The following is a 144,179-nucleotide window of genomic DNA, read 5'->3' as shown; positions in this document are numbered from 1 at the left end:
ATCTATCACCACTAATACATAGGATGGTCCACTTCTGCTGGGTTCCAATTTCAAGTGATCCAGCGCTACCAGTTCTAATGGTGCATTACTTTCCAGAGAGGTTAATAGTGCATTGGCTGCTGTCCTTCACACTGCAGATTTGACAATTTGACAGTTTGACCACTGAACAATGTCATCTTTCAACCCTACCCCTAATGTTCAGCTCAGTTTGTCAGCATCCAAAATGCCCAGAAGAATTATGGTATGTTTCCAATATGATTTTTGAATTTGCTTGTGATGCTGTATGGAATTTGGGTGACCATTTATTATTGATACCAATATTACAAAATTGCAATGAATCTTACAAGATATGCCATGTAAGGTATCAGTGGAAAAGTTATGATTTGCAAAGCATGATAATCTTGTTTATATGTATCATCTTTGTGAGTGAGTTATAAATATGTATGGCATATTGATATCTCAAACTTGTGCTGTGTTTCTGGGTGACACTCCAGACAGATTGGCATCAGCATTATCTAGCCTGTAGGATGGTCCATTAAGGGCAATCAGCTGACAACAAACCCATTAAAAGAAGTCAGGGGCTACACCTCTGAGTCAGCAGCACATGTAGGGACATGCTGGTGGACAGGGGACTCCAAATGCTTTTCCATGCCCATGTGCTGTGAGCTTGGGTTTGGGACAAAGAATGTAGAAGCCACATGGCAAGGATATAAAAAGGCAGCTGCGTCTTCTCCATTTTGTCTTCAATCATGTTTCTCACCTCTGGAGTAACTTCTCTACAAACTGAAACTCTGAATAAAAGGACTGACAGACCGATCCAAGCTGTGGATGTGTCCAGAGGGACTTCACAAAGCCAGCAAACTCACCAGTGCTGCTAAGACCCTGATATATGGACTCCAAAGTCATATGTATGAATCTGATTGCTGTGACCATTTAACAACTCTCTTCTCTTTCTTTTCTTTTATAATAAAACCTTTAGTTTTAGATACTAAAGGATTGGCTGGCAGCATGTATTTTAGGTAAGATCCAAACTAGTATTGATCTGGTAACGTGGCTGGCCCTTTGGGGATCAGAAGAACATTTTGTATAGTGAACAGTTTTAAATAACTCCTCAACTTACTGGACCTATTTGCTGATTGGGAGCCAGAGAACTGGAATGCAATAAAGGGGGCTGTCTGATTTCTTTTTTCAGCTTCTTGATAACCAGTTTCAGAGTAGCAGCCGTGTTAGTCTGTATCCATAAAAAGAAAAAGAGGACTTGTGGCACCTTAGAGACTAACAAATTTATTAGAGCATAAGCTTTTGTGAGCTACAGCTCACTTCATTGGATACATACAGTGGAAAATAGAATGGGGAGATTTTATATACACAGAGAACATGAAACAATGGGTGTTACCATACAGACTGTGACCAGGAAAGGTGAGCTATTTACCAGCAGGAGAGCGGGGCGGGGCAGGGGTGGGGGGGGAAACCTTTTGTAGTGATAATCAAGGTGGGCCATTTCCAGTACTTTACAAGAACAGTAGGAGGGGAAATAAACAAGGGGAAATAGTTTTACTTTGTGTAATGACCCATCCACTCCCAGTCTTTATCCAAGCCTAAGTTAATTGTATCCAGTTTGCAAATTAATTCCAATTCAGCAGTCTCTCCTTGGAGTCTGTTTTTGAAGTTTTTTTGTTGAAGAATTGCCACTTTTAGGTCTGTAATCAAGTAGCTCACCTTTCCTGGTCACTCTTGTTACAGTCTGTAACACCCATTGTTTCATGTTCTCTGTGTATATAAAATCTCCCCACTATATTTTCCACTGTATGCATCTGATGAAGTGAGCTGTAGCTCACGAAAGCTTATGCTCTAATAAATTTATTAGTCTCTAAGGTACCACAAGTACTCCTTTTCTTGATAACCAGTGTGGGGGATCAGGAGCACAGTTTGTGACTGGTTGGTAAATCTAACTACAGTGTTAACCACTAGTTTTGGGAGAATCTGCTCTCCTTTTTGCAGCCTGCCCTGCCCATGACATTTTCAGTGTGGGCTACCCTAAGCACCTCGGGTCACACCACTCTTGTCAGCACTATCTGGGTTAGCTCCTCGTTAGCCTGTGGATCTCAAGTTTCCCTGTCCATTCTTCCCAGTTCTTCACAGAGATACTCTCTGTTTCAACAGCTTTAATATCACATCAGATGCCTGTTGTCGGTATTCAGGAGTAACCCTGCACCTTTCAATCAGCATCATAGAATCATAGAATAACAGACTTGGAAGGGACCTCTGGAGGCCATCTAGTCCAACCCCCTGCCCAGAGCAGGACCCATCCCAACTAAATCATCCCAGCCAGGGCTTTGTCAAGGCTGACCTTAAAAACTTCTAAGGAAGGGGATTCCACCACCTCCCTAGGTAACGCATTCCAGTGTTTCACCACCCTCCTAGTGAAAAAGTTTTTCCTAATATCCAACCTAAATCTCCCCCACTGCAACTTGAGACCATTACTCCTTGTCCCATCATCTGCTATCACTGAGAATAGTCTAGATCCATCCTCTTTGGATCCACCTTTCAGGTAGTTAAAAGCAGCTATCAGATCCCCCCTCAATCTTCTCTTCCGTAGACTAAACAATCCCAGTTCCCCCAGCCTCTCCTCATAGTTCCCTCAGCCTCTCCTCATAGAAGGCATCCTTTTAACCTTTTGCAACACAGGACTTTCAGATTGTAATCATGCCCATACATCTTGAGACCCCTCAATTCCAGTTGCCTCTTTTCTCATCTCATGGTTTAGAACACCACAATGCTGACAGCAAGCTGGTACAACTTCTTAAAGGTACATTAAGGAAAGGTGGCACTTCCAAATCCTCCTGCACCTCATCATGATGTTCTGTTTCTGGCATGGTAGGCAGCCTGAATGGTGCATCAGCATTGGCATTATTTTTCCTAGGGCAACATTTCACAACAAAATTGAAGTTGGCTAATCTGGAGGCCCATCTTTGTTCCAGTGCCTGTAGCTTTGCTGTATTAAATGTTTCAGAGCAGCAGCCGTGTCAGTCTGTATCCGCAAAAAGAAAAGGAGGACTTGTGGCACCTTAGAGACTAACCAATTTATTGGAGCATAAGCCTTCGTGAGCTACAGCTCACTTCATCGGATGCATCGTGATGCTGTAGCTCACGAAAGCTTATGCTCCAATAAATTGGTTAGTCTCTAAGGTGCCACAAGTCCTCCTTTTCTTTTTGTATTAAATGTGCTAATGGGTGGTTGTCAGTATGCACTTCAAAGGTGGTTGCCGTCAGATCATTCTTAAACTTTTCAGTGATAACCCAGACTAGTACCAAGAACTCCAACTTGAAAGAGCTGTATCTCTCATCTTTCTGTTCTGACCCATGTAAACCTCTACTAGCATACGCAGTCACTTCTCTATACTGTCTTGCTCTAAGGCGAATACAGTCCCCCTCCTTTATTGCTAGCATCTACGTAGACTCTGAAGGGCAAACTGTCGTCAGGGTAGGCCAATATAGGAACTTCCATCAGCAGAGTTTTCAGCTTTTCAAAAGCAAGCAAGCTGAGAATTTGTCATCCCAGTCATGCGACTACTTCCCGTTCCTTTCCTCTCTTCACTTCTCCTCAGTCATTGATGCAAAGGTACAGTGTCAAGAGTCCATGAAGGGCTCCAAAAGAGATCAGTACTAGAAAAGCCGAGGACACAGGGTGGCAATGGTTCTCCCTTTTGTCTGCTTTAATTCACAAAATTAGGCCATAACAGAAATTTTAGAATATGTATGTGTAAAACTTGAGAAATAATCAGAGGCAGAGAGGTCTTTATAAAATAAAATAAAGAATATTAATACCTGACTCAGAAATCAGGTCATGCACCAGCTACCATGGGCAGTGGGTGAAGCTTCCTCTTGGGGAGGGTAGCCCCCACCCCTGCTCGCTGCTCTCAGCCCCACATGGCCCCGGGCAGGGGGGAGGAAGGTACTGAGAGCTCGGCCCCTCCCACCATGGCTCCGGCTGGGCAGGCTGAGAGCTCAGTCGGGGCCATGGAGTGGGGAGGCTGAGAGCTTGGCCGGAGCATGCCGGAGCTCTCTCGGCCCTGGCTAGAGCCCAGAGTCCCTCGCCAGTTCCAGCTCTTTCCCCGCAGCCCTGCCCTGTTCAGCCCCCACTCCACCTCTTCCCCCCTGAGGCCCTGCCCCCCGCTTGCTCCTTCCACCCTCCCACCCCCTCTGCAGCCTGCGACTGGAAAAGCTCTGTGCCCCCACTGCAGCTCCGGGGAGATTTTTCCAGGGGCCGCAAATCCACCATTTCCCCTCTTCCCCTCCCCCAGGTGGTGTGAGGTTTGGGGAGGCTTAGCCTCCCCTGGCGTCCATTACATGCTGCCTATGCCAGCTACCCTCTGTAAAAGCATAATCTTAGCAATACTTGTGGCACCTTAGAGACTAACAAATTTATTTGAGCATAAGCTTTCGTGAGCTACAGCTCACTCCAATGAAGTGAGCTGTAGCTCACGAAAGCTGATGCTCAAATAAATTTGTTAGTCTCTAAGGTGCCACAAGTACTCCTTTTCTTTTTGCGAATACAGACTAACATGGCTGCTGCTCTGAAACCTGTTCATGCTCTGGTTTCTCTTCAGATCGTATAAATCTTAGCAGTGTTACTCTCATCTTTCCCCCAGCATTTCCTGCCTATTGCATGTCAAACCTACTTGTAGCAGCTTGTCTCAACTCTAGCTTATAACATCTGCAGTGCAGGGACTGTCTTTTATTCTCTGTTTGTACTGCACCTAGCCACAATTGGATCCTATCCCGACTGGGGCCTTCGGGTAATACAGACAGTAATAAGGGAAGCTATGTTAGCTCTAGGAAGTCAACTGGAGCAAGTAAGGGATTGAAAAACAAGGATAGCAATTTTGAAATGGATCCTGAAATAAACTAGGAGTCTGTAGCTCACGAAAGCTTATGCTCAAATAAATTTGTTAGTCTCTAAGGTGCCACAAGGTACTCCTTTTCTTTTTGCAAATGCAGACTAACACGGCTGCTACTCTGAAACTTGTAGAGTTACTGGAGAACTGGAGTGATTAGGGTTTCTAGGGGACTTGGAAGTGTTGGAACAAATCCCTGGGGCACATATTTAGGCCATACATATAGAATGGGGACCGAACCCTGGAATGCATTAATTCTGAAAAGGATTTAGGGGTCATAGTGGACAAGCAACTGATCATGATTTCCCAGTGTGACAAAAAGTGCTAATGCAATCCTTGGATGTATAAAGTGGGGAGTAGGGAGGTGATTTTATCTCTGTGTACAGCAGTGGTGAGACCAATATTGGAATGCTGTGTCCAGGTCTAGTCTCTACATTTTAAAAAAAGATGTTGAAAAATTGGAAAGGGTGCAAAAGAGAGCCACAAAAATTATTTGAGGGCTGGAAAAAAATGCCTTACAGTGGGAGATGTAAGGAGCTCAATGTGGGTAGTTTATCAAAAAGAAAATTGAGAGGTGACTTGATTATAATATATAAGTATCTTCAGGAGTGAAAATACCAGATGTAAAAAGGCTCTTTAATATACTGCAGAAAACCATAAGAACCACTGGCTGAAAACTGAAACCAGACAAATTAAAATTAGAAATAAGGGACAAATTTCTAACAGCAAGGGTCATTAACCATTTCAAATTGAGTAAGGTCATAGGCAGTCTAGGCTAGTTTCTACATATCAGATAATGCATAAATATTTCTCAGTGAACAAATATACCTGGGCACTGGTATCATGTATAAGGGTGAAATAAAAAGCTCTGATTTAAAAAAAAAACCCTAAGAATTACTTAGGAACTCATGGACCCCCTAGCAGCTGGGAGGGGCAATTGCAGGGAAAGTCCTGCTCAGATCCTGCAACCCTAAACTGGAGCATGTTCAGTGCAGACATAATCTTTGGAGAATTTAGCTGCTGAACTCTAACAAGTCTCTATTGAGCATATGCGAACTGAGACTTTTGACCAAATTTGAGCATTTTTTTCAAAGGAAGAGCAAAAGACACATTCCTGACATCAGGCTGACACGCACACACCCTGCCAAATTTCAAGTCCCTTTTTCAACACATGGAGATGCTAGAGCTTCTCAAAGAAAAGCTTGTGAGAATTTTTTTTTCCGGACTGGGAAATTGTATTTTTTCCTAATCTCAATCTCGGAAACAGCTGACCCTGTTTTGGTTGACATTTTCCCAAAGAATTCAGCCTGAGGCAGACACCTGGCATGGAAAATGTCAGTCCAAATAATTTAAATTTAGCAAAGTTTTATAAGCAATTGAATAGAGTGTCTTAAGTAGGAAGTATGAGGCCATCTTAACTATAGGTGCAACTCCCTGTGCTGCCTACAACAATTTAGATGCAGAGAATTACATGAATTGCTGAAGGTCATACAGTGACTCATTAGCAGAGTTGGAAATAAAACCCAGGTCTCCTGGCTGAAAGTCCCAAGTCTTACCCACAGGCCTTCCTTCCTCTGAACAAACTGTTGTATATCCCAGGCTCTCTGCGGTGAGAAATGTAGATTAGATAAACTACTATAAGATAGATACACCAATTGCTATAAAAAAACAATGTATAGAATTAAACTATCTGTATACATGTAAGACGCCAAACTCTGGAAGACAAAATGATGCAAATTTTTTCTCTATACAACACAATCATGTACACAGAAAAATTACTTTACACAGGAGTCTACAACCAAGCAAACTTTACACATAAGCCACCTGCATATTGGTAATGGACTAGAAAGCAGGAGAGAGGTACCTCCTCTGATCTTTTCTGCTCACTTGCACAAACAAAATAGAAAGAATGGAAAGTTAACAAAACATAACCTGCCAAAGCTAGCCATGGAATGCTCCCAAAAGTTCATGTAGGCAGGCAAACATAACAAGAGATAAAAAGGAAAGGTGGAGGATTAAACTGCACAGTTTGGGAAATATTGGTACAGCATATGGTGTTACAAGTGGCAACACAGACCTACTACTCATAGGTTGATCCAGGTTCCTGCATGTTAAACTCTTCTCCAATTAGCACAACTGACAGGAGCAGAATTTAAAGCATGGAAAGCCAGATGCATGGGGTGATATGTGACATTTTGCTGAAGAAGGACTGTAGGATCAGGCTCTAATATTTCATAACATGGCACCTAATGGGGGGGAAATGGTTACTAGTAAACAACATTTGAGATCAAAACAATTCTTCTCTATCTAACTGACTAATAGGATGAGAGAAAGTTTTAAAAACTTAGAGAGATGCTAGAGATGACAGCATCAGAACACAGTTCCAGATCATGGTTTTGAACCCAATTCTGTGCTCCTTTTTCAGATAGAAAGCCCACTGCAGGCAATGAGAGTTTTGCCTGAATAAGGAACATGGAATCAGGCCCATCTCCCCAGGCTTGTGCATATTAGGGCTGAGTGCCATTTTTTTCTCCCTTTGGGCCTTCAAATTCCATTGTCATAGGGCACAAAGGTGAAAAATGCAAAACGATGTGAGTAATCATCATTTTTTTAATGGAACAGTCAGGTGAAATTTGATGCCAAATACATTTGGTAAACAACATTTTACAAAGGCTACAACTAACAGAATTGTTTTAACTCCACTGGAAACACTTAAAAAAAAACAAACCAAAAACCACTCTCCTTCTGTATTTGCAACTCAAATATGGCAGCATTATGCTAGTGCATGAGAACCCAAAATGGCCTGTATACAAGAGAAAACTAGGTGTGTGTAGTGACATAAATGGACTCACAATTTTTGAAGACTGGGTGAAGTTCCAATGGTTATTAAGTTCACCACTCAGTGATGAGACATGGTGCGTTTCCCCCTTCTCTGACAAACTGAGCCATACCACCTAACGGCTGGTCTATTATATCAGTCTGAAGCCAGTATAGCTAAAGGGGTACAAACCTAGTGTGGACGCAGCTATACCAGTTTAAAGGTGCTTATATAGTCCATATTCCAGAATGGGAATAAGCTATACCAATATATGCACCTTTAAACATGTACAACTGTGTCCGAGCTAGGAGGACTGTACCACTTTGTATTGATTTCTAAACCACTATAGCAATACAAACTCTGATTACAGTCCCTAAGGCTTGAATGGTAAGTATGTAACAAGGGAGGAGGATGACTCCTAAACATTTTTCTGAACTCCAAGTCATTTTGCTCTAATTCAAGCCACCCACCTTATTAGTACAAACTGCCACTGGGGTGCTTGCACTTGGCTGGCATCATGGCCTTTATCACGCTGGCATAGTAATAACACTGTGAATCAGGTGGTTGGAGGAGCCAGATTTCCCCAGTCATGTATAACCAGCATGCTCAGCCTGCACGCATAGACTTTAAGGTCAGAAGGGATCATCATGATCAGCTAGTCTAACCTCCTCCACATTGGAAGCCACAGAACCTGACCCAACCACTCCTGTAATAGACCCCTAACCTCTGGCTGAGTTACTGGCGTCCTCAAGTCATGGTTTAAAGATTTCAAGTTACAGAGAATTCACCATTTACACTAGTTTAAACCTGCAAGTGACCCATGCTGCAGAGGAAGGTGAAACCTCCACAGGGTCTCTGCCAATCTGATCCAGGGGAAAATTCCTTCCCGACCCCAACTACGGCTATCAGTTAGACTCTGAGTGTGGGGCAAGACCCTCTAGCCAGACAGCTGGAAAATAATTCTCTTTAGGAACTCAGAGCCCTCCCCATCTAGTGTCCCATCGCTGCCTGCTGGGCATATTTGCTGCTAGCAGTTGCACTGGTTGACAGGAATAGGAATGGTGAAGCTACGACTGAACCCATGGAGTATAATCATCACAGGTAGGAAATCTAGGTGAAGGAAATCTCATGAGATTCTCCTTACAGTATTTTACCCATACTGATGTCACTGGTGTAGGATTTGCCTCCTCTATCCAGAGCATGCATAGATTCTGGCCCTATATCCCAGTTGGCAAACTGATTGGCATCTAGAACAGTGCAGGCCCATTAGAACTGTGTGACTGTACTATGTCCCTGGTGGATTTTATAACTGTTTTTATTTTTGAGACGTTTGTAGGCAGATCTGCCCTTTCCCAGCTCCCCAGTTAACCATTACTGTATACAGTCAACAGGGGGAAGGGCCCATTTTCCATTGTGGCGTAAGGAAATGGAAATTTTTTCTACCTAACAAAATTAGATTAGCTAGTTCTGAATTTATAGTGTGGCAAAGTAGGCTGAAAATCTTTGTTCCCAAGCAATTCAGTTGCTTGAAGTAAAATCTGAAAATTATTATTCTCTCTCAATCTCCTTCTCCCCACCCTGTCTTCTTTTGGATGTCCATCATTAGATTGTTTTAAACGGTCCACTGCACGGTGGGTTGCTTTGTTGCAGTGCACGCTAATTTCCCATACTACAGAGAATTAAGGCCCAGCACACAATACAAGTCTTAATGCTGTCAATCTATTTCTCCTCATTAGCAATTCCAGTCCCTGATAAAACAATCCAGTTCTCTACCACACTAACCAGTTTTCCACAGCAGCAGCATAATGGACATCTTTAATCAGAAGAGTTAGATTTAATTACAGCTGGATTTTTTTTAAAACTAAAGTTAAGTTGGATCTAGTTATTTTCTATAATCCCGGTCAGGCATTTAGTAAAATGTCATACAAACTTATAGATGAGTAAGTATAATAAATGATTTCCAATTTAATAAATGATTTCCAAGAGCACTGGAGGATTTCTGAATCTGTGCCTCTTTCAAATGTTTAGTTTAGAGCCATTTTTGAGAAATAAATAATGAGGACGCGTAAGGTAGTTAGAGATGCATGTCTAAGAATCTGGACAGATTACATCTGGACTAAAATTTTAATTCTATTAAATTTCATTTAGGAATAGCCACTGGCAGCAAAGCACATAGTATCTTAGTAATTGCCAGACCTGTCAGATGAGTTGGTGATCTTCACAATACATTCATTCTCAGTCTGTATGCCTTCCCCTCATCCGCCCACATATGATTGTAAGATATTCCTCTCTGTTGAGATCAAATTTAACAGTGTGCACGTGCACACACAAACATCTTTATAGCTATGAGGAAAAATGCCAAAAATATCAAAATATGGCTCTCCATCAAAAAGGTGGAATAAATTTACAAGACCATGACGTGTACAGAGACAAATTCTTTGCTTTTCAAAGAAGGAAAGAAGAATTTTTAAAAACATGCTTTTTTCAGTATTATCAGAAAAAAAAGTTCTCTGGTGTATTAAGCATGAGAAACTTGTGGCTGTATCTTAACTAAGTGAAAATACAGGCCCTTAACTCCTCTAATTTTATTAGGAAGTTGGTTATGGGATAAACATGAACTTAGAATAAACAGCAAGAACATAATGAATAGACCACAGTGGAAGCCAGCAACTCCCTCAGAAGCCTACAACAGCTGGTCCTTGCAAAATCAGACCTTTAAAATTCTGTGCCTCAGTCTCCCCATTTGTAGAACAGGGATGATATTCATCCACCTTTGTAAAACCTTTTGGATGAAGGGCGCTATCTCAAATAACATGACCAGACTTTGGATTTCTATAATGCTGGGCATAATACTTTATAAACATCAATACAAGAGGCCAACAAATACTATCAGTATTTCTTTTCTCAGCTGCTTTGAGCTATGCTGTGCAGAGAGGATGCCAAATAAACAAAAATTGTATTGTGTTCATCAGTCATTAAAAAAATTACATGCACCACAATTATTCAACAGCCCTTACTACTACAGTAGGCCACTAACCACATTAAACCACAGAACCCTAATGTGTATTGTTTAGGATGGCACCAGAAGACTCCTGAGAATGCTACTACCTTATTATTCAAGAACCATACCCTTTGAAAATGATCACCAGAAGTGCTGACATTTTAACTGCATTCTAGAAACGTCCTGCATGGGGAGTTGTTGGGGGCGGAGGGCGGGAGGGAAAGGAGAGAGCGGGAAATTAGGAAAGGGAATATTTCATCTTCTTTGATAATCACACTGGAATTTAGACAAGAGTGAGGTTATAGAGAATTGAGAAGCATCTGAGGCTCCAGTGTTCATTAGTCTTTTCAGCATGTACAGTACATAGAACTGAAAGAAAGCTGCAAGCACAGATCTCCTGCGGCTACATTGCTTAATGACTTCCTGAGCATTTAATTTTGCATGTCAGTTTGTATTTTTACATCCCTCCCATCTTCTCTAAACTAGCCTGAATTAAACTCCCTTTGCAAATGTAATGGCATGCCATCCTAAAGGAGATGGTTTCTCTGTATTTTAAAATAGTTAATGAATTGATTTATGGACACAGGGTTTGCAATCAGCATTGAACAGAGACGGAAGGTGTGCAAGCGACATTTCAGGGCAACCGAATCCATTTCTATGCTATAAACTCAGCAGCAATTCCAGTGAACAGGACCAGATTGACAGTCCCAGGCAGCCTGCATGATATCATCTATGCAGCCCTCATAATTTTGCCATAAGACGACATCTGAACGTGGCCAGGTTAAATTTTGCTCTTATTTAAACCCCTGACCAATTAGTCTTGCTCAATGGGGATTGCATGGCCTGCTTTGTGCGTATATATCTAACGACCACCCTTCTGTCATCCTCCCCCACCAATTAATTCCTTTCGCTCCAAAACCAAATCACTTCCCCCCACTCCCTCAGCCTTAGAACACTGTGGTTGAGATGTTCAAGCAGTCTAAGGGATTTAGACATTTTCCAATCAAATTAATTGTGGAGGTGTCCAAATCTTCTAGATTGGTTTGCAAATCTCAGTCTTGATCTCTTACATACCAGGGTGTGGGAAATTAAGAGCAAGCCTGCCATCTACCCAATAGATGAAGCCTGCTACCAGGTCGACTTGGTCATAGGCATTGGGTTTGTTATTGGAGAGACACTGGTGAGGAACAATGAAGCAGGATGGAGCCCTCACCTAGTGAGCTTTGGCATTACACAATGGCAGGTCAAAAGGCTCCAGTCCCTCCACGCGAATGAAGTCTGTGAAGATTAGCCAGCTGCAAACAGTCACTTACGCTAACCACTGTGGAACTCTAACAGAGCTGTAGGAGGCTGGAGCTACTGGAGTCTGGGCCTGAAGAGGGGTGCCCCAGAAGTTTAAAGAGGAGTCGCTCTACTGACCACCAGAGTTTAGATGCTGCTAAGCACCATAAAAGAACAAGAAAAGTAGGGCTGGAAGGGACCTCAAGAAGTCATCAAGTCCAGCCCCTTGCGCTGAGGCAGGATGAAATAAACTTAGACCATTCCTGACAAGTGTCCAAAGATGGGGATACCACAACCTGCCTTAGAAGCCTGTTCTAGACCTTAGCTACCCTTATAGCTAGAAAGTTTTTCCTAATATTTAACCTAAATCTCCCTTGCTGCAGCTTACACCCATGACTTTTGGTCCTGCCTTCAGTGGAGACGGAGAACACTGTCCTTTTCAGAACAGCCTTTCACCTAGTGGAAGACTGCTATCAAGTCCCCCTCAGCCCTTTTTTTCTCAAGACTAAACATGCTCAATTTTTTAACCTTTTCTCATAGGTTTTAATCTTTCCTAAACCTTTCATCATTGTTGTTGCTCTCCTCTGGACTCGCTCCAGTTTGTCCATATCTTTCCTAAAGTGTGGTGCCCAGAACTGGACACAGTACTCCAGCTGGGGCCTCGCCGATACAGAGTAGAGTGGGACAATTATCTCCCATGGCTTACATACTACACTCCAATGAATACACCCCAGAATGATATTAGCCTTTTTCACAACTGCATCACATCCGCTGAAGTGAGCTGTAGCTCACCAAAGCTTATGCTCAGATAAATTGGTTAGTCTCTAAGGTGCCACAAGTCCTCCTTTTCTTTTTACATTGTTGATTCACGTTCAATTTTTGACCCACTGTAACCCCCAGATTCTTTTGAGCAATACTACCACTAACCAGTTATTGCCAGTTTTCAAGTCATGCATTTGATTTTTCCTTCCTAAATGATGTACTTTATACTTCTCTTTATTGAATTTCATCTTGTTGATTTCAGACCAACACTCCCATTTGCCAAGGTTGTTTTGAATTCTAATCCTGTCCACCAAAGTGCTTGCAACCCCGGCCATCTTGTTGTCATCTGCAAGTTTTATAAGCCTACTCTCCACTCCATTATCCAAGTTATTAATGAAAATATTAAATAGTACCAGACCCAGGACTGACCCCGTGGGACCCCATTAGATACGCCCTCCCAGTTTGACAACTAATTCCTCTTTGAGTACAGTCTTTCAAGCAGTTGTGCACCCATCTTTGGGCAATTTCATCTAGACCACTTTTTCCTCATTTGCTTATGAGACTGTCATGTGGAGCTGTGTCAAAAGCCATACAAAATCAAGATACATCATGGCTACAGCTTCCCCTCTATCCGCTAGGCCAGTAATCCTATCAAACAGGGAATTTAGGTTTGGTTTGGTGTGATTTGTGCTTGACAAATCAATGCTAGCTATTCCTTATAATCCTGTTATCCGCTAGGTGTTTAAACTGGTTGTTTAATAACTTGTTCCAGTATCTTTCCAGGTATCGAAGTTATGCTGACTGGTTTATAATGCCCCTCCTTGTTCCCCTTTTCAAAGATAGGTACTATGTTTGCCCTTCTCCAGTCCTCTGGGACCTCACACATCCTATATGAGTTCTCAAAGATAATTGCTAATGGTTCCCAGATTGCTTCAGCTAGTTCCTCAAGTACCTAAAGATGCATTTCAGCTGGCCCTGTCGACTTGAATACATCTAACATCTAAATATTCTTTACCTTGTTCTTTCCCTATTTGGGTTGCATTTCTTTCCCCTTTTTGTTAATATTAATTGGGTTGAGTACCTGGTCACCATTAATCTTTTTAGTAAAGACTAAAGCACAATCGGCATTATATGTCTCAGCCTTTTTGACTTATTATAAGCCATCAGTTATTAGCTCTCCTTTCCCTCTAAGTAGAGAGCCTACACTTTTCTTCATCTTTCTCTTGCCCCAATGTATTTAAAAAAACCCTCTTTTATTGCCTTTTATGTCCCTTCCCCCAGGTGTAACTGATTTTGTGCTTTAGCCTTTCTAGTTTTGTCCTTAAATGCTTGTGCTGCTCTTTTGTACTCCTCCTTAGCAATTTGTCCATGTTTCTATTTTTGTAGGATTCCTTCCTGATTTTCAGGTCATTAAAGAACTCCTGATCAAGACATAGTGGCCCCTTCCTATTCTTTCTGTCTTTCCTTTGCATAGAGATCGTTAGCGGTTGTGCCTTTAATACGCTCTCCTTTAGAAACTGCCAGCTCCCCTGAATTTCTTTATTCCTTAGATTTTCTTCCCATGGGATCTTACCTACCACTTCTCTGAGTTTGTTAAAGTCTGCTTTGTCAAAGTCCATTGTCCTTATTCTGCTGCTGTCATTAGTTCCTTTCCTTAGAGTCATGAAATCTCTCATTTCATGTCTCTTTCACCCAAATTGCCTTCCAGCTTCAGATTCGCTACCAATTCCTCCCTGATAGTAAGAATCAAGTCTAAAATGGCTGTTCCCCTGGTTACTTCCTCCACTTTCTGAAACAAAAAGTTGTCTCCAATACATTCCAAGAATATATTGGAAATTTTGTGTTTTATCATCTTACTTTTCCAACAGCTGTCTGGGTAGTTCAAGTCCCCCATTATGACCAGGTCTTGTGTGCTGGATATTTCAGTTATTTGTTCTACAAATGCCTTATCCACCTCCCCTTCCTGATTTGGTGGTCTGTAGTAGACCCCTATCATGACATTAGCCCTATTTTTTACCCCTTTTATCTATATCTAGATACTTTCAACTGACCTGCCTCCTACCTTCTTCTTACAAGTGTATGTATTCTTGATGTGTAAGGCAATACCTCCTCCCTTTTCATCCTGCTTGTCCTTCCCAAACAAGCTGTACCCCTCTACACCAACATTCCAGTCATGAGATTTATCCCACCAAGTCTTTGTGATGGCAGCTAGTATATAAACTAAATTATGACTTAATTCTTCCTGCTTATACCTTGCATTTGTGTATAGATATCTGAGCTGTTGAGCAGATTTCTCCACTGATTTCCCTCTTGTTGCTCCTATGACCATACAGTAATTTTCCATGTCCCCACCAACATCTAGCCCTTTGTTAAGGTCGCCTTTTTTTATACTTACCTGTGGCTTTTTGTCACCTTCCCCCTTTGAACCTAGTTTAAAACCCTCCTCACTAGATTGGTGAGTCAGTGCACAAAGATGCTCTTCCCCTTCTTGGTCAGGTGGATTCCATCTCTTCCCAGAACAGCATCCCATGGGTGAAGAAGCTGAAACCCTCCCATCAACACCATCCGCACTGCCATGCATTCATCTCCAGGATGTGCGTGTCCCTGCCTGGGGCCTTACCCTGAACTTGGAAGATGGACAAGAACAAAACCTGTGCCCCTGCTCCTTCACCCACAGCCCTGAAGTCACTGCTGATCTGCTCAGGTAGATACGTAGATCAGGGTCCTAGACAAAAGCACACCCTGAAGCCACAAGGAGTAGGGAAAGAAAAAAGTGGGTCCTGTAAGAGTACTGGCTTCTGGAGCTATAAAGGAAAGAAGCCTAGAGACCTGAATCCGAGTTGATGGTACATAATGTCCATGGAGCACCAGTTTCTCTCTGCACCCATGAAGGGAGCAATTCCTGTTGTGCCATAGTTATATACAGAAGTACTCTGAGGCAAACTGAAAAAGCAATCGGTCAGGCAAGGGATAGATCAGACTGGCTCCAAGATGAGAGAAAAGAATCAGCCCTCTCTTTTATAAAGAAATGGAGAAAGATTGGGAAGCATACATTCATCTAAACAAGCCAGAAGATTAGGGATGGGGGCAAATCTCAGGGGGAGGGATGAAAGACATTTCTGTAGGATACTCAGCAGAAAGCATGGGCAATAATACCTCATTATTCTCCTCCAAACTCCAGATTTAACACAAGGAATCTGTTTTCACACATCAGGGAATAATGCAGTTATTGTTCTCCATAGAGGAGGGAATCCCTTCTCATACTTGAGAGCCTTAACTGCCAGCTTACACTTATTCCCAATGAAGGCTCTACAATAACATATGATGCCATTTATGCCTAGATAAGTGGGCTGTAGATACTGCCATGGACTGGTACATCTACTACTGAATGTTGCAGGTGCAGCTGCCCCTCTTACTGGAGATTGCACTTGTATAGGGGAGTGCTGAATTCAAATTTGTGAAATCTCCTCTTTGGCTTTCACCTGATGGCTCTTTGAAAAATTAAGTGGCTCTAAACCCTAGTGCATGGACTACAAAGTACTGTCTTTTCCCTTCCCTCAATAGGCCTACTGAAAGGTTGATCCCATGCCTCGGAAAGGAATGCTCGCCAGATTTTTCTTTCCTCAATTTTGACTCATACCAGAGCTGAAAGCATATTATGTCATGCTATTAGTGACAGAATGAGTGCTGTGCTTGGCTGCCAGTCAGTGCCAGTTTGAGAAGGAGGAAGGACAGACAATCAAGTTGGCCACGCACTCAGTGCATCCATACTCTTTAGTTGCAAAAGATATGTTAACTAAAGCTGTGAGACAACATTGTGCCAACAGCAAAATGAGCCAAACGGATGTTTCACAGTCCAGGTTGCGCCTGGGGACCCCATCACACATTTTAATATAAGATTTGAGTGGGCGTATTGTGAGTCTCTGTGACTGTCTGAATCACCATACAGGAGAGAGGCACAAAGCATCAAGAGCTGCTTTTCTACAGAAATTGTTATACCCCTCCCAAAAGACCATCAATGCCAGAGAGGCGATGGGTGGATCTTACAACTGAAAACTCCCTGCATCTAAATTGAGAAACCATCAACAAAAGAACTAAAACCCTTGTTGTTCTGCTGTCCTCCCCGGGAAGATAAATCATGCAAGTGGATTCCCATTCATCAGCTGAGTTTGCAGAGCATGTGGCAGGAGGGGAATAAAACCCGCAAACAGAAGGACCTAGGTATCTCTATGCTGCTTGGACTCAGGGGGCAGGAGGGAGTAAGGGGTTCCTAGGCAATAAGTAAGACATCCCTGGCTGCTTAGCCTGGTTTAGCCCTAAAAGTCAAATAGAGCTTGCTGATTATAGAAGCTCATGTTACCTTTTGAAATTTAAGACTAACTCATTCACATGTCTATATTTTATTTACAAGGTTAAAGCAATCACTCTCTAGTTTCCTTTTCCTATTTAAGGAATCTTCGTATAGTTTATTATAGGATTGGTGGCAAGTGTTTTCTTTGGTGTGAGACCTAAAGCACAGTTTAGCTGGAGTAAGTGGTCCATTGGGATCTGGAGTAACATGAATATTGCTGAGATTTTGGGTGCAAAGGGCCATCTATAGAGAGATGCTTACCTAGGTGGCAAGACAGAGGCCTGAATATCCAAGGTGACTCTGTGTTAAGGTTATTAAAATGTCTGAGTTTTCACTGGGTGCAGTCAGATGGTGAAATCTAAGTTTAGAATTCACAGCCAGTTGGGGATTTGTGTCCTGGTTTTTAAAGAGTCTGCCCTGGAGTGGGTACTCATGCGTTTGTGTCACTGTGGGAGCTTCAAAGCCCCTTTTATGACAGATGTAAATCTTAAAAAAAATTGAGGATCTCATGCCTTCTTAAGCAGGGTTTAAAGGAGTCAGAAAGAAACCCTGGATCTGTTGTCTCACAATGGTGTTTCAGGTTTCAGTGGTAGCCGTGTTAGTCTGTGTCACAGGGGTGGGCAAACTTTTTGGCCCGAGGGCCACATCAGGGTTGCAAAATGGTAGGGAGGGCCAGGTAGGGAAGGCTGTGCCCCCTCCCACTTCCCGTCCCGTGACTGCCCCCCTCAGTACCCCTGACCCATCCAATCCCCCCACTCCTTGTCCCCTGACCGCCCCCTCCCAGGACCCCTGTACCTAACCACCCCCTGGGACCCCATACCCTATCCAACCCCTCCTGCTCCCTGTTCCCTGACTGCCCCGCCCCTATCCACACCCCCGCCCCGACAGGCTCCCCGGGACTCCCAAGCCTATCCAACACCCCCTGCTCCCTGTCCCCTGACTGCCCCCGGGACCCCACCCCCTATCCAACCCCCCCTGCTCCATGTCCCCCCCGACCCCTCAGGACCCCACCCCCTATCCAACCCCCCCGTCTCCTGACTGCCCCCCCGAACCTCTGCCCCATCCAACCGCCCCGTCCCCTGACTGCCCCCCAGGGCTTCCTACCCACTATCCAATCCCCCCTTACCCTTACCATACCACTCAGAGTGGCAGGAGAGGCTTATTTGAAAGCCTGGGAGGTGGGCGGGCACAAGCCACCCTGCCCATGCAGTGGCGTTGCTGTGGGGGAAGGGGGCAGCGGGGCAGGGGCCGGGGGCTAGCCTCCCCGGCCGGGAGCCTAGGGGTCGGGCAGGACAGTCCCACGGGCTGGATGTGGCCTGCGGGCCATATTTTTTTGCCCACCCCTACCTTAGAGACTAACAAAATTATTTGGGGATAAGCTTTTGTGGGCTAGAACCCACTTCATCAGATGTATGAAGTAAAAGATACAGGAGCAGGTATAAATACATGAAAGGATGTGGGTTGCTTTACCAAGTGTTAGGTCAGTCTAACAAGATAAATCAATTAACAGCAGGATACCAAGGGAGGAGAAATAACTTTTGAAGTGGTAAGAGAGTGGCCCATTATGGTGTTTCATTCACTCATAGAATCATAGAATCATAGAATATCAGGGTTGGAAGGGATCTCGGGAGGTCATCTAGTCCAACCCCCTGCTCAAAGCAGGACCAATCCCCAATTAAATCATCCCAGCCAGGGCTTTGTCAAGCCTGACCTTAAAAACTTCTAAGGAAGGAGATTCTACCACCTCCCTAGGTAACGCATTCCAGTGTTTCACCACCCTCCTAGTGAAAAAGTTTTTCCTAATATCCAACCTAAATCTCCCCCACTGCAACTTGAGACCATTACTCCTTGTCCTGTCCTCTTCTACCACTGAGAATAGTCTAGAACCATCCTCTCTGGAACCACCTCTCAGGTAGTTGAAAGCAGCTACCAAATCCCGCCTCATTCTTCTCTTCTGCAGACTAAACAATTCCAGTTCCCTCAGCCTCTCCTCATAAGTCATGTGTTCCAGACCCCTAATCATTTTTGTTGCCCTTCGCTGGACTCTCTTCAATTTTTCCACATCCTTCTTGTAGTGTGGGGCCCAAAACTGGACACAGTACTCCAGATGAGGCCTCACCAATGTCAAATAGAGGGGAACGATCACGTCCCTCGATCTGCTCGCTATGCGCCTACTTATACATCCCAAAATGCCATTGGCCTTCTTGGCAACAAGGGCACACTGCTGACTCATATCCAGCTTCTCGTCCAGTGTCACCCCTAGGTCCTTTTCCGCAGAACCGCTGCCTAGCCATTCGGTCCCTAGTCTGTAGCTGTGCATTGGGTTCTTCCGTACTAAGTGCAGGACCCTGCACTTATCCTTATTGAACCTCATCAGATTTCTTTTGGCCCAATCCTCCAATTTGTCTAGGTCCCTCTGTATCCTATCCCTGCCCTCCAGCGTATCTACCACTCCTCCTAGTTTAGTATCATCCGCAAATTTGCTGAGAGTGCAATCCACACCATCCTCCATATCATTTATGAAGATATTGAACAAAACCGGCCCCAGGACCGACCCCTGGGGCACTCCACTTGACACCGGCTGCCAACTAGACATGGAGCCATTGATCACTACCCGTTGAGCCCGACAATCTAGCCAACTTTCTACCCACCTTATAGTGCATTCATCCAGCCCATACTTCTTTAACTTGCTGACAAGAATACTATGGGAGACCGTGTCAAAAGCTTTGCTAAAGTCAAGAAACAATACATCCACTGCTTTCCCTTCATCCACAGAACCAGTAATCTCATCATAGAAGGCGATTAGATTAGTCAGGCATGACCTTCCCTTGGTGAATCCATGCTGACTGTTCCTGATCACTTTCCTCTCATGTAAGTGCTTCAGGATTGATTCTTTGAGGACCTGCTCCATGATTTTTCCGGGGTGAGGCTGACTGGCCTGTAGTTCCCAGGATCCTCCTTCTTCCCTTTTTTAAAGATGGGCACTACCTTAGCCTTTTTCCAGTCATCTGGGACTTCCCCCGTACGCCATGAGTTTTCAAAGATAATGGCCAATGGCTCTGCAATCACAGCCGCCAATTCCTTTAGCACTCTCGGATGCAACTCGTCCGGCCCCATGGACTTGTGCACGTCCAGCTGTTCTAAATAGTCCCTAACCACCTCTTTCTCCACAGAGGGCTGGCCATCTACTCCCCATGCTGTGATGCCCAGTGCAGCAGTCTGGGAGCTGACCTTGTTAGTGAAGACAGAGGCAAAAAAAGCATTGAGTACATTAGCTTTTTCCACATCCTCTGTCACTAGGTTGCCTCCCTCATTCAGTAAAGGGCCCACACTTTCCTTGGCTTTCTTCTTGTTGCCAACATACCTGAAGAAACCCTTCTTGTTACTCTTGACATCTCTCGCTAGCTGCAGCTCCAGGTGCGATTTGGCCCTCCTGATTTCATTCCTACATGCCCGAGCAATATTTTTATACTCTTCCCTGGTCATATGTCCAACCTTCCACTTCTTGTAAGCTTCTTTTTTATGTTTAAGATCCACTAGGATTTCACCGTTAAGCCAAGCTGGTCGCCTGCCATATTTACTATTCTTTCGACTCATCGGGATGGTTTGTCCCTGTAACCTCTACAGGGATTCCTTGAAATACAGCCAGCTCTCCTGGACTCCTTTCCCCTTCATGTTAGTCCCCCAGGGGATCCTACCCATCCGTTCCCTGAGGTAGTCGAAGTCTGCTTTCCTGAAGTCCAGGGTCCGTATCCTGCTGCTTACCTTTCTTCCCTGTGTCAGGATCCTGAACTCAACCAACTCATGGTCACTGCCTCCCAGATTCCCATCCACTTTTGCTTCCCCCACTAATTCTTCCCGGTTTGTGAGCAGCAGGTCAAGAAAAGCTCCCCCCCTAGTTGGCTCCTCTAGCACTTGCACCAGGAAATTGTCCCCTACGCTTTCCAAAAACTTCCTGGATTGTCTATGCACCGCAGTATTGCTCTCCCAGCAGATATCAGGAAAATTAAAGTCACCCATGAGAACCAGGGCATGCGATCTAGTAGCTTCTGTGAGTTGCCGGAAGAAAGCCTTATCCACCTCATCCCCCTGGTCTGGTGGTCTATAGCAGACTCCCACCACTACATCTCTCTTGTTGCTCACACTTCTAAACTTAATCCAGAGACACTCAGGTTTTTCTGCAGTTTCGTACCGGAGCTCTGAGCAGTCATACTGCTCCCTTACATACAGTGCTACTCCCCCACCTTTTCTGCCCTGCCTGTCCTTCCTGAACAGTTTATATCCATCCATGACAGTACTCCATTCATGTGAGTTATCCCACCAAGTCTTTGTTATTCCAATCACGTCATAATTCCTTGATATCACCAGGACCTCCAGTTCTCCCTGCTTGTTTCCAAGGCTTTGTGCATTCGTATATAAGCACTTGAGATAACCTGCTGATCGCCCCTCATTCTCATTATGAGACAGGAGCCCTCCCCTCACAGACGTTCCTGCCTGTGCTTCCTCCCGGTATCCCGCTTTCCCACTTACCTCAGGGCTTTGGTCTCCTTCCCCCGGTGAACCTAGTTTAAAGCCCTCCTCACTAGGTTAGCCAGCCTGCTCGCAAAGATGCTCTTCCCTCTCTTCGTTAGGTGGAGCCCATCTCTGCCCAGCACTCCTCCTTCATGGAACACCATCCCATGGTCAAAGAATCCAAAGCCTTCTCTCCGACACCACCTGCGTAGCCATTCGTTGACTTCCACGATTCGACGGTCCCTACCCCGGCCTTTTCCTTCCACGGGGAGGATGGACGAGAACACCACTTGCGCCTCAAACTCCTTTATCCTTCTTCCCAGAGCCACATAGTCTGCAGTGATCCACTCAAGGTCATTCTTGGCAGTATCATTGGTGCCCACGTGGAGAAGCAGGAAGGGGTAGCGATCCGAGGGCTTCATGAGTCTCGGCAGTCTCTCTGTCACATCGCGAATCTTAGCCCCTGGCAAGCAGCAGACTTCTCGGTTTTCCCGGTCAGGGCGGCAGATAGATGACTCAGTCCCCCGGAGGAGAGAGTCCCCGACCACCACCACCCGCCTCCTTCTCTTGGGAGTGGTGGTCATGGAACCCCCAACCTCAGGACAGTGCATCTCATGCCTTCCAACCAGCGGAGTCTCCTTCTGCTTTCTCCCCCCAGACGTATCATCTGGTCCACTCTCCGCAATGGTACCTGTGGAGAGAACATGAAAGTGGTTAGTTACCTGTGTCTGCGTTGCTGGAACCCGGACATTCCCCCTTCTTCTTCTGGAGGTCACATGTTGCCAAGCTTCTTCACTGGCCTCTTGGCTCCGCTGTGCAACCTGCTCTAAATCTTTAGAGCTTTGTGCCCGTAGAAGCATATCCTGTAGTTTTAGGGCTCGGTTTAGTTCCATACATGTATAAAGTTCCTTTGAGATCAACAGGATTGTAATTAGACACCACTAACCAAGTGGATACTCAGAGCAAAATAGTCTGGATACATCGGTCAACAAATGTTGTATGACTGTCAGCCTACTGCCACGATAGCCACGGATAGGCCCAGAGTAGCCAAACGTGTCTGAAATGACTCTTCCGGATTGGGAAATGGTGGGATTTTCAAACCCAAGAATTCCAAAATTAAAAGCAAGAGTAAAATAAACCCACAAGATTTATTTTCAGTCTGATAAGTATGGAAATTTCATCCCCTTATCATGTATTTGTGTATTAGGATCCATTGTTGGTAGAATCATGTTAAGAGGGGGAAAGAAATGACAGAGAAAACCTTGGAGTGTGGACAGTTGATACAGTGCACTACAATTGCCAGGGAGAAAGCATTCTATGAGATTCACCACTGACTGACACATATATGGCCAGATCTCTGACTCAGAGACCCAAGCCTACTTTTAACCCTTGCTCCAAGTGGTCTTTTGTAAGGTGGTCTCTGACTACTATGCTCTCCTGCTGCCCCAGTGCTGAATGAATCAGTGGGTCTGCTGGAATACCAAAGACCAGGGGGCAATTAAGGAGGATAAACACCCTCCAGCAAAGTTAAATGTTTTCTGTGCATCTTTCTGGACCCCAGATGATGTTGAAGAGATGCCTTCCCCTTCTCTTTCCAGGTAAGAAGAGGCACTATCAGAGATCATGCAGGAACAAACTGATAAAGAGCAACCAGGACCAGATATTGTATACATTTAAGAGTTCTGAATGCAGTTAAGAATTAAGTGGCCAAAGCTACTAAAAATTCAGCACTCTCCCCTTAAAATCAGCTACTGTGCCAGAGGACTGGAGGGCAGCAAATGATGTGCATGTCTTTACAAGAGGGCCTGGAGAAGTCCTGAGAATTACAAGCCAGCGAGAGTCTTATTTTGGTACCCGGTGGATTGTTGAAAAAAATAATCCAAGATAATGATAACACACATAGATGACCATCATCAGTGAAATCCTGGTCTCATTGAACTTAAAGCGATGTTTGCCATTGGCTTCAATGGGACCAGGATGTCACCCAGTATATATGATATAGGGAAAGCATGCCACTGCAGTCTGCCAGGATCGTGAGAGTCTGTATGTCCAGAGGGCTACAAAGCTGGAGGATCAGGTAGCAAGACATCAGATAATGTTTACTGCTGACAAATGCAAGTACTGCTCTGGAAGAAAGAATTTGAACTGCCCATCCATATTGCTGGGGTCTGAATTAACCGCAGCAGGACTGGAAAGAGACGGACACACCGGGGCACCATTCCAATGAATATGCCTGCTCAATAGTAGTCAAAAAGCAAAATGGTGTTACGATGTAGACAGAATGAGGCAGTAAGAAATAATGGAAACATTTATAACCCCATTATAGATCTCATTGGTGAGCCTTCGCATGGAATAGTGGGGACAATTCTGATCACCCTGCCTCAGACACAGAGCAGAAATAGAATGGAACTTGAGCTGGACAACAAAACAAATGGAATCACAGAGAGACTCTATGAAGAGAGATTTAAGTCCCTAGGCCTGTTTAAGAGAGCATATAAAACAGAAGAGGACATGATAGAGGTACACTAAATCAGTGGTTCTCAACCGTTTTTTACCCAAGGACCCTGAAAATTAAATAGACAAACCTGCAGACCCCAACCAGAGGCACTATGTGGGAGGGGAGCATGTGGGGTCATGTGTCCCCCACACTTCTGCCTTCCGTTTGGCTCTGCTCCCTGAAGTGCTGATGTAGCAGGGCAGAGCAGTGGTGTCTCTCCTTGGCTAACTGCTGCCTGCTTGTGGAGTCAGTGGCTGTAAGGCAATCTGATGGCAGGGAGAGATCTCTCTTCCGCAGTGATGCTGCAAATTTTGGTTGCGCCCCCCCCCACCCAACCCAGACAGGCTGGGTGGCCCGCTGAGGTGAGTGAGGGGGTGGAGGTGGTGCTCGCTCCCTGATCTCTGCTGCCCGGTCCTTGGCAGACCTCCTGAAACCTGCTTGCAGTCCGACATGGACCCCCAGTTGAGAACCAGTGCACTAAATAATGAATGGCACACAGAAAGTTAATGGTGGGCTCCTGTTTACCCACTCTCATTTCAAGAGAACAAGGGCACAGCCAGTGAAATTGAAAAGCAACATATTTAAATTCAAAAGGAAACACCCAACCCACATAACGCTTAATCATAGGAACCCAGTGCCAGAAATCACCATTTAGTCCAAAAGTTTCATAAGGCTCTTAGACATTTGCTTGGGTAATTAGAATACTCACAGCGTCAAAGGTATAAACCCCCATGCTTCAGGGCAAAAACCAAGCACCGATGGATGAAGATTAGGAAGACACTTCCTCGAGCAGCTGCTTATTCCATAATTGTCCATTATGAAAGTTTTACACTTTGCTCTGCTCCATTTTTCACTGGCCTCTGTCAGGGATGGGATACCAGACTGCATAGACCACTGTCTGACCCAGTACAGCAATGCCTTTGTTCCTATGAATACTGGCTTGGTTTCTGTAACAAGAGCCAGATAAATTGGTTTTGAATTTAATAGGCATATGGACTGAGTCTAAGGTTTGTGAAAGATGTGCTACTGCTGCCACCACACAAACCCACAAAGTCAGAACAGGGAGTAAGCTGGGCAATTTGATAGGAGACAATGAGTGGCAGGAAACTGAATGATGGATGAAGCATCCCTGACACACATTTTACAAATATGAACCATTTTTCTCCCATTGATCAAATAATTGTGCAAAAAAAAAAAAAAAAACCTAGGGGTGTCAAGCAGTTAAAAATATTAATTGTGATTAATCGCACTGTTAAATAATAATAAAATACTATTTATTTAAATATTTTTGGATGTTTTCTACATTTTCAAATATATTGATTTCAGTTACAACACAGAATACAAAGTGTGCCGTGCTCACTTTATATTTATTTTTGATTACAAGTATTTGCACTGTAAAAAACCAAAAGAAATAGTATTTTTCAATTCACCTCATACAAGTACTGTAGTGCAATCTCTTTATCATGGAAGTTGAACTTACAAATGTAGAATTGTGTACAAAAAAACCTGAATCCAAAAATAAAACAATGTAAAATTTTAGAGCCTGCAAGTCCACTCAGTCCTATTTCTTGTTCAGCCAATCGCTCAGACAAACAAGTTTGTTTACATTTTCAGGAGATAATGATGCCCTCCTCTTGTTTACAATGTTATCTGAAAGTGAGAACAGGTGTTCTAATGGCACTGTTGTAGCCAGCATCGCAAGATATTTAGGTGCCAGATGCACTAAAGATTCATATGTCACTTCATGCTTCAACCACCATTCCAGAGGAAATGCATCCATGCTCATGAGGGGTTCTGCTCAATAACCATCCAAAGCGAAGTGGACCAATGCATGCTCATTTTCATCATCTGAGTCAGATGCCACCAGCAGAAGGTTGATTTTCTTTTTTGGTGGTTCGGATTCTATAGTTTCTGCATCGGAGTGTTCCTCTTTTAAGACTTCTAAAAGCATACACTACACCTCATCCCTCTCAGATTTTGGAAGGCACTTCTGATTCTTAAACGTTGGGTCGAGTGCTGTAGCTATCTTTAGACATCTCACTTTGGTACTTTCTTTGTGTTTTGTCAAATCTTCAGTGAAAGCATTCTTAAAATGAACATCATCACCTGAGACTGCTATAACATGAAATATATGGCAGAATGCGGGTAAAACAGAGCAGGAGACATACAATTCTCCCCCAAGGAGTTCAGTCACAAATTTAATTAACACATTATTTTTTTAATGAGTGTCATCAGCATGGAAGCATGTCCTCTGGAATGGTGGCTGAAGCATGAAGGGGCATATGAATGTTTAGCATATCTGGCATGTAAATACCTTGCAATGCCAGCTACAAAAGTGCCATGCAAATGCCTGTTCTCACTTTCTGGTGACATTGTAAAAAAAGAAGTGGGCAGCATTATCTCCTGTAAATGCTAACGAACTTGTTTGTCTGAGCGATTGGCTGAACAAGAAGTAGGACTGAGTGGAGTTGTAGGCTCTGAAGTTTTACATTGTTTTGTTTTTGTTATGTAACAAAAAAAATCTACATCTGTAAATTGCACTTTCACAACAAAGATGTCACTACAGTACTTGTATGAGGCGAAAATACAATTGAAAAATACAATTTCTTTTGTTTCTCATTTTTACAGTGCAAATATTTGTAATAAAAATCATATACAATTTGATTTCAATTACAACACAATATATGTGAAAATGTAGAAAAACATCCAAAATATTTAATAAATTTCAATTGGTATTCTACTGTTTAACAGTGCAATTAAAACTGCGATTAATTTTTTTCAGTTAATTGTGTGAGTTAACCGCGATTAACTGACAGTCCTAAAAAAACCCCATTTGCTTAGAGTTTTCCCCAGAATATCACTAGCCACACACTATGTGAGTTCCCTTAAGGTCTATCAAAAGATGATGTTATTTTGCCTCTAAAACTGGAGGGTGCACATAGCTCTCCTTTTCACATGCAATCCATCAGACCATGAATTTGTCCTAGGAAAGAGACAGTGCTACCATTGCTCAGCTAAAGCTGGAAACTGATGCAATGAAGAATGACATCAGGAACAAATATAGCACAGGAGTTGGAAAAAGAAGCTAGAACTGTTCAGCTGAATATTTATTATTTCAAACTTTTATGCTAGCCATCCAGATGTTATCCAAACAACTAAATGCAATCACTGACCTTGTTAAACAAGCAAACACTGGAGCTGAGAAAGTCTGATTACTAAGGAACACAGGAATGGTCACATGGCCAGGTCAGCTTTTTATCATTTATGAATGGCCAGGAGATTGCCTCCTTTTGAAAGTGGACCTTGTGACTGTTATGAGTTCCTTTGTCATCTCAAGATTAGATACTGCACTGCACTTGGGGCTACACCTTAACATTATCCTGAAACTGAAGTGGTTTCTGAAACTGCAAACACATTCAGCCAGGGTTCCAGGATCTGCACCGGCGGGCTGTGAGGTTCCCCGTGAAGAGGATTGTTGTGCTTACGAGTCCTAATCATGGACTAGGTGTGACTCAGAAGCCCATTGGTAGTTCATTACTCTGTCAGCAGCTTTTGTCAGGCCTGACATACTCATTACACCCAACACACTGTTGTCAAAATCTCTTGGAAGTCTCCAACTATTTGGCAAGTACGGGGGGTTACCCTTTGATTAGAATTTTCCTCCCAAACTTCCCTGGTGACCCTGTCAGGATGGAGCAACGGGGGGTGGAGGCACCAGCAAATAAATTCATATGGGAAGAAAAAGTTACACCCTGCTGGGTGGGTGGTGGGATCCAGAAGTATCCAGGCCTGTCCATCAAAACCCGTAAGCAGATTGGTGCTAAAGGACGTAACCAGGTGGATGGGGGTGCTACATAAGACTTTGACTTGTGATGTTAAGTCTTAGCCACTGGAAAGCATATTTTACTTTTATTTGCTTGTAACCTTTGTCTTTATCCCTTATATTTGGATTCATTTTAAATCTCTCTTTGATAAAATCAACTTCTTTTATTTTTATTCTAAACCCGCCCAATGCTGTGTTTGACCTGACGTGATTATGAACTCCAGTTAAAGCAACAAGCTGCTGTGCTTTTCTCTCCTTAAAAGAGCAGTGGACCTGATTCCCTCTCGCTGTTCCAAGAGAGGGCAGGACGTTTCAGGGCCGATGGTTTTGGGGAAATTCAGACTTGTAATAACCAAGGCTGGTGAAGACCAGAGCGTGACTGTGGCATAACAAGCAGGCTGCTGAACCAGGGCTGCTCCACACACTGGTACTCAGTGCATGCTTGTAGGCTCATTAGGATCATCCAGACAGAGCTAAAACAGCAAAGCATTTTAAGGCATTCGCGTTACAGGACAAGCGGTGACACAACCTCTCACCAGTCTGCACTGAACATCAGCCAAGGATGCCATTGTGCCGGGCACTGTGCCATCACCAATCAAAAAGGCAGTTCCTGCCTCAACGAGCTGACAAAGTATAAGACAAGAGACAACACATGGATACAGACAGACGGATGGGGCATTACAGGCAAATGAAGAGACAGCATTGGCCAGTATGACAGGCAGTGGGCTCAGCACCAGCAACCTAACCGTTGTCAAGTGTTTTTGTAGGCATTGGATTGTGGCAAAGGAGAGTTTGAGGAAGGTTAGAAGATGGATGAGAATGAGGTAGCTTTGGGGATGTTTACTGGGAGCACCTCCCAAGCATAAGGTGCAACAAGGGAGAAAGCGCAATGATGTTTGCTTGAAAATGTAAGAAGTGGGTGACAGAGACAGACACGATGGGCCCACCAGAGGTGGGAGTCAACCCTTTTGATACTAATAAGAGATAAGCAGGGCGAGGCTAGATCGTGAAGGGCCTTGAAAGTGAAGACAGGCAGCTTATGTTGGATGCGAGGGAGACCGTGGAGGGATTCCAAGAGTGGTCCAAGTGATGGGCTAGAAAACGACCTTTGCAGCAGCATGACAGGATCTGAGACGGGCAAGACTGCATTTGTTAAGGGGAGAGAGGATGTGGCAGTAGCGGAGATGTGAGATGATGAGAGCCTGGAGGAGAGTTTAGCTGTGCGGATGGTAGGAAATGCCATATCTTAGAGATGTGATGCAGAAAGCATCTGCAAGATTTAGACATAGCCTGGATGAGAGGATCTAGAGAGAGTTCGGAGTCAAAGAGGACTCCTGGGTTCCAGGGCTGAGTGATGGGCAGGAAGTGGTGGTGCTCACAGTGATCGAGAAAAGAGACAGGTCTGGCCTAGAGAGGTAGATTTGTGAGTCACCAGCATAGAAACAGTAGTTGAATTTGTCGTGAATTCTTCCCACTTTTGCCCAGCCTCCCCAACTCCTCATCAATTCTGCCCCTTTAGCTTTACCTCTGCCCCTCCTGCAGCTGCAGGGACTCTTAACCCTCATCTCCCCCTCAGGCCTGGTGGAGGCAGCTCCTTACACCCTTCTGGCCCTTCCAAGGCCGCGTACTGGGAGGGAGTGGGAAGGAGCAACCCCCATTGCTCACAAGAGGGGAGTAGGGAGAATTGGGTGGAACTGCCCTGAGCTGCTGGGCTCGATCTCCTCCCTCTTTCCTGCTCCCCTCCCATTAGAATGGATTGGGCTCCTGAGGGGAGAGTTTTGCCTGCTTCCTGCAGTAACTCCGATTGGCTACTCTTCCACGGTGTCGGGGCAGTGCGAAAAGCAGCCAATCCGAGGCAGTTTTCTCCAGGCGGGGCTGATTTTTGCACAAGGGCTGGAGCATTTCATGTCATCACTAGATGGGCTCCTGCCCTGGCTGAAATCACAAGTGTTGGCAACATCGCAACTGAACTTTTTCATGCAGCAATTAGTTCTAAAGCCAGATTCTGCCTTTTACAGCATTGAGCAAACCCAGCTAGTTTAATCACCACGGTAGGGGAGATCAGCAGCTGACAGAGGAACAGGTTGGCTGGCCCTGTGCCAATCTCTCCTTCCTGGCTTGGACACTGGGAGCAGAGCTAGGGAAAGGAGAGCATGGCCAGGGAGCCACTGTATCCCAGTGGCGGCAATAACCCCTTAGGGCCACAGACTGTAAGAGTAGTCCTGAGATTATTCTATCACGTGCCAGGAAGTTTAGGCCAACATGCACCGGCCCAGGATAGGGAAGCCACAAAGGCAGCTGAATGCACAGCTCAGCCAGACTTCTCGGTTTGGACCCTCACTTTTAAATTAGTGTTTTGCAGACGCAAGTATTTTTGACAACTAGAAATACATATCCCTTTATGGAGTTCAGTCATGAAACTTTCTTAATAAAAAACACTGAGCTCTTATCTAGCACTTTTCAGCTGTAGATCTCAATGTGCTTTACAGAGGAGGGCAGGCTTGTTATCCCCATTTTACAGGGGAAAACTCTGACCCGGGGAGGGAAAGTGACTTTCCCTAAATCACCCAGCAGACTGGCCTATGGCTGAGAATTGTACAGAGGTCTCTGACTCCCATTCTAGTGTCCTATTTATTAGGCAACAATCTTTAGTGGCTTAGGGAAAATAATAACCAGCCCAAACTATTGCCTGAAACTCAAACAGAATGCGTTTGGGGTTCAAAAAATTTACATAGAGATAATAAATTAACTTCCCTGCACTTCTGGATTCTGACTGGGACCAGTGCTGAAAGAAGGGCTGTTCTCACAATATCTCCAGCCTGACTAGAAGTGGGAAGGATTGGAAATCTGACAAGAGGCTGCAGTTTACAATGCAGAATAATTTTAACTCCACTTTCGCACCATCAGGAGACTTAGATGGTTTGAAGAAGCATCCAGCTTTACCTGAACTGGACTGTATCTTCCCCAACTTTTATCTATCAATCAGTTAGAGCTGTACATTTCTCAACTTTCTAAGAGCACCAGACATGACCCTTAGAGGTAGGATGCACTGAGTCATCTGGGAGTCCAGAACAACGAGGGACTAGTAACAAAGTGATGATTATTTACACCTTAACATACTGATGATCGCAATTCCATTTGAGTTCCAGGCTCTGTAAATTGGTCTGTGATTGACTGTTGGTAGTAGGGATAAAAGGGGTAACTAAGTAGGTGATTAGCTACTGGACAGGGACTGAACATATGCCCAAATTAGTGGGTGGGAGGGAAGACTTGGAATTAGGTCGTGAATGAACGAACAAGGCTTGGAGAGGAAACATGGGATGGTATCAGCAGGAAGAGTGGAAACAAAAACGTGTGTGTCTTGGCAATTTAACAATATTATGGTAACCTTTGTCATCCTTCTACGTAGTGCTCTCTCCCTCCCCAAACACATGCGTGTTGTTACTCATGCGTGTTGTTTTGTCTCGTTGTCTCTTCTGAGTTTGTGGAAATTTTCAGAACAACAGCATGCCTCTCTCATTTGTTTGTGAAGCCCCTAGCACGCTTCTGGGGGGCCAGAAATATGTTTTGGGTGACTTCAGGAATATGCTGAAGTATATTGAAAACATATATTGTTTATATTGTTTATGGTCTGGGGAAGCTGCCATTTGTGAGCCCAGATCTCATTTTCAGGACACAGGTGGGGCTATGGTTTTACTTTGGGCAGTTAAGGGATTACATTATTAAATCAAATATTAACAAGAAAAACGTGCTTTTTTTTTTTTAAATTCTGCAGAAACTGCCCTTTCATATGTAAAGTGGCATAATGCCATCAGCAGCAAGTCTGGATAAACCATATGCTAGGACAAATGTTCCTTCACTGGGGGTCAACAGAATGAATGCACGCAGGGGAGGGGTGTTTTTTACTTAATAAAAATAAGATGTTTACAAGCCGACTGCATAGCCCTGTTCAGTAACAGAATCAACATCCTGCCTAGATTAAATGAGAAGCTGTAAAATGGCTACAGGGGCTGCACAGGATTTTCTCCTTGCATTCATTTTCCAAACCGGTTCTAATCAGAGAGCTGATGGGGGTATAGTCTTTAACCTCGTTGTCAAGAACAGTAAGGATATGCAGAGTGTAACCAAGGGACACCGTGATACCAATACCCTAGCAACTAAAATCTACAAACAGCAGCTGGAGAGCACATTCTTTCATCATTTCATTGAATTATTGATTTGTTTTTAACACAGAGAATACTGCACACATTTACAGGGATTTTTTTTCCCAGTGTAAACAAGTCTCATTAGAAAGCTCATAAAACAAACATTTCAGATATAGATGGGTAATTCGGGCTTGGAGTGTTGCCCTGTGCAGATGGCAGAGAACACAGGGCCTTATCTCCTTTGGATAAGGAATGATGTCAACAGTAGCTGTGTTAACAAAGAGGTCAATAATGACCAGCAAACATAACCCAAACAATTGAATAACTGAGTGGAGCATTTGGGGGGAGGGGAGGCTGATGTTATCAGAACGGCTTTAAAACAAAAAACGTCATTGCTTTTGTTGTGAAAAACACAAGACCAGGAAAGGCTAAAAGGATCAAGTGAGCTACAGATTTTATCATGGCAGAAAGAAAAAAGAAAAGGAGTACTTGTGGCACTTGATACTTGATAGCTATGCATCAATAGTACTTGATAGTACTTGATAGCTATGCATCCGATGAAGTGAGCTGTAGCTCACGAAAGCTCATGCTCAAATAAACTGGTTAGTCTCTAAGGTGCCACAAGTACTCCTTTTCTTTTTTCTTTTTACGAATACAGACTAACACGGCTGTTACTCTGAAACCTATCATGGCAGAGAGATTTATAAATCTCATGTATACACCATATCACATCTATTCCCAAATACCATTGAGGCTGAAAGCCTTACAAATAGACTCTCACCATATAAAGTAAGAGGTGCTGTGCCTGGGGTCAGGACCAAGATGTGCTGATAGGACTGTGTATGTGAAATCTCCCACAGAGTGCCTGCTAGAAAGACAAGTCACTTAGGAAAACACTAAGATCTAATTAGATCACAACCCAGATTCTAACAATAGTTGCCATTCATGTAGAAAAGCAATTCGGTCCTCACCCTCCCACCCCCTTTGTCATCAGCCAGTTCTTCAGACATTTCTAGGATTCCTCACCTTTTATTCCCCAGCTCATTTTTTCCTTTTCAGACTTTTCATAATCCATTCCTCTTTCTCCTAGGTTACATCTTCATGGCCAAGATCACAATATCCCAGGAGGCAGGTGAGCAAGTGGTTTCTTTTACAAACCGTGCTAGTAAGAATCTGGAAATCAGTACAAAGGTGCTCGGAGGAATCATCACTATTGTGCAATGCTGTTTAGTGCCACAATCCTGATGTGACAGGGTCAAGGCCACTTGAGCCACGTACCAATGTGCTGCCACCAAGCCACGTGGCCGGCACCTCTTGTCATCAAGTCAGAGCGAAAGATTATGCCCTTATTCTTGGAATTTTCTTGTTAGTTGGCTGAAACCTTAAAGAAAACTAATCAATCAAACTGGTCACTTACAGTAGTCATTAAATCTCCATTATTTGCCAGCAGTTACCACATACTGGAATCTGAAATCCTGCAGTCTTTCCCTATGGTAGGAGATAGTGTTAAGTTGGCAAAGGTTGAATTTTTAATGGTTTCCATTGTAGAAAACCCTTTTACAATCTATCTTCAAATTTCTGAAGAAACATTCAAGTACACCTTTAGCTGTTGAACATAACCTGCAGTTTTCTTCTCCCTCCCTTTTTCCTGTCCCTCCCAAAGTGATCTACCCTACAGTCCAGTACCTCTGCAGGTTTAATACATCGGCAGCTCTGCTTTTACTTTGCACATGTACTGTACCACTGAAGAATATGTATAGTGAGATGTTTGTCTCTTTGTTAAGAGTTTTGAGAAGTAGCTAAAATGGGTAACCAATCTTTGATAGACATGGCACTGCAAAACAGAGTGGAAAAGGGCCATAGAATTATTTTGAGTGCTTTCAAAGGTGTGTACACTTCAAACCCAAATACTTCAAACAGATGATTGCATGATGTATTTACTTGAGAATTTGCCAAAAATTTCTTCAAGTGGCTAGCCCAGTTTCTCTTTTATTGTTTTATCTAACTGCCTTCTAAAAGGTCTGAGTCGGGGCATACATCAGGGAAGAAGTCTAGAGGTTAGGCAGCAACTCAAAAGGCTAAACCCTCAAACAGGATTATGGATTTATTTCCTCAGTTTCTAACTGTTGAAAGAACTAGCCTTTTAAAAATAAAAATAATTAAGGCCTCTCTTGCAAACCCACTCCTTAGTCATTTTATGCATGACAATAGTCCCATTAAACTCAGTAGGATTTCTCAGCTGTGTGCAGATACTCCTGTGTTTAACTGTCTGCAGGACTGAACCTAAGCAAATTGATGCTTAATTCAAGGAGTATCCCAATTCAGGAAAGCACTGAAACTCACCTTTAAGTCCCTGTGACAGAATACATCCCTGTATTCACACCCTACACACTACTGTAATCATCTTTGTACAAGGTTTGCCTTGTAAGGTATTTGAAAACTCAATTTGCTGGTCAGTATTGTCCTGATAAAATGTGTGGTAAACATTGTATGTGAAGTTATAAGAGTTCCCTGTGTGATGTTTTTAACGCATGTTCCAAACCCCACACCCGTCTAGGCAGAAGACAGGTTTGTCTTGAACAAAGGAGTGTATGTTTACTGCTTAAATGCAAATTAAGGCAAACAGCATAGGCACCGACTCCATGGGTGCTCCAGGGCTGGAGCACCCATGGGGAAAAATTAGTGGGTGCTCTGGTGCATCGGCAGCCAAGTTCCCCTCACCCCACCTCACCTCCTCCCCCTCACAAGTGCGCCGCGTCCCCACTCCTCTGCCTACCTCCCAGTGCTTAGGACTTTGCAGGAGGGAGGAGGGAGGAACGGAGACATGACACGCTCAGGGGAGGAGGCGGAGAAGAGGTGGGGCAGGAGTGGGGACTTGGGGGAAGGGGTGGAATGGGGGTGGCGCAGGGCCGATGCGGGGGCAGGGCCAGGGGTGGGGGTGGGGTCAAGCACTCACTGGGAACAGTGGAAGTCAGCGCCTATGGTAAACAGAGTCATCAAGCAAAAAGGGAAAAACCAAGGAAGTTCAAACAGGTGGAAAAAACCATCAGGGAACAGCCTTCCACACAGACTCTTTGTCGCCTGGTTCCCAGCTGGAAATGTTTTCAAGATGGGGGTTGAAACTACAAAAAGAAGGGGCAAACACCCCAAGACACCTTCCCATCTCTCACTTTTTGTCTCCGGCATTGCACCTAAAATGACAAAGGAAAATAGCCATTGGGCTCCGTGGTGGGGGGCGGGTCCTGACCTGAAGAATATTGTCAGTAACCTTGCTGGCAGCATGTGGTGAGAAACTCTGCTAGACTTTAATGTAGTTTAAGTTGGGCACTAGTAAGTGTTTTATTTTTTATTTTTATTGTAACCATTTCTGACTTATGCCTCATTACCTGTACTCAAAATCTCTCTTTTTTAGTTAATTAACTTGTTTTATAGTTTCATCTAATCCAGTGTGTTTAAGTTGAAGTGTCTGGGTAACTGTATTTAAGATAAGATGGTATAATATTCCATGAAAGGAATAATGGACTTACAAATATTTGTACTATCCAGGAGAGGGCTGGGCAGTATAGGACATACATTTCTGGGAGAAGAGCCAGGACTGGGGGTGTGTTGGGGTCACACTGCGGTATAACTGAGGCTGGTGAGAGGGTATAATTGGTAAGCTGCCGTTAAACACAGACACTCCGGCTTGGTCTACCCTACCAGCTTATGTCGGTATAACTACGTCGCTCAAAGGTGTGGCAAATCGGGAGAAGCTGTTCCATTGGCATCAGTAGTCTTAATGAAGTGTGTCTTAATGAAGCACTCTAGTGGTGCAATTGCACCATGCAGCTGCACCATTGCAGCAGTACACGTGTAGACAAGCCCTCTACCTGTGGCTTTCATGCAAGTCTGTCTGAGAGGCCCACATGGGAGCTACTTCAGCAATGCTTTGTAAGGCACCCAAGGTTACAGAGCAGAGTGACGCAGCCCCCCACTAGTCTGAATTGTATCCTGATATGTCACAGTCTCTCTGCTGCAGGTGTATAAGGTGCTTTAATGGTCAAATGCATAACTGAGACCTGTTGGCTGCACTTGTCTGCTGTATCCATCTGCCACACAGGTTATAGCATGTGCAGGAATGCCTTAAGTGAACTCTGTCCCTCCCCTGTGTTTCATTCTGGATCAGGCAGGACCGCAGGTAGGGCTGTGGTGGGCATTTAGCCTCCACCTCACTGAAAATGTCAGTAAGCATTAGCTAGGCAAGTACTGCAAATCTTTACAGCAAATATTCACTCACATAGTTAAACAAGATAACTGAATTTGTCTGGCCCTTGTATGTGTACAGTTTCTATGACTATTCCAACCAATTAGCTTCCTGGCAGGAATGCTTGTCAGAATAGAGGGTTTTAAGCCTTTAATACAGAATAGTCACCGAAAGTACATTTCAAACTTGCAACCTGATTTTAAAGGTTAAACGTACCCACTCAGGGAAAAGCAACTTGAATTTTGAATGCTCAAAGCTAATTGCTCACAAACAACATACAAATCAAGAATCATTCAGACAGTATTGAGGGTGAAATTCATCCAGGATCTGCAAGAGGCCTATGTACCACTTATGCCGTCAGAATAGGACTTAAATCCAATTTAATTGGTGCATAGACCTTTGCACTAGGTGAATTTCACTCAGGAAGAGCAGCCACTACAGGAATTTTGACTTACAGTGAATCATTTCAAATTTGCCAATCTGCAACCAGAGTAAGGTTAGGGTGACCAGATGTCCCGATTTTATAGGGACAGTCCTGATATCAGAGCACTTATTACCCCTCACACTCTGTCCTGATTTTTCACACTTGCTATCTGGTCATTCTAAGTAAGGTAAACAGTGAATACACTATTCATGTAGATTATTCACCAAGAGGACATTTTGAAATTCATAATTTTGTAGATGCTAAAAATCCTGGTCTTAGGCTGTAGTGTAGAGAGAGAGAGAGCCTATGTTGCTCATGGGTGTGAATAAACCACCCCCGAGCGACATAAGTTACACTAGCATAAGTGCTTGTGTGCCCAGTGCTATGACTCCCGCCGACATAGCTTCTGCTGCGTGCAGAGGTGGTTTTATTATGCCAACAGGAGAGCGCTCTCCCATCAGCATACAGCATCTTCACCATGCCCGGTGCAGCGGCCCCAGTACAGCTGCAGCACTGTACACTTAGCTGTACAGACACTGGAATTATGGCTTATTACGGCAATCTGTAACCCACTAACCCCCCTTTTTGTCCTCTGACCACAGAGGAGTTAATGAGCCACTTCAGCTTGAATGGTCCCTTATGCTGAACTATCCCAGACCAGAGGAAGAGCTCTGTGTAGCTCGAAAGCTCATCTCTCTGACCAACAGAAGTTGGTCCAATAAAAGGTATTCCCTCACCCACCTTGTCTCTGTAATAAGAGGCCAGTGACTTCTGATCACCAATGACCTGGGCTTCATTTAAATGGCAGTACCACTGTGCAAACACAGCTCTTCATTTTGTGAGAGGCTGGCTGCAAACCAAACCCTTAATATTAACTTGGAGGATTAACATCTAGATGAACATTCCCATAGCACGGCAACTTGTGTGACTGGGAGAGATACATTTTGAAGTACAGCCCTATCTACTGATGCTTCCAGGATTAGGAGTTAAGTTTCATATATAGTAAACTCTTTGAGGCAGAAACTTTGTTCTATGGTTGTTGTGATACATGAAGGCAGGGTGGGGGGGAGTAGCTCCTTTTGATGGACACCCAGCCAGCCAGTTAGCTCCACAATCCCTCTTGGTCTCTGTTCTCTGCTTGCTTTACCTGTAAAGGGTTAACAAGCCCACAGGTAAAAGAAAATGAGTGGGCACCTGGCCAAAAGAGCCAATGGGAAGGTAGAACTTTTAAAATTGGGAAAGAAACTTTCCTTTTGTTGTTCTCTGGGCTGCAGGGATGGAGCAGCAATGCTGTGTACGGCTTGAACTAGGTATGAAAATTCATCTTCCATACCTAGAAGAAATTATTTGAATAAGGAATGTTTAGTTAGACACAATCAGGTTTATATTTTATTTTGGCTTGTGGATCTCCTCTGTGCTAACCCCTGATGCTTTTGTTTGCTTGTAACCTTTAAGCTGAACCTCCAAGGAAGCTGTTTTGGGTGCTTAATTTTTGAAATTGTTTCTTTTAAGATCCAGCAAAAAGCCTAAGTTCCAGATGTATTTTTTTCCTTTTTGTTTTTAATAAAATTTACCTTTTTTAAGAACAGGATTGGATTTTTGGTGTCTTAAGAGGTTTGTGAATATGCTGTTTGATTAGCTGGTAGCCACAGCTAATTCCTTTGTTTTCGTTCTCAGCTCTTCCCTGGAGGGGGGTGAAAGGGCCTGAGGGCACCCCCCCCCCAAGGGAGGAATTCCCAATTGCTCTTTCCTGGGTTTAAAGGGGTTTTTTTGCACTTGGATGGCGGCAGTGTTTACCAGGCCAAGGTCAGAGAAATGCTATAACCTTGGGAGTTTAATACAACCCTGGAGTGGCAAGTATTAATTTTTAGAATCCTTGTGGACCCCCACTTTCTGCACTCGGAGTGACAGAGTGGGGATTCAGCCTTGACAGTTGTACAGCACCACCTAGCAGAATGGTCCATGAACAGGGCTCCTAAGCCCTATGGTAATACAGACAACAAATAGTTTCAGTATTGATTGATTACGTGCTTGAAGTAAAATGCTTTAAAACTTACAGTTTCACATTTTAGAGAGTAATTTCCATCAGTAATGCATTACAAGAAGTCTTTGTACATTGTTTTTAGAGCAGAGTTTTAGAAAATATGCCATTCCCCTTTAATTTAATGGGTAGCAACTTTCCCATATCAACTCCTACTAAGCCAACAAAAGAGCGATGCTGTCACTAGCTGTAGCATATCAAACTATGAGAAACTCAGGAAATGACTGGTATGATCATTCCAGTAGCTAAAAGAAATTTTTTAATAAATAAGTGTTGAGAAATCTAATACGTATCCCAATAGAGGTGGAAATATTGTCTCTGGTTTCACTATTGAAGAAGCAGCAGCTAATCTTAATATCAGACTCTTCATTATGATAAAAGTTGTGTAAGTATGAGCACAAAAAATGCAGTCTAGCTTATTTTGAAAACATCTACATTCATAGGAAGGCACCAACTTCTTGGTGAGGAGGGAGCACGTGGGCTGGGGGAGAGCATCTCTCCCTGCTGCAGCAGCGCTGGGGCTGGGGATGAGGCGCCTCACCCTGCCACAGCCCTGGAGCTGAGAGGGAGAGGTGTCTCGCCCCGTCGCAGCCCCGGAGCTGGTGGGGAGAAGTGTGCGTCCTCGCCGCACTGCAGCTGGGTTAAGTGCATGGCCCCCTGTGCCGCTGCACAGGAATGCACCTCAGAGAGAATTTAGACAGAGACGTGATAACAAGAAAAAAGCACAAAGAAGAATAAAATCAGAAGTACATAAAAATACATCCCAGCCAAAAAATTAAGTGTCAGATATGAATGTGTAAGTGGGATGAGACAATTTACTACAACTAGGGTAGCAAAGCATTAGGGATATCAGTTTGACAATTTTCCCCATTCATTTTGCCCAGGAGACCCATTTCACCCAGCCTGGAGGCCAGAGAATAGGTATAACTTAGATACAGGTGCTGAGTCTTGGTCTTCTGGGATGGGGGCACAGAAACAAACCACTGTGACAACACTCAAAAGGTTAAAAAGTGTATGGAGGGGAGGGGGGAGAAAGATTTACAAAGCAGAGATCATCATTTTTAGTATTTTCCAAACTCTTGATTCTTCAACGTAAAGAAACATTATCCTGAAACCGTTTGGGCCTGGAGAGAGGCAAGTTTACTTGCTACACACACTCTTTTTGTAGGAGAAAAAAAAAATGGAGAATTTAGATAATTTCTTTACCATGTTCCATAGGCCAGGTACAGAGGATGGAATCAAATCCAGCTTCTGTTCCATCTGTAACAAGGCCACAAGTCATTCAAAATAATTTTTTTGATTGACCCAAAGGGAGGATGGGGTTGCTCAGCATTGAGAAAAGCACTCAATTTCTATTCAACAACTGTTTAGAAGTTGTAGAAGACTTTCCCCAGCACCTAATGCAGCCGATCCTTAAAAGGACCCTGAAGACTCAATCTTCACCATAGGTCTATATAGAGAATCCCTCTGGAATGGGTAATCCTCTTGGCAGTGACTTATTCCCAATTTAGAAGTTGCCCATTCCTGTTTGCACTGAACTATACTGGATGAGTGGAACAAGTTCTCTCTTTTGATACAGCACACGTAGACATTTCAAAACCACTTTCTTTCAGGAAAGACTGAACAACACTCATGAAATATGCCTTCAACAATGGATTACCAGCAGCAAACAAGCAAATTAAAGAACAAACAAACAAAAGTTCATCACTCTTAAAGCTCTGTCTTCAGGGTACGATACAATGAAATGACTCCAAGGATTTAAAAGAATTTGATTTCTTGTTAGAATCACATAGCTAGATCATGTCATTTATTACTTTTTTAAATGAACACAATTTATTCTGAATATATGGTTTTGGAAAATCCCCAAGAGTAGTTATTGCAATGACCTCTCCACCCACCCTCTCATTTTATCTCACTGCTGTCTAAATCACTTTTATTTATTTAAAAAAAAAAAGTCTTATATGGTCTAGTAAAAGTCAAGTTGAATATTTATTCGTGTACCAGAGTAATTTTATTGTTACCGAGACTAGTGCAGTATAAAAATCCCTTTGTGAATGCATATGTTTATGGAGACATGAACATATTAGTATATGTGCACAATTTCAAATGGTTTTGATCACAGTTGTGTATTGCGTATTACATTTTGTGCTTTTGGTTTTAACGCATTTCATTCAACTGTAGACCTACCTGTTTATCATGTAACGCTATCCTTCTAAAAATGAATCTGCTTTACATTTAAAGGAATACTAGTAGATCTAGGTTCAATCTGCTGCTAACTTTAATTTCCCTCCATCTGATAGAGCTGACATATGGGAATTCTCTGTGACCACATGGTTCCAGTCCCATAAAGGCCCTGATTCAAGAAAGCACACACTTAACTTTCAGCACTTGATAAATTCCCTTAGCCTTCAAGGTGACTTAACTTTAAGCATTGATTAAGTGCAATCCTGAGTGGGGATGTTTTCCAGAATCAGGGCCATAGTGATCAAAATGATTGGGAAAGCCCCCACAGCTGCAGCTCTTATAGAAAGCAGGGAGAACATCTCCCAGGTATCCACAATCCCATACCATCTCTCAAGAAAAGGAGGAACCCTGAGTCACTGATTTATATCTGTTTGTGATGGGAGAAAACATTACCCAAGATTCTATCACTGCATTTGTTCTCATTAAGAAAAGTGGCCCATTAACAAAAGTGGAATTGGCCCATGTGCTTGCATTTCCAACTTGATGGACAGAAAGATTTTGCTGACATAGATCAATTTGCTGCCTGCTAAGAATCACAGATTTGTAAGTTGAAAGGAATTGTTGGAAGGAGAGAGAGATTCAAATATTTTTGCTGCAGTGGCAGCCTTACACAAAATTAGGGTTTATTAGGCTGCCGCAAAACAGAAGATTTTTCTATTCATTTAATAAAAATGAAAAATTGAATGGATCCAGAGAGCCTGGATTGCTGAGCAGGTGTACAGCGCTTTTGCTTTATTGTGTGTCAGGGGCTGTTTCCATTGCAGGAAGTTACTGCAGTTTTTCCAGTTTTTGCGGAATCATGATAGCAAGAGAAAAACCTAACAGCAAGTTAAGATTTCTACTTGTATTACAAATAGGCACTGCTTTTTTCACTGTGGCACAATGACAAAGCTGCCACGAGCTCACCAGGTGTTTCCAACTAGGTGATCTTCTCAAACTGATACTGCATGAATGATTGGAGCAGGGGATCACTCCAATAGCTTCCCTGTTGTTAGCTTTAGATTAATAGATTTTTAAGGCCATTACATCATCCACTCTGACCCCCTGTATATCAGAGGCCATTATATTTCATCTAGTTACCTCTGGATTGAGCGCATTTGTCTACGTATCAAAACTGTTTTCCATGCAGCGGATGTGAAAGAAAAGCTATTATATTATTAACTTGACGTGTATTTTCCCCCCAAAGTGTGGAAAATACTTTTCTGTTCATAATATATACCGGATCATACTGCCAGGCACAACTACAACATATACTCACAAATCGTGGATAGACTAACAAAAAAACCTGAAGACACCATCCCAGAAACAACTCACCTGAATCCACCTCCTCAGGCCAAAGACTGAGCGAACAGGCATTGCAGTGGGCCTACGTGCTACAAAGGGTGACGTTTCATCACGAAGTTTAACCCTGACACACACCATGCAGGATGCTACAGGTATGGCTTCACTGCAGAGTTAACTTGGGTGCTTGACACCTGGGTCTGAGCATCTGGATCAGCCTAGCCTGAGTGTGAGCAGCTACAGTGCAAAGCCATATCTGAGTTACTGATTCCTCACCGGGGCTGCATTCAGCAGTGTGTATTGCTAGGACTTCTGGGGCCATATCCCATGGTTCTTTGTGCTGCAGTAAATTGAGCCACTCTCATTCTCTCTCAGTGAATTGTGGAAGAACTCTTGTGTCCTTCTGGGCACACAGGCAGACTTATAGGTAGGCATTGAAGGATTATCAGCACTAAATGAGTTAGCCCACATCCTCAATGCAAAGTGGGCAGGTTACTAGTGAAAGCTGAATCCAGGCTCTAAACCACATCCCCAGATGGGCCAGCGTGAGTTTAAGACATCACCATACTCTGGGGAGACTGTTTGTGTATGGATGGAAGGGAGATAGTGGCAATACCAGCGTTAAGAGCCCAAGTTAACTCTGCAGTGAAGACATACCCTGTGGAGTGCCAAACTTCCTATTGGCTCTTACAGACTGACTATCTTACACATAGACAGAGACCAGTTGCAAAGACTAAGAGAGACAATATGGCTAGATAGATTATAGCAGTACTATTGCATTTATAAGTTATTTCTTGTTGTTCATTAAATGAGTTATTTTGAAACCATGAGCTCCTGGAGACATGCGAGTATGTGAGAATCTCAGCTTGCATTTTAGAAGTTTGTTTCTAGCCCTCTGATTGCAGAGAAAAGCTTGAAAATGTGAAACCTAAAAGCTCAAGAACCTGAAGGCAAATAAATAGAATGCAAAATGTAATATTTTTAAAATATCATGATTTTTTGGCATCTGGTTCACGGTTTTTGAATGGTTGGAATTCACAATACTACAAATTGGGGGGAGGGGGTGGTCTTCTTTTACAAACATGCCCTCACCAGCCCTAGACGTACAAACCTTGTATCACAATGTGGCCCTGATCCTGATTATGTTCCTGTAGTAGAAAAAATAATAATAATACTGTCAATCAGCTGATCTTAACTATCAGGATGGAGCACAGGGACACAGATAATCAAACTCAAACCATACAGGATTAAACTAAGCCAACCCACTGAGCTGCATCTGGAAATGAATTGAAAGCCAGTGCAACTTCAGACCATCTAGTTCGGTATCTCAGGAGAACAAAATACTTGCCAGAAAATGTCCCTCTTTATTCCAGTGTCTGTGCAGGGATTTGAGTTGACAGGAGCATTTTTTTAAACTAGATCTGAAAAGGAGTGCAGGAAGTCGTTAGAGGGCATAGATGCCTGACTGGTGGTCATTTCCTGCTTTTATGCATTCTTCTGAAATCAGGAAGCAAATATCCCCCAAAGTACATAATAAAATATTAAATGAGAAAACATAGAACAACATTAGAATGAAATTAACCCATCTGTGACTCTACAACTCCATTAGTTGTTCGCTCTGTGTTTGTCTTAAAAAAAGAAAAGAAAAAACTGTCCTCAAAGTATACCTAATAATAATGCCTAGCTCTTATAAGGGCACTTTTCATCAGTAGATCTCAAAGCACTTTATTACAGAGGTCAGCATCATTATCCCCATTTGACAGAGGGGAAAACTGAGGCACAGAGGAAGGAAGTGACTTGTCCAAGGTCACCAAGTAGGCCACTGGCATAACCGGAAACAGAGCCCAGGTCTCCTGAATCCCAGGCCTTTGCTCTTTTTACTAAGTCAAATGGACATAGAACAGTCAGGAAACAGTTTGGTTATAGCTGGGTTGCAACGAGTGTGCTTGTGGCAGATGTGTCTAGTATTTTAGATATTACCAACAACATTTAAAAACGTTATTGCCCCTTATGTGTGCAACAAGAACATTGTTTAATAAAATAAAGTTTGAACTTTTAAAACATTTTTACAATTCCTATGAAAAAACCTGAATTTATTGGATGACCATATTCCTTTAGAACAATTCACTTCAACTCACACAAATAATAAAAATTAAATAATCAGCAAAACTCCGCTGTATAAATAAAATATATTTTGTCCATATATAGTGAATTTCAAATATGCCCCTTTCCCTGTGAAAAATATAGGTAGATGTACATTTTCAAAATGAAGATTAATCTTAAAAAGGAAAACTGTAATTTAGAGACCACCACACTAATTGAGAGTTCATTAAAATGTTTCAATATCAAAAACAAATTAGGAAAAAAATCACTTTTTTGTAGAAATAAAACAAGCCATTTGAGAAAACGAGAAATAGTTCAAAATACAAGTACAGAGAACTTCATCCATTTTCTTCCAAAAACTGGGTTTGGGAAAAGCGGCTACCTAAGGCAAACGTTTCTAACTGGAATTTTGGCAATTTGTAGCTGTAGTTTTGAGAAACAAGTTATTTTCTTTAAAGCAGTGTGAAATGTGCATATTGAAAACAGACTTGTGATATCTTGGAGACCTGTCATGTTATGCAAAGGATGATTATTCATCCTGGCTGCCTTGCCCATCTGATCCCTCCAAACCCATCCCTCTCTTTGGTCTAGTGCCCTCTCTCACGTCCTCTTCAAAATGGTCCTTGCCCCTTCAACTAGCCTCTCCTCAGCACAGAGGTGGGCAAACTACGGCCTGCGGGCCACATCTGGCCCGCGGGACCCTCCTGCCCAGCCTCTGAGCTCCTGGCCCAGGAGGCTCACCCCCAGCCCCTCCCCTGCAGCCTCAGCGTGCCATGCTGCAGGTGTAGTGTATTAAACTGCTCCGCGTAGGAATGTGCTACTGGTAGCAGTTACGGAGAGCAATTTACTACACTACACCGGCGCCACGCTCTGGGCGGCCGGGCAACGCTCTGGGCGGCGCGGTTGTAGCGTCGCCAGCCACTGGTGCTCTGTACTGTGTGGTAAGGGGGCAGGGAGCAGGGCGGGTTGGATAGAGGGCAGCGGAGTTCGGGGTGGTGGTCAGGGGGTGGGGCGGTCAGAGGGCAGGGAATGGGGGGGTTGAATGAGGGCAGGGATCCCGGGGGGGGGGGCAGTCAGGAAGGAGGGCGGGTTGGATGGAGTCGTGGGGGGCAGTCAGGGGACAGGGAGCGGGGTGTGTGTGGACGGGGCAGGGGCCCTGGGGGGCTGTCAGGGAACAGGGGGGATTGGATAGGGCAGGAGTCCCGGGGCGGGGCCATCAGGGAGCGAGAAGCAAGGGGGGGGGCAGATAGGGGGTGAGGGCATAGCCTCCCCTAACTGGCCCTCCATACAATTTCCAAAACCTGATGTGGCCCTCAGGCCAAAAAGTTTGCCCGCCCCTGCCTCAGCAGGTGAATAAGCTCATTCTCACTGTCCAGCTGCTATTGCCTACTGGCTACTTCTTCAGCAAGAGCTGCTATGATCTCCATGCCAAAGTCCTCTCTCAGTCTCTACAGCCACCCATCTGCTGTCGTGACAGGGCGGATGATGGGGTAGGGCCAGGCAGTAGGAGATGATTACTCATGTGAAGAGTGCAGGCAGGAAGACAGGGTGGCTCTGAACAAGGGGAGGCAGAGCTGGATAAAAATCATCATAGGTAGTTATTCCACCTTGGCCCTCAAAGTGGCTACGCCCCCTTCTGCCTCTTCTTTCAATACCCCTCAAACAGCTAGCATAAAATCGGGAATTCAGCCATTCCCCAGAAGATATTCTGTATCAAAATTGTTCATCTCTCACAAGCCAATTGTAACCAGGATATCTGCTTTCCTGAAGGCCATCTCGTCTGCCTTTCTAGATCTGTACTTCTGGCTCCTTCCCAATACGAAAAAGGTTCCAGTTGCTCCAGTCTTTATATTAGTATCGTGAATTGGTCTCTGAGAAGTCTGCCTTTCAGTATTTCACAGTACTGCTGTTTCTCAGAATGGAAGACGTGATGCATCAGACTGCAAGGGAACTGTGTGTTGAAATTGGCTCTGAGGAGTCATTTTGTTTTGGTGAAGAAAAAGTGGCAGTTCCACTTTGTGCCATTTCAATGCCTTCTTTTGCCAGTGCTGTCCTTTTGCAATGATTGGCAGATTCCTCTATAGAAGCATCTGGCCTTCCACTTTCAGGGGGACTCGGTACCTGATCGGAGATGGCCAAAGTGTTTGCATTCACAGAACACACTAGAAGAGTGCTGTTCCTTGTGGATTCCTCATGGAGATTTCGCGGAGATGGGATCTGCTTCATGGAGCCAAGACTTCCCCAGTGAGATTCCTCTAACGACTGGTTGCAGTTAGACTGTAAGTCTGCTCGGAAGCAAAGTGAAAATGAATCTTGAAAGTGCTCTGTGGGCTAGCTTTCAAAAGTGAGATTCAGGCCTTGAACATCATATAGCAGTGATTTACTTTTTACTGACTTTAAAAGCAGAAGAAAATACAGAGTCACAAGTGAATATTTTCGTTCTGTTTTAGTTGAAGCGTTTAAAGAAAAATATAATAGCATTTCAATTTAAGGTAGCCCAATCCAGTGATACTCAGACTGCGGCTCGTGAACCGCAAGGGGTGCATTAATGTGTCTCCTGCAGCTCTTTGCAGCACATGATAGTAAAACACTGTGTGACTTAATTATTAACCAAAGTTATTAACCAATCAGGATGCTTTTACTATGTTATTAACCAATTAAGTTATCAATTTGCACTCAGTTAACAACATATTTGCTGTAAGAATATATATATGTACACCCTAAGTATTTCCCCTGTCATACTGTTTAAGTATGAATAGTACTCTAGTAAATGAAACAATGAATTCATACTACTGTGGCTCTTTTGGGTAATGCTGATTGCTAATTTGGCTTCTGAACCACTTTGGGCTGAGTATCACCGGTCTAATCATATGCAAGGAGCCAACAAACAGCTGGAAACAGGGGAGTTTGAATGGGAATTTGTAGGAGTTGGGGAAGGGGGGAAGAGGGGAGCGTGTGTGTGTGTGTTTTTCTCTCTCTGTCTCTCGCCAGGAGCTTAGGCGGGAAGGCTATGACAGGCTACAGAGGCAGGAGTGGTAGCGACCCAAGGAATGGAAGAGACAATGTGGATAACTAGATGTGGAAGCTGAGGGATGTACATTATCCTGGAGTGGGTACCTGAAAGGTGCTTTGTTTGGTGTGCAGTGCCGCCTGATAGATCTGATGGAAGAGAAGACTGCAGGCTCGGATCCAGGCAGAAACTATGGTTGAGTTTTGAAGGGGACTTGAGCAGATGATGGAGAGAAGGCAAGTGGAAGCTGAACAGAAACTTCAGAACTCGCAGATGCAAGCTGGATAGGGGAACTTTGAGGGTGGATTGCTGGATGAGGAAAGTGGCCAGTGGAAGCATGTGATAAAAGTATCAGGCAGAGGAAAAAAGACAGGATAGTGAAGGAGAAACAGAGCTCAGGGATAGGTTTACTGAGTTGGAATATTAAGAAGGGGCGCAGCAGGCGGTAACAGAAGGTGGAAGGGCAAGAAAGAAGAGAAAAGTGGCTAGTCCTAAAAGAAGAGGGGAAGAGTCAATGGAGACAGCCAGAGTTCAGAGGCCCAGAAGGACAGAGGACGAGTTGCAGAAGATGGCATGTGAGAACAAAAGACAAGGGGTCTTGCAGCCGGAAAGAACAGAAAGAGGAAGGCCAGAGAGCTGCACCAGGAAGAGTCAGATCTACATGACTGGGGACTCCCTACCAAGAAGAACAGACAGGACCGTCACCAGAGCTGATCTGAAGAACAGAAGGGTGTGCTGTCTACTGGGAGTTAAGATATGGGATGTGTACATGAGGCTGAAGAGGAGCCTAATTGGAGCAGGAAAGAATCCATTGATTATCCTTTACAAGGGGACAAATGACACAGCCAGATTCTCACTGGAACACATCAATGGAGACTATGCCAAGCTGGGGAAGACACTTAAAGAAATGGAGGCTCAGGTGATCTTCAGTGGGATTCTACCTGTCCATAGAGGACGAGAATGAAGGAGAGACAAGATGATGATGATTAACAGTTGGCTCAAGGAAGTGGTGCCATAAGGAGGGCTTTGGGATGTTCAACCACTGGGAGGCATTCACCAACAGAGGACAGTTCTCATGGGATGGACTCCACCAGAGCAGGGTGGGAAATAGTCTGCTGGGATGGAGATTGGCACAACTGATTAAAAGAGCTTTAAATTAGGATCTCGGGGGAGACTGCTAGGAGATGCTCACGTAATCTCCACGCCTGATTCTAACGTGGAGTGGGAGGAAAATTAAAGAGAGGATCCAGCAATGGAGGAAGGAACGACAGAGGGTAGAAGAATGGACATCAAGAGGAAAAGATTGTTACTGTCAGTGGTATTGGCACTGTCAGGTAGGCGATACTGGCAGGAGAATGACTGTACTTAATTGGGTGAGGAATCTGGGTGAAGCCTAGTACAAACAGCGAAGATGTCTGTACACCAATACAGGGAGCCTGGGTAACAAAATGGAGGAACTAGACCTACTGGTGCTTTAAACCAGATATTATAGGAATAACAGAAACACGGTGGAATAGTAGTCATGACTGGAGTACAGTTATGGATAGGAATGTGCCGTGCAGAAAAGGCAGAAATAAAAGGTAATGGTGGAGCAGCAGCATTGTACATTAATGACCAGGTAGACTGTAAAGAAATTGACAGTGATGGAACGGATAAAGTGGTATCTGCTTGTGTCAAAATCACTTTGGGAAAGAAAGCTAACATAGGCTCCACTGGGACAGTGTTTGGAGTATGCTACAGACCCCCAGGATCCAATCTGGGATATGAATAGTGACCTTTAATGAAATAAATACTACGGTGAATTGGTGTGATTATGGATGACTTTAACTTCCCAGATATAGACTGAAGGACAAGTTCTACTAATAATGGTAGGGCCTAGATATTCCTGGAGTTGATAGCGTACAGATTTCTTCATCAAATCAACATTTTAGATTTAATATAAGTAAATTGCAAGGTCCTCATAGAAGAACTGGATGTACAGAACAATCTTGGTTCAAGTGATCATGAGTAACTCAGTTTAAACTAAATAGAAAGAAACAAAAATAGGTCAGCAATTAAGGTCCTTGATTTCAAAAGGGCAAACTTAAAAAAATTAAGCAAAGTAATAAGGGAAGTGGAAAGGATCTGAATGTGGAGGAGGCTTGGAAGTCAAAGTTGCAGAAGCTATCTGAAGTCTGCATCCCAAGCAAAGGGGAAAAAAATTCATAGGAAAGGTTGCAGACCAAAGAGGATGAACAAGCATCTCAAACAGGTGATTAAGAGGAAGCAGAAAGCCTGCAAGGAATGGAAGATGGGATGGCTCAATAAGGAAAGCTCCCTCTTGAAGGTCATAAAAGCGTAGGGTTAAAGTGAGAACTGCCAAAAGCCAAGCAGAGTTGGACCTTGGAACTGAAATTAAAACCAGTAGGTAATGAAGAGCTATGGGGTAGTGGCAGGGTGGCTAATGGAAATGAGGATGTGGAAGTAGAAGTTACTACCACATCCAAGGTTGAAGTCATTCTCAATCAGCTTAATGGGAGCAATCGGGGGCAGGGGGGCAGGAAAGGGGCAGATAATCTCCATCCAAGAATATTAAAGAAACTGGCTCATGAAGTTGCAAACCCAATAGCAAGGATTTTTAACGAATTTGTAAATTCAGGGGTTGTACCCAATGACTGGAGAATTGCTAATACAGTACTTATTTTTAAGAAAGGGGGGAAAATGTGATCCAGGAAACTATAGGCCTGTTAGTTTGACCTCAATTGTATGCAAGGTCTTAGAACAAATTTTGAAAGAGAAAGTAGTTAAGGACAAAGAGGTAAATGGTAATTGGGATAAAATACAAAAAGGTTTTACAAAAGGTGGATTGTGTCAGACCAACCTGATCTCTTTGACTATTAGCGCTAAATATGCCCAACGGCCTGTGATGGGATGCTAGAGAGGGTGGGATCTGAATTACTACAGAGAATTCTTTCCTGGGTGTCTGGCTGGTGAGTCTTGCCCACATGCTCAGGGTTTATCTGATCGCCATATCTGGGGTCGGGAAAGAATTTTCCTCCAGGGCAGATTGGCAGAGGCCCTGGGGGTTTCGCCTTCCTCTGCGGCGTGGGGCATGGGTCACTTGCTGGAGGATACTCTGCACCTTGAAGTCTTTAAACCACGAGTTGAGGACTTCAATAGCTCAGACATAGGTCAAGGGTTTGTTACAGGAGTGTGTGGGTGAGATTCTGTGGCCTGCGTTGTGCAGGTGGTCAGACTAGATGATCATAATGGTCCCTTCTGACCTTAAAGTTTATGAGTCTTTCTTTGAAAAGATAACTGATTTTTTAGACAAAGGAAATGCAGTAGATCTAATCTACCTGGATTTCAGGAAGGCATTTGATACAGTTCCACATGGGAAATTATTAGTTAAATTGGAGAAGATGGGGATGAATATGAGAACTGAAAGGTGGATAAGGAACTTGTTAAATGGGACACTACAACAGATCATATTGAAAGGTGAAGTGTCAGGCTGGAGGTTACTATTGGAGTCCCTCAGGGATCCATATTGGAACCAACCTTATTTAAAACAGTTTTATTACTGACCTTGGCACAAAAAGTGAGAGTATGCTAATAAAATTTGCAGATAACACAAAGTTGGGAGGTATTACCAACAAGGAGGAGGACCGGAAAATGTAAAAAGACCTGGACAACCTTGAAAACTGGAGTAATAGAAATGGGATGAAATTAAATAGTGCAAAGTGCAAGGTCATGCATTTAGGGACTAACAACAAGAATTTGAAGTTGGGGACTTATCAGTTGGAAGTGTATTGGGCAATCACAGGATGACTATGAGCCGCCAGTGTGATACGGCCATGAAAAAGGATAAAGCAATCATAGCGTGCATCAGGTGAGGTATTTCTAGTAGAGACAGAGAAGTGTTAGTACCACCGGTGAGACCTCATCTGGAATACTGTGTGCAATTCTGGTCTCCCATGTTTAAGAAGGATGAATTCAAACTGGAACAGGTGCAGAGAAGGGCTACTAGGATGATCCGAGGAATGGAAAACCTGTCTTATGAAAGAAGACTCAAGGAGCTTGGCTTGTTTACCTTACCTAAATGAAGGATGAGAGGAGAGATGATTGCTCTCTATAAATACATCAGAGGGATCAACAGCAGGGAGTTATTTAAGTTAAGGGTCCACGTTGGCACAAAAGAAAATGCAGATAAACTGGCCATCAACAAGTTTAGACTTGAAATTAGATGATGGTTTCCAACCATCAGAGAAGTGAAGTTCAGGAACAGCCTTCCAAGGGGAGAAGTGGGGGCAAAAAAACTCCTAATTGGTTTCAAGACTGAGCTTAATAAGTTTATGGAGGGGATAGTATGAGGAGGTTGCATATAATGGTATGTGGCCCATCTGCAACTGCTAGCAGCAAATATCTTCATTGGCTGGAGATGGGGCCCTCAATGGAGAGAGCTCTGAGTTAATACTGTTCAGTGAATGCTTTCCCAAGCGTCTGGCTGGTGGATCTTGCTGACATGCTCAGGGTCTAACTGATTGCCATATTTGGGGTCGAGAAGAAATTTTTCCTCAAGTCAGATTGGCAGAGACCATGGGAGGTTTTCACCTTTCTCTGCAGAATGGGGCCTGGGTCTCTTGCAGGTTTGAACTAGAGTAAATGGTGGATCCTCTGTAACTTGAAGTCTTTAAATCATGATTTGAGGACTTCAGTAACTCAGCCAGAGGTTATGGGTCGATTACAGGAGTGGATAGGTGAGGTTCTGTGGCCTGCAATGTGAAAGAGGTCAGACTAGATAATCATGATGTTCCCTTCTGGCCTTAAAGTCTATGTGTCTAATGTAACGTTTATTTCTCGACTGTCTATGTTATGGTTTTGAAAAAAGTTGTTCTGTTTTAAGTACAGTAAATCAGAGTAATGCAATAATGGTGAAACTGACTTGTGATAGTTGATAGATTTTCAAGAATTATGGTAAAATATAAAGTTTTAATTTTCAGAACCAAAAAAGGTCATTTGTGACAAAGTATACCATTGTGGAATTATTTTTATACAGACTGTTAAAATGCAGATTTTTGGATACTAGCTTTGTTACACACTCATAAATCTCACTGTTACAGTTGCAACAGAGCAAGTAGAATCATAGAATATCAGGGTTGGAAGGGACCTCAGGAGGTCATCTAGTCCAACCCCCTGCTCAAAGCAGGAGCAATCCCCAATTTTTTTTGCCCCAGATCCCTAAATGGCCCCCTCAAGGATTGAACTCACAACCCTGGGTTTAGCAGGCCAATGCTCAAACCACTGAGCTATCCCTCCCCTGTGTAGTGATGATTTAAATACCTATTAGCAATGAAAATCTATTTGTCAACTCTAACCTCTCTGTGTTATATGATACACCTAAAAATATTTCTTATATTTACAATAGAAATAGCTTCAGTAACTTATCTGTTGGAAAACATTGACTTTAGCCAACAATAGCAAATTTGTACTAAAAATTGATTTACGAAAAAAATGAACAAATCATACATGCATAGGAATTACTTTTAAAAAAGTTATCTTAGTAAGGATGTTCAAAATAAATTCAGCCCTCGTGGAAATCTATGCAACCCCAATGAAGTCAACAGAGTTGAACCCAGTTACACCAGGGCTGACTATGGGCCTCAAAATGTCTCCTAAAAATACCGAAAGTGATTACCCCACATTAGCCAACCCCATTTAAAGTTAGAAGAATGAAAAATGCATTAAAAACAATCCACTTTACTTTGACATTCTTACAAAAATGGATTTTCTACAAAGAAAAAATACTTCTTGGCTAAGCCTTATAAGAAAGGTGGTACCCCATAGCAAATATCATGGCTGTTATAAACTTGGTTTTCTATAAAAAACCCACACAAACCCTGAAAGATAATTAACTATAGTGTTGCTAGCAAGTCCCTCAGCAATGACTATAATGCTTAGCTGTCAAGCAGCACTGGAATACAGTATTTGCTGTGGTGATCAGGAGATAGTACAAGGATACATTATGTATATACATACATCAGTTATGTTGTCAGTATGTGCCCCGGTTAAGATTAGGTTAAATGAATATTTAGACCTTAGAGGGAAAAACTGCACAGTAATTTTTCCACTGAATGCATCCGATGAAGTGAGCTGTAGCTCACGAAAGCTTATGCTCAAATAAATTTGTTAGTCTCTAAGGTGCCACAAGTCCTCCTTTTCTTTTTTAGTAATTCTTCTGTAATTAAAATCAAGTGTTATAAAAAGGTCTTACCTCCAAAGTCTGCCATTTCAGTATCACTTATTTCCTTGTTCTGATGAATATTCTCACACAGAGTTTCTTTAGTCCTTTTTGGCACTGTCTACAAAAAACAAATCAGATTTGTACATTAATCCCAGCTATAGATTGCCAGGTCACTTGGGCGGAGCCTAATGCCAATATAGCATGCCACTGCGGCTTTTCAGAATGATGAAGGCCTCTCCTCTAACAGCCTCTCAGAAGTTTTTCCAAGAGACTCACTGAGTATGGAAACCAGGAATCACCTTGACTTAAATTTTACATTGAGCTTTTGCCCAGTATGCCCACTATCGCTACTTTTTAGCACGATGGTGATCTCCGCAAGTTATAGCACAGTAGGTAAATAGGAGCATAGGCCCACTGGTCGGGTCTAGTATGGGAATTCCTGTCTGATGGTGGCAAGTACTTAGTGTTGCACAGGAAGGCCCAATGAGCACTGCTCTAGACAATTATAAAATAATTTGCTCATCAGGAAAGTTTCATTTGAACCAACGGCAGTTAGGGACCAATTTTATTCCCAGTTAAATCAGAGCAAAAACACCCATTGGCTTCTATAGTGCCCAATCAGGCCCTTTAGGATACAGCATGCAGCAGTGTGAGTCTCAGAGCCCAGGTCGACAGATCGGGACTGCAGGGCTCAGGCCACCACTCTAAAAATAGCTGGATAGACACTGCGGCTCAGGCTTTATCTCCCATTCTAAAAGCCTAGCTAATGTAATGTCACAGGTTCTCATTACTAATATAAACGTCTTATCCTTTTTGAATCCTGCCCCCATCCCCTCTGGGCTGCTGTGAGAGGCAATGTGGAAAGCTCTCCACTGCTCCTCTGCCCTCCATTGTTTGTATCTTCATCTCCTAAGAATATCACCAGCATGGGCGGTGGGTGAATCGCAGGTTTGGAGAGGCTTGCCCCTGGCCATCTCCCTTCCCCCGCCGGAGCCCAGAGCCCCCTATCCCCGACAGCCCCAGGCTGCCCGAGTGACCCCCCCCAACCCCGGAGCACTTGGTGGGTGGACAGACAGCGCGGCCCCCAGCCCGAGTCCCATAGCAGCGGGTGGGCAGGCAGCTGTGTGCGGCTCCCAGTGTGGTGGGCAGGCAGGCAGCATGGCCCCCAGCCCCGGAACGCCTGGCTCCCGCTGTTCAGAGTCCCGGGCTGCAGACTGGCTCCCAGTAGCCCCAAACTGGGGCAAGGGCGCTGGAGCCCTCCCAAAAGTCGGGGGGGCAGGGGCCCCCACCCGAGGTGGAGGCAAAAGCAGCCCCCTGCCCATGTCCCAGGCCACCTGCCCAGGGCAGGTGAAGGGACCCCAGCTCCCTACATGGTTCTCCCAGTGGCTGGGCTGTGGCTCTGAGGGCCCCCACGGCCCGAGCCGGGTCAGGGAGAGCCGCACGGGCAGCTGGTGTGGTATCGCAGACCCTCCTCCTGCTCCAGGTAGCTGGGGAGCCTGGCAGATGGGGATACAGGCTGGGGGCTGCCCCACACAGCCCGAGAAGATGGAGGGTCCCTCTGCAGCTCCCCACAGCTGCCCGGGTTCCCCAGCCAGGTTCCATGCTGGCCTGGCAGGGGTGGAACCTTGGTGGGGAAGAGGCCCCCAGTTCTGGTGCCACTGGCCCAGGGCCCCAGCCATGTCAGAAGGAAGAGCCACAGCGGAGCATGGCGGGAAGCAGGAGGGAGTCTGGGGGTGGAGTCTGGGCAGGGCTACGCAGGCCGGTTGGGTAGGCTTAGCCTTCCCCTGCCTTCGATACCTACTGCCCATGATCACCAGTGTCCGCCTTTGCAACTTATCAGGGCTGTTCCCAGAAGCAATGGGAGGTCAACATGATTCATGACAGTTCTGACACTTTTGCCCACAAGAATCTAAATAGCAGAAGTGAAACTGACCAATGTCTTCTCATCTTTACACAGCTGCTGCTTACAAAGCTATGAGCATCAGTAGATGCACTGGGGCTGCTTGTGGACAGCATTGCATCTGTTGTATTCAGATGACATTTGGAAACTTATTTTCATTTTCTAAAAGGTCCTTATGGTTATGCAAATCAAGTTCTGGAAAAGGCATGGCAAGGGAATGAGTGGATTTTTCAAGCCTTATCAAGATATGGGGAATTTATCTATGCAAAGTTTTTAAAAAAATCAGAACTGGCACACACAGAATTAAGTGATAGTATTACTTGCATGATTACCACTTTTACTGTAATACTTGGCACTTTTTTTTAGTCTTCACATATTTCCAGTAAAGAGCTGTCCACAGACTTCTACCTTTCCTTATCTCAACAGTCATCAGAAAAACATGTGGCTGCAAAAATAAATAGCTGTGAATAAATTAGTGAACAATGAATGGCCCTTTCATGCTAAGGTCTGGAACACTTTATGGTTTGCTTAACTGTTGGGAAAGGGACTATCTACAATAAGTTTGCTATGACAACGAACAGACTGTTTACTTATCCTTTCTTCCCTTTCCATTACTCTTCAATAATATTAACATCTGATAAGGATGAAAAATTAGAAACTATGTATAAACTAACACACCAGATTGTAAACTTTTCAGGGCAGCGATTGTGTGTCTTCTTCTCGGGTCTGGAAAGTGTCTAGCACCCTTTGGACACATCCACAATGTAAAATAATGTTAGGTGAAGATCAGCAAATCTCAAATGTAAGAACAGTTTGCAGACCCCAAGGAAACACTGTTCCCAGGCACTTAAATTCATAAATTTACCCTCTGTAGGAGGGAGCCATACAATTTCCCATTATTTAATGAAGACCAAGGAAAAGCAAGGCAAGAGAGCAGAGGAGAGTTCTGTGTTTTTTCCACCTTACTATCCACTTTGATACTGGTTGGAGTGTTTTCTTGTGGCCAGGACACTGACAGCCATTTGCTACTGAAACTTCTGGGTTCTCATCAGATCATGTTTACTTTTATGTCATGAATTTTTCTTTGTGCAACAAGTACCCCAGTGAAGGTGTCCAGTCAGTAATTTTTCCATAGTTTAGATGTTTCACCATTTCCTAGTCCTGTCAAGCATTTTCTGTTGGGTGAGGATTAGAGGCACAGAGCAAACCCTGAAGAATAGCCTCTATGTGCAGTGTGCCTTATTTCTGAATTTTCTAAAGGCTGTACCAAACAGCATGCAATAGGTCTGCATGCATGCAATTCTATAAGCTAACCACCTCAAAGACAGCAGTTCTTTTCTGTGCCAAGAAGGGCATCCTCAACCACAGTTCCATCTCCTTTCCTGTCCTGCTCAACTCATATCTCCCATTTACCTTTGTTGTCTATAACTCTGGAATCATCCTTGACTCCGAATTCCCTTCTCCTGAAAATCTGTCTTATCACTTGTGGTGACTGACTGTCCAGTTACTCACCCCTTTTACAGATTGTTCCAGATCTTAAAAGTCGTTAGCTGCAGTTGGAGTTGGAGAATGAACGTAGGAATGGAGTGGACTTGCTGCAGTTTAGAATAAGGGCCCTAACGCTGTGCTAACTTAGTTCACTTTGTTACAACTGTTGTTTCTTACTCCAGTTGAAGTAATTTGCATTTACTTGAAGGCATGACTGACTTCTCTCGATCAGGAGACAAATCACTACCTCCACCACAATGCCTATGTATGCCTCTGTCTCTACTCCACCTCTGCTGAAACCCTCATCCATGCCATTGCCATAACTACTGCAACTCCATTATCCATGGCCTACCCAAGTCCCAGATCTCCCGATTCCAGCAGAGAGACGGCTGATGCTTTCCTAGTCTTCATGTACAAAGCAGCACCACTTCATCTCCTCACTTTCCTCAAGTAGTTCCACTGTCTCCCCACTCATTTCAGGCTCCAGTTCAAAATACCCATCCTTGCTTATTAAAACCCTAACATGGACGTGTTCCAATCTCTCTCTTTGCGTCTGCTTCAACACTTCAACACCTGCCTCCTTTTTGTCCCCTCACACAGCTGGGTCCAGGAGTCTCCTCTCCTGCAGCTCCTCCCATCTAGAGTAGGATTTCACACCACTCTTCATACCTCTTCTGCATTTCTCAATATTTTGAAGAAGTATAGGTTCTGCTGACCATCCCTGCCAGATCATGGTCCCTGTCCTCCTTCCTGAGATACAAAAGCCAGTGACATGACACCCTGGTTACTTATCTGTTACCTACCAATGGAGAGACAGCCACCTAGGCTCCAAAGAGATGCCGCAGAGAATTTATGGTACAGAAAGAGCACAGGCAACATCTTACACATCTGTATTTTCAAAATAAACTACACATAATGCTCCTGCCTGTTGTACACCTTTAAGGCATACCTTAGAACAGATGCATAAGGATGGTCATTATTTGTTTTCTGATGCACTTCCTGGGCAGATGGAGACACTCTGCCATAGTGCACCCTAGGTATTCACCAGCAGTCAAGTAATGTATGCTCTCTTGTATGTAATGCCTGAACTAAAATACTCATAGCCCTGCCCCCTGGGCTTCAGATAAGTCTTTATCTTCTTTAAATAATCCACAGGAAAATATAAATCAGTTTAAGACTCTAGAAGAATATTCTCCTAATCCTTGCTATTACACTAATACTGCAACATAAAGACAGCTCATTATGCACGTTTGCGTACACACGCAAACATACACCAACCTTCCCAGGTAAATCAGTGAGATCAGCGGTTCTCAACTGGGAGTCTGTGGCACCCTGGGGGTCCGCAAGACCTTTCAGGGGAGCCGCAGGGCCCCCTGGCTGAAACCTGGTGCCCCAAGCCCTGGCAGTGGCGTGGGGCAAAAGCTGGGAGCCCTGGCACCTCCCCCCAGGGCTGAAGCTGGGAGCAGCAGGGGAGCCCTAGCGTGTCCTCCCCCCAGGGCTGAAGCTGGCAGTGGTGTGGAGCAGAAGCCAGGAACCCTGGTGCCCCCCTGGTCTGAAGCCGGGAGTCCCCGTGCTCCCCCCACTCCCGCTGAAGCTAGGAGCAGTAAGGGTGCCCTGGCATCCTCCCCTCAGGCTGCACCCCCCAGGCTGAAACTGTGAGCAGTTCAGGGCTGAAACCCTGAGCCCCAGTGTTGCCCCCCAAAACTGCAGTGCCTTACCCAGAGTGGGGCAGTCCCAGGGGCATCTCCCCCCATCTCCTCTTCCCCAGGCCCTCTCAGGCCCCACGCTCTGGCCAGGTCATAGGTCAGAAGTCAGAGCCAGGCAGTGCAGGGCAGCTGCTCCTCTGGCCGATGGTGCCGGTAGTTGTGGCATTCCCCCGTCCGCTGCTGGTGCCCGGGGTTGTGGCTGCTCCTCAGCTCCTAGGCCCCTGTGACTGCTCACGGACCTGGCTCCAGGGCAGCGGAGCCTTCAGGATGTAGCCACCGCAGGGGTCGCCCTCCCAGCACACAGCCCCTACCTACCCCATCCCTGTACCCTGAGCTACCCCTCTGCCCATGCCCTGCCCCAGCTACCCCCCTCCTTGCACCCTGAGTGGTTTTCAGACTTTTTGAACTGAGTGTCCCCTTTGAGTTGTATTTTTTGGTTGTGTCCCCCTTGGGTGGCCTGCTGAGGTGTGTCAGGGAGCGGAGGTAGCATTGTGCGGAGCTGGCCCAAGCCCTGCCGGCCCTTCCCCCGCCGCCAAATAGAAGTCAAACTATGCCTATGCCCAAGGCTCCCCCTGCCGTCCCAGAGCCCGGAGTCCCCCTCCACCACCCCTGATGGGCCCTGGAGTTTGTATAGCATGTTGAGGGGGGCCTCAGAGAGAAAAAGGTTGAGAACCCAAGTTAGATAAAAGGCAAATGTCAATCCAAATAATGGAGGGATCAATTAAATGACAACTTTTCAATTAGAATCCCTCGATCTAAAACATTTAACTATAAATAAAAATACTACTGAAAGAAAATCTGCAGTTTAATTAGAAGGTTTACAGAAAGGAGAATGCTAGGAGGACAGTAATAGGTAACCTGAACAATACTATTTGCATGTAATCAGAGAATCTCATTACCCACCTTGCTCTGGTTAGGTAAGATTGTTTACTGGCTAATCAAGCTATTTATGGCTAATTTAGTTCATCTCTGCTTATTAGGATATTTTTTGCTGAATTACTACAATGACTGCCACTTTCTCCAAAAGCCTTCTGATGAAATTATGAGAGAGGATAATGACATTAAGGATTTCATAAGGAGACTCCAGTAATTTTATTAACTGGTTTTCATCTCTCTAATTAAAAGTCTTGTGTTCAGCTCTAAAGATTTTGAAAATGGAGGTCGGGGCAGTGGATTATGTGCTACATTTATACTTCTGGCTATGTTAAAACTTAGTACAGTGCGCTCCTGCTCTTTTATCTCTGCAAGGCTTGCATCTGCTTCATCTTTTTAAGATGGTCTGAATTCTGATGGTGAGATTCACTGCTGATAAATTAAGATAGAACATTTTTGCTTGTAAGTAATAAATGTATCATCATTACCTCTGGACCAGGAGACAAATTGGTAAAGGAAGCAATATCAGATGCTTCAGTACATATGACACTTGGGTATTTAATGGAGAGCTGTCCAGTTTCCTGATACCGTAGAGCACTAGAAAAAAAAGCAAGAGGAAATAAAAAGAAATGTCAGCTAAAGCAAAGTCAGTTAGGAATTGAATTTCACCCTGATTTTACAGTCTTTATACTCAAGCAATACTTCTATTGACTTTCTGCGCAGGACAAGACTGAACCCTTATTTGTGAAAGGTGGCTTATGTGCAAGCATCTGGATATTTATTACTTTTTAGCTAAAAGGTTCTCAGTGCCTACAGTAAAATTTCATTGGTATCCCAGAGTTGCATAACATTCAACAAGTCTGTAAGAACAAATGCCTTTTAAAACATGATTTAAAAGAAACCTTCCTTTACCTCTAACTCATCATTTGACATATAAAACTAAGTTGAAAGAAAGTCAATTTCATCTTTTAAACCCAAAATTACAAAATATTTTTACTAGACTTTAATTTCTGAAATGGCTCATTTGAAAGGTCTTTGTCATGGCAAAATAAGTCACTTGATTTTCCCCATTTTCATTCTCTGAGAATATGATTCAATGGTCCAAAAAAGTTTTATGTGGAAACTGACCATTTGCTATAAATGTGAAAGAACAAGATAGGCTAATAGCAGAGCAGCACCACAAGAGGCCACTAATTAAAATGATCGTTTCTAGGGCCACTGCATGCTGGATATACAAAAGAGAAGAGACGAAATTCTAATATTATGCAGAATACTGGCCAATATTTCTAGACCTGGGTGCCTAAAGTTAGGCACTTAAATCCATATTTATGGTCCCAGGTAAGCTGTTTGATTTTCAGAGGTGCTAAATACGAATATTTCTGCCTAAAGTCAGCAAGACTTGTGAATGTTTAACTCTGAAAATCAGGACACTTATGTATCTGGATAATTCAGGCAATTCAGTTTGAAAAATCTGGCTGCTTTGCGTTTAGATAGCATCTTTTGTCAAGTGATCTTGAAGTGCTTTGCCTACAGTCATTAAATTTCCTAACACCCTATGGAGGCATTCCATCTACTTTACAAATTGATCAACAGGCACAAAGAGTACCATAACATATATAGACAGTATCCTCTGCTGGCCTCACCACAGAGATATCCTGTCAGCAATTTAGAAGAAAGCTACAATTCCTATTTTACTTGAAGTAGCGATGCAGAACAGAATCTGGCAGAACAGTGGATTGTGAGAAGATCTCTGCAGTACCACATCTTAATATTACCAGTAAATATTTCTGCAGTTCTCCCACTTCCCTGATCAGAGATAAATTTCATATAATGTAATTTTATAAATACAGTTAAAAGTATGGTATCTTTACTTCCTTGATTGTGGTATACAGTACAGGAAGTAACATTTCTTTAAACAAGTGGTTTTGTTCGGGGCTCTGTTACACATATGCCTCTCTCCTAGAAGAGAATACTTCATACCATTAAGATGCTTAAAACTGTAGCAGGGCAAATTTTCATAAACACTCAATTTTTGCAGTTTTTTTAATGTGTCTTCCCAGTCATAAATACGTTTCCCTGATGAGCATGATTAGCTATCCACCTCTGCAAGAATTTAATATTTCTTCCTAATATGCCCTCTGTTTATTAATTGTTTAATTCATGGGGTTTTTTTTGTTCTCTTATGTTTCCTTAGCATCAGGTCTGCCTCTTTGACATTTTCTGTAATTTTGTAACAAACAAAGGTGCTGTTAATACACTTTTATATTTGCCTTCCCAAGCAAAACAAAACAAAGAAATGCAGGCTCCCATTTTAAAAATAGACCTTATTTACTAAATTTAGTACTGATTTATTACTGATACAATAAGAAAAGCACAGAAAGCAGGAACAGAAAGCAAAAGCATCACTCTTGTTAACACAGTTATTCAACTGTCAATTTACGAGCCATGCCAAGGAGATACTATTTAATAAAAGTAAGAGTAGAACCAATTCAAGCAACCACGACGAGAAATTAAACTTAAAAGAAAAACTCCATGTAACAGAAGAGGAGGAAATAAATTTTGGCAAGACTAAAACTGAACAAAACATGTTGCAATTAATCTAATTACTTTAAAAAGTCATTTTAAAATTTACAATTAATAAGTGCGAACAAAAATAAGATTTTCCTCACATAGAGGGCCAGATCCTGGTGAAAACTTGCACCGGTCCATTGAAGTCTATGGAGTAATGCTAATTTACACCAGCTGAGGATCTGGCTTGTAGAAAAAAGCATTTGCCACTAACCTCCACTGTATTTCATTGTTCATCAGGCTGAAAATTTGTGTTATTTTATCACTGATGCTCTGTTCATTCAATTTAAAGTTACACAACACTTTCCTGAATTAACAAGGCTACCCTTGTAATGTTTTCAGAGTTATGAGAAAGCAGTCCTATAAAACCCGGGAACCAATTTAGTTTAGTGGAGTAGTTCAAGGTTAGTTTAAATCCCCGTGAGATAGAATGTGCTATGAGAATACCTGGTTTCACAGCATTCTGCTCTTACATGTACTTTTGCTGCGGGAGAACATTACATCAGAGTTAACATTATAAAACCGCAGTCCTCCTTCAGTGTTATTCTCTGTTGCTTAGCTATAGCTTCAGTCAATTAACAGTTCAAAGGCAGCCAATACAAAATATTTGGATTTTCATTAATACTTTCCAAGCCTTAAGACAAAGAAAACGCCTTAAAAACAAAGCTTTAAAATAGCAGTTAAGTTTGATATTAACATCAGTGACGCAGAGATTACACATGCCTAATTACAGAGCATGTTTGCGCACACACCTCTGAACACCAGGCTGTTAGATAATTCACATTGTTAATGGCCTATTAGTTTTAATTTTTACAAGCAGCTGAAACAATAATTCTTCAAAATACTCATGTTATTTCATCCCCTAAGTATGCTGCTTCAGGTTTTGTTGCATCTTATCGTCGGAGAATTAAATCAAGCCTACAGGAGTTATATTGTTGGAGATTGTGGGTATATTTAGCATAGCACTGCAATAGTCAGGGCCAGTGGAAATTCAAGTGAATAAATGAAATCAAAACTTTGATTCTAGAATTTTTCCATATTTTTTCTGTTTTTAAATTAAATACAAGTTCCAATTCTTCTCTAAGCACAGAGAGCTATCAAAGGGAAAATACCATAATTTGTAGAACTTTAAATCAGATGTTTACTCTATAAAAGCACTGAACAATTACAAAAACAAAACAAAATCCTGTTATTTCTTTCTGGTGGGGCTTCCCTCTCTATCTATTATTGCACCACTAAAATCAACAACCAGCCATTCAGTTTGTGTCATCCATAGATGTGAAAACATCCACAAAGCACAGGTAAGCATTATTATCCCATTATTATTATCTCCATTTTACAGATGAGGAAACTTAAGAGCAGCGTGGTTAAGTGGCTTGCCCAAAGTCACACAGCAAGTTCATGACAGAGCTTGGAGTAAAACCTACGTCTCCTAGCACACCGTCCAGTGCTATATCAACGGGTCCATGCTACATTTAGAATATAAGCTATTCAGGGCAAGGACTCCTTATCCATTTAACAGCACCTTACAACTGTACAGAGATATAGGAATTTAAGAGACTGCAAACGCAGTTAATAAGATCTACCATTCTACTTCAAGCAGAAGATCCAATGATTTCAGCTCTGCATTTGAAAGCATGATAAAGGCAGAAGAGTCTGGAAACATATTTTTACATTCAGAGTGTTAAATTAATTCCTTTTACAACAACATTAAAAAAGATAGAACAAGAGAACAGACATAGATGTTAAGTATTGTTGTATATGTTTTAATAGAAAAGATATTAATATAAATGTTAGGGCTCAGAATTTATAATTTATGGGTGAGTGCAGACTTGGCATTCATGGGTGAGTTTATTAATATAATGACTTAATGTTAGGTGGACGGACAATCAAACAAAAAGGAAAAGGGTATTCTGATCACTGAAAAAAGATGTTTCTAGTACAATCTATTTACAGGAAACATGAAGAAAAATTATAAATACCTGAATACTTCTTGGACACAGTTACTATAGGTCTCTGCGGGCAATCTAATAGAAGACGGGTGGCAATACTTTTTGCTAAACACTTCCCTTTTATTGTTTCAGCACAGCGCATAGATACAGAGAACAGATGTATTTTAATTAAGGGGTCCTTGAATGGTAAAACTTCTCAATTTAGCCAATGTATATGCTTTCTATCAAGGGCAAGCTTCTTTCTTTTTAAATCAATTTTTGGGAAAGGGCTATTATTCTAGAGGGAGTTTTAACAAGGTGTTTAATCCCACTTTGGATCAATTGAATATACACACAGGGCATTCAGGAGGAAAAACAAAAAGGCCTGCTGATTGAATAGAACTTTGTTCTATGACCCCAGTTTAGAATTAAAAAGCTAGAATATTTCCAGAAATATATAGAAGAAAATGACAATGATGGTGATCAATTAAATGTTCTCTGGGATGCTGAAAGGTAATAATAAGGGGGATCCTTATAAATAAAGCATCAGACCTCTGAGAGCTCTTGAAGGAGAGAGTTTAGTTAAAGAACTTTCTGTTTTGGAAGGTAAACATAAGTCTACAGGATCTAAAAGAGTGTATAAAAATAATTTCAATAAGAGGGAAGATTAACCTGTTACAAACAGGCAAGGATGAGCAAACACTTAAAAACATTAAACAAAATCATGATGAAAAGGACAATAAAGCTCATAGACTTTTAGCCAGAAAGTTAAAAAAGAAACAGGATAAATCAGCCATCCCTCTGATTAGAAATAAAAAGAGATTTAGTAACTGGCACAAAACAGATTTATGAAACATTTTCCACACTTTGTATGTTTCAGAACATCCAAATCCTGAACTTATAAAAACATATTTGAGAAGTGTGAAACTACTTCAGCTCTTGGGGATGATGTGGCAGCTCTTGGTACGCAGATTGCTGCAGAGGAAGTTGAAGTTGTAATTAAGAATTTAAAATCCAATAAAACTCCAGGTTTCAATCGGTTTTCAGGGGAGTATTATACAGCTCTAAGTGTTGTTTAATGGCATATTGCAGGGGAATGAGATATCAGATTCATGGAAAGGGGCAAAGTCTGTCATTCCTAAAGAAGGAAATGATCTTACCAATTGTGCATCATACTCACCTATTTCTTTAATTCATGTGGATGCTAAAATTTATGCCAACGTACTAGCAAACAGATGGAGTCTCATCAGATATGTTCACTCTAACCAATTTGGGTCTGTTAGTGGCAGGCATCTATCTGATAATATCAGAAGAACTCTGAATTTGATCTATAATGTTAATTCTACCAGTTCTAATGTGCACGAATCTCTTTGGGTGCTGAGAAAGCCTTTGACTAGCTAGAGTGGGAGTAGTTCAGGCAGATTTTGGTAAGGTTTGGTTTTGGAAATCAGTTTTATAGGGGCACATTGGCCCTATATAATCATCCTCAAACGTCTGTTTTGGTTAATGGTCATCAATCCCCTCCTTTTAATTTGAAGAAGGTACAAGATGGGGGGATAACCGGCAACCCTGATTGCTTTGGCAGTGGAGCCATTTGCAATGAATGTGAGAAACAGATCCCCGGTAAAGGGTATCAAAACGCCTTCTGGCTTAGAACACAAAATAGCTTTGCATGCTGATGATGTCTTGCTATAGTTGCAGGATCCAAAAACCTCATTAAAAATGACAAAACAACTGACTTTGGAATCTGGGCCGGTTGAGGATTCAGAATAAACTACAAGAAATCTGAAATGTCAATAATTCATATTTCTGAAAAGGTATAAAAACCCTATGTTCAGTGACATAACTTTAAATGGATAAAGAAATCTTTAAAATATTTAGGAATAAATACTATGGAGAAACATACAAATATTTTTAAGGCAAATTACCCTCCAATATGGAATAAAATACTTGGAGGAATAGAACACATCTGAAATTTGAAATGTCCTTTCAAAGTTATTTTTTTTTCACTCTATCCCTGTCTGTATCCCTGACATGACATCAAAAACATGGCAGGATGTGCTATTAAAATCCATATGGAAAAAAAAGAAAGAAAAAAGGGTAGTTCTGCATAAAGGTGTGTATAAGCTTACAAAATGGGGTGAAGTAGCTTTCCCTAATTTGGCTTATTATTATGCATCACAATTAAAAGATGTGATCAACTGGATTAATAACAGACCTTCCAAATACTGGGTGAAACTTGAAGACTGGAGCCCAAATATAGCTATTCATAGTAATTCGTGAGTTAAAAAGAAACTTAGGTCACTAAAATAATAATTAAAAATCACCCATTCATGCAGCTGACCGTAGCAGCTTTGGACATTTTTTTTTTAATTTCTTGTTGCCAAGGGATTCTTCCTTAGCTACTTTAATTAATATTTCCTTGGAATAAATTCCTTATTATCAGAGTGATTATTCATTGTGAGTAAGAGCTAAGATTACTCAAAATCAAACAGCTGTTCCTGGGTCTTCAGCCAGGTTGTTTGAATATGAATCTGATCCTGAATATGTACAATGTTAATATTTTATTGTACGGTTGCCTTAATAAAAAGTGGGATGGTTTCTAGTTTCAGGCAAGCAAGATAAATCAGGAGTCATGGAAGAAACCAGTCTCAACTTGCCTTCTCTATTGCAAGAAGTCATTTACTCTAACCTGTGCACCCAGTGTGATCTGCCTCCCTCACTACTTGTACCAAATTCCTCCTTTAAACTGGGAACCACTAATGGGGAAGCTAGATTATATCAGGGAGGTCAGGCAGGAGAGAGGAGACTTGGGTTGAAATCCTGGCCCCAGTGAAGTCAATTGGAATTTTGACATGGATTTCAATAGAACCAAGATTTCACTATATGGTGTACGGAACGGGGAGATAAGGCCAACAGCAGATTGCAGAGAGCATGAAGAAGTCAATCACGTTGGGTGGGGAGAGTGCTAGGATAACAAATTGGTTTCTCATTTGGGAGAGAAAGGGAAAGGAAGATAGATTTTAAGCCCTCCAGCAAAGAGCTTTAGAGAGGAGTGTACTCTACTGGGCTTATCATCCTGGACAGCTACCCTTCTTCTATCTCTTTTGCCCCAGAAGTCCCTCTCTCATTGCCTGCCTTCTGACCAGCCTATCCTAGCAGGCTGTCTGTGCTGAGCACAGTTGTAGACAGGAAAGCAGGGTGACAGCATTCCAAGAATGGAGACCACCATTTCCACTAAGTTCCCATTGTGGAGAAGTAAATTATGAGAAAAAGGGAATAATCTGATTTTTTTTTTAAATGCAGCCATGCTTGAGATGTTATCAAAGCTGCGTGTGAAGTCTGGAGTTGCCATGGACTCTAGGCTGTTAGATCTGAAGAGACAAAAAAGTGTTAGGCTCCCAGGACCACACATTAAGAGGGGCCACTTTCCAATGCTTCCTTTTCAAATCTTGCAAGATGATTGTCTGAAAACGTCACAGAAAATTCAATTGTCCTCTAAGAAATTAATATGCTAAATTTTGGTGAAGCAATCTAATCTTTAAGGTATTTAAAAGAGGGATTTTACTCCCGAATTTCCTACAAATCACAGTGCTACCTTTTCTATGAAGCTGCTACCACCACCTCCACGATTTGGCTTTATATGATACAAAGTCATTATTGCTAAATACTAATGATGAGTGTGGTATTACACCACACATGATCCCTGCCCCAGACATCACACACTGATTTGAATTGAACACCAATTTTTAAATTTTCAGATAAAAGCTGTTAACTGTAGTTAGGCACAGCTAAGGTAGGCTTTAAACATGGATACATTCTATTTAATTTTGTATTTAACTTACCCAGATCGAGATGAAACTGAAACCTCACACTCCTTTTGTTGACTTGATAAAGACAAATCCTAAAAAAAAATAAAAAAACAAACAAACAAACCCCCCACCACCTGTTAGAATTTTGTGCCTCTAGACAGTCTCTAGACAATATTTTTGAAAGGTTTATATTGCTTTGAGCAAATGAGGTAAAACAAATATTTATATAATGCTATTAAAATACATTTTTAAAATAGTACACTAATTTATTAAACAAATAAACGAACTCTTTACTTGTTGAATAAGTCTCATTCTATGGGTGGGCAAAAATATCCCGTTTTAATATCATTGATCTTATTTATCCAGCACTCAACAATATGTTAGGTATCTCTCTCTCTCTCTCTCTCTGTCTCACACACACACACACACACACACACACACAGTCTGTGCCCCCAAAAGCTTACAATCTAAAGGTCAGAAACCACATTACACAGAAGAAAACAAGAAATGGGAAGATTAGAGGAAAGCAGGAGGAATGGGTGGCAACATTTTTACAGTAGGTTATGCATTCTTCTTCTTCTTAAGATTGTAGATGTTGAGGTTTCATTTTAAATGTTCATTGGATCAAATGTTCAAAGCAATACTTGTACCTGAAAGTCAGAACACACAACGTATAGTGGCTCTTTGAATATAAAGATGACTATTAAAGAAAGAAGTTATTATGATGGACAACAGCATTTGCCATTTTTAAGACCAACAGAAGAGGCATTCTTTCCCACATGCTTCACTGATCTAGATAACCAATCTGGGGCACCAGGTTAGTCTCTCATTTGCACAGATGTTCTTTATTAGGAGGTCAATATGCTGGTGTTCTTCAACATGAATACATTATTAGACAATTCAGAGTCAGCTGCAAGATTTTGCTTTCTGTTGTTGTTGATGTTACAGTGTTGCCACTTATGATTTTAATCAGAAGTCTTATGATATTGGAGCTTTTCTTAAATCTCCAGCTCTTGGACTCAAGTGATTGCACAAGTCAGCTTTCATTTAAGGGGAAAAAAAAAGCTGGAAATGTATAGCCCTCAGGATTGGGAAGGAAAGCTTGAAAACATGAACCTGAAGAGCTCAAAAACTGGAAGGCAAATAAAAAGAACTCCACTTTAAAAACCAAACAAAACAGAATGCTCAGAATTTTAAAGCCAATTTCATATATTTTGGGGGCATGAGTCAAGACTTCTGAATGCTAGGAGGTGGCAATATTGATGAGACAGAGTTTTAGGTTAAACTGCAGACATTCCTCATGTCTTTTATAATGTTTGCCTTGTTTGCTTTCCTAGCTTCAGCTCAGAATACTGGCATTCTGTAGCCCTTCAGGTGCTAACTATTAACAATTTTTAAATGTGGACACAAAGCTGAAGTCTAATCATATGACCTCAGTGTTCATGGTCTTTCTTTGCTTCAGCACCTCAACATTGGTGATTTTGCACTGCCACTTAGCATATGCACTCTGGTGCTGGTGAAACTTGTCAGGTGGACATACTGAAAGAGAACACGCCCAGAATGCATATCCATATAAACGGGTGGTGAAGGCAACAGTCCAGTACACCATCAGCTTGTTTTTTTTAATTTAAACCCATGCTGGATCCAAATTGTTTTTTGCAGGTGTTTTTAGGTCCATGGTTTAAGGTCCATCTTTCAATATGAGATAGCACTTATTGTCTTAGTCCAGCATTTACCAAGCTACCTACAATAAAACAAATTTGCTGGAAAAAAAATTCCCTTATCAGCATTGTGACTGACTTGGTGAAAACTTTTCCTGAGCTCATAGAATATCAGAGTTGGAAAGAACCTCAGGAGGTCAGCTAGTCCAAGCCCCTGCTCAAAGCAGGACCAATCCCCAACTAAATCTTCCCAGCCAGGGCTTTGTCAAGCCTGACCTTAAAAACCTTTAAGGAAGGAGATTCTACCACCTCCCTAGGTAACCCATTCCAGTGCTTCATCACCCTCCTAGTGAAAACGTTTTTCCTAATATCCAACCTAAACCTCCCCCCACTGCAACTTGAGACCATTACTCCACGTTCTGTCATCTGCCACCACTGAGAACAGCCTAGATCCATCCTCTTTCGAACCCCCTTTCAGGTAGTTGAAAACAGCTATCAAATCCCCCCTCATTCTTCTCTTCTGCAGACTAAATAATCCCAGTTCCCTCAGCCTCTCCTCATAAGTCATGTGTTCCAGCTCCCTAATAATTTCTGTTGCCCTCTGCTGGACTTTTTCCAATTTTTCCACATCCTTCTTGTAGTGTGGGGCCCAAAACTAGACACAGTACTCCAGATGAGGCCTCACCAATGTCGAATAGAGGGAAACAATCACGTCCCTCGATCTGCTGGCAATGCTCCTACTTATACAGCCCAAAATACTGTTAGCTTTCTTGGCAACAAGGGCACACTGTTGATTTATATCCACCTTCTCGTCCACTGTAACCCTAGGTCCTTTTCTGCAGAACTGCTCCCTAGCCGCTCGGTCCCTAGTCTGTAGCAATGCATGGGATTCTTCTGTCCTAAGTGCAGGACTCTGCACTTGTCCTTGTTGAACCTCATCAGATTTCTTTTGGCCCAATCCTCCAATTTGTCTAGGTCCCTCTGTATCCTATCCCTATCCTCCAGCATATCTACCACTTCTCCCAGTTTAGTGTCATCTGCAAACTTGCTGAGGGTGCAGTCCACACCATCCTCCAGATCATTAATGAAGATATTGAACAAAACCGGCCCCAGGACCAACCCTTGGGGCACTCCACTTGATACCGGCTGCCAACTAGACATGGAGCCATTGATCACTATCCGTTGAGTCCGATGATCTAGCCAGCTTTCTATCTACCTTACAGTCCATTTATCCAGCCCAAACTTCTTTAACTTGCTGGCAACAATACTGTGGGAGACCGTATCAAAAGCTTTGCTAAAGTCAAGGAATAACAGATCCACTGCTTTCCCCGCATCCATAGAGCCAGTTATCTCATCACAGAAGGCAATTAGATTAGTCAGGCATGACTTGCCCTTGGTGAATCCATCTGTTAGCTATCAAAGAATCCTTCCTTCTCAGGTGATAGAATCCCTAGATTTCTGGCCCACCATATCAATTTCCAACACTAACTTTGCAGAACTCACAGGCACCAGAAAGATGATGAATTTCTGGAGGCAAGGTCCTACCTGTAGGGGATCCATTCTGACAGATGTATTTTCTGTCACTTCCACATCACTTTCCGGGTCCCTGGTATTCTGTGTGCGTCGCTGCTCTGTGATATAGTCAAAAGTACTCAGCTTCTTACCCACTGTTTACAACAAAGAACACAAACTACAATTTAATTTAAACTTATCCCATGTAGCTATGCAATTTACAGCACAAAAAACTAGCACCACATTTTAAATATATGGGATTATCCAACCTCTCTACACCACCTGAATCAAGGACCCACAATGTGTATTTCTTTTTTTCTGCATTTATATTTAGCACACTCAAAAGGCTGTGAAGTGGTCATTTTGTTTTATCTCTATCATCAATAGCATCTAATCATTGTAGCACTTGGTAGAATTGTATTTCCTTATGGATATTCTATTGTGATAAACTTCAGCTTCATCAATCATCATCATGTGGGATTTGGCATTAGAAACTGTAAATCAACACACTTATAATGATATAACAGTGGAGAAGTGTCCCTGACATGTTCCATAGTGTGATTTGGCTGCAACCAGTTGTTACTGGCAGAATGACAGACAAGTTTTCAAGAGGCTGCACTAATACAATGTTCAGAGCACAGGAAGTCCTGAAAAGATTAAAAGAAATTTTAGGTGCTCACAAAGAGAGAAACACAGAGTTAAAAAGCTTCCATCTAAGCTTTGAATAGCAAGTAGAGCTGTTCAAACTGAGCTATTTCATTCCGGCCATGTCTATGTGTGAAAGTTCTCTTCAATTTCAATCCATGCTGATGGAAACTTAAGTTTCACTTTGGAATTTCCAGTTAGAAAGAAGCCAGTATCACTAAGTACTTCTCCACACAAAGCATGGTCAACCTGTGGAACTCATTGCCAGGGGATGTTGTGAAGATCAGAAGTATAACTGCGTTAAAAGAAGAATTAGATAAGTTCATGGAGGAAAGATCCATCAGTAGCTATCAGCCAAGATAGAGATGAAAACCCATGCTTTGAGTGTCCCTAAGCCTCTGACTGCCAGTTCCTGGGATGACAGGGAATGGATCACTCAATAATTGCCCATAACTGTTCATTCCCTCTGAAGCATCTGGCATTGGCCCCTATTGGAAGATAGGATGCTGGGCTAGATGTACCCTTGCTCTGACCCAGTAAGGCCATTCTTGTGTTCTTAAATAAAATGCACTCAGAATGGCCAAGTTTCAACCCTGAAAGCATGCCAAAAGTCTGTGCAATTTTGATACAAGCTTAACATTTATCCCAATTGATTGTTAATTTTAGCAACTCTGCCTACATATATGATTGGTATTCAAGATGATGATGGAACATGAAACCAGATGAGATTCATGTGGTTTTACATTTCAATAAAACTTTCTTTTGCCAATTTCTACCATCAAGTCTCACACAGTAACCGAATACTGGTACATTTCCACAAGAACAAGGAAAACGTAATGGATCAGGAGTCTGATTTCTTTTTCTCATCCCTTGTCTCTGATCAATACATTTTGAAATGAATACAGTTAAGGAAAAACAAGTGATTTAACTTTTTACATCTGCTTGCTGTACCAGTAGTTCTAGAAGATTTGGAAGGAAACCAAGCCACAAATTTCTTGCTCCCCCATTCCTCCAGCAGCCTGAAGACAAGAGGAAAAAAATCCCTGATACCTTTTTAAGAAAGTTCTTTCACCATTTCCTGTAGCAGATTCTGTGCAGGCTGAAGCATTGCTCTAGAGAAATAGGCTGTGTACACAGGCACCCCTGAAAATTTTTCCCCGTGTACACACATCAAACCCTGTGGGGCCATGCCCACTGCAGCTGATGGCCCCAGCACCTTGCTTGCCCGATCCGTACCATCATCAGCCCTTGCCTTCTAGCCCGGCCCACCCAACTGCAGTGTTACTGCCCATCTTGAGAGAGGATGCAGGCTGTTGGAAGTGGGGCAAGGACGGGCAGGCCCCTGCGGTCGGGGGGAAGCCCTGGTGAGGAGGAGTAACACTGGCTGCTCCACTGCCCCCGGATCCTCCATCACGACAGATGGGCTGTGAGGCCAGAATTGAGCGGCATTGCGACCCACACCCCTATGCATGGAGATCACAACACCATTCACTCAGTTTTGGTTCCACTACCCCCTTGTCACAACAGAGACCTGGTGGGGCCAAACCTGAATGGGTAGTGGGTCAGCCAGTGCTGCTCCTCCTTGCCACTACCAGAGGTATGCACGATTGCAGGCCCCACTGCATGGGCACCTGGAGCATGGGACCAGACATCATGAAACCCCTTTTTTTCCCCCTGTACCAAAGTTCTGTTTGTGTCAGGTCTGGGTGACCTCATTATCCTTAAAATGGACATTTCTACACAAGGATTTTCAGCAAGTACCTTTGCATTCCTTCTGGAAAGCAAGTACAACTGACTTGGTTAGTCTGTTTGGTAGTTCCCACCCCTGGACAATCCCTGTGCTTGACTTGTGGATGAACTGGAAGTGGTTGTAAAGATCTGCAGGAGCTTGATAGGAGATTACTGGGTAATTCTGCCAGGTGTTTGTTTGTTTTTTAAACCAGAGTATTTTCCTTTTTCCTGCACTTGCGGAATTCCTGAGGCCATTTTCACCGTTCCCTGTTGTCACTCTGTTGTTTTCTTTGAGCACCTCACAGCCAACACAGCTGCCCTCAAGTCCAAGCCATGAGCCCAGTGCAGCTCTCCCTGGCTCCATGTGGGGGTCCCGGGAGGAGAGACATATGTGGGGGAACAGCTGAAGAAGCAGCCCCACATTTGTCCCCTAACTTTGGGAGCAGAAAAAGAGGAGCTGTGGCAGAGTTTAAACTTGTGTCCACTTCTAGGATGTTTGAAGGCACAGAAGAGGCTGCCCTGCAGCAAGGAAAAGAGCCTCTCTGGGGGGCATGAGGTTCAGGTGACTCAGGAGGGGGCTTCCGGGCTTGGAAACATGCTGCCCACAAAAGCAGGAGTTAGAGCCATAAACCTGTCAATACCCTGCCCAGCTACAGGAGTCCTCTCCCATGAGCGACTCCAGGCCCATTTTTCTTTATTTCAGGGCACTGTGTAGCTTTTGATCCCTGCTTGAGAGAGAAATAGACCTGTGGTGAACAAGCAAGCCCCACATATAGAGGGATGACACCACCAAAAGCGTTCATTGTATTGCCTCCACCAGCTGGCTGGGAGGTACTATTCCCAAACATCTGCATTGATTGACCAAGAATCAGCAAACTTCTCTCTAATCATAGCCTGGCTAAGAAAAGTAGATATAAATGCAAGTATACAACAGTGTAATCTTAAGTTGCACTAAAATATAAATGTTTTTTTTCTTTGTCAATGTCTTTTACATATACTAGTTTATTCTTTTTGGGTGCATTGCAACAATTAAGTGCACATATCTCAGTGCTTCAAAACGTTAGAGTGGAATTATGTAGTCTCAGTAGCAATTCCATAGTTAAGGTGTTAAGACTTTTTCATAAAGCTAAATTTTATACCATCTGTCTTCTAACATCCATCAGAAAGTGTCTTTCCACTTGAATTTTTGTATGTTTGATGTCCTGACAGAGAAGAATCATGTACTCTAAAGCTAGAGATGGACTATGGCCATTTAAGATCTGAAACCTCCAAAAATCACTAGTATTTCGTTTTGCATAAAGTTTAACTTATTTGCCATCTCACATAAACAAATAAAAACAACAACATTAACCTACGAATTCTAAATGTGTTGCATTTACTAATCCTTAAGGAGAGTTAGCAAACAAGGTTCTATTAAAAACTTTGCTGGGAAGTTAACTGAATACTGTGTGCACTGTAGGGAAAAACATTCCAAGTGCTTCAGAAATTCTTCACAAAAATTATAGCTTTCATCAAGAACCATGCATAGTTTTGAGCATCATAAGAACTTTTATGCATGGATAGACATTTACGACTAGATCATAAGCTACAGTGACAAATCCTGTACTGCAGAGAGTTCTATTTGATGACACAATAAGTCACTTCCATCTCTTCTACAAAGGAGAACTGACATGAAAAAATGAATCATAGCATTAGGTTTGCATTTATAGCAAGTGATTTCAAAGGGTGATTGTGGGAACGTACTATACATTTCCCAATTTTCAAATGTTTGTTTGGAATTCAGATGTTCTAAAAAATGTATGTTAAAATAAATAAATCTTTATTTACCAGCTTTACTAAATTAAAGGTTTTCTGGAATAGAAGTTTTGTGGCTATTAAATTCAAAGAATATTTGCAATGGTGTGAATATCATGGATATTTAATTATATCCTCCAACCTACCTACACAGTCCAAACAGTTAATTTTCAAGAGGTATGTGAATATCTGTTTCAACAGGTATGGATAATGTTTAAATGTATCATGCTTTGCCAAAGCAATCAAAGGATGATTAAAAAAATATTATAAAGGTCAAAGTCTGATTTGTTGAGTAGTCGCATGACTATGGCAAAACATTGTCAAGAAGCACATTTGAAAAGGTCAAACGCCTTGGTAATAATTATTTTAGTACTACCCATACTCTGGACTTTAAAAAGAAAAACACGAAGAAAGCTAGGCTACCAGTGAAGTACTCTGGAACCTTTAATCTGATCAAATACAGTAAGAGGGGAAGAGAGTCACTGTAAAAAGCATAGAATGCTGTGGATTTCAATAAAGAGGCACCCATGTCACTGGTAATTAATCAACTGGTTTCCTTCGTGAAAAATAAGAAACACTCAAAAGCTCCCAATTTTTTTTTACTTAGGTAAAAATATCTACACAGAGGAAAAACATTACAATTAAAGTATGGAATGCAGTTTTGCAAAGCACGCTGTACAAGAGAACCTTTTAACATTTAGTGTACTTCTTGACATGCCAATATCTAGAATGCTTTTCCAGCTCAGATATTTCATGGTGGTAAAAATGTCTTTGCTCTGGAAAAGGAAAGATTTGAAGCTGGTTGTGTTTACACCAGGGGTGAGATTCTGTGCTATGCCTCAAAAAGAGGTGCGGCACAAAACTTGCAGTCCAGGGTGAAGGTAGGCTGTGGTGGCATTAAAAGCCACCTTTGCGCCCTTCCAATCTGGGCAGATGCAGGGTCTGGAGAAGCCCCTGGGGTAGTTAGATGGGCCCCCTTGGCTCTCTGAAGTTTAACAGCAGCGTCCCTGGTCTGCCTTCTGGGCCACAGTGGTGCTTGGAATTTCTGCAATTCTGTGTGCCGTGGCCCCACCCCCAGCACATTCCCCATGCCAGGGCTTGCAAAAGGGTCCTTGGAAGATGGATTCCTGGCTCTCTTTTGTAGTGTCTCCACTGGGAGAATTCTCCCCCAGCTGGAACCAGGGCTTTTAGGGCTCCTTTGTGCCACTCCAGTCCTTTTACCTGGCATAAGCAGGCTGGTTCTTCTCACTCCACATACTTGCAAAAACAGAAAGCACAACTGGCAAGATCAATTGGCCATATGATCAAGATCAAAACGCTATTACATCTTACATATCACTTCAACTGAAGTGCATTTGTGGAAGTGAGGCAGGAAGAGGTGATGATCAGGAGAGGGGTGGAAAGAGGGAGAAATAACCATAAAGTAAAACAAAAGAAGCAGAGGCGCCAACTAGGCAGGCTCAATTCATAAGTTTTGAAATTACATGTACTTCATATTATTTTGAAAACTAGTTAGGAAAACATATTTGAAAACAAAAAGTATAAATATTTTAAATGGTACTTAAAATGTATTTATTTTGTAATTGCAAGACGATGCGTTAAGTGATGCACTGGCACTGAATATACTCTAGATGTTCTCCTCTACCCCAGTAGCATATAGAAACTTTCAACTTCACCGTACCTAAAAACATACGTTGGATGCATTTGCATTTTATTGTTAATGAACTGCCGTGCATATCCACCAAAGCAGTGGACAATTAAAAATGAAACAAACAAATATTAAAGAAAATATTCTTCCAACACTTCTGAATGTCTGCATGTCAAACAACATGCAAATAAGAATCAAGTTCTTCTCTTTGGAAAACTGAAAAGTTGAAGGGACACAAGATTACAAATATTGGTCCGTATTGACCAAAGGAAGATACTGAAAGATAGTTAGCTACATGAAAAGTATATATTTGTAGATTAATAGATTTTTAAGGCCAGCAGGGATTATGATTATCTAGTCACAAACTATCGAATTTCACCCCATAATTCATGCATCAAGCCCAGAACTTCTCATTGAACTATCATATCTTTAGGAAAGACACATAAACTTGATTTTAAAATGCCAAATAAAGAGAAGCTTTGATCCCTCTTTAGACCCTCTAAAAGTAAACCCTTTAAAAGGAAGCAGAATTATTTCTCTCCATTTATAGGAAGAGTATACATTTCATTTTGTATGCAGGATTTTCCACAGGGGTGATGTTCACTCTTTGATAATTAAGCTAATTCAAATAATCAGTCTTCGTCTTTTTCTGTTATTGGTAAATTTTCTGGCCTAACTGCATTTGTGCATGCAAAATGTAACGTATTATTGGGGACATAGTTGCCTAACACTTTCTGTTATAACTCTCTGTTATCAGTTGCTTATAACTAATGAGCTTTGGCCACTGAGGCTGAAGTTTTCCATACTTGGGTTTATAGATATTTAAAACAAATTAAAAAGATGGAACCTTTATAGTTGTTGATCGCAACAGACTGAGAAGGATGTTCCTGAAACAATCATTGCCCACCTGCTTATAGAGAAATATTACATACAGAGGTAAAGATGAAATATCAACAAGTGTCCCAGTAGCAGGAGCGATGCAATTCCCAGGAGCACAGTGATCACTGCTATAGTCAGGATTCCAGCTGCTGCAGTCTCCGCAGGAGCAACAGGAAGAAAGGCCAACCATGTGTTGTTTCCAATGACTCCTACCAGGGCAAAGTAAAGGGGGAAAATAAAACACTTCATCCTTCTGGTAATGGAAATAGGAAAAACCAAGTTACCCACAGTCTCTCCTACAGCTCAAGTAACTGTCCCTTAACAACTGGGCTTTTTGACTGTTCTTTGCACAAGGCTATTCACCTCTTATTTGTTTTGATTTAAAAAACTTTCTAAAACAGAACCAGAAGGATAAATAGACTTCCAAGCTCTGTTTACTTGGACTACTCATGGGTCCTCAAAAACTGAAGATTGGGGAGTGCGGGAGTGTAACAGACTGGGGGTAAAATTTTCCAAAGCAAGTAAGTGAATTAGGAGCCTAAGTCTACTTGACAGTCAATGGGACGTATGAGGCTAAGTACTTCATCACTTTTGAAAAATGGTACTTAGAGGTGCTTTTGAAAATTTTACCCTAAAGCACTGACCCAGCATTTCTGGAGATCTGGATTCACATCTTGATTCAGGTCACAAATCCAGTGGTTTGAGCCTGAGCCAGACCCAGCTCACAAAGTGCTGGCTAACCATGGCACAATTACTTTCTGCTCAAATTGAATCTCAGAAATGGAATGGTAGGAAGGTATTACAGATCGGGATCAAGGTATAGCTAGAAGAGTTACACGGGGAAGCTTTGCATCACACACATCTGGTTCCAGCAAACCCTCACTTGAATGAGTGTCAGATAGACTTATACTTCTCCCCCATCCACCCAACTAATTTCTGGAAGTCTAGAAGTCATACATCTCTCTAAATCTACTAAACATGTGGTAAATCATTTAAAATCGCCTTGTGTTTAAATCTCCATTTCCAGTGTTATGGAAGACAGAAAAATTGATATAAATATCTTTTTTAGATATTATGTATTTAAGAGTATTTCTCATAGAGCTAGAAACAAAATTTAGATTAGGCCAGTAGAATATCTGAGTAATTTAAGGGTATTTAAAAGCACTTTTACATTCTCTTTCTACATATCTACATGTCTACTCCTAAGACATATGTGTGCAGTAAAATTCCCCTAGTTGAACATGAAGACAGTTTAAATGCATACGCTTTACACAGTAAGTTAGTTGACTACATAGGCAAAACACAGCAGCCACTGTGGGACCCAGAAGTCCATCATATACAGGGACTTGTTTTATTAAAGAACCAGGTCAGGAATATGGTGGTCTGTACATAGGGGTTATATTTCCTAATCTTGGGGAAAGGTATGAAATCTTTAACTTTCACCAAGAAAACCATAATAGAGAGGCAGAAAAGAACTCACTTTAATTTCTCATCTAAAGAATGACCATCTTTAACATCCCAGCACCCTCCTAGCACTGCACTAGTGTCAACCAACAACGTTCTGACCAAGAAGTCCTATTGACATCTTCTTTCAATGAAGTTTATACATAACTGGATCTCTGGGAGCGTACCATTAGATAAACTACGTCAAAAGTACACAATATATTTTAAGTCAGTGGAAAAATACTTTCAAACTGAGGTGCTGTGCGTAGTTGTGCTGGATTCACAAAGTACTGGATGAAGACATAAAGGATCACCAGTATCAGGAGGAAGACACCAAGTACAGCAGAGGCAACAGCATTGAAGAAAAACCTATGTACATAAGAGAAACAAAACACTATACTCAGAGGATGACCAGGCATGCAGCTTCACAGAAATGAAGCTTTTGTGAACTTCCACTAATTTAAAAGAACAGTATTTGTTTATTTATAAAATACCTTTCAAGTAAAAAATACAAGAATGAAATTATATCAATCTCAGTTAAAATACTTCATTCACATCCCCAAACACACCCACCCACACACACACAAATGAACACTTAACTCCCTCCACTCCTCACAGGCCACCCTCTCAAGCAAAAGCCTGTGTAACCTTATGCCTTTAGGCATCCACTGAAGGTAAAATAAATAATTGTGCTCTGTTGGTCCAGTGGTATGAGTTTCAGTATCTTTGGCTGCTCACCAAATATAGCCTGCCTCCAGCACCCAGATGTTTAAACCTGATAGCTTGTGTTTCTCAAATGACTTAAGCCAATGGAATAGAAGAGGCAAATTTGTAAATTAGCCAAGAGGGAACCAAACAACATAGGACTTCCATAGATGAAAACAGACAATCTGGGTTGTACCGTGATAAGGGAACCAAGGTTCACCAGTGCTGTCAATTGTAACTTCAGTGGCTGTGATGGAAGAGAAGAAAACTTTTTTGTCTCCATTACAGCCATTGCATAAAACTTCAAAAGTGATTTATGATATGATCAATCAGATTTAGAGCTTGGTTTCTGTCACCAGCATTTAGCCTTCTGCTCTTCTCTTTCCATTACCTTTATCACAGGCTGCCTGAAGAAAAGGTTGACCTGTGAGGAAGGTGCAAAGCTGGGGGTATTAGAACTCTACTGACAGTAGAGGACAAATAAATCAGTGTCTAACCGGACCACTGAAAGAATAGCACACATGCATTGACATTGAATATTCTCCCTTAAAGAGCTTTGAAACCCTACTGGGCCACCTGTCTTTGTGGTTAAGCAAATAAAATGGTTCCACTGTACCAGAGAGAGCAAAGGATAAGCCCTGATGCCAAACCAAAATGAGAACATTGACCACCCCCAACCCCTCCAAATCAGAGATAAAATCCAAAGCAAGCTAGCTTTAAATTTAGTGCCAAAACCCATACGGGAGTGCCCCATGGATGTCATGGTATAATATGACATCTAAGGTCACTCCTGAAGTATCATCCACATTTGCAGTGGAATCACCCAGAAGAATAAGCCTCTGACTCCAACACACGGTTGTGGTACTTGGTCACAGCTACACTCTAAATCCCTTATCCATCCACTACTGTCCAATAAACCGTAATCTGTCTCAATGGGGTATATTCCCCCAGAGTATTTTATAATGGCAACAAGATTTTTTTCCACCCAATGACTCCCAGGCCATCTACAACACACCTGTTACATCATGGGATTGGAAGCTTATACCCCAGAGCCATTTGCTACTAGCCAGGGTAATGGGACAAGGTCAAAAGATTGTTCCACTCACCGACCAAATTAAAATAAATCCCTCTAAACATAGCCCCCATTCATCTCTCTAACATACACTAAAGAACCTCACCTACTTGTCATTTTCTAGAGTCTGTTTTGAACTGTGGCAAAACAAAGAACCACTCGAGTTACTGTGGCTTTACTACAAAATATAGACTCCAGTCATTTCCCACTCACACTCCTTTTGCTACTCTTCTGTTCAAACAATTCAGCTTTTTCTTTTCCATTCAGCTTGTGGCATTTTAAATGTGAAGAAGAATTTACACAATTTTCACCATAAATCATATTCGGGGCTGAAGCAGCTCACATTTTGTTCTACTCTTTTTGTAAGTGCTCACATATATATCTTTATATATCCATAGAGTAGGTAGCAGGCTCTCACTCTAGACCTTCTTTCCACATGACCAATGGTGGGCTACTTTAAAATGGTGGGCTACTTTACAAACTGAAGACTGGCATGTAGAATTCAAAAACAAGGGGGATTTGGTAAAATAAATATCACATGGGTTTGCTTCAGTCTATTTTACCTTCCTTACAAGATATTAACTAGAATATTTCATGCCTAAGTATATTGTATGCATTTCTTTTCTTCACTCTGTTCTATATAGTATAAAATCCAATAAAAGAAAAAAGGAAATTAATTTCTTTACTGTATTGTTTTTGGACTGATGCTGCAAATTTGAATAAAAATGAAATGCCTATAGTACAACAAAAGATATTTTTAAAAGCACAAGTTTTATTAATTGCAGGATAACAACAATACACTTAGTACAGATCAAACAATACCAGCTAAGGACACTTATTTAATTCAAAGATCAAGGCCTGCAAGATAAGAATTAACTCTCAGATTGATAGGGGAACATATATCTGCCATAGCTATTGTGACTAGAGATAGTGGTCAAGCAACTTCATGGCTAACACATAGATTGGTACAGTGGACTTATTAGAAACAACTGCAAACACAGTAAAAACTAGATGTTTCTGGGCCATATGGAGGAGGAATGGGATATATTTAAAACTGATTTCCCAGGGGCTGCTGAGATAGGAATGCTCCCTCCAAATCAGCCAATCTCTACCAAGCAGTTAAATGTCCTCAAAGGGGGGTGAGGGGTGGAAAAAGCATCTGGTTCATTACACTTAGCTTCCATTGATTTCTTCATGGACAAATCAATATTATCAAAGCTAGCCCGTATTGGCTTACCAGTAATTTCTGCCTCCCACACAGTTATTGAGCCACTTACAGTGGTGATCAAAGTCCGCAATGCACTTATTACAGGCACTACAGTGTTTGGCTTTTGGCCCTCTAAAAACAAAAAGATATAAATAAAATGGAATAAGAATTAGTCAGCAAAACAGGCCACACTTATGGAAACATGGGTAGTCTCCAACAGACAGATGTCTTGTAACAGGTTTATATATTACCCCCAAAAAACAAAGAAATCACAAGCAGTCCAAGACACATAGCCCTTCCCATCTCCCACAATTCCTCACCCCCTCGGCATTCTAATCAGGATTCCTCTGGCTGTCCTTCTATATGGCCTGTGCACCAGCAAGGAGAGAGAGTCTCCCTGCTCTCAGTTTGTGTCTGATACCCCAGGATTCCTTGGCGGGTGGGAGGAGCAACTGCAGATAAAGTCCCACTAAGGCTATGTCTACACTATGTCTTATGTTGGCATAAATGATGTCGCTCATAGGGGGGTGAAGAAATCATCTTCTCTCCCCTCCTGTCCACCCCCCCAGCAACGTAAATTACACCGATTTAAGCGTTGGTGTGGACAACATTATGTTGGCCAGAGAGTTTCACAGGGATGGCAAAAAGCACACCCCAGGGCAACCCTCCTGCCAAATTTCAAGTCCCTGCTTTGAAAGGACAGGCCTTCAGCAAAAAAGTTTTTGAGAAATTTTTTTTTCTAAAAAACATGGACAGCACAATTCTCAGAAACAGCCGAATCATGTTAGCTGAAACATTAAAATCACCCTGGAGCAAACCTCTGGTATGGAAAATTTCAGCCTGAAAGGTGAAGTCTGTGAAAGTTAAAAGCAATTGAAAATAGGATCTTATAAGGGAATTGTCAGCCAACTTCAACTATAGATGGTGCAAATTCAAAGCCACAAATTTCTTACTAACAGGTCAGTTTCTCTCCAATCTGGCCAGCAGGAAAATGACTTCACAACAGCAAAGAAAAATATAAAACACCTCTGGATTTAAAGAAAAACAATCCAGATCTTTTTGATATGTTTTTACTGCATAAACTTACACGTCAACTTCACAGAGATAACAGTGCTGGTTCTGAATGACGTGCTTGTGCTTGCCTCTGTCAAAGACTGGCATGGGGCTGCTGTAGTTTTTCTTAGCCAGCACATTATGATCTGCTGGGTCAATGGTGATAGCAACAAGGTGAGCAACTAAGTGATGCGCAAAAAGGACACCGATCACCTGCGTTATTGTTAGTTAAGGAGAAATTAAGTGTTTAGGATAAAGAAAACACGCAAAGATGAAGATCTAGGACGTATCCCTTTCAAAAGCTTTTGCCCAACACGTGTTCCTGTGCCATTTTAAAGACTCCCCCGCCCCCCTTATTCAGTGGTTGTATTTTTGAAGACAAAGGAAGGATAAACTGCACTATGACTTGTAAAATGGAAGAAATGTAGGTCTAACTTCCATGGCCTATGTTCCTTCTCTCCCTCGCCTCCCCGTTGCCGGTACGCATTTTCAATATTACAAATGAGTAAAATGCATTTCAGTTTTACTTTATCTTAACAGAAGGGACAACTACCTTCCCCTCCCCTCCCCACCGCCACAGTTTTAACTAATAAGTGGCATGCCACAGTATCAGAAGAGTTAGAAACAGAAACCACCAGGTTTATCTACTAAGGGAGTTCAAATCCCCCTGACAATACAGGATTGTTCTTGGCAGCGCATTTTTTTGGTGTTCCGTCCAGGCTATTTTTGTAAGTCCCACGGCACTGGGGCCACCATTACGTCCTTTGAGAAACTATTCTACAGCCGCATAAAGCGCATCTTCAGATTCTTTCCCCTAATTCAGTGTAATTTTGCCTCTGACCATTTCTATTCCTTGCCTATGAGTTGTGACAGATGCCTGTAATTACTGCCTAATATTTGCAAATAGGCACTCCTTCAGACTTCAACATGAAGAAGTCCTCTGGACTTAACAGGGAACTAACTAACAAGGTTCTATTCAAATTACTCTTGAAACCTTTTTAGACTCAATTCACCCCCTCCCAAGATAAAAGCCACAGAGGAAATCTTGGGAGAAAACACCAAGAGGATTTCAATACATTGCCCTGATAGGAATCATATTTTACCCACACTCCAAGGTTACCAACTTTCAATTTGATCACTAGTCTTGTGATATTTGTTTTTTTCCTTAAAGCCTCAGCTCCTGGAGCCAGTTGATTAAGTGGGACTTTAGGAGAATGGGTTGGAAGCCACAAACCACAGACTATGGGACATGAACTGGCAGTCAGTAACTTACTGTTATCCCTTTCCTGAGAGGTAGTCATACCGGGCTTTGGAGTTACTTGTTAGAAATGAAGTTAGTGACAAAGATTCAGGGTATTTCTTATTCCCATTTATTTATTTACAAATGTTCACACAAGTCATGTTTACCTGGCATAGAGCAAACAATTCCAAGAAGTTCAATTGCGAAAAAACCAAGTCAAACCATCGCCTGCAAAGCAGCTCCCTTTCTAACTCTTGATTGATCTGTGTCCCACTTTCCGCATACTGTCTTTTCCACATCTCCCTACACTCTCACCTGGTGAACTTGTCATCCCCAAATCACATGGCATGACCACTAAAATTCCAAATGCAGAGCATGAACACTCAGTCTCACCTGAACTAGCTAACCACTTTGTCTAGCTGCTTTGCAACATAAGAAAGTAGTTCAACTATAACCAGCTCCCCAAGTATTCCAACCTCTTGCTACAGAAGTTAATTGTGCAATCACTAGGTACTCACACAATAGCAAGAGGCAAATGGATTATCTTTTCGCACTGGCTGATTCTAGTGATGATTACCTCCCCACCCACACAATCCAAAAAAAAAAAAGTCAAGACACCCCACCCTTGGGCACCACACAGTTAATAGATTATTTTGTGCTAGGCTTAAGTCATAGAGAGAGTCATCAAACTGCTGTAGTTTAGTAAACGAGCAGAATTCATTTATGAAACATTGAGAACAGCTGCCACACCATGTTTTTGTTTTGTTACCATGGTAGCAATTACCAATACTTTTGAAGAGAATGAACACTGTGACATGACAGAGAAGGACAATGGGAAGGTGTGTTTTCTTGACCAGAGCAGGAAGTCTCATTGTGTGCCCCAAAGCAATAATTTCCTACATTGTTTAAAGTAGAATTCTTCTCTATTAGAAACAGAACAAGCACTGTATCACAGTGCTAGATCTGATTCAAGAGTAAACAAAGCCCAGAGAGCTAGAAAAGAAGTTACAAGACTTTGCCTCTTCACAAGTCTGCACTACAGTTTCAACTTTGAGAACAGAAGATAAGGAAACTCAGTGTAATACAGAAAATTTTTTGGTATGATACAGAACAAAAAATTTTCCTGGATACAATATTTCTAACAGAGCACTAAATTAAATCTTCTTTCAATGTTTTAAATCTTAGTCTCTGAGGCTGTCTCACAGGCAACATCAGGATATATTACATGATTTTTTTAAAGTTATTTTGAAAATGATATAGTCACAGACAAACAACCAGCAGAATTCTAAGGTGTCCCTGGCCTGTAAGTCTTCCTGCCTCAAGAAGGAGATAAATGAAAAGCCTTTGTGTATGCATAACTTGATCAATTTTTCACCCAGCAGTTCTTTAAATAGTAATTTTTATCAATGATGTGTTTCCCAGGTTCAGGAGGAATGCATCATCTAAGCATTCTTCAAAAAGCAGAGAGATTGATCTCCGAGTGCATGGGCCAAGAAATATACATACAATATACTCTTTTTTTAACCCCACATGCAGAGCATGCCACACGCCTCTCACCCCCTCAATACACACACCCTTTGTAAGGCACAGTTTGAACTCTGGATCCACTCCCAAATGCAGTTTCTTATTCACCAGAAGGGAGCAACTGGGAAGCTTGCAGGAACAATTGCTGAGAATGACCTGTAACCTGCCTTAACACAAGTTGTTATTGCCACACAAAGCTTGCCAAAATACGTGTGTGTACCTGAGATTCATGAAGTATGCTTTGTATAGTCACACTTTTTACATCTTAGATATGCAGAAAATGTCACATTATTAAGTGCTCAATCTTAAGATTTCTTCTATTGAAGACTAAAATATTAGTTTTCCTAACCCATGTTTTTATGGAATTGCAGCACTTTATTATATAAATGTGTATTTTTAATATAAAAAGTGATGTATTCATATATATAAAGCATACATATATACTTCACACTCACACAGCTACATTATATACGTACACACAGATTTCCTTGCATGTTACATAACATAGGTTTTCCAGCTATCCCACTCATTGCATGCAAAATTCTTCTCAGAATGGTACATACAGTATCCAAAAATTTTCATTTAGATAACCATAAGCTACATTAGACTATGCAGTATAGCCTGACACATCAGAAAGATAAACCCCCATGAAAAAACTGACCTACCAGGGCAGTCATAGCAACAAAACTTCCAATGATACATAAAGGCTCAGATCCTCAGCTGAGGTAAGTCATTGCAGGTAAATCAAACACATAAATCAAAAGAGATATGCTTATTTACACTAGCTGTAGATCTATCCCAAAATTCTTAGACCCTATAAGATTCTTTTTTATTCGAACATAAAGGGGGGCAAAAAGTTTGTTTTAATAAATTTGAACTCCTCATCTGACCTACCACTTTCTTCCACAAATGCAAATAAACCAATTCAGTTTGAAGCTAAAACATTTCTTACTTCGCTGTCAAAAACTAAAAATATAAATTTTATCTTCCATTGTTTCCCAAAATTTGGCACCAATATTTGGCAGTTCTTCCATTAGAAGTCTGAAATCTTTTGTCCTAGTTTGCATTTCCTGGACCTCATCAGGAAACATAACAACATGATGACACTTAAAATCAGCCTTCTTTTAGTTTTGAACTTGTTTCTAAAACACACAAGTTTGATTCTTATTAGTTATTAGATTGAAAAAAAATTAAAGTTCTAGAAGCCACTCTGTCTATGCACCCCTCTAAAATTTCTATATATTTGGAAACAAGAAGCTTTTTCTATGGTTAAGAAAGGTTCAACTTTCATATTTAAAGCTGTTAATGATATTGACAGGGCCAAAAGAGGATTATCTTGATCAACTCCTTAAAGTCTAAAAGGCAAAGGTTGGCAGTGCTGGATTTATTATGCAGAGGCTCCAAACTGATGCATAGCAACATTAGCTTGAACTATTGTACTGGAGAGGGTCCTATAAAAATCTGCATATTGGTTTTCATTTGATTGTGGTCTTTAAAGAGATCTGTATGATCTCTCTGTTTGTTCCACAGATATGCTGTAAATTTTTTAGTTATTATCTGAAATAAAATGCATAATTTGATCAAAACAACACATTGAAAATGTGATGTCCATGTGCTTAGTGTAATCCCTTTCTCACAAGATCTAGATGAACTAAAGCCAGTAGATCATCTGCACAAGAGAAAGGACTCTTCTTTAGAGGAGGAAAAACCACTTCCAGACAGTCTCTCTCACCACTGCCCAGGTCACTGGGATTTAGCAAGCAACTGCTTCCTTAGTCCTATATTACCATGAAAAGGCCTTACCTTGGGAAGTCTTTCAGAGAGGGAATGACCCCCAACTTTAGTCAAATCAGGATTAAAAAAAGCTGTCAATTTATCGAAGTAACAGGAAGGCAGAGGAGAAGGGAAGGCAGAAATACACTTCTCTCACACTTATTAAAAGGGGAGGGGAACCTTCTCTAAATGAGAAAAAAAATTCCAAGGATTCTCAGGCTCCCCGAACAGCCATTTATTTTTCAGATCTTTCAGGAAACACCCACCTGAACCTCAGGGCAGTAGCCCTTCCTTTTCCCCAAACAAGCCCTAAAATCTACTCTCTAATATGCAAGAATATCAATTTCCTTAACAACCAACCAACCAACCACCACCAAAAAAAAGCCCTCCATTGCTTTGTTCCAAGGACCCTCCCCCCGGCTATGACAGCACCAGCAGGACCCAGTAAAGACCACGGCAGAGTGGACTTCAGCAAGGCTCTTATTCTTTTCAAACATGTGAACATGGTATGCAAACTGAATTTATCAGCCTTTTTTTTTTTTTTTTTTTAAAGGAATTGTTATTTCCTATGAAGTCGGAAAAAACAAAAAAAATCTTTGTTGTAAGATTATATTGTGTTTCCCACGTAAATCTCATTTTGACTAGTAGACGAGATACACGGCACCACTAATGCACTGTTTTCCATTATAAACACATTTGACTACACACGTATTTTATCCCTTACTGTAAGAGTTATCATGCTGTTATAAGAATACTGTATTGACATCATATCACTTCCTAGCAACAATCTGTGTTTAGTATATAAATAGTACATAAATTACTGGTGTATTGATGCTTTCCCTTTCACAACATTGTTAACTTCCACCCCCATCTCCACCCTTGCCATCTCAGTCACAGGAATTTCAAACCAGTTTCAAATGTCCCTGTTTGGAGATACTATAGAACTCAAGACCCCGATTCGCGATTTAATGAAGAGCAAGCACTGTGTAAAGTAATCTGATTAGAAGCTGCTACATGTTACTGAAAAGCTCACTATAAAAATGCTAGCATTTTGTAAGTTTGCTATCCATTCTGAGCAGTTACTCCTGAGTTGCGTTTTGATTCTGCAATGTGCAGGGTGCCCTTCAGTCAAGGAGCACTGCAAGTGAAAAGTACACCACAGAGTTGTGCCCCAAGTCTCTTTTGCATTAGACCAGTGGGGGTGGCCAATCTTTCCAGCCTGAGGATCAAACAGAAGATTTCACAAAGGTCAAGGGGGCTACAGTTGGTACTTGGGAGCAGATTTTCTTTTCTGTTCCACTCTCTTTGGAGCACGCAGGCCATGGCTACACTTCAGAGCTCAGAGCGCTGCGGCTGCTTCAGCGCAGCTATGCCGCTGCTAGTGCGGACGCTCCAAGCCGGCGGGAGAGAGCTCCCCCATCCAGTCCCCGTGAGCGACAGGAGCTATGTCGGTGGAAGAAGCTCCCCTGCCGACATACTGCTGTCCACACCAACACTTAGGACGGTGTAATTTACATCACTGAGGGGGTGGCTTACCCACACCCCTCAGCAACATAACTTATACTGACTTAAGCTGTAGCGTGCACATAGCCTTAAGTCCCCAGCTGGGGATTTCTCAGCAGGTGTGGAAACAGCGTAGTGTGCTCCTACACCTCTCTCTCCCTACAGCCCCTGGCACAGAGGGCATTCCAGGGTCATGAGGGAAGGGAGAAGGGATGGAGCACACGGCTTACCCTGCTAACATGTGATACCTTGGCATCTCAGGGTGCCTTAGTCGGCCCTGGGACAGAAAGTCAGGGTGCAGTAACTAGCTGATGTTTCTCAGCTTCTTTTTTCCCCCCTTTCCCTTGGGCATTCCTGGGTGGCTGGGCCAGGGAAGGACTTTGCTGGCACTTCCCCCAGGCTCAGGCAGAGTCAGCCAAGCGCTTATTCTGCTCTTGCTAGGGCTCCCACTACCCTGGAAGGGAGCAGCCAGAACTCCTCTCCCCTTCCTTACCTCTGACGATGGATACGACTGTGTCACGGTAAAATTAGGCAAACTTCACAGAGCAGTCATGGTAAAAATGTACAGAGTCAGGGTATGGTCATGGTGGGTCTGAAGCTGAAGAAGTCCCAGAGATGTGATTTGGTCACAGAATCCGTGACCAAATCACATCCTTACCTATGACACAACAGATGCTCAGAGCATTCCCAAGCTGAGACTTGTGCTAGAGCTGGCCACAATTGTCAGCCAAAAATATCCTTTCTTTTTGGTGGAAACAAAAAAGAATGCAGATTTGGTGACAAAACATTTTGCTGGATTATTTGGTCAATAAAGCACCCTAAAAAAATCCACCACCACCCCTATCAAAGTGTTTCGTTTTGATATGTCTGTAATGAAACTGACTTTTTGGCTCCAAAAAACGTTTTGTTTAGAGATTTCCTTTAAAATTAAAAAATGTCTGAAATCAAAACAAAATGTTTTGCTTCCAACTAAATGTTTGTTTGACACACAACAAAGATTTCAGCTTTTTGATTGCTGAATATATATATTGATTTTGGGCCAACCCAAAACTAACTTTTTTTAAAAAAAGGTTGGAATTGCCAGTGAACCAGAAATTGACCCATCTCTAACCTGTGCAGATCCTAGTGCTGCAGAGGAGGGAGTGAGAGGCGGCAACCCTTGTGCCGCCTCCCCATGGTGACCAGGCTGATTAAAAACACTTCAGTTTAAAAATCCAGAGGGTGCTGCTCAAGGGGGACATCTTCAATTCAATCGAATGCACATTTTCTTCTTGATATGTTCACCTTCCAGGACCACCGTTTAGTATCTCAAAGGCCACACTTTCTAATCTGAATTTGTCTGGCTTCAGCTTCCAACCATTGGTTCTTGTTATGCCTTTCTATGCTAGGTGAAAGAGTCCTTCAGTGTCCATTATTTTCTCCCTGTGAAGGTACTTATGTAATCAAGGCACCTCTCAGTCTAAGAAATTACATGGATTGAACTCTAAATCTCTCACTCTACAGTGTTTTCTGCAGCCCTCAAATAATTTTTTGGCTCCTTTTTGCACCCTCTTCAGCATCCTTATTAAAATGTGGACACTGAAACTAGACAGACTATTCTAGCATCTAAAGACCTCCCAACAGCCCTGGGTTTCATGGGACTATCCTGCTTTGACCATGGCTGGGCTTGGCTCCCCACTCCACATGTTGCAACCCACTTCCCCTCCCATTGTCTTGCAATCCTCTCCCTGTTCTCTAATTTGCTCCTTGCTCCCACCCCCACCTCCTACAGGCCTTACCCAGCCCCTTTCCTCCTCGAGCCTGACACTCATTCAGAACTTTGGAGCTGAGCCCAGTCAGCCCCACAGGACAGGAGCCACCACTATAGAGTAAGTGCGGGGTGGGTTTGCTCTGCAACTCTTCCCCTTGGGCCTCCTATCCCATCCCATCCTCCCTGGGGCAGGATCTGTCCCCGTTAGCCACTGGGAATGTTGGGAGGTATGCATCTGTCTCACCAATGCCATCCATGGATGTAAAATTAGCTCCCTATTCCTACTCCGTACTCACTACTCCCCTCTTTATACACCCAAGTATCACAATAGCCCATTATTCCTTTGCCGTAAATAGTTTTATGGTTCTTTATTTCCAATGTAAATAATTTTCCAAAAATAAAAAAAGTGATGGAACACCAAATTTCTGTGGAAGGTAGGTAACTCTGGGCTGAAGTGAGATGTACGATTGGGAGTGTTTATCAATATACCAAAAAGAGTCCTTCAAAGCAGTGGAGAATCTATAGCCCCGCACCTGACTGCTGAGCACCTCATAGTTTAGAACAAGGCTCACATCAATGACCTGATCCAAGCTCACTGAAGTCAATGGATAGACTCACGCTGACTAATGGGCTTGGGGTCATATCCAATATTAGTTGGCAAAGAGATTTTTTTTTAAAAAATATGGTCTTTTGCAGGAAGTGAATTTTTTATATAAGAACTACTATAACAAAACCACCCTCACTAAGTGTGGTTAAATATACAATTGGGGAAACGTACTCCACTCCTCTAATGCACTAACCCTTATTTATAGCATAAGCAGCGTATATGTAAATTTAACCCAGAACCTATGCAGAGCATGTCTTGGAAGGAGAGGAAATAAAAAAAGGATACAGCATAGGCAGCATACTTCCATCCGTGGGGAAGCAAAGGTATGTAGATCCCAAACCCTACAATGGCCAGGTATGTGTAAAACAGCAGAGCAACAAACTGAAAGGTGTGGAGTGGTAAAGACCAGCCGTTCACCCTGGAACGCTGGGGTGGAGAAACCAAGTCATTTCTACTGTTCAGCTGTTCAGGTCCTGTCCGCCTTAACTTCCTGCCATAGCAGTTCATCTGCAAGAAAGCAAACAGAACTTTATATTCCCTGTTCAAAATATCTTCTGTGCTTTTCAGAGTAACAAAATAAATGCTACAACGTAAAGGGTAAGGGATGCAGACAAAAATGCTGTAGCATTCTCTCAACATTTCTCTGTTGTGCTGCAACATTTTCTTGTTAATTCTGTTCTTGTACAACTGAGTTTATCTTCCACCCAGTCTCGAACCAGACCCAATTTGCAAATTACATTGCACTGATCCCCTTGTTTACAATGAGCCGTATAATACTCTTGTGAAGGAGTTCACTCAACAATTTAATCATAAACCTTTGATAAGCAAAGCAGGTAAGCTGTAGCATGGTACCGATGGTAGGTATCTTGGCTATACAGGCAAGGCTCTACAACTATTAGACAACTCCCAATCCTCATTGACACCAATATTATATTTATATTCTGCTTAGTTCTGTTCCCTACCCTCTTTTTCACCTGCTTATTTCTTCAGCATTGCAACATATAAGTAATCCACAAATAGAAGAAATAAAAATCCACTAGCATTACAAGTGTGTGTTCAATATCCCTTCCATAGTCTCTTTGGAGCATTCTAAAGCTGACGGATCTCTCAACCCAGTGTACAGGTCACATTTAACAAAGCTTTTCTGGGAGGCGTGAGGGCATTCCTTTACATTAGATGGCACTATGGGAAACATGCAGTCACACATAGGATACCATGCACGGCCTGTTGACATGTGTTGCCACCTATGTAGAATGGGTTAAGAAAAAAGTAAGGTAAAGTCCTAGTGAGTAAAACAAGCCTATATATTTTTATACATTAAGACAGCTATTAAATGAAATGTCACAAAAGGAAGAAAGACATGAAGCTTCTATGATATGTATCAAATGTAGACTGAAAGGATGCTCATCCTAGAGTATGTGGTTAGGAGACTGTTTGATTTTAATTGAAAAAAATAAATAAATCACAGAATAAGCTACCAAGCTAAAAACATTCCTATAAAGTCTGCAATCAAGTGTCCCTAGATTCTTAAAACACACATATAAATTTTCCATTAAAATATTCATATGCTATGAAAAAGTTAAATACATATATTAAAACATAAGCCCGTAGTGAAAGATAGGCAAATTTGCTTTTCTTTAATAACCAGCTAATAACCAAGAATGATCTCTATGCTGACAAGAGTTTTGATTTGATTAAACAGATACAAATTCACCACTACTGACATCCAAGGTGATTGAGGGAGAGAGATAGTAACAGATTATTTTCAAGCCTAAAAAAACCCAAACTTATCTAACCAGTATAAATAGATTAATACAAAACAAATGTAACTAACACATACAGAGTACTCACTTCAACTATTTTTCCTTATCTTTACATCTGAAGCTTTTCTTGCTGAAGGCTGAAACCTTTCTTTGCAAAGAAAGAATCAAACCCTTTCAAACAGCATCAGGATTTCTCAATGATGGAAACAAAGTTTGTCTTACAGCATTCTGCTGCTGCTCACCAATGTACATTAGTGAATTTTGCACACAGATTTCAAATCACTGGTCTCCATTTATTTTAGGGTATTACAGCATACAGGAAAAATCCCCATTAGCTTCAGGGAAGAAATTTTGTCTTAAAAGCAGTTTTGTCCTGGAGACTGCTAGCAAATGTCTGTTGAAGGATAATCCGGCACATTTAGAACCTGCAGTTATATAATGCTCGGCAGAACTGACATAGCTCAAGTACCAAATTCTTTGAATTATTAATAAGAGAACCTCCTCCAGGCACAAAGCTTCCTGATGCAGTGGCTGTACAACAAATACCCAATATTTTGAATACTCATCTGCCTGCCTGCCCCACGGAGTCTTTACAGCTAGTATAAATACCTGCTGAAATTCTGTTTGAAATCTAAGATAAAAAGGCAAACACAAACCAAAGTATTTTATTCCAGGATTGTGTAATTTCACAGAAACCTTAGTAAAACTAACTGAAACCACCACACACCTCTGGAGGAACATTTACTTCCTATTCTTTTTTTGCGGCATTTTAGCCACATGGTAAAACTTTAGGGTGTGAGTCTAGAAAGTGCTAAGCTTTGGCTTAACAAATTTGACTTCAGTTGATGTATTACCATACGTTTCCGCTCAAGTTATGGCATCACTAAACACTTTTGAAAAACCCCTTCCCGAAGGGCTTCTGGTACTTAGAGACCTACTCCCAGGGGATCACATCCGAACTTACCGTAAACACAGTATTTCAATTGTATCTAGCTTACACAATTTAAAATGCACTGTACTAAAGGCCAAGAAGGCTTTTATTTAACCATAGCATACACACACAAATATGAATTTATCAAAAGTACACATCATGTTGTATATAATCATAACTGATTACATTCTGCATTTAGGGCTGCCAACTTTCTGCTCACACAAAACTGAACAACCTTGCCCCACCCCTCCTCTGAGGCCCCCCCTCCCTCTGTCGCTTGCTCTTCCCACCCTCACACACTCACTCATTTTCACGGGGCTGGGTCAGGGAGTTGGGGTGCGGAAGAGCGTTCAGGCTCTGGCTGAGGGTGCTAGGGTGGGGCCAGATACGAGGAGTTCAGGGTGCGGGAGGGGGCTCCGGGCTGAGGCATGGGTTGAGATGGGGGCGGGTAAGGGCTCCGGTGGGGGGAGCTCTGGGGTGGGGCCAGGGATGAGCGGTTTGGGGTGCAGGAAGGTGCTCTGGGCTGGGACCAAGGGGTTTGGAGGACATGAGGGGCTCGGGGCCGGGGCCGGGGCGCAGGAGAGGTGTGAGGGCTCTGGCTGGGGGTGCAGACTCTGGGGTGGGGCTGAGGGGGTTGGGAGGGTGGGAGGGGGCTCAGGGCCAGGGCAGGGATGCAGGAAGGGTGTGAGGGCTCTGGCTGGGGGTGTGGGCTCTGGGGTACAGGAGGAGGCTCCAGGCTGGGACTGAGGGGTTTGGAGGGCCGGATCAGGGGGTTGGGGCACAGGAGGGGGTCAGGGTTGCAGGCTCTGGGCAGTGCTTACCTCAAGCAGTTCCCGGAAGCAGCGGCATGTCCCCCCTCCGGCTCCTAGGTACCGTCCCCGCAACTCCCATTAGCCACTCCCAGACAGTGGGAACTGTGCCGGCAATGCCTGCAGATGGGAAAGTCTGCAGAGTAGCCTGGCTGCACCTCCACCTAGGAGCCGGAGGGGGAACATGCCACTACTTCCGGGAGCCGCATGAAGCCATGCCAGGTAGAGAGCCTGCCTTAGCCCCATTGCACCGCCGACCAGAGTTTTTAACGGCCCGGTCAGTGATGCTGACTGGATCTGCCAGGGTCCCTTCGCGAGCTGGTGTTCTGGTCGAAAACTGTACACCTGGCAACCCTATCTGCTTTGCTACCCAGGAATGGTTGTTTCAGTTTTGCTGCCTAGATTGACAGAACTAAACACACTTTTGATCACATGTCTGGCAAATAAGAGGACCGCAAATTTTAAGGAGCTAGTACTCTTCAGACTTGTCTGTATAGCACCTAGACTGCTGTTGGTGTTATGTAAATAATAAGCAGGGCTTGAAAACCCACCTGGCTACTCCCCACTGGTAAACTGGGAGCTTTCCCCAGTACTCATAGGGGCCTAACCCATCATTTTCTGTACAATTTAAGCTTTCATTTAAAAACCTTACAAATGTGAAGAGTGTAAACTTATGCACTGCTGTTCCTGAGTCTGCATAAAAACCCCGGCAAATCCTCTGCTGCAGGTCAGAGCTTTTGCCAAACAGCAGCAAATCAGAAGACTTTATATTTATGGTAAATATAAGCTGTGATTCTTTGCTATTATTCAGAAACATGTGGGCAGCAGTGAGTGTGTCAAAAAATCACGTCAGTTTCAAATTGCTGCTGCATCTGGCAGGGAAAAACTATGAGTAGAAGCACCACATGCAGGTACTGGAGTTATTTACCGGGGAGAAATTCCCCTAAATGCAAAGGCTGTAGGACTGATAAAGTATCAGACATCTTTTCCTCACACCTCCCAGTCACAGCAGCAATGAAATTCTGTGGGGAAATGTAATTTGGGTGAAAAGCAGAAGGAGAAGTGAGAAAAAAAATCCATTCTTCCTTCCAGAAGCTAGAGAGGGGTGGGGCTTCAAGTGTGTCAGAAATCTACTAGTCAGCAGCTCATATGAAAGACGAAGCTTACAAGCAAGATCTAGACTGCACAAAAATAGAGGCATGTGAAAGATTAATAAGCGATTATAAGTTATAAACCCTCCTTCCTAACAGAAAAAAAAAAAAGAGTGAGGAATCCCTCCCCAACTATTATTTATTGCCACTTAATTCTAACAAAGCACTCAACTTTGTACAAGACAAAAGTGAACATTGACAGAAGTAAGAGACAAGAGTAGTCAGATGAAATCAGAGCTGGTTGAGAAAAATTCAAAACTGTGATGAAAAAAGCAGGCAAAAACGTTTATATTTCATCCCAGCCAGCACTTTCGAAAAGCTCAGCTCCATCAGAGACACTTAGAAAGAAGGGGCTGGTCCACACTGAAAACTTACTTTTGCATAGCTATGTCTCACAGTGGTGTGAAACGTCCAAACCCTGAGAGATGTAGCTCAGCTGACCTAACCCCGGTGTAGACAGCGCTAGGTCAGGGGAGAATTCTTCTGTTGACCTAGTTATCACCTCGCAAGGAGGTAGATTAACTACAGCAATGGGAGAACTCCTCCTAGCACAAGAGTGTCTACACTGAAGCACTGCTGCAGTGCAGCTATGGCACTGTAGTGGTTTATGTGTAGACATATCTTAAGTCTACATGTACTACAAAACCTTGGAGAATGAGGCAAAGGGGGATAACAGGGATAGCTGGGCTCAGTATTGCTCATCTCCAGAGCTCAGAAATCATGGGACTTCTCCCCCACAAATGCCATTTAAAGCAATACTCATTCTGTGCTCTTTGGGCAGGACTTTGGACTTTTGAACGCACGATGGAAAAGTCCTCCTGACATCCCGCTCCCCATTTCTGTGCACACAGGTGCCAGGGTAAAACCTTAACCTGAAACCATCAGAAACCGCTCACAAAAATGGGGTTGGAGGCCACTTCCTCCAGAGAAGGATTTCATTACCTCTAACCACTGGCATATCATCCTTTCGGTATCTGACCCTCTGCATCCTCATCATCCCCTCCAACATCAGTATGCTCCCCTTCATCCAGGGGAAACTCCAGTCCAGTGCTATCCTCTCTCGAGGCAGGCTCCACCTACCTGCCTGCAATAGGCAGGAGAAAAGCGTAGGCTTCTCCTCCTGGGTGATCCCACCACCGCTACACAAAGGTTTCTCTCTGCCATTTGAAGAACGGACACAAAATAAATATTTTTCCAAATTTTTATTTACATCCTCCCAGCCCCATTCACTAAGGGAATCCAGGCTGCAGTGGGAACAGTCTCCAATCTGTCTAAGTTAACAGGACCCGAGGCTAGGCAGGTATGGGTTCCAGCTTGCAAAAAGAAATCGAACAAATGCTGCCTTGGCACAGAGCAGGAAAAGAGAGAGACTTTCCCCAGAGTGCTGCCTGCTCAGCTAGTTGGACAGAGGCCTCTGGTGGCCACTGTATGAATGGTAACAGCTCAGCTAAAATTCTTCAGCTGCCTTCAGTTTCTATCATGAGAAGCATAGAGAGGTTCCAAAATTGTGATGCTCAGAGTATCATTCCAAAGGCTCGCAACGCTTCAAGATCCACAGCCTTGTGTTTTCCAGAGAAAAGGCCAGCTCACCTGCCAATATCACATGCAAGCGCAAGTATCACAGAACGGATGGGGCTCAGAGTTCTGACCTTATTAACATGGAAATTTCCCGTACCCAGCCAAATATTCCCGCAGGAAGAATCTAGAGCAGTAGTTCTCAGCAATTTTTGGCTCATGACACATTTGTAAACTTTGATGCCCTTTTGCGATCCAATAAATAGCTTCAATGCAAGAAAACATCTGGTTTACTAAATATTTCTTACTCACACTATATAATACACAGTAATGTAATAAGTACTAAGTAAGTACTCCGTGCATACCATAGTGGCTGCTCCTGCCCTGCAGGGCTGGCGTGGCTCGGCTACCCACCTCAGCTGAGGTGCTGCAACCCCAGAGGTCGCAGTACCACACAGCATTGGCCTGGTGGGCAGATTTGTGAGAGTTGTGTTGTGGCCTGGTATATGGGGGTCACTGCACCACTCCCTCTAATTCTGGCCCTGCCGGCTTCCCCCTCTCCTCATCGTCATTATGGAGGCACTGTGACCGTGCACCAGGATGCAATGCACAGAGCGTCAAGCTGAGCTCAGCCAGCCCAGCGGAGCCACTGCTGTGGAGTGAGTGCAGGGTGGGATCTGCAACCTTGCACCTCCCAGGGCCTAGTCCCCTCCAGGGGAAAAACACACCCGGGCTCCCAAGTGACCCTTTGACACATTGGGTCTCAACCCACATGTTGATTTAGAGGACCTGATCCAGCCAGGCTACATAGGTCTGTCTAAGAACGGAACCATCTCCACATCTCCATCTCCTCCCATGGAGAATTATTCTAAGAGCAATGAAGAGGGGAACAAGGCCAGTGAGTTTGAAGATGTCCTTCACATAACTTCCGACCGCAAATCTATCTTCCTTCCACCTAACCAAATGATATCCCTCTTCCAGTGCACTCAGTATCCTCAAATTGCTCCTCAAAACCAAAACCAACTTTTAATATTGATTTCCATCACTAACTTACACTCCCGAGTTGAGAGTCATCAGTGACAAGATATTTAACTCTTCGCACCTTTCCCTTCCTTTATTTATCATCTTCATTGTCTAAAGTTGTTTGATGTAGATTGTAAGTGCCTCAAGGACAAGATCATTTAGTTTTGGATTTGGGGTTGTTGTTTTTTCAAGTCTTTGTAAAGGTCCATACAAGGTTAGTGAGAGAGCCAGTGTGGTCTAGTGGACAGGGCTCTGGACTGGGAACAAAGAAATGTGTTCCATTCTAAGCTGTTCCACTGACCTGCTGTGCGAAACTGGGCAAATCACTTCATATCTGTTTGTTTCCTCTCCCGCCTTTTGTCCATTTAGACTCCAAGCTCTGTGGGGCAGGAACTGTCTCTCACTATGTGTTAGTACAATAACTAGTACAATGGGACCCTGATTTCCATTAGGTCAGTAGATGTGACTGTAATATAAATACACAGCACTATTCTATCCATGCAGACTATTCACAGTAATAAACAAATGTGCACACGAGCACACACGTGTAGTTGATTATAGATTTTCAATATAATCAGTAATGGCACATTCATTCTCTTATCCGCAAGTCAAAGACACAGAGAGGGAGAAATCACTGCCCCTGTATTACAGGCAAATCTCACACATACTTAAGTGTGACTCGGATTCCTCGTAGATTTAAACATTATATGCAGGGGTGGTAGCACCACCTATTGTTAAGGTTGCCTGCCACTTCCCATTACAAGACCTTGTTTGCAGTTACTTACAACTTTGCCAAACTTTAACTGTTTGGGCTGAAATTTTCCATGCCAGGTGCCCACCTCAGGCTGAATTTTTTGGGCTTTCAATGCCTCCCTTCTGGACTCTCGCAATATGGAGGAGGAAGCTGCCCAATTCAAATGCAGAGGGGACAAAGTCACCAGAGGGGAAAGGTGGGGGCAGGGGAGTATACTGGGGAGAAGGAGCCTGGGAGGAGGGAGACATCTTGACAAGGTGCCAGGATGCAGTGGGAGAACTGGGATTGGCTGGGCAAAGAGTCAGGCAGCAGGGGAAGGGACGAATGGGAGTGGAGAAGACCGGGCCTGGGACTACTCCTTGCCCAGCCAGAACAGATCTGTGGAGCCCGAAAGCTTGTCTCACCAACAAAAGTCGGTGAAATAAAAGGTATTACCTTACCCACCTTGTCTCTCTAATCTACTATTGCTGTCAGATACTCTTTTACTTTACAGGGCAGAGGTTGGAATGGTTGATCTAAGTGTTCCAACCGTGCTAATGACCCATGTGGGTGTCAGTTATGCCACATGATGGAACTTCTGACTTTTCAGTTTCAGAAAACCAGGAAAATACAAAAACTGTGTTATAAGAACTTTATTCAGGTTGCAAAGTCAAACATTCAAAAGTTAGGAATTGCCTGAATTAAAGTTGCCTGTGCACAGATGATTTCATGGTTAAGGCAGCTGACTGCTGCCTTGGGGAATTGGATTATATCTCTGCTTCTGCCGGATGGTTCACACAAGTTGACAATCAAGTCACTGGTTTTCCGCAAGTATGTTTAAGTGACCACCAGAGGCCAAAACAAATAAGTAGTCACTAATTGTATGTTCCCCAGTTTCTGTGAGCCTGGCTTGAGTGGCGACTAGTGACTTTTTTTTTTTTTTTTTTTTTTTTAACAGTGAGGCACAAATCACAAAATAGTTATTTCCACCCGCAGCCAATGTATAATTTAATAGCTATGAAAAGCTTATCTTCTTTACAGTGAAGCAGCAGCAGGTGGACCTGGGAGCTGGAGCTGCCACTGTTGGCTCCTGTGCACGTGTACAGGGCCCATCCCATGGGGAGTGGGCTGGGGATGCACAGGGTGCAGGCCCCATCCCCGCCCCCTGACAACTCCCTGCCACAAGGGAGTAACTGCCACCATCCTTCTGTGACCTCACCAAGCCATGATTACCACAGCAATGGCTGATCAAGTGATTCCTGGGCATGGTAAATTGCCATAGTTACAAGATAGCTCCATGAAGCACTATTAGCTATACCAAGATTTGAGCCTCATGCAGAACTACATTCTTTGAACTTTCTGGCATTGTGTTTGGCTGCTGGAGAAGGCGAGTTGTGACATTTAAAATCAAATCACAATTTCTCCTTAAGTCTGTATACATTTATCAATAATAAAAAAAAGAATATGCATAATGTACTTTGTAGCTTTTGGGAATTCTTGGTTAAGGTATGCCTCGCTTGCCTGGACTGCCGAGCTGCCCCTATGGGGTCTGATTTGCAAAAGTGCTGAGCACGCACTGTTGCAACTCAGGTCAACAGGAGCTGTCCACTGAACATATGAAGTGCTATACAGTGTTAAGTACTCTGAAAAATCAGGTCCTAGTTGTCTCACACTGGGCACACAGAGTTAGTGGCTAGACCTGGGTGAATAACTGATTTTGTTTTGGTTCAGCCAGTAAACTGAAAAAAAATATTCAGTTCCATTCTAGAAACATTCTGAATTCATCAGCAAATTGGAAAAAAATTAATTTCAGGCCACCAGAGAGAGAGATAGAGACAGATATTCCCACTTCAATCTTTAGTCCAGTGGTCAGGACACTTACCTGGGGTCTGGGAGACCCAGTTTTGAATCCCAACTCTGAAACAAGGACTTGAACTCAGTTCTGCCCCCTGACAGGTGAGCAGTCTAGCCCCCAAACTAGAGGCTATTCTGGACTGCATTATTTTCAATATCTCCTGTTGACGTTTTTCCACTTCCTATAAATGTGTAAATATTCATTGTGCCAAAGAGAAAATGACTCGATAGCCTGGTGATTAAGACACTCACCTGGGAGCTAGGAAATGTGGATTCAAACCTCTCCCCTGAATCAGGGAGGGACATGAGTTAAAGTCCTTGCTCCAGAATGGGGAATCAAACTTAATCACTGGGATAAAGGTTATGAAGGGGAACAGATAGACATAATTTGCTGGCCCTAAAAACAAACAAAACTTTTCCACGACACAAGCTATGGGGTCAAATTTGCAACTAGTTTCTGGTCAACCCAAGAGTGCATTTTTCAGTGAATAAGCTATTTGCATGAAAAATTTCACCCAACTCTATTAATGGATTTGGGGGAGGGGGGGCAGCCTACATTCCTAGTCTGTAAATGGGGACAATACCACCCACCCCCTCATCTTCAACAGAAGTGTTGTGAATATAAATTGTTTGCTAATCCCTCCTACTACAGCGATAAACACCATAGAAAAGCCCATGAGGAAATTAATAATTCTGTTTTCAGAGCACGGTTCGAATAGTGCAGAATAAATAAGGCCCAGTGCCACACATTGAACAATGAGGATGAAACAAAATATTCAGTAGGTGCCTGTTAACATGTGCACTAAATGAGGCAGGGTCCTGTGGACAAAATAGCATAAGATCATGTAATTAGAGACTGTATCACAATGTGTACGCACAAGGGGGCTGAGTAAGATTTCACAGGCAACCTTAATTCTGCCACTTGCTAACTTCTTTGAGTGCTTGATTTTGTAGCCTTAATACTGTTCTTTAGTCTAGATTAATGTGTGTAATTTATATATATAAACTTCATCCAGTCAACATTTTTAATGAGCTAGGCTCACACAAGTCTATAAAAACAGAGGAGACTGGCTTACACACGTGTCTATCGAAAAGTAAGGCATGACAAAAATAAAAATAAAGCTTGTCCATAAAAAGATACTAAAAGACTTTTACTAAAGCAGAAACAAGTGATTTTTCTGTATCACACCTAACTGCCCAAACAAGCATTGCTCTTTGCACACCTTGACAAGCACACAAAGAAAAAAAAATTTCACACCTCAGGGTAATCTGGAATTCACCTAAAATTAATCTGATGGCCATTTAAGTATCAACATTAGCAACTATTTCACCAACAGTTTTAGCAAAAACAGCCAGCGAAAGCACCAAAATGGATTGGATGGTGAGCATCACACCAACTTCATTTGTCACATTAGCTGTATGCAATTTAATACAAAAGAATTTAAAACAATGTGTCTATGGCAAAGAGTATTAGTATATGACCATAAAGGTGCTCATTACATAAATACTCATCAAGAAAACATTAGTTGTAGAAGGTTATTTTTTTTGGTTGGTTTTGTTTTTTTACACAGAGGGCATTGAAAGGAGGGGTGTTGCTTTTCTTTTGGTTCTTCCTTTCAGAAATGTACGATACAATCTGTGTTCTTTGATCAATAAATTAGGAGGGGTTGTTATAGAGTAGACAAAATTCTTAAGGGCACAGAAAAGACAGATGCTGTAAAATTGCTTCATTTAACTAAAGAGATCAGGATTAACTTGAGGTAAGGAAGGATGAAATACTAAGTGCTTGTCTACACAGGGAAATTACTGCAAAATAAACTAGGGCGTGAACTGAAAGCGCACTAGCTATTCAACACCTGCTTTCTGTGTGGACTCTTTTTCAGCACTGAAAGTCATTTCCAAAGTGGATTAAACTAAATTGCAAGTGTCCATATGGGTAGCTAGTGCAGAATAGCTATTCCAGGCTATTTTCCCTGTATAAACAAGCCCTTAATTTAAACAGAATGTCTTCACATACAGGCTAACATGGAAATTAGTGCAATGTGAGAACAGTTTATAGAAGCAGTTTAAATGCAGTTTTAGAAAGAGAACTGTACCTGCGAGTACAAAGTAGTATTTGTATTTCAATTCCACATTTAGTGCATCTCTTTTCCATGTGATTTACAAACGATACACACAAAGATCTATGTAAAGTCCTGCTTGATAGTTCCTTAGTCTAAACTGTAATAAAATTTAAAAAAAAGAAAAAAGGATTTTTATGTAGTTTTTACTATTGGAGAGTATTTTTTATTTATTGTTGTAATATGGTAAATAGTTCTAATGGAAAAATGACTGAAAACCAAATGATCTGTTCAGAGGCCAGAGAAGAATCACACATTGATAAACTAGATACTAAAACTGCAGCTCTGTAGATAACTTCTATACAGAGCTCTGAGTAAGTCAATCTTCATGTTAGTTAGCTTCAAGCTTTCCTGGAAGAGTTCACTATTTGAGAGAAATTTTAGCTGAAATCAAGTTGGTTTCTTGTTAGACTTCGTGCTGTTCTACATTCAACAATAAATGAATAGACATTGTTTCATTCACCCAGTCACTGCATCAACCCATCCCATCCCCAATAGTTTGTAGCTGAAAAGAATTGTAAGAATGGTTTAGGGTTAAATGTTTACAAAAAAAGAAAATATGGAGGGAGGTTCATTTTGGAAGGAATGCACAATCTTTGTTCCAGATATTTCAGTATGTTGCAGTAAACTTTTAATGCACATAGAGGGCCTGATTTTCAGCGCCAATCAGAGATGTGCATGGGCCTGTTTTGCACATGCACTACTGTATGGGTTTTTGCAATCTGTATGCGCACAAAGAGTGGCACATCTAGGCACGTGCACATAAATCAGGGATTACAAGGAATTATTTTGGGGATGTTCTATGGCCTGTGTTATATGCAGGAAGGCAGACTAGCTGATCACAGCGGTCATTTTTGGCCTGAGATTTTATGAAGTTGCTTAGAGCCATAGTTAATGCAAGTAGGTAAGAATGCAAGATAAGTGCAAATTTCAGGGTGAAACATCAGGCCTAGAGTGGATGAAGGAGTTATACCCTCTCTCTCTTCAGCTTTAGAAATCATGACGACTTTTAGATTATTCCTATTGCCACAAACACTTTTAGTCTGGCATGTCCTTTATAATTTGTTTTTTAGGCGTGTGCCTTTTATACATTAAGAGATTGTCTACATGGAAAATGTATGTAAATTTACACCACACCAGCACGTGCCACACACTAAATGGCCATAACTTTTAGTGCACAGTAGTGGGGTCCTCATGGCCAATTAGCGTGTGGCATACCTCAACTTGCCATGCAATAAACCTCACTGTAGCCAACCCTTAGTTATTGCAATTCCATTGCCAAGACCAAGTGAGTTCTACTATGACTTCTTCATTGCACACCCTTCATGTAGCTACATCTCAGGCTCTTGACTTGTTTCCTTTCAACCCTACCTGCAGACAGATAAAACAGTCAGATAATTTCAAGATTGTCATGCCTGAATTCTACTTAACTATACTAAAAGTTGTTTCAAATCAGTTGCATCTCAGTATAGTTATAAAAAAGTCTTCCAGAGATGTAATCAGTAGATTCATTTGCAAAAAACTGTTTCTAAATGTTAGTCTGCAATAGTATGACATATCTGATTATATATCTTGTTTATATGAAGTTTATTAAAGAAAAAAATTGCACCTGTTTGTCACAGATTAGACGGTCTCTTTGCTTTATCTACATCCTGATTAAAGCAACAGTACTCTGTGGCAGACGCCATTCCCAGGAGTGGATTTGGGCCATACTTGTTATGCTTCTGTACTACAGAAGCTTACATCTGAAGTACTGTACAGCACTGAGACACTTATGATCAGTTTACTAGTTTATTCATACCCTTTACTCTGCAGCAAACTAAGATTGCACCCCGGTGACATCAGCAGCTGCATTCACATTTCATTTCCTGCCAATAATAATCTGTCTGTACCTTGTGATTACAGCATTAGTAAACCTCTAGCATTATGTACTGTAAATTGTTCTTTCCAGTAAGCTGTACTGGGAATGAAATCCTGAAAATTAAGCTACCACCTTTTGAACAAATGCACATCATTCCATATACTCTTTTGATAATTTCCATTATATCCAGCAGAGTTGTGTCAGGAGCAATATGTAATTTTGTCAGGGGTTAATAGTGTCAAGGGAAACTTTAATGGATTTAAAAAACACTTTATAAACTAGCCAGGAAAACTCAGAACAGCAGCCACACACTGGATAAAGGACTCAATTTGAAAATATACTCTTTAAAACTTGGTCTTCTACGCACTGGATCATTAAGTGAGGACTGTTGCTAAGAGGGGGCACTACTCCCCAACTATTTCTCCCTCCCCCCACCATAGAAATAAGAAGTGTTCCAGATTTTCCCCAATTCCTTGGCACGATTACACTAGAAACATAAGTTGACCTATGTCAAGTCGACTTACAGCCACCGTAGCAATTATCCCAGTGGTTCATATCCACACTACCCTTCCTCTGTTGATGGTGCGGATCCTCACCACGAGAGCTTCCACCAATTTAAGAGGGGCAGTGTGGGGGGTTGAGAGCCTGGGCTCTCAGCTCCACAAGCAGCTCCCTCCTGGGAGTGCCTCAGACTTTGGGCACGGAGCAACCCGCTGGGAGTCCAGCTGCATTGGGAAGCCAAGAGCCAGGGGGTGAGGGCAGCCAGGCTTCCCAGGAGGAGCCGCTAGGCAGCAGCCTGGCTGGCAGTGGGAAGCTGGGCAGGCACAGCCCCGCTCGAAGAGAGGAGCCCAGACAGCTGGTCTGGGAGTCAGGGGTAGCCATGCTCTGAGCACAGGCACCAACTTTCCTTGGCGCCGGTGGGTGCTCGCGTCCCCGTGTCCCCCCCGTTCCCGCCTCAACTCCGCCCCCTCCCTGCCCCTATTGGACCCCTCCCCAAATCCCTGCCTCTTCCCTGAGCGTGCCGCGTTCCTCCTCCTCCCCCCTCCCTCCCAGCGCTTGCCTCGCAAAACAACAGTTTCAGGGCGCAAGCGCTGGGACAGATGGGGGAAAAGCAGGACACGGCGACGTGCTCAGGGGAGGAGGTGGAGCGGAGGCAAGCTGGGGCAGGGGGGCGGGGTGGGGAGGTGCCGGTGGGTGGAGAGCACCCACCAATTTTTCCCTGTGGGTGCTCCAGCCCCAGAGCACCCATGGAGTTGGCATCTATGGCTCAGAGAGGAGCGGACGCAGCCTGGCTGGGAATGGGGAGCCCAGGGACAGCTGGGTTCTAGCTAGAGCACCCCACCCACCCTGGTGACAGCCCAGCTTTCTTGTCAATTTCACAGCTCCAGCATGGAGCTGCAAAACTGACAAGAATGACAGCCAACAGCCCATGTGAGTAATGTAGCATCTACACAGACACTGCGTCACCCTAAGTATACCAACATACGCCTTAACACCTTTTGTGCAGCTGGAGTTATTACATCGGTGTAGCTGGGCACTTACATCGGTGGGAGCAAGGCTATAGTGTGTACATTAACATAATTAGGTTGACGTAAGCAGCAGACACAATTTGAGAGCACAAGTCTCTATGCATAGTTTTTCATGGGCATGAAGTGAACGTGCCATATGAAGACCAGCACCTGCAAAGACTCATAGAAATGAGATGGACTGGTTACCTGAAAATCTTAGAAATAATCCTCAATAATTTGGAAGAGATTCAGAGTATTTGTCAAACTTTGTGAATGGATACAACAATCTATCCACTGAAGCATGAGGGCTGTTGAAAAGAATTTGGATGATTTGCCAACTTTCCTTAGCTGAGATTATAAAAACAGTTTTGAAAGTTTTTGCTCCTATGAACAATTACCTTCAAAAGGAATGGATGTACGTTGCTAAAAGGAGTTGAATCGATTACTGTTGCCTCTGAAGAACTTCAAATATCTCTTAAAAAAAATTTTGTTTTCTTCATAGATTTCATCCAAGCACATGGTTTTGAAAGATCCATGTGACGAAGCATCAACATTAAGATGTGCCACTGAAAGAGCCAAAGCACTGCCCCCAGATTTTCAAGAATCCATAGTCACTGGCCACTTACAGGATTCCAAAATGTAAATTAGCATTAGTGGTCCAAGATTAATCATAAATTGATTGATCAAACCAGGGTGAATTCCAAAGGAGATTTTTGGAGAAGAACTCCAAGTTATACAAAAGCTTGTCAACAATCTATTCCTCCACCTCTCCAGGCTTCTTGAAATTGGAATCACTGCATGCTTTGATTGACTTACTTGGATTGGATATTGAGAAGATGAAAGTTAAAATGACTGTATTTAAACCAATGATAAGTAAGAGAAATTGAAAAGAATCTGAAGACGTTCTAGATCAGTGGTGGGCAACCTGCAGGGATGTGCTGGCAGCCGCTTCCCGGCCAACGGGAGCTGTGGGAATGGCAAACCACAGCCACTGGGAGCTGCAGGCGGCCGTGCCTGCGGATGGTCAATGTAAACAAACTGTCTTGCGGCCCACCAGCAGATTACCCGCGGGCCGCAGGTTGCCCACCACTGTTCTAGATGCTGCCATGGAAAAGAGTCTTTCCAATTTGCTTCTGAAATGTCAATTGTGGTCTTGTTGTTTGGTGCATTAACTGCAGCTTGTGAGATTTCCTTTTCTTGTTTGAAAATAATTTTACCTCACCAAAAGAGGAGCATGACCCATGAAAGTAAGAGAAAATGAATTCTCCTGTCATACAAAAGTGACTTCAAAACTGAACCTAGATATATCTTTGAAGAAGAATTCAGATGCCCTTATTCAAGACAACTTCAAGTTTCTATGAACAATCTTTACATAACACAGCAATTTCATATTAAGATCTATACTTTTATATTTCTGAATCTTTGAATTTTTTGAATGCTTGAATATGTTACACTGAATGATCACAAATATGTAACTTATTTTTCCTGATTTCACAACCATAACATTTTTAGAGAGGCTTCTGGCTGAGACTGTTTTTCACTAACTACATGAACTTCTGAAGGCAAGCACAACTGCCCCTCTTGTCATGCAGTCTAACCCACCTGCTTTGCCCCATGTCGATGTCATAGCTACAGGGCTTTCAGCAATATCTTTTAAAAGGTTGCAATCCAAGAATATGCATTAGGGCAGAAAATATGAATTAGTAATCATTATTCATTTTATTCAGATCTACTGAGAAAGCGCGATTATTTTGACACATTCACAATTTGAGCTACACTGGACCATTAGCCCTTTTAGACACTTTGTTAAGATGCAGAAACAGAAGCAGAAAACTGATTATGTTCATATACTGCAAAGTAGTTATTTTCAGTATTATTTTTGTTTCCCACAGGGTTTATTATTCATGTAGCCATAGGCACCTTGGGCAGTTTTTAATACTTATTCTGCAATACCTAAATATCCTGTTTACTCAGTGATGCTCATAATCAAGCTGTCTCACTATGAAGAAATATCTAAAAAGCAGAACATGTCATTTTCAGCTTCCCTTTATCATAAACACTTGCATTTACAGATCTGAAAGTCCTGGATTCTGGACTCCAATTTTCATGTTACAGAGAAACTGTTCGACTATTCCTCCTCCCCCATTCTTATGGTAGATTTCATGACAATACTTGCATAGCTTCTTAAGGTGGTCTCAAATGTGATCTCAGAAACAGATCTTCCCTCCAGTCACTCTCTCTCTCTTCCACTAACTTCAGAGTCTGCCTCAACCTTGTTAAACATATTCCTAAAAGCCAGTGAGATCAAACCATACACTGGTCTGTCTGCCTCTTTTTTGCCACACTTTATCACGTTTCTTTCATTGGATCTTCCACAACAACCTGCCTCAATTAAGTTCAAAAGCACTCAAAATGACCTTGCGAAGCCTGTCTGGTAACCTACACAGCAGTCTGGTATAGCTGTGCAGAAAATCTAGCTAGTCGTCTTCACTGTTCCCGAGCAATAAAAGGTGGAAAAGAACACATTACGTGGCCCAGCAGCAACCAATTGAACTAATTAAGAAGTAGGCTCTACCCTTTCCCTGGCTCCTCTCTTGATGTTATTAGATGAAGTAACAGAAGGAAGTTGACAGGAAGGTGGCCATGATGTAAGGCAAGGATCGCCACTTTTTATACGTTACCTGTTTTATGTTGATCCTCTCCAGATTGCTGAACTTCACTTGAAAACAAAGTATCAAAAGGCCAATTCCCAAAGAATCCATCCACAATTTACACTAGCCACGTCGTATATCGAGACAGGATCTTGTAAACTTAGTTTGTACTATAGATTCCAGTGCAGTGTAGACATGTTCAATGAAGCTAATAATTAAATACGAAGACTTGACTGAATGCAGTAATTAATAAATTCTCAGTAACCTGTGCCCTATATTGGAAACAAAAACTATAGAACCTGTATCTTACCTAATTAGAATTAGGGTAAAGTGAGCAACAACAACAAAAATCAACCAGAAACTTTTGTTTCCCCCAAGTGTAACAGAAAAACAGGAACAGGTTGTGAAACAAAACCAGCACTAGGACAGAACAGAGACAACAAGAGCAAAGCTTACTCCAGGTGCTATACACTGACTTGACATTTGACCTTACTTCCTCTCCTTCTACAGCACAGGAGTTAGAGTAGTTTTTTCTTCCAAGTGCAAGGAACATGAAAATTGAGGGTGCCACATACAAGCCACTCACATGTGGGTGCTCTTCATTCAACAGTGTGAGAAGTGTGGCTGCACACCATGATTCTTCAAACACCATTTTGTAAAGTGGAAACGGCAGGAAGCTTTTCACATCACTTCTAAAGTTCTTAAGAGATCACTTCAGCATAGCAAAAGCCAAACAAACAAAAAACCCCAAACCCCCAACACACTCTACTTTGAGCAGTCCCCAAACCACAACCTCCCAAATGTTTTCTGGAAAATTCCAACTCTACCCTTGGGCCAGCATTAGCTAGTATAATTAGTTAAACTGGTAATGATGAAATAAAATGAACCCTGCCACAAGGGCACGCTGTCCTTCTGCACTTTGCTGGAAAAGGATACTATATACAGCAGAATCTCAGAGTCACGAACACCTCGGGAACGGAGGTCGTTCGTAACTCTGAAATATTGATAGCTCTGAACAAAACGTTATGCTTGTTCTTTCTAAAGTTTAGAGCTGAACATTGACTTAATACAGCTTTGAAACTTCACTATGAAGAAGAAAAATGCTGCTTTTAACCATCTTAATTTTAATAAAACAAAACACAGAAACAGTTTCCTTACCTTGCCATTTAAAAAACAAAACCAAACCACTTTCCGTTTATTTTTCGAATAGTTTTTAAACACAATACTGTACTGTATTTGCCTTTTTTTTTTTTTTTTTTTGGTTTGTTTCTACTGCTGCCTGATTGCGTACTTCCAGTTCCAAATGAGGTGTGTGGTTGACTGGTCAGTTCATAAATCTGGTGTTTGTAACCCTGAGGTTCTACTGTGTTCAGGACACTGCCCAATACAGGAAACAACAGAGACTATGACGGAACAAAAGCGCCTCTCAAAAGACATCAAACCTAATAAATATGAACTTTGACCATTATATTGTCTGTGGAAGATATTTCAGCAAGAATGAAAAAATGTGGTATACGATTATACTGAATTAGAATGTCTAGCAGCTTTCTGTGAAATTGTGGATGTCCATTTGAGGCAATAGAAATAGCTGCCTGCCAGACAAACTTAGAAAATGGAGTATATGAAAATCCCTTAATCCCACTTGTTATATTCTTATATATAGCTGATATAAGCAAGTATAGCAGGTATACAGGCTCAACAGAATGGAGTTAAATAAAGCTAGTAATGAGACTGCCCTGGCCATTCACGCGTAGCCCTTTAGTCTCGCTCACCAGTATCAAAAAAAGCATTCATGAGGTAATAACTAAAGAGGTCTATCATCATACATTAGTAGGGCCCTACCAATTTCACAGTCATAGGATTTTAAAAATAATACATTTCATGATTTCAGATATTAAAATCTGAAATTTCACAGTGTTGTAACTGTAGGGGTCCTGACCCAAAAAGGAGTTGGGGGGTGGGGGTCACAAGGTTATTGTATGGTGGGGGTGTGGTATGGCAATCCTTATATCTGCCCTGTTGCTGGCGACGGTGCTGCCTTCAGAGCGGGGCGGCCGGAGAGTGGTGGCTGCTGGCCGGGAGTCCAGCTCTGAAGGCAGAGCTGCCACCAGCAGCAGCGCAGAAGTAAGGGTGGCATGGCACGGTATGGCCACCGTTACTTCTGCACTGCTGCCTTCAGAGCTGGGCCCTTGGTCAGTAGCTGCCACACTCTGGCTGCCCATCTCTGAAGGCAGCAGCGCAGAAGTAAGTGTGGCATGGTATGGTATTGCCACACTTACTTCGACGTTGCTGCTGGTGGGACGCTGCCTTCAGATCTGGGGGCCCAGCAGAGAACGGCGGCTGTTGGCCAGCTGCCCAGCTCTGAAGGCAGTGCAGAAGTAAGGGTAGCAATACTGTAATCCCCCTAAAATAATCTTGCAACCCCCCTGCAACTCCCTTTTGGGTCAGGACCCCCAATTTGAAAAACACTGATCACCCCTGTGAAATCTGTATAGTATAGGGTAAAAGCACACAAGAGATCAGATTTCACGGGATGAGACTCAATTTCATGGTCCGTGACAGGTTTTTCATGGCCATGAAATTCATATGGCGCTGTACATTACTAATATCCACAATTGCCTGGGCAATCCACCAGGACAATGCCAACAGAGTCACATGTAGAATCATGAGAGATAGTAGATGGGATCTGCTCTGGGATGGACGACTCCAGGATTTTTCATTCAAAAAAAAAAAAAAAGTGTTTTATTTTATTACTTAAACAGCCTGCCTGCAAGCATTAAGTTAGTGGTCTCAACATAGGCTCCACCTACCAGGAGTTGAGTCTCAGTTTCCAATAAAGCAGAAAGTCAGGGGAGGAGACTTTGGCTCTGCAGCCCGAGCGTGCATCAACTCTTCTCCCTCAGGATCAAATCTATTGTCATTTTTGGAGCCTCCACACTTGGAGCCCCATTTACTTCCATCACCTGATGATAGAGTCCCTCTGCTACAGGACTCATTGTAGTACAGATCTCTACCAGCATGCAAAGAGTTATACCCTACGAAAACCATCCCCCATTCCCAATTAAGCAGGCAGCTTGTCCTCAGAGAAGTCCTATCCTGGCAAGAAGAGAAAGTGCTTAGCCAAGAGAAGACTAAGGAGAGACACCCACCACAGTTTCACAAGCCTACAGGTAAGTAAAATGGGGTGGGATGTGGAGAAAAGGAACTTTGAAAAATGTCCTATGCAAAATGTCTCACTTATTCCGGGGAAGAAAGAGGGAGGTCTTCACCTAATCACAGACACTTCATTCTTGGGGACCACGAAAACAATAGAGCCTCACCCTGTTATTCAACCTACCTAGACTGGAGCCCCTCCTGAGATCTTGTGCTCGGGGAAGTAGAAGGAGGAGACAGGTGAAATCCAATAGTGCAGAAGGTCCTCCCCTTAATGCCTCACGTGGGACAGGGTACAATGGTGAATTGCAGAGAACTACAAGCATTACAACGGACTTGTTTTTCAGCATTTTTTTTTTAAAACCACTCAGGGTATGTCTACATGGCAACTAGATATCTGTGGCTGGACTGTGCCAGACAACTCGGGTTCGCAGGGCTTGGGCTGCAGGGTTGTTTCCTTGCTGTGTAGACTTCTTGGCTCAGGCTGCAGCCCAGGCTCTAGGAGCCTGCAAGGTGGGAGGGTCTATACAGTGAGGAAACAGCCCCGCAGCCTGAGCCCCGTGAACGCAAGTCAGCTGGCAAGGGCCAGCTGCGGGTGTGTAGTTGCTGTGTAGACAGACCCCGAGTCAAAACTCACCCAACCCAGGCATTACTTTTATTTAGCCTGAAGTATGCTAGACACTTTACAGAACACAGTAAAGGCATGAACCCTGCCCCAGAGAGCTTCCAATCCAAATGTACATTTATAACATTAAAAGTTATAACTAGTAAACAGAGGGTGGGAGCATGGAGAAAGAGCAAAGATTATGGTTAACACCATGCAATTGCTTGTTTATCTTTGTCTGCATGTTGCAATGAGCAGGGGATTTGATGCAGTGCAGAAAGCTGAACAAGGAGATCAGAAGGGTTAGCATAAAGGCTGTAATCCCACAGAGTGAAGGTGGGGACTGGAAGAAGAGGAAAACTGGGACATGAACCACAGCTCCCTATGTGCACAGAAAGCATCTAGCACATTTAAACAAAACAAACAAACCAACAAGTGAAAGAAGAAGGAGATGGCAGAAGTTGTAGGAGGGTAATGTGGGTCAGCAACATACAGAGTGAGACAAGGATCCAGATGGTGCATTCTCTTTCCTCTTCCTATTCCTTCTGAAGAGTAAGAGGGGAAAACCAACCCAACAGCTTTCTTTGACAGGCTAACAAGCCTTGTGGATAGGGGAGGGGGTGGGGAAGCGGTAAACATGGTATATCTTGACTTTAGTAAAGCTTTTGATACTGTCTTGCATAACCTTCTCATAAACAAACTATGGAAATGCAACCTAGATGGAGCTACTATAAGGTGGGTGCAAAACTGGTTGGAAAACCGTTCCCAGAGAGTAATCATCAGTGGTTCAGAGTCATGCTGGAAGGGCATAACGAGTGGGGACCCACAGAGATCAGTTCTGGGTCCAGTTCTGTTCAATATCTTCATCAATTATTTAAATAATAGTATAGAGAGTACACTTATAAAGTTTGCGGATGATACCAAGCTGGGAGAGGTTGCAAATGCTTTGGAGGATAGGATTAAAATTCAAAATGATCTGGACAAATGCTTCCCGCAGCTCCCATTGGCCGGGAATGGTGAACTGCGGCCATTGGGAGCTGCAAGCGGCAGTATCTGCAGATGCTCAGGTAAACAAAGTGTCTTGCAGCCCGCCAGGGGCTTACCCTGAACAAGCTGTGAACCAAGTTTGGGAACCCCTGGTCTAGATGAGTGCAGGGGACCTGACTAGATGACCTCTCAAGGTCCCTTCCAGTCCTATGATTCTATGAAGTCTGGAAGTAGCAGGAATGGGAAGGCACAATCTCAGTTCCTGTCTTTCCCCCTGTCCTCGTGGCAGAAGGAGAAAGCACTGAGAGATGTCATTGGCACAGCACGGGGGCCAGGTACCGGTCAGTTCTGGCACACACTATTGGGTAGAAGATAGAACGGTCAGATTTTTACTAGTTTTTGCTGATAGACTAAATATTTCAAAGAGCACAGAGACGAAAAAGAGGGAGGTCTGGCCGTGGATGGCATAGGGTGACCAGATAGCAAGTTGTGAAAAATTGGGACGCAGGTGGGTGGGGGTTAACAGGTGCCTATATAAAAAATATGGGGACTGTCTGTATAAAATCTGGTCACCCTAGAATGGCATGCGGGAGGGAGGGAGGGAAGGAAGAAGGCAGCAGGAAGGGGATCAGAGGTGAAAAGTAATGAAGGCAGGGACAAAGGGGCATGGGAAAGGGGAAAAAGAAGGTCACCAGAAGCAAGGGGGCAGATGAGATGGAGCAGTAAGAAATCAAACACACAGTTAAAAGGCACTAGAATGCAGTACAGAAATCAAGTGATGCAGGGAAGTGGGAAGTCAGCCTTTTATCTAAAATGAGGCAAGTGAATCATATGAGAACTCAGGGAATGGGAGTGAAGTTGTGTAGTGATGACAGAGGGACAAGTCTACAGGCTCTAGAGGTCATGTCTGCTGTTCAGTGGAGTCCCAGCAGCTCTTTGTAAAATCCAGCTCCTGTTGTCTTGGTGTCTGGTGGAGAGCGAGGAGATGGGATCCAGGGGACGCCCCTCCAGCAGCTGCAGACTCAGGCAGCAGAGCAGGGTAGTGTAGCAGTTGGAGGGAATGTGGAGTCTCAACTTATGGACAATATATAGGTCCTCATACTCATGGATGCCCCCTCTTACTCATGGATGTTCTCGTGTTAACTTGTGTTTAAAGTTGTAAACAAGTAATCTCTACCAGAGGCATCAAGCATTATCCCTAAAGAAGGCCACAGCCAATCTTCAACTATGAGATATTCACCGATCACAGATGTGACCAACTGGAAAAAAATGTCTATTATCTTTATGAATATTATGTGTGACTCAGTTTCCCTGTTCAATTTTGTATTGCAGCTTGGCTGAATCAAAGAAAGCTCTAAATAGGATGTTACAGAACCTAGTAAGACAGGAAAAACAAACACAGCCTCCTTTGAAGCTGGGTAACAATGGTTAGAATATCAAATGATGGGAGAATTTACCTTCATGGCTCCATCCAGGTTAGGATACATTACTTTTACACAGGTAAAGCCTGAGATCAAAAGGCCCTTACCAGTTAAAAAGGTACCTCTGCCAAATAGGATGGGGCTTTTTGGGTGCTCCAAGAGAGGCTGAGCAGGGATGTGTCAATGAAAAGGCTGACAGACAGAGAGACAAAAAGATTAGGTGGCAATGCAAGCACTGTAAATTGGTTCTCCAAACTCAGAGACAGGGAATAAACCAGACCTACCTGAGCTACAGATAAAGGGAATATGGATGTAAAAGCCTCTGTTATTTTACATCTACTTTTCTAAGCACTTTGCAAAACAAATCATACTTGGTTTTGAAGAAGCTGTTTCTGTCTCTCTACAAACGTATGCTGTCACACAGGCTCCCAAGGAGAAACCCTAACCAATAGTTTCAGTCTCATATGGATTATTCTTAAGTGGTTTCCTTTCTTTAGTAATTCCCTCCAACCCAGGAGCAAAAGGTCCTTCTGTTCAGTTAAATCCACAGTTTACACTAGCAGTTCTCTTTTGTTCCCTTTAAGCAGTAGCCTTATCTCAAAAGCCCTGTTTCCTTATAAGATTTCCCAGCAAACAGTTGTAACTAATATCTAGTTAACTTCAGGCATCTGAAAAAGGCCATCTTATTGCTTCTCCACAGGTTCAATGCTTCATTACCATGGCAAGTTGAAGCAAAGGGTTTATGCATATCTTCACATTCTTTTATGTGCACACATCCTCTTTTATTGGAGTGGGTAGGGCTATGAATTTTCATAGGTTGTGCTATCAGTAGACCTCTCAAGAAGTTTTAGTCTATAAAATGCTGCCACACCTATAAATGTGACAGGAAACCAAAGCTTGTTAGCCTTGACCAGTTACTGTAGCTGTTTTATCCCTTACCTGGTGATCACAATACTACCTCTTCAAGAATTCTTCTAAAGCAAATAGTAACAGCAAAAGTAGCACACCAAACTGGCACTCCCTGTGCAGTATTCAACTAGTAACACAATCATCGGCATACTTTGAACTTAGTTGATGTCAGACTAGTGGACCCAGGAGAAATTCTGCCAGAAATAGACGAACACAGCCACAAGTAACCCATAAGGAAAACGCCCCTCTCAAGCCTACAGTAACACTGCCTTCCTTTTTCCATTTTGGTCAGGCTTCTTGTTTTCTTTACTTCTATGTAAATAATACCATCTCAGGCAGCCACCATCTATCTTACTTACAATGATGCAGCAGAGCAGGGCCATGCATAAAATGTTCAATGTCCCCCAAAACCAGTCACTGAGGAAAATGCAAGTCATTTGTGAAACGTGTCATTGCGTATCACAGCAAAGTTATTTGGGGAATCCAGAGCACAAGGTGCTCTACACATGGATCATTATTTTGCTTTTCATGTAAAGAAAGAGGCTTTTTTCTTCGCTGAGATTTTAAAACATCTTCAATAGTTCTGCAGTGTAAAAAAATGTTTTTGTTGCTTAAAATGTACATGAAAGATACAAGCTCAGCAGACATACTTATATAATTGGATTTTAAGGCACTAGTTTTTCTGCTTTGTGATTTGTTTTTTCTTATTTGCTGTGGCATAGACTTGAGAGTATTCAAAATGAGACCCTGAAAGTAATCAAGCAAGGCAAATGTACTACCTTGCCATATGATGCATATTTATAATGAACCAAGATACAGTGAAATTCCATTTATAGTGAAATAGAATGAAAGTCCAAATGTTTAAAAACTATTTCTAACAGGGCACTTTTGCAACTAGTCTGATCCCAAAGTTTATTCTGTTGCCAGTTCGGATACATTATGCTAATGGCAATGCAGGTCGTCCTCACAGAAATGGCGAATTGGTGAAAGAGCTCCAGCCTCTAACAGCACTCCTTGCCAACTACTGACTGATGTTAATGTATTGAAATAAGAAAGGGGGTTTCAAGATTTCAAAAAGAGAATAGTAGGAGTACATATAATGTTCCTATGTGTGGTCTTTAGAAATGTGGACATGCCACCTGTATGAAAATAATGAGTAATATTCATGCTCATCCTGGAGTTGCAAAGCACTAGAAACTTACTCTGGTTCCCCTGCCTAATTGCTCTGTTCTAAATTTTACTCAAGTTTGATTTAATTTTTTTTTAATTTTCTTTTTACTAAATTACTAAAGATTTGGGCGGGGGTGGGGGGGGGGAGGAAAAAGGTTTCCAAGTCCAACTGAAACAAATCTGGGTATACATTACAACAAAATACAACAACAACAAATATGCAACTTACCCAGTACCAAAATATGCAGCAGCATTGACAATAATGATCAACAAATCCCAAAGGTTTATAATGATACAACAGGATGCTTTGATATCCTTTTGAGAATCTAGACCTTTGTGGATTGCAAACATTAGAAATGCAGCAAGTAGGTGAACTCATGTCAGATGTTGTCTTTAACAACGAAAAAATTAAAGGAAAACAATCCTCCTCCGCTTTCATTAAGTCTCTGACTTTTGACTAGATTAATGCAAGATTTCAGCCGTCAATTATGTCAGATTAAAGGCTTTTCAAAGCACCAAGAGCACTTTCAAATAAGATGAATAGTAACTCCTGTCTTTCTCTGCTCTGTTTTAAAAGAGAAACTCAAGTTCTAAGCTTTTGAGTTGAAGAAAGAGGAAACCACAATGAGGAAGTGCAAACGGTTGGTGAGAATGGTCACATCTGAGTAAAAGGTTAGCACTGTCAGGAGAAAATTAAAAAAAAAATTCCATCTTCAATGGCAGCTCTAATACTGTACTTCACACACATTACTTCAGTTTCTCTTCCCACACACACAGCAAAATCAATTAGAGAGTCACACACTTTGTTGCTTCTGTAGCTGAGTGCATTATACACACCAGGGACACCTTGCATCCTTACATTCCACTTTACAAGATTCCTGGGAGCCACCCTCCTCTCTGTATTTCAGCAACTCCTGAAACCTCCCCTCTAAATCCTCTTCTCACACCAGGGGCTCTGTCTACCCCTCATTCCTCTTACCATACCAGGGATACTCACTGTCTCCCCATCTAGAGGTTCTATGTATCCCCCATTTACCCCTTCTCCCATCCTAGGTGCTCTGTGCCCACCCCCCATACTAGGGACTCCATTCTCCCTCCCTGTCAGGCATTCTGTGAGCACCCTAGTCCCCACTATGCCTCCCTACTCCTTCCAATCCCCATGCTTATTTTATTACACTGGAAAGTGTCAATGACTGCCATCCATTGGTTCTTTGAGCTACAGAAATTTACAGAGCTGGCTGAAGCTGCTGGCTCTGCTAAACAGATGGAAGGAGGGGTGGGGTGCTGTGTGCCCCTCATTTCCCTCTTCTGGTTTTCCAATTTCCCCCAAAATCAACAGGATTCTGCCTGCTGATGCCTAGAACATTTGCTGAAGCTTTGGCTTTGATGGGATGCGGTGTTCAAAAAATTAGCACATTGCATTCACACAGAGAAATAAGAAAAGGAGTACTTGTGGCACCTTAGAGACTAACCAATTTTCTTTTTGCGAATACAGACTAACACGGCTGCTACTCTGAAACACAGAGAAATATTACTGAGCTGAGTATATGGTCTTGCAAGCTTGGCCAGTAAGTCTTGTGAGAAAGAATTTGAAGTGCTTATAATGTAAGTTTTACTCATTATGAATCTATTAATTTTTATTTTTTTTAAATCAGAGACTATGGGGAATTTAGATTCCTCCCACTCCCAACACTATCCTCTTCTTGGTTTCAGGCAACAGCCCCAATACTTGCTGATGAGTTAACCCTTTCAACTTCCTCAGGGCTGCAGAAGTGGCAACCGCGATAGGCTCCAGCGCCTATCACAACCTACTACAACTATCACCCAGGTTTAATGGTGGAACTGGGACAGACAGGGAAGATACAGGGAAAGGGCAGTACTGAAGGAATCTGCATGTAAGGACCACATTCCCTGGATTCTGCAAAGCTCTGCTCTAAACGGGGCTCACTGCACCATGGGCTGCTTAGGCATTTCTGCCTCTGTGCAAAGCCATCAGCCATTCCTCCCATCCACAGAACAATCATGAAATGCTGCAGATGTCACTGCAGTTCTGAAGTAGCAACAGCAGCCATGGAATAGCTCCACTGCCCCCAATTACACAATGTATCACACCTCAATAAGACCCCCATGTACAGGGTGACCAGACAGCAAGTGTGAAAAATCAGGATGGGGGTTGGGGGTAATAGGAGCCTATATAAGAAAAAGACTCAAAAATCGTGACTGTCCCTATAAAATCGGGACATTTGGTCACCCTACCCGTGTACCAAGTTTGACTAGTAGGACTTTGCATCAGGGGAGGGGGAGAGGGTCATAGGAGAAGGATCTGCCTTTATGCCGGCATATTACAGGATATACCTCTTAAAGGGTTCATTTATACCTAATGAAATTAGCAACAGGCAAGCAGCTGTTTATCTGCTACAACACTGCTCTCAAGGCAGTGGGTTTTATTTTACTGGTAGTCCCTTACAGTTGATATGAGTTGAAGAGAAATTAAAAGCATTATATGCCTAGCATTCTGATCTTTTACTGGACCAAAATGCTTTTTATAACTGTATCTAGTATGGCTCCAACACAATAAATCTCCTCACTTAGTACAAAATTTGGCAATTAAATACCACCTGTCTCCATGACTAGTTAAAACAGACTAGAAGACTTACATTTTACATCAGTTCAGGCACATTAATTTTAATTCTTTAATGCCTTGGAATGCATTTGTCACAGTTCTTTAATTTTTGAAAGGAAATAATTTAGATTAAGTGTAGATAGCTTAACAAAATTAATGCAAATAAATGATTTGACCTACCTCATCTCTTTTGGTGGGTAATACATTTTTCTCATAAAGAAAACAAAGTTTATATTTTAGGCATTATATTTAACTGTTCTTACTTCATTGTCAGTGGAAGGGGGGCAGAAACACCTCCAATTCCCTAGAATGCAATGCAGAACACTGGGAAGAAGCGTTACTTTCTTCTGAAACCACTGTTGCACTATGGATAAGTGATGCATATTATTTATTGGTACATTTCCAAGCACTAGAGCAGAGGTGGGCAAACTATGGCCCGCAGGACTGTCCTGCCCAGCCCCTGAGCTCCTGGCAGGGGAGTCTAGCCCCCGGCCCCTCCCCCGCTGTCCCTCCTCCCCCGCACTTGCACAGCAGCATGGCTTGCCACCTCCCAGGCTTTCCAATAAGCCTGTCCTGCCACTCTGAGAGACATGGTAAGGGGGCAGGACGTGGGGTGTTGGATAAGGGGCAGGAGGTCCCGGGGGGTAGTCAGGGGACGGTTGGACGGGGCGGAGGTTAGGGGGGTGGGCGGTCAGAAGACAGGGAGCAGGGGGTGTTGGATAGAGGGTGGGGTCCCAGGGGGTCGGATCCCGGGAGCGGGCAGTCAGGGGACAAGGAGTAGGGGGTGGGAAGTGGGAGGGGGTGGATAGGGGGCAGCGGCTAGGCTGTTTGCGGAGGAACATCCTTCTCTATCCAGCCCTCCATACCATTTCACAACCCCGATGTGGCCCTCAGGCCAAAAAGTTTGCCTGCCCCTGCACTAGAGTCTCCACCAAAACTAAGAAAGTTAACATAACGTTACACACTAATTAAGTTTTATATCAAACTTGATCAATTTTAAATCAAATCAATACTTCTATTAGCTGCCAGTATCTCCAAATTCTTAGCAACCCACAAGTAAGTTTCAAACAGCTCACCTGTAACCTAGTAACAGGCCATATGCACAGCAAAGCAGTATTTACACTGCCAAAAATCCACACTGGAATTTCCCCCACCTTTTTTAAACCTCAGCTTCATGCACCGGCAAAAGAAATCACATGACAGGGCGAGAAATACAACCACCTTTATGAAATCCTTATATTTTAGAACTTTAAAAATCTTTTACAACAATTTAGCAGGCATGAAGCTGTCTGACCAAGATTTTCAGAAGTGACTAGTGATTTGGAGATTCTCGATTTTTGGGTGTCTAAGTGGAGACCCCTTTAAAGGGACTTGATATTCAGAGAGTAGATGTTCAGCAGTTTCTCAAAATCAGGCCCCTTTAAGGAGTCTCCAGTTGGGCACTCCAGAATCACTAGTTACTCTCTGCATAGGCAGGGGTCTGCCTGCATGGATTCACGGCAGGATCAGGGCCCCGGTTAAAATTATGAATGGGGATATGGAGGGTGGAGCGGAGATCAATCTGAATTTATAAATTAAACCAATTGGATACAGACAGGATGCTACAGAGAAACAAAAACCAACTATATTTAGTAGGCGTGAGTTTATTTTAAGTCTTTGTGACCATCTTCAATTATTTTAACTGCTCAGCCACCAACCAAACATTGCTCAGACAGGAAATGTTGGGAAAGTGTTTGCTGTCAAACCACAAGGTAGTTGTGCAGTCATAACTTCAAGTAGTTGCACTAAACTAGGATTAGAACTAGGGCTGTCGATTAAATCGCAGTTAACTCATGCGATTAACTCAAACAAATTAATCATGATTAATCATGCTGTTAAAAAACAGAATACCAACTGAAATTTATTAAATATTTTGGATGTTTTTCTACATTTTCAAATATAGCTATTTCAATTACAACACAAAATACAAAGTGTACAGTGCTCACTTTATATTATTTTTATTACAAATATTTGCACTGTAAAAATTATAACAGAAATAGTATTTTTCAATTCACCTGATACAAGTACAATCTCTTTATTATGAAAATGTAACTTACAAATGTAGGGCTTTTTGGTTACATAACTGCACTCAAAACCAAAACAATGCTTGTCTGAGCAATTGGCTGAACAAGAAGTATGACTGATTGGACTTGTAGGCTCTAAAGTTTGACATTGTTTTATTTTTGAATGCAGGGGGTTTTTTTGTACATAATTCTACATTTGTTAGTTCAACTTTCATGATAAAGAGATTGCACTACAGTACTTGTATTGATTGATTGAAAAATACTATTTCTTTTGTTTTTTACAGTGCAAATATTTGTAATAAAAAATAAAGTAAGCACTGCACACTTTGTATCCTGTGTTGTAACTGAAATCAGTATATTTGAAAATGTAGAAAATGTCCAAAAATATTTAAATAAATGGATTCTGTTATTGTTTAACAGTGCAATTAATCGCAATTAATTTTTTTTAATTGCTTGACAGCCCTAATTAGAACATAAGACCCGGACATACTGAGTCAGACCAAAGGTCCATCTAGCCCAGTATCCTGTTCTCCGACAGTGGTTGATGCCAGGTGCCCCAGAGGGAATGAACAAAACAGGTAATCATCAAGTGATCCATCCCCCGTCACCCATTCCCAGCTTCAAGACTTTTGCCTTAATTTTTTCAATTGCTAGACATCACAGGATTGGGAAAATGCAAGAGAAAAAGAGGCATGAACTATATGTCCATTCCTACATAGGAAACAGCTCAAAACTTCATAGTGTTACACATTTTATAGGAACACATACCATGACAGTTAAGATACAAAAATGAACAGGCTATAGGAGCAGATCTCCATCCCCTACACCAGTTCTATCCTCCTCGGATTTTGCTTTCTGTTAGCCCTGTGTTCTATTGAGGTCTCAATCATGTCTGTCTCAAACAATTTGACTTGTCAGATCATCCTCATCCCTTCACATATTTTAATTTCACTTGCTCCCTTGATGTCTCGGTAATGCTCTGTCCATTCCTCTCCACTAAAGCATGCTATTTTCCTTGTTCTAAAGGAATCCTCACTCCGCCCCACTTCTTTCCAACTTTCACCCTACTGCCCTCATCCCCTTTAAGTCAAAGCTCCTTGAGCAGGCTAGCTATTCCCAGTGTGTTGACTTTACCTTGTTAATCCCTAGTCAATGTTGCTTCTGCCTTCTCCACAGCACAGTCCTCTTTCTTCCCAAGTCTAAGGGACCCTTCTCTATACTTTCCCTCTGTTTCTCTCATAGCATCATGAGAAGCTGCCTGCAGTGACACCAGAGCATGAGTACCAACTGCAGGGCAGACTTAAGAAGCAGGACACAAAACTCAAATTGGTTTTGAGTTCTATCCTTAGATTTCACCAACCGTCAAATCTAAACTCCTGAGGCACTACAACAGCCTTAGCATGGAGTCACAGACAGTCCAATCTGCCTGGCCACCAAGGTAAGGTTACCTTTGTGATAGACAGTCCCTTACACTAAGAATCACAACAATATTCAGGTTTCAGAGTAGCAGCCGTGTTAGTCTGTATTCGCAAAAAGAAAAGGAGGACTTGTGGCACCTTAGAGACTAACCAATTTATTTGAGCATAAGCTTTCGTGAGCTACAGCTCACTTCATCGGGTGCATAAAAGTGGAAAATGCAGCGAGGATGTTTTTATACACACAGATCATGAAAAAATGGGTGTTTGATCACTTTAGATAAGCTATTACCAGCAGGAGAGTGGGGTGGGGGGGAGAGAAAACCTTTTGAAGTGATAAACACCCATTTTTTCATGATCTGTGTGTATAAAAACATCCTCGCTGCATTTTCCACTTTTATGCACCCGATGAAGTGAGCTGTAGCTCACGAAAGCTTATGCTCAAATAAATTGGTTAGTCTCTAAGGTGTAACAATATTCAGGTTACTCCCAGTCCCGAAGGACCAGTCACTTACCCCAAGTCAATTGCACCTTCGATCTTACACGAAAACTACACTTGTAGCCAATCCTATAATAAACTATATTAAAAGAGTTATTAAATAGGAAAAGAACATAAGAACGGCCATCCTGGGTCAGACCAAAGGTCCATCCAGAGAGTTATTTACAAGGTTAAAGCAGGTAAACATACACACACTAATGAGTTACAATCTTAAAGTTCAAAAAGTAATACAAGTTTCTATAACAAGCAAGCTCTTGGGGATTTCTTGCATATGCCTAGTAACTTTGCCCACTAGAGTCCAAGCAGCATTGAAAGCCAGTTCCTTCTTGTTAGGGGGTTTTTATTCCCCTCCTCCCTTGTGCTCGGAGCTGTAAACTCAGTTGATGGGAGGAACCCATTTGCATGACTCATCTTTGGGGGGGCAGTGGGAGTGCAGAGCAACAAAGTCTTTTATACTGTTTAACATTCCACCACAGTCTGTCTGGTGTCAATGGGTCTTTCCTGTTGGGCAGGATGTAACACCTTCTGTTGCAGAGGGACTTTTCACACTAATCAATGTCTCTCTCTCTCCTGTCACAGAGGCTCACATAGTCACAGAGGCTCACCAGACAACCATTCAAATATTACCTTACAGCAGGGTGGATTTGATTTAAATCAGAATTTAAATCACTATTCAGGAAGACTCGATTTAATCATGGACTTCTACATAAAAGTGCATTCTTGTTGGTTGTTATAACCTTATTACATATTCTTCACAACTCAGAGACAGATGTAGGCTCCATTTTTAGAAGGTACACACTATACATTTTTAAGTGATTTATTTTGAAAACTTTTCAGATTAGTTTTACAGCTATATCAGAAAATGAATGATTGTTTGGTTATTTCATTTACCAAAGGTAATTGAAGCAGATATTTATGAAGTCATATCCCTAATCATTTTTGTTACCTTTCTCTGTACTTTTTTCCAACTCTAATATACTTTTTTGAGATGGGGCAACCATCCAATATTAAAAAGTTAAAATAAACTCCATTTTTACTGCCTGATCATGTCACATCCCCTCCTGTCTCCCTGTCTCTTTCCACAGGAATTCCAGGTTTCTAGTCCCAACTGAAGGTTCTGCACAGCTCTCCCCTTGCCCCAGCCTTTTCTTCTTGCTCACTTTGTCACCTTCTCATGCTGCTGCCTACCTTGGAATGACATTCCTCTTCCTGTGGACCAGGCGCCTCATCCTCCTAATTCAAACTCACTTCTATACTCACTTCTTCCACATTACCCTCCACTGTTAACTTTGTACTGCCTAGGCTTGCCACCTTTCTAATTGCAGACAACCGGACCCCCCAGGCTCCACCAGCATTGCATGCTCTTCCCCCCCCCCCCCCCCGTCACTTGCTGGATCCTCTCAAGGAGCCTGCCTGCAGGTAGGAGGAGGCCCTGGCTAAGCAGGGGCTGGCGTTGGTTAATGACCCTGCCCTCGGTAACCGGACTTTTGGTTTGGGTGCCATTTAGGGTTGCCAGGTCCCCTTTTTGACTAGACTTTTTGGTCAAAAACCAGGCATCTGGCAACTCTAAATGACACCCGGACACAGAAGCCAAAAAATTGACCGTCTGGGTAAAACCCGGACAGTTGGCAACCCTACTATTACTCCTAGGATTTAGATGAATGTTTATGGGGAATAAGTTATAATATTGTTTTACCAACAAGCAAACACTAAACAAAAGATTTGAGACAGTGCTAATTACAACCATCATGATCCTGCATACAGGCAAGCCTACTACAGTGCGTCCATTCAAGAAATTCACGCTCAAGATATTTTCAAGAGAAAGTGGGTGAGTTAATATCTTTTATTGGGCCAAGTTCTGTTGGAGAGAGACACAAGCTTAGACAGAGCTCTTCTTCAGGTCTGGGAAATGTACTCAGTTTCATAGCTAAATACAAGATGGAACAGATTGTTTAGCATAAGTAGTTAACGCATATTTCAAAGAGGACCATTCAAGGTGAAGTGGCCAGTTAACACCCCTCCAGTCATTGGGGGGGAAAGCTGCGATGGTGGAGGCTGCAGGGGATAGTGGGTTATAGACTGTTGTAATAAGCCATAAAAGCAATAAAAATAAGATATTACCTCACCCACCTTGTCTCTCTAATATCCTGGGATCAACAAAGTGACAACAACACTGCATATAAGATATTTTCAATCATTTGTTTGTTCACTAGTTACATCTGTAGTTCAGCATTGGTCTATCTCAAGAAGGTAGGGTCTCTTAGAACATAAATAGCAATTTAGGTAAGGCAGCTCCAACCATTCATCGTAAGAAGTCAGACAACTAGAAGGCAAAGTTCTTAGCCAGGCTGGACTGCGGTTCCAATAAAAGGACTTGACCTCCAGTCTGAGTCTGCAGGACTAGGACTAGAAAAGAGAAAGTAACATTTACATTCTGAGCAAATTAGATCTAGAACTTATGGAGACAATATTAAGGGAACTCAAGGCTGCCATTTTTGCAGAGTTACTTTTCAGAGCAGAGGTACACTTTAAGGTACCACAAGTATGATCTATTTCAGAACAGCATCAGTTTCCGAACCCCTTGAAATCTTTCATTAAATGTTGCTAGTGTCCATATTGCATATTTGCTTCTCTAATGATCTCAGCTAGAATGTCTGAGCTCCTCCTTTTGAGCAGAATTTCGTTCAGCCCAACGCTAGTAGAATAATTCCTGATAAGGCATGTGGTGGAAGTACAGCTTTACGATTCATTATGGTGAGAGTTTAGTCCAAACTAAATTCTGCAAGGGGCATACTGTGAAACTGAAAACATGTACAGTAACTCCTCACTTAACGTCGTCACGTCACTGATCAATTAGAGAACATGCTCGTTTAAAGTTGTGCAATGCTCCCTTGTAACGTCGTTTGGCAGCTGCCTTCTTTGTCCACTGCTTGCAGAAAAAGCAGCCCATTGGTGCTAGCTGGTAGGGGCTTGGAACCAGGGTGGACCAGCAGCCCCCCATCAGTCCCCCTGAGTTCCCTGTGTGGCAACTGCCCAGCAGGCTATCAATTGCCAGGCAGTTCAGCTTGCTGTACAGGGGGTGAGGGGCAATGTTGGATCATATTAAAGAAGTTCTGTATTAAAATCACAAATGAGTTTGATTCCCCATAGTTTAAATTCCAGGGTATTACTAATTAAGAGATCTCTTGATTTTTGGTACTGTTTCTCTCCCTCTCTGTGTGAAACTTGCAAGCTGCTAATTGTGCTAGTACAATAATTTTATTAAGATAATGTTGAAATAAAAAGAAAACGGTACAGAGTTCAAGCATAGAAGTTTCTGGTTATCAGGGAATAAGGTACAGATTATCAAGGGGTTTAGAAGCTGGTGGCATAAGGAATACATAATCTGCAATCTCCCCGATTGGGGGTAAAAGTTTAACCGGTCATATAATGGCTATATTCAGGTGTGGAGTATAATGAGTGGATATGATGATGGGGATGGATCTACCCACATTTGGTGGGATTTAATGTTCAATGAGTTTATGGTTCCAGTTCACATGGTCCAGTGGAAAAAGCCTCTCAGTCCCTTTCCCATAGTGGATGCACTATGTCGTACCGGCTCACACCTCCTGGTACTGTCGGCGATGTGTTCGATGTAGATGTCCCTGGACCATCGGATGGTGTCAGAGACCATGAGGCGCCGCATGAACCGTGCGTAGCATCGACCAATCCCACAGGTCCGCAGCACACGCTCATTGCAGGGGTCCCAAGCGCCCAGGGCTCCGACGATCAGGGCATCCATCTGCACCTCGTAGCCCTTCGCTCTCAGGGTGTCGGCCAGGGGGCGTATTTTTCCAGCTTACGAGCCCAGGCTTCTCGGAAGACCAGGGTCCTGTTCTCGAAGGATACCGTGATGTCGACGAGGATGATCTTTTTCTGGGCCTCATCGGTGACTACCACGTCGGGTCAGTACCGGGGATGGCGCAGTTCATGGCGACCTCCCCCAGGCGCGGGGCGATGGCTTTCACTAGGCGGTTCTGGATGGCATTGCGGCACAGCTGCCAGGCTCTGGAGTGGGGCTTGCAGCTGCACAGGACGTGGGGCAGGGTCTCGTTGGAGTAGCTGCACTTCCTGCAATGCTTGTCTTGGTTCCCGTGGCGGACGGCTCCGTTGAGCGGGACGCAGTTGAGCCGAGCACGGTGGATGAACTGCCAGTCGGTGAAACGGGTGAAGCCACTCCCGGCGAGGAAGTGGTTGCTGGCGTCCCACTTGCTGGTCAGTTCGAAGGCTTTACCCTGGTCCGGTTTATGCTTCAGGGCTTCCATGTACAGCGCGTGGACGACTGCCTTCAGGGTCCTCTCCAGCATGCCCCTGGCGCTCGGGGTAACAATGGTGTTGTCCTCAGACCTGATCTGCGGCACCAGGACTCCCAGCTCCTGGCGCTCCTCACACCACTCCCAGCGGCAGCCGATGTACTTCCCCAGGCGACGCGAGGCATTGCAAGCGCGGGACCACAGTGAAGCGATGTCACGCCCGTCCCGTCCAAATTCGCCATCCAGGGAACAGCTCAGGAAGCTGGCGGTGTCTTGGTTGGAGGGGGCTCTGCTGATCCGCTTCTTTGTTGCGTCATGGAGGGCGTTTGCTGCGATGTTCCTTACCATGGCGTCGGGACACGTCAGCAGGCGGAAGGCGTGGGTGATCACCGCGATGTCACACAGGTTTCCCATGCGGGGGACATTGGCACCGCCATGCCTGTGGGCAATATAGACCAGCTCGTTGCTGGCTCTCTGGGGAAGGAACAGCCACTTCTTCACCAGCTGCCGGACGATCTTGTCTGCCTTGTTGAGGGGTACCTTCACCACAGCGGATCCCCTTAGGACGAACGAGATGCGGGGCAGAGTCTGTTCTCAAAGCAATTCTTTGTAACAACAACTACTCACACAGAGAGAGACTCAAAGCAATACTCTGTAACAACAGAAACAGCACCCAGAGACTCCCCGCCCTTTTGTTGTATTCATCTCGCTTCGTTAACAACTGTGATTAAAATAGAGATAGAAGATGTATGTGGATGGATGCTTGGTGTGGATAATAACTGAATGATCAGGGAGCTGCCAGCCTAAGAATCCAGTGTCCATCGGCTGAAGAAGGCGTCAAGTGGAAATAACCAGAGGACCCCTGGAGGGCAGACTGGAATCCACCCAACAGCCTCAAGAATGGGAGAACCAAAGAACAAGATAACATCTGGCAGCACGGAGCCGTCAGGAATGTGCTATCTGCTGACTGATTCAGCAACAGCATGATGAAGCAATTCCCACAGACTGGCATAGGAAGAAATTCCTATAAAAATGGACTCTAAAAAGTGAGAACTTTGGGGTCTGATTCTGCAAACCAACTTCCAGGAGCATCAGATGAGCATCTGACAAGGCCCTGCTCCCTCCTTATGTCCAGGCCACCTGGCCAGTGGCATGGCATGAGCAACTCTAAGGCTGGTAACTATGATAACAACCTTGTAGAACCTGTGTGTGTGTGTGTGTGTGTGTGTGTGTGTGTATGAATGAATGTGTGAATAAATATGAAATTGAATGGAATGTTATAGCTATAACTAACTGCTTACTATGATTCTTCCTATATTCACAATAAATGTGGCATTTTGCCTTTTCCCCTTTAATAAGATCCTGCTGGTTTTTATTTTATTGGTATAACAGGAAGAGGGGTGCTGATGTCAGCATGTCCCCCCCCCGTACCCCATCTCCACAGAGCGGGGGGGGGGGAGAGGGGGGATAGGACAGGGCTCAGGACAGAGGGAGCTTGCTGGCAGCACATGCTGCCTCAACTTGCTGACCTACTTAAAAAGGCAATGTACTTAAAGCAGGGTCAGCATTCTTAAAGGGGCAATGTACGTCTCTCTCTCACACACACACACACACGCAGTCCCCGCTCTGGCACTTTGGAAAATGGAGGGAGTGGTGCGCTCCAGTGGGATAGTATGGGTTCATCATCACATTCAGTTTCCACAGGGAATGTTTACATGCACTGCCATGCTGTGTCTCCTCCCTCCATTCATGCTGCCTTGTAGAGTGTGAGGCTACATTCACAACAATGTGTTAACCCTTGAGAGCTCAGCCGAGTGCTAGTTCATCATTTAGCAGTAAGGCATTCCCTGGGAAATATCCCACCCTCTGACTCCACCACCTCAATCAAGCTTCACAATCATCATTGCTGTGTATATTATTAAATTGTTTGTTTAAAACTTATACTGTGTGTATATGCACGCGCGTCTGTGTATAGTCTTTTGTCTGGCAAAATTTTTTTTCCTGGAACCTAACCCCCCGCCCCCATTTACATTAATTCTTATGGGGAAATTGGATTCGCTTAACATCGTTTCGCTTAAAGTAGCATTTTTCAGGAACATAACTACAACGTTAAGCAAGGAGTTATTGTACCATTTTTCTACTAAGTTTTAACACAAGGCTAAAGTGTCACAGCAAATTAAACAGCATTCAACCTCTAGACCATAATTTCACAAAATATATTTCCTAAAATAGGCATACATTGTATGTCAAAGTTTGAGAGGCTTTCCGCAGCAGTCTAAGTTTTCAGAGCTGTTTCTCTAGATGTCTGAAACTGTTTCTTTCTTTATGGACCTATGCCAGTGCAGAAATGTTATGGTGGAGCTCTGTCTTGCCAGGCCCCTTCCATCTCCAGTAATGCATCTTCATAAGTGGGTGTGGGCACTCACAGGCACAGGGCCCAGCTACACTGCACATGTGCCAGCCGGGAGTTCCCCTCCAATAGGAATTTTTTGCTGAGAATGTGGAGCTTGGTTACAGCCCCTCTGTACCATCCACTTTGTGAATTCGGCCCAATATCTTTTCCATGTGTACCCAAAAATCAGAACTTAAGTTGTATTTAAAATTCAAAAAGTGATCCCTCCAAAAAAGCAGGCTCACTTCCCTTGCTCATCCAGCATTAGACATTTCTAAACCTAAACTAAGGGTATGTCTACACTTGCCGGTAGATCGACACTGCTGCAATCGATGTAGTGCATGTCGATTTAGCGGGTCTGGTAAAGACACACTAAATTGATGGGAGAGCACTCTCCCATCAATTTGTGTACTCCACCTCCTGGAGAAGACGTTCTCCCGTCGACACAGTGCAGTGTAGCAACCGCGGTAAGTAGATCTGACTATGTCAACTTCAGTTACTGAAGTTGGGTAAGTTAGATCAATTTATCGTGGTAGTGTAGCCCTAAGAGCTATTGTAGAAAGCAGATTGACAAAAAAAAAAAAAAAAAAGTGCACACAGATCATTCTAAGTAACAGATTTAATTTGCCTAATTTCTTGGTGGCAGAGAAGAGACTATATCTCCCCCTGCCTTCCAGTGTATCAGCACCAAAACTAAAAAACTTTCAGGAGTGGGGGGGAAAAGAAGACGGGTGAACAGGGGGAACAACCGTGTAATGAGGATTCCAAACAAAGCTTTTAAACCTAATTGCTAGCAATAATTTATATTTCTTTTCTGAAAAGAATGATACAGACATTTACATGTCCATCAACACACCGAACTTCAGGAGTTATTATTCCTGGTAATTGCACAAAAATCTGTCAAAAATCAGGCAGTCTAGAAGGATCACATTTACTATAAAAGTTATTATGAAACTATGACAAAGTATTAATTGTTCACATTTGCTATCACCAATACTTATAGTTATCTATTAAGTTATTACCCTTAATTTTACAAGAGCTATTTCTCATGTTTTCTTCTGAGGAAAAAAAACAAGCAAAAAAAAAATGGCACCCAGGTTACTAAAAAAAGTCTAAATGCAAACTTTGAATTATATAACATGCTGGTAGGATACTGTAAATTCTTCAGGAAGTAAATGGACATCACTGCAGATAGAGCTTTACAAACAGAACACATAGTTTTGCCAGCCCACTAAAGCTTACACATCAGTTCTACAACTTAATGAGAGTGCAATAGGTGTTTGCCAGGTATGGGGTGGGGGTAATTAACAAAGCTACATAAAAGGAATTAAAGTAAGTCTGTTATCCTACTCAAACTGAGAGAGTTTAGAGAGAATCCCTGAGAGTAGTCATCCTCCCTGAACAGCCAACCAAGTCTCCACCGGTGAAAAAGAAAATATCACCAAGTGTTTGACATAGAAAATAAAGGGTAGTGGGGGGAGCGAGGGTGGCAGATGGAATGGAAAAAAAAATGTTTTTCAAAAACCACAGCACATTTGCAATGAAGTCTAGATACAAAACTTCTAAAGGTCAATGTATACATAACCTAATTTAAAATAAAGGTAGTTATGAGCTGCCTAACAAAGTACTCCCCCTTAATTTTCGTGAAAGTACGTAGGTGTCCTTTGAATGGCAGAGTCTCTACATTTAGGTGACTTACTTATTCAGTGTTAACAAACAGCATCTGAAGAAAAATAGGCTAGGGATCTGCTGTGTGCATTAGCCATCAAAAGTTCTACAAGAATTAGATTTGATCTGGTGAAACTTGAGGGGTTGAGGACTGCCATAAAAAGAAAAAGTTGTGTCCAACAACATTACAGGACAATATTAACGGAATTTAAACAAAACCTGAAGTGCTTCCAATCAAGTTTACCAAGCCACATCATCTTCCTCAAAACGTTGCCTTTTTACAGTTAAAAAAAAAAGTTAGCTTGTCTAACTATCAGAACAAGTGTGAAAGAGAAATGCCACCCCAAATTTTTTCTTTAAGTCATGCTCTGAACGTGTAGTTTCTGGATCATTGTAATTTTTTTTATTTATTTATTTGTGTTTCTCCCCACCCCCAATTACATACCAATATTTTGACTGAGTAGAAGAAACAAAAACATACCTTGTCCTCTGGTTCAAGCCTACTGAAGACTGAGAGGAAGGATGGTCTGCTGGTTAAAGCATTGGACTGCGACTCACACCTTTAAGTGACTGCCGGTGAGATCTTGGGCAAGTCATGAGCAGTGTGCAGTCATGGTATGCTGTTGATCTGCATAGGGAGTCTTTACGATGACCAGAATAAATTATTATATGGAAAAAATATTTTTTCTTTAGCAAGCCAAAACAACAGCAGATATATATATATAATCGCTTATGGTCACGTCTTTCACTGTGCCTGTGATTGGCAGATCAGTGGCAACAAGCTATAGCGAAATCTGCCTACATACTTTTATAATGGATCCGGCTTACTGGCAGTCAGTCCTTAGAGAACAAACTTGAAAGACTTCCTGTTTGTTGCTGAGAATACTGGATTGATGCTATTAAATATGATATTACTGCTATTAATATGTAACTGTGCTCTTGTTGCTAGTAAGTATTATCACTGAAAGTTCCTCAGTTACTAAAGAACTGCTTCAAATAAATCTCTCATTGGCATATCATTCTTTGAGATAGTAGAGATTTTTTTTTAAAAAAGTGAGATATCTTGACCCACATTGCTCAAATTAAAAAGCAAAACATAAATAAGAATGATTAATTTGATTCCCAAAGTCTATTGTATTAATTCTTATAGAAGTAGCAATATTAGATTGTTAGTCTATTATCTCGGTTATCTCTTTACAAGAACTTTTAGTATTTTGAGAACTTTTGAAAGAAAACTAGAACTTTCATGCATGTACAGCAGTTCAGACTTTTGCTCCTCCTCTTTAGCTCAAATTTAATTTTGTATGTACCGGGCAACATATAGTCCAGCCAGGCCAAAGGGAGCTAGATTATCACTGTCCAACATATCCTGGTCGTGTCAAAATAAAAAAGTACCAACACTGTCTTTAAAAACAAAAACAAAACCCTGATCTACACTATGGATATTTCTCCCCTAAAAAAACAAGACAAAAAACACATCTCAAATTGGTTAGAGGGGCAATATAGAAAAAGCTTCAACAGTCAGAACCATTTTTATAACAAGTTTTGTTAAAGTTTTTTTCAGGAACTTTAACTGAAATAGTTAAAAGAGCAGCTCTTGCCTATACTGTAGCTCCAACCAATTTTAAAACTGGACTGAATTTCTGGGAAGATTATGCTAGTGCAGTACAGACATGGCCTCATGAGACTGGTTTTGTGAATGCACCCATGTGCAAAAATTTGGATACAAAATTTGAGATTCTGTGATCTGCCTCTCGTTTCTCCACAGTCAACTACATTTGACCTGTAAACACAGACACATTCTTGTCAAGGTTTGGAGACATTTTTATAGTAGTTGAGCAGAGAAGCGTCATAGCAAATTAGAAACATCACTCAAATGTATCAATTGCTGTGTAGTTTAAGTATAAAAGTATAGTGTCTCAGCAAAAACACAGAATACCATAATCTGAGTCAGATTAAGCAGCCTCTCTCAGAGCTTTTAGAAGTTTCACTTAATGAAAATAAAGTTTCCTCTTACTCTAACACACAAGCCGATTTCCTCTAGAGAAATAGATTTTTCATCAGGTCAAGATTACAAGCTTGTCAGATTGAGTGGTTTCAGTTTAGTCATGAGAGTAGATTTTTCCCCACAGTAATTCTGTGTTACAGTGTGATTATCCCAACGCGGGAATAGTTGACAGAACTGCTGGAAAGGAGAGGGCAACTTGCATCAGTGTTATTAGTTCATCACTTTCACATCTAAAGACTTTAACCCGGAAGTGTAAGATATATGGCCATGAACAGTAGGCAATGGAAATTAAACTTAACCCCTCCTTCAAGGAAACCATGATTTGACAATTGAGGCATGAACTGAACTGTTTCTATAGGAAAACAAAAAGACACAGCTAGACTGGAAATGCCTCCAAAAGTTGAAAGAAAAGGAGTAAGGTGCCACAAGTACTCTTTTCTTTTTACGGATACAGACCAACACCGCTGCTACTCCAAAAGTTGACTGAAGGAAAGTCACTGGAAATGTTTCCAGAACTGCTTGGAGAACCTGGACTTTAATGAGAGGATTGCAAAGAACAATCGTGTATCAGTTCAGATTTTCTCATGAATAAATTGTTCTTAATGGACTTTCTGCATGAGAATAGCAAATGTCCCTATCACTCCTTTCAGCACTAACATAGTTTGTTCATATTTAAGTAAAAACAAAAACCCCAATGTAAGCAGCGACAAGCAGCATGTTTCGATCAGTCCATTGCCCACTAGACAGCACCTGTGCAGCCGGCTCCTGAACTCCCGCCCTTTCCTGCTATCAATTAGGCTCAACTCCTGTAAGAAAAAAGGAGGCAAGCTCTGACCGGGGCCGCCCCAAGATCTCCTAGGAGCCCGCAGCCTTGTTCCAACCTGCAATTGCAGCGCCAGCCCCCGGGGACCACCCGCCCTGGGGTTCCGCTGGCTTGCCGGGCCCCGCAGTGATTTCAAAGGCAATTTCTCCTCTACCGGAGACAGCCCCCAACTGGAAGCAGAGCCCAGGGTGGCTCCAAAGCGTGTCTCTCTCGCCAGCACAAGCGCTGACCTCCCCCACCGTGTCTCGCTGAAGCCCCGGCCAGCGTCCAACACGCGCGAGGGGCCCCCCGCAGCTAGCCACCCCCCCCCACCGGGCCCCCCAGGCCAGCCCCCCGCTAGGCTCTGCTCGCACATAAGCCGCTGCCCCGCGGGCTGTGCGACGCCCCGCCCGCATTCCCCTTCCCCAGCGCCTGCCGCCTGCCCGGCGAGCCGGTGCGAGCCTTGCGCCCAGCGCCCCCTTCGCCGCCTCCCCCTCCCGCCCAGGCAGGGTCCCCGCTGCTGCCGCCCCACTCCCACCTGCCGGAGACACACCGCGCAGGCCGGGGGAGTCATGCCCGCTGCCGCCCGCCTCAGGGCAGCCGCCCCCGCTGCGGAGCCGTGGCCGGAGCCTGGGGTGGCCGGGCCAACTTCGGGGCAAGCCTGGTTAATTTCCCTTAAGGCAGCAGCTGCCTTTGCAGCTATGGAAACCGTGTCAAGTGCTCTCCCCGGCCCGGGCCGGAGCGTCTCCCGGGTCCTAAAGCTGACTGGGGGGGGCGAGTCCCGCTCCCGGCAGGGAGCCGGTCCTGGGTGCGCGGCGGTGGGCATGTGGCCGGAGAGCAGTCCGCAGAGCAGGCGGGGGTGCGCCCAGGCCCAGGGTTCTCGTGTAGAAGAAGCCAGTCGGGCAGCTGGCCAGCCATGCCGGTATGTTCAGGGCAGGGCAACATGCCCTCTGCTAATTGGCCCTGGAGCCAGCTTCTGAGTGGAGCACATGGACCTGAACTGCACTCCTAAGGGTGCCGGACTGGTGGCTGAGCAAAATCCCATCCTGCTGCCGCAGCTACAGACGGAGTGACCACTAGCACGTGTGAAAAACCAGGACAGGGGGTGGGGGATAATCGGTGACAATAGAAGACAAAGCCCTGAATACTGGGACTTCCCTATAAAATCAGGGTATCTGGTCACCCTAGCTATAAAGGCCTTTACCTTGTACAGGTTTCAGAGTAGCAGCCGTGTTTGGGTATGTCTGCACTACGAAATTAGGTCGAATTGATAGAATTCGGTTTTTTAGAAATCGGTTTTATATATTCGAGTGTGTGTGTCCCCACAGAAAATGCTCTAAGTGCATTAACTCGGCGGAGTGCTTCCACAGTACCAAGGCAAGCGTCGACTTCCGGAGTGTTGCATTGTGGGTAGCTATCCCACAGTTCCCGCAGTCTCCGCTGCCCATTGGAATTCTGGGTTGAGATCCCAATTTCTGATGGGGCTAAAACATTGTCGCGGGTGGTTCTGGGTACATATCGTCAGGCCCCCGTTCCCTCCCTCCCTCCGTGAAAGCAAGGGCAGACAATCGTTTCGCGCCTTTTTTCCTGAGTTACCTGTGCAGACGCCATACCACCGCAAGCATGGAGCCCGCTCAGGTAACCGTCACCGTATGTCTCCTGGGTGCTGGCAGACGTGGTACTGCATTGCTACACAGCAGCAGCAACCCATTGCCTTGTGGCAGCAGACGGTACAGTACAACTGGTAGCCGTCATTGTCATGTCCAAGGTGCTCCTGGCCAGACATGTGCGCAGGGACTAAAGTTGGAGTGACTTGATCAGGTCATTCTCTTTAGTCCTGCAGTCAGTCCTATTGAACCATCTTATGGTGAGCAGGCAGGCGATACGGATTGCTAGCAGTCCTACTGTACCATCTTCTGCCAGGCAGGCAAGAGATGAGGATGGCTAGCAGTCCTACTGCACCGTCCTCTGCCGAGCAGCCATGAGATGTGGATGGCTTGCAGTCCTTCTGCACCGTCTGCTGCCAGCCAAAGATGTAAAAGATAGATGGAGTGGATCAAAACAAGAAATAGACCAGATTTGTTTTGTACTCATTTGCTTCCCCCCCTCCCCCATCTAGGGGACTCATCCCTCTAGGTCACACTGCAGTCACTCACAGAGAAGGTGCAGCGAGGTAAATCTAGCCATGTATCAATCAGAGGCCAGACCAACCTGCTAGTTCCAATAAGAACAATTACTTAGGTGCACCATTTCTTATTGGAACCCTCTGTGAAGTCCTGCCTGAAATACTCATTGATGTAAAGCCATCCCCTTTGTCGATTTTAATTCCCTGTAAGCCAACCCTGTAAGCCATGTCGTCAGTCGCCCCTCCCTCTGTCAGAGCAACGGCAGACAATCGTTCCGCGCCTTTTTTCTGTGCGGACGCCATACCAAGGCAAGCATGGAGGCCGCTCAGCTCACTTTGGCAATTAGGAGCACATTAAACACCACACGCATTATCCAGCAGTATATGCAGCACCAGAACCTGGCAAAGCGAAACCGGGCGAGTAGGTGACGTCAGCGCGGTCGCATGAGTGATCAGGACATGGACACAGATTTCTCTGAAAGCATGGGCCCTGGCAATGCATGCATCATAGTGCTAATGGGGCAGGTTCATGCTGTGGAACGCCGATTCTGGCCTCGGGAAACAAGCACAGACTGGTGGGACTGCATAGTGTTGCAGGTCTGGGACAATTCCCAGTGGCTGTGAAACTTTCGCATGCGTAAGGGCACTTTCATGGAACTTCGTGACTTGCTTTCCCCTGCCCTGAAGCGCATGAATACCAAGATGAGAGCAGCCCTCACAGTTGAGAAGCGAGTGGTGATAGCTCTGTGGAAGCTTGCAATGCCAGACAGCTACCGGTCAGTTGGGAATCAATTTGGAGTGGGCAAATCTACTGTGGGGGCTGCTGTGATGCAAGTAGCCCACGCAATCAAAGATCTGCTGATATCAAGGGTAGTGACCCTGGGAAATGTGCAGGTAATAGTGGATGACTTTGCTGCAATGGGATTCCCTAACTGTGGTGGGGCCATAGACGGAACCCATATCCCTATCTTGGCACCAGAGCACCAAGCCGGCGAGTACATAAACCGCAAGGGGTACTTTTCAATAGTGCTGCAAGCTCTGGTGGATCACAAGGGACGTTTCACCAACATCAACGTGGGATGGCCGGGAAAGGTACATGACGCTCGCATCTTCAGGAACTCTGGTCTGTTTCAAAAGCTGCAGGAAGGGACTTTATTCCCAGACCAGAAAATAACTATTGGGGATGTTGAAATGCCTATAGTTATCCTTGGGGACCCAGCCTACCCCTTAATGCCATGGCTCATGAAGCCATACACAGGCAGACTGGACAGTAGTCAGGAGCTGTTCAACTACAGGCTGAGCAAGTGCAGAATGGTGGTAGAATGTGCATTTGGACGTTTAAAGGCACGCTGGCGCAGTTTACTGACTCACTTAGACCTCAGCGAAACCAATATTCCCACTGTTATTACTGCTTGCTGTGTACTCCACAATATCTGTGAGAGTAAGGGGGAGACGTTTATGGCGGGGTGGGAGGTTGAGGCAAATCGCCTGGCTGCTGGTTACGCGCAGCCAGACACCAGGGTGGTTAGAAGAGCACAGGAGGTCGTGGTACGCATCAGAGAAGCTTTGAAAACCAGTTTCATTACTGGCCAGGCTACGGTGTGAAAGTTCTCTTTGTTTCTCCTTGATGAAACCCCCCGTCCCTTGGTTCACTCTACTTTCCTGTAAGCTAACCACCCTCCCCTCCTCCCATCGATCACCACTTGCAGAAGCAATAAAGTCATTGTTGCTTCACATTCATGCATTCTTTATTCATTCATCACACAAATAGGGGGATGACTACCAAGGTAGCCCAGGAGGGCTGGTGGAGGAGGGAAGAAAAATGCCACACAGCACTTTAACAGTTTACAACTTTAAAATTTATGGAATACCAGCCTTCTTTTTTTTGGCCCCCCCACCGCGTTCTTGGGCGTCTGGGTGTGGAGGCTATGGAACTTGGGGAGGAGGGCGGTTGGTTACACAGGGGCTGTACCACACAGTGTATGGTTGAGCTGCCTTTGCTGCAGCTCAACCATACACTGGAGCATACTGGTTTGATCCTCCAGCAGCCTCAGCATTGAATCCTGCCTCCTCTCATCACGCTGCCACCACATTTGAGCTTCAGCCCTGTCTTCAGCCCGCCACTTACTCTCTTCAGCCCGCCACTTACTCTCTTCAGCCGGCCAGCTCTCCTCCCAGTCATTTTGTGCTTTCCTGCACTCTGACATTATTTGCCTCCACGCATTCGTCTGTGCTCTGTCAGTGTGGGAGGACAGCATGAGCTCAGAGAACATTTCATCACGAGTGCGTTTTTTTTTCTTTCTAATCTTCACTAGCCTCTGGGAAGGAGAAGATCCTGTGATCATTGAAACACATGCAGCTGGTGGAGAAAAAAAAAAGGGACAGCGGGTATTTAAAAAGACACATTTTATAAAACAGTGGCTACACTCTTTCACGGTAAACCTTGCTGTTAACATTACATACATAGCACATGTGCTTTCATTACAAGGTCGCATTTTGCCTCCCCCCACCGAGTGGCTACCCCCTCAACACTCCCCCCTCCCTGTGGCTAACAGCGGGGAACATTTCTGTTCAGCCACAGGCAAACAGCCCAGCAGGAACGGGCTCCTCTGAGTGTCCCCTGAAGAAAAGCACCCTATTTCAACCAGGTGACCATGAATGATATCTCACTCTCCTGAGGATAACACAGAGAGATAAAGAACGGATGTTGTTTGAACACCAGCAAACATACACTGCAATGCTTTGTTGTACAATGATTCCCGAGTACGTGTTACTGGCCTGGAATGGTAAAGTGTCCTACCATGAAGGACGCAATAAGGCTGCCCTCCCCAGAAACCTTTTGCAAAGGCTTTGGGAGTACATCCAGGAGAGCCGCGAATGCCAGGGCAAATTAATCCTTTCACATGCTTGCTTTTAAATCATGTATAGTATTTTAAAAGGTACACTCACCGGAGGTCCCTTCTCCGCCTGCCGGGTCCAGGAGGCAGCCTTGGGTGGGTTCGGGGGGTACTGGCTCCAGGTCCAGGGTGAGAAACAGTTCCTGGCTGTCGGGAAAACCGGTTTCTCCGCTTGCTTGCTGTGAGCTATCTACAACCTCATCATCATCATCATCTTCTTCGTCCCCAAAACCTGCTTCCGTGTTGCCTCCATCTCCATTGAAGGAGTCAAACAACACGGCTGGGGTAGTGGTGGCTGAACCCCCTAAAATGGCATGCAGCTCATCATAGAAGCGGCATGTTTGGGGTTCTGACCTGGAGCGGCCGTTCGCCTCTCTGGTTTTCTGGTAGGCTTGCCTCAGCTCCTTAAGTTTCACGCGGCACTGCTTCGGGTCCCTGTTATGGCCTCTGTCCTTCATGATCTGGGAGATTTTGACAAAGGTTTTGGCATTTTGAAAACTGGAACGCCGTTCTGAGAGCACGGATTCCTCTCCCCATACAGTGATCAGATCCCATACCTCCTGTTTGATCCATGCTGGAGCTCTTTTGCGATTCTGGGACTCCATCATGGTCACCTCTGCTGATGAGCTCTGCATGGTCACCTGCAGCTTGCCACGCTGGCCAAACAGGAAATGAGATTCAAAAGTTCACGGTTCTTTTCCTGTCTACCTGGCCAGTGCATCTGAGTTGAGAGTGCTGTCCAGAGCGGTCACAATGGAGCACTCTGGGATAGCTCCCGGAGGCCAATACCGTCGAATTGTGTCCACAGTACCCCAAATTCGAACCAGCAAGGCTGATTTAAGCACTAATCCACTTGTCAGGGGTGGAGTAAGGAAATCGATTTTAAGAGCCCTTTAAGTCGAAATAAAGGGCTTCATCGTGTGGACGGGTGCAGGTTTACATCGATTTAACGCTGCTAAATTCGACCTAAAGTCCAAGTGTAGACCAGGGCTTAGTCTGTATTTGCAAAAAGAAAAGGAGGACTTGTGGCACCTGAGAGACTAACCAATTTATTTGAGCATAAGCATCTGATGAAGTGAGCTGTAGCTCAGGAAAGCTTATGCTCAAATAAATTGGTTAGTCTCTAAGGTGCCACTAGTACTCCTTTTCTTTTTACCTTGTACAGTGTGGGTCCCTAGAGCCACCGCCCTACTGTGGATACTTTAGCTGGAAGATGGGCATGCTGTGTCCCAAATCCTCAAATCAACAGGAACTAAGTGCCTAAATACCTCTGAGGATCTGGGCCTATTTTTCTAAAGTAGCAACCTGAAAGGGAATTCTAATTGGGGCAAGGGACATCTTATTTGGATTTTATGTTCTAGTATTTGTGAATGAGGCAGTGCCCTAGCTGCCCCCAAAGGAAAAAATGCTGTTACTCCCCATCCCAGACAACATTTGAAATGGTCTAAAGCAGTCTAGATGAACAATTCTGAAGAATTGTTGTGTATTGTTGATGGCCGTCAGCAAGCCACTGTGTGAAGGGAGCCATAGAGGCTATGGCCAGAATGAGGTTAAAACACCACAGCAAACAGTTCTGCTCTCCAGTGTGAATGGGTAAAAGGGTGATCCTTAGCCCTCCACAGGCTAAGGAACCTCACTGGCAGGTATAGAAACCCAAAGGGAATGTATTACCAGAGAAACAGGATGTGGTTCTGTTCTAATGAAGTCTAAGCTAAAAGGAAAGTGGCACGGCGCTATTAATGATTATATTTTTTATGAAATAAGTTGCGCTCCATCCGTCTTTCAGCTCCATCCAGCCCCTCATGGCTGGCTGAAAGGGTCAGTAGCCTGTACTTCAAAGTTAATAGAAGACAGCTGAGACATAACTTTTTCTAAAAATACTGAAGAAGCTACCCATCACCCATTCCCTGGGCCAAACGCTTTTCTACTGTGCACAGAAGTGTTTGCTTTTGTGACCTTTCTGCGTAACATGTTGCAGTCCAGTTAAGCTATTAGTTTTGCTGACAGTATTTTTTTGTATTTATTTTTTGTTTTGTTATACTCTTAACACCAGTTTTGGATTTCTGAATCTATACTACCTGTAACTCCGGTAGACCAGGAGCCAGCTCTTGCCAACACTGCAGGCATCAGCTGAGCACTGACAAATTCATAGCTGGAAACCAGACCAACTGATCTGTATGTTAGTATTGTTCAAGATAGGTTTTAGACTTTTGTAAGGATGTGTTTAGACACTATAAACTACTTGTAAGTAGCTGTGTGCATTAATCTTTCTTGTAATGTCTGTATCCCACACTATCAGGTAATATGTAAGTTTTTCTTTACAACTGTAAAAATGCCTGCTCTGAACTTGTGAACTCAGGCAGGAGGAGTGATTTTTTGGAGTAGAATCAACCATTTATCACAGACTCCAGCTTGCCTGGGTGACAAGACAGACGAGGGCCAAAAGGGACTGACTCTATGGTAAGACTGTCGTAGTTCTTCAGGGGTTCACATTTGTTACTGGGTTGGTGAAATCTAATTATAGATCATACCACCATTACGGGGTGTTTGCCCTGCTTTTTGACCGTCTGCCGTGAGCTTGGCACTCCCAGTCATGAACCACTCCAAACTGTGTGACAAATGGTGTAGTCTTTTAGTAAACTAAGGGTTTATTAACTTGGAAAAATAAATGAGAGAGTTATTTACAGGTTAAAGCAGGCAACATATGAGTTACCTTTTGGAACCATAGTCTGTAACAGAGCTGTAGTAATCTGTCAGCACTGAATGTCTTTTAGGGCTAAACCAGGTTGACCTTAGGGATCTCTGCTTTTGTTTCCTAGCTCCAGCCTTCTGAGAGTCCAAACAGTGAAGAGATAAAGAATTTTAATGTCAGCTATATTTATTTCCTCTTCCATAATTTAAGATGATGGGATCTGCTTCCTCGCACATAGCACCACTCTATTAATGTGATCTAGGAATCTGTTAAACATGCCTTCCTCCCTTTTAGCACATTATTATGGGATTGACTCTTGATATCAGCTTGAACTTGCAGCAAATCAAGGATGGAAGAATGCCATTAAAATTTAGGTATGTGTATTTTTTCACCTCTTACAAGCTAGATAGGGTTCAAACCTCTAGTGTAAGGAAGGACTAGAACATGTAAACAAGGCCTTGTCTACATAAAAAAAATTGCACTGTTTTAACTAAATATGTGATATTCAAGCCAGTTTAGTTAATCTGGTGCAAACCTGTGTAAACACATTTATCTGGGTTTAGCTTAAACTGATTCCTAATTGATTTAAAATAACCCAAAATAAGAGTGTCCACACAGGGATTTGAACCAGTTCAACTAAATCAGTTTGAAATATCACACCTTTAGTTAAGCTAGTGCAAGTATATCAGACCTAAGATTTCTCCTGCCAGAAGTTTATAATGTCTTTAAAAATGCAGAGCAAACACTGTCAACTAACAGGCAAGGATAGTTAAACTAAATATTCATAAAACTGCTGGAACTGACATTGTATACTTGCCATCACTCAGATTGGTGTTTTGCTTGTGTACTGCATCATTGCTT

At 43.0% G+C, this 144,179-nt stretch overlaps 1 protein-coding gene across 1 annotated transcript; it reads right to left on the bottom strand.

Moving 5' to 3' along the window:
* Window positions 1-46,012: 46,012 nt before the first annotated feature.
* Window positions 46,013-136,205, bottom strand: LOC141981580 (palmitoyltransferase ZDHHC11-like). Its single transcript, XM_074943214.1, has 11 exons — window positions 136,143-136,205; window positions 91,965-92,186; window positions 83,317-83,495; window positions 82,260-82,361; window positions 79,490-79,614; window positions 77,856-78,011; window positions 71,139-71,260; window positions 67,966-68,024; window positions 60,110-60,218; window positions 53,685-53,772; window positions 46,013-46,709 (listed from the first exon to the last, which is right to left on the bottom strand). Exons 1-11 carry the CDS (start codon window positions 136,176-136,178, stop codon window positions 46,360-46,362), a joined length of 1,548 nt encoding a protein of 515 aa, XP_074799315.1. The 5' UTR covers window positions 136,179-136,205; the 3' UTR covers window positions 46,013-46,359.
* Between the last annotated feature and the right edge of the window lie 7,974 nt (window positions 136,206-144,179).

This window comes from Natator depressus, chromosome 2 (assembly GCF_965152275.1).
Source record: "Natator depressus isolate rNatDep1 chromosome 2, rNatDep2.hap1, whole genome shotgun sequence".
Lineage (NCBI taxonomy): Eukaryota > Metazoa > Chordata > Testudines > Cheloniidae > Natator > Natator depressus.
Note: the sequence above shows the minus strand (reverse complement) of the source record. Positions and strands in the feature narration are given on the sequence as shown.

Excerpts from the sequence above, each read along its gene's own strand:
- LOC141981580 (XM_074943214.1), bottom strand. The coding sequence starts at position 136,178 with ATGACTCCCCCGGCCTGCGCGGTGTGTCTCCGGCAG. Across the intron at positions 71,261-77,855 it reads GATATTTCATCTTTACCTCT|TGGGTAAGAAGCTGAGTACT; the intron begins GTATGTAATATT and ends TGTTGTAAACAG. Across the intron at positions 46,710-53,684 it reads TGAAATGGCAGACTTTGGAG|ACTTACAGTCTAACTGCAAC; the intron begins GTAAGACCTTTT and ends GCTTCCGAGCAG.